Genomic DNA, 112,705 nt, shown 5'->3' with positions numbered 1-112,705 from the left:
CCCTGAAGTACTAAGGTGCTGGGCCATCAGAAGATCACACTGGAGTGTGGTGAAGGCAAAGAACACAAAGAGTGAAACATACTGTACTACTTCATTAATTGGAGATGCAATCAATTCGATCTAAAAATGTATTTTTCTACCAAAACGTTTCAATCACCATTGAAAAAAATAAAATATTTTGTTTAGTTCCAATATCATACAGCATTTTAAACCCAGTCTTTCTATTGTCGCTGCTGGGATTGTTGCTGAATCGCTCATGCCATGATCACTCAAAATGGTTTTAAAGACAAAAATAATTTCAAATTTTCACAGTAAAAAGGCTTTTTGTGGAATATTATTTTGTAGAGCTAAAAAAGAGATCTACTAATGACCCACCCTCACTGTTTTTGATTCCAGGATGTTTGAGAAATAAAATAACTTCAGACTGGAAACACCTTGTTGGTCATGTACATACAGTAGATTCACTCCTTTCTAGAAGTGCCATATAATAAGTACGAAACCCAGATATTTCTTTACTATCTGGCTCTTTTCAACATGATTCATTGTCAGAACACACATAAATGTTATTGCATGTCTTAGATTACTTTGTTTAAAGTTTCTGCAGTCAGATGTCTTTCTTTTTAGAATAGACTTTCTTTCTTGTATTCCCATGTTGCCTGACTTTCTTGATAAGGAGTCTCATGTGTGCTGTCCTTAACTGACAGCTGGAAAAGCTGTCGATCTGGAGTTGCATGGATTAGTAAGCAAACAGGAGTGCTTGTGCCTGGAGAACAGGAGATGCGGTGAGACCATTCCTAGAATTTGTCAGGGTTCTTCAGAATTCAACTGGCCTCTTTGGAATTCAGAAACCTTTCCAAAGAACATTTGAACCAGATACTAAGTAAGGGATCCTGGATGGTATGACCTCTTTGTAAAAAAAAATTGGAAATGGAATTGATGCATAACTTCATTCGGCTAAATATAATAGCACATTTTCTTTTATTACTCAGAATTCAAGAAGACAGGCTTTGGGGTGAGTTTCAAATTCCCATCACCTTTATTTACTCTGCGCTAAGTAACTTGATGCCACTTAGCCATAAAGCTATTTAATGATGATGTACTGTACAGTGCCTTTATTTGCCTATATTGAAACAAAAGATCTGTATTATGTCACCATACATTGTTTGGTGCAGGCAACCAATCACATCTTGGAGATTTTGCATGACATCAGAGTCAGTGATGTGATATGGACAACGCTAAAAGCAGTTCTGGCAAGCTCTCTTGTGCTCAAATAAAGCACAGGTAGTGATGCATTAGAATGTGTATTATATATATTATCTATTATATATACTGTATATAAATATATACATTTTTGGTTGTGTTTAATCTTACCTTAAGACCATGAAAATCTGTGAGAAGTTTCACAACAAATATTGTTGTGTGACCAGTATTTCATAGACACAAATTGCAAATACTTCATAATATAGAGGGAGAGCTTATATTTGGGTGCACGTGTATCAATAGTACTGTACATTGGATAGAACAAGTTCTAGACACTTTCTAGATCAATGTGACACACAATACACATTTTTACACTGTTTCATCAAACAATAGTAGTTAATGCAGGTTCTTACTTAGTGGCTTGATTAGGATAATTACTATATATGATCATAGAAAATTCTTGTGTGTCCAAACAATTTGTTTGAAAATAAGCGTTTGTGAATGGCACTCTGATTGACTCCCATCCTTGAGTCTCATTCTTTCATCCAATGCTCTATTTCCTAAATCTGATTTAATTTGCTTAATTAGTTCCGTAGGTTCACTTCAAAAACTGATATTCATACATTATTGCTAGCTCTTCCCATTCAGCTTTTGTTGAACGTCAACTAGGTTGAACTAATTAGTGTCAGATTTAAACACTGGGAGAATGCTAGGAATACCATTTCAGGTGACGTCCCAGTCAATCACCTGAGGCAGACATCTCACAGTAAGGAGAAGCGGAAATATTTTTATGTTCTGGGGGATTCAAGGGTGTTGGGATCAGAGCCTTTTGTCGTTCCTTACATTATCTGCTGGCAAATAACTAATTTTGTAGTCTTTTTCTGTTTGAGCATGTGGGATAGCAATACAAATACTGATTGGAAAAAGATGTGTTATTATCATTTGTAATCCAGCAACATTTGAAACCTTTGGCAGGCACTGTAAATATTTTCTGTTTCACAAACTTGTGCACCTTCGGGCCAGACAGGTAAACTGCTTTATATTACAGTTTTCTCACACTGACCTGGAGCAGCCAAAGAAACCTGTAAGTGTTTCGTGAAAAATGTACAGCTTGTTGGGCTGTTCTGCAGTGCTCACAATTGTCTGGAGTGGAAAATAGCACAGTTGTCAGTGTCAGCCAGAGTACAGACAGAAGATAAAGTCATTGGTGTGCTGGATTAGTATAATGCAGGAGAGTTGAGTAATTAATGTTACAATGCAATATGGCATAGAAGCAATGCTGTGTAAATTGACCCATTAGTGTAGACTGAGCCTATTAATGTGACATGAACCAGAGGGCACAAATGGAAACTTTGGATACCTAGCCATGCTTGCATAAGTATTCAGACCCCAGAAATGTTTAGCTCATCCAGCTGTTTAGTTTCTTTCACTAAACAGCTGGATGAGATTCTTGGATGAGTTAGGTACTAGCCACCAAACTAGCTAGGTGTGCTGAACAGCCTTCAGATTCAGGGCTCTGAGGTGCTAGACAGTAGTGTGAATCTGAGAGCCAGAACACCTGGGAATCTGAGAGCATATGCTAGAATTACAGTTCTTTTATCAAATTTACCAGCTCCTTTCTTATTCCGTCATCTTGTTTCTGAGGCTTGGTAATGCTGGCTATAATTGTAGGTGATGGCAGTGCTGAGGGAATAATTCATATAATCTGCTTTCATTCATTTCTCACATGTGTGCAGTGTTTGGAAAGTTATGGGTCATTCTGTGGTGTCTGCTCCACTGACTTATTCCTCTAGAACAAAGTATCTGTTTCCAAAAATGAAATAACAAAAAATGCAGTCCGTTGTTACAGGAATAGTTTTATGCCCTCTCTAAAGGGAAGTTCACACCACAGTTCCAGGGAGACAGCATAAATAGTACAATTATCGCATATCGACTACCCCTGTTCTAAGCTCTCAAGAAACTTTAAAGAGCAATATTTAGCAAAACAAAAAGTAATTTGAATTGCTGAATCTTGGCATCTGATACCTCAGTTTCAAGCACATCATACTTTAGATTTTCACTTACTGTAGGAGATGTCCCTGCTAATAGCTCTTTGTGATTATCAATTATCTATACTCTGTGTTAACTGGATAAGATTTTGTTTTCAGATTACTCACGTGACTTCCTATTAAGATTACTGTGCTACATGGTTGTGTTTGGAGTATTTATGTCCACTGCTGTGTATAAATATTACTTTGCTGTAAGAAAGCACTAAATACTGTCCCCCTGCTTCGCTCCCAGCCATGACCTCAGTGCCAGACACAGTCTATTATTTTTAGCTATGAACACAAGTCAGAAAGCTGACAGTGAAAAATAAAGCAAACAATGTAAAAAGGTTTAGAACCAGGGCAGCAGTGTGGAGCAGTGGTTAGGGTTCTGTATTTGTAGATTAGAGCCGAATGTTATACAAAATACTTTACCTGAATTGCTTCAGTAAAATACCTATCTGTATAAATGGTTGCGAATGCCAGTTGCTTTGAATTAAAAAGTCAGACAATATATATACTGATGGAAAAAAGAAATGCGACACTTCCTCCTCCACACTCTGGCCCTGCTGTCGGCGTGGAACAGGCTGAAGAGTAACTCATCCATGAAGAGGACCTGATGCCACTGCTGACGAGTCCATCGCAGCCTCTGTCTGGCCCAAGCCAGTCGGGTGTAACGTCTAGGAGGTGTGAGCAGGGGGCCTCTGACAGATCGCCTTGCTCTAAGGCCAGCAGCATGGAGCCTCACTGTCCTGTCACTGATGCGGGCATTGTGTCTGCCAACAGTTTCAGAAGCAGTACGGGTGGCAGATCTGAAACGATTTCTCAGATGGACCAGTCCGATGTGACGGTCGTGCACTAGTGTGGTCACTCGAGAGCGACCGGATCTTGGATGGTCATCTGTCCTGCCGGTCTGCTGAAACCTTCTATGCAGTCGGGACACAGTGGAGTGGCTTACTCCATAGTGTCTGGCAACACTGGCACATGATATGCCTGCCTGCAGCATGCCAATGGCCCTCTCCCTTGCTTCTGGTGACATTCAAGGCATTATGGAATGCACAGAAAACAGAAAAGTGTGGCCTTTTTCTTGAAGTGACCTACAGTAAGCTTTGAATTAAGGCCTTTTTAAAGGTGACCTGATCAGGCGTTGTTTTACCTGGACCTCGTTGGGTGAAAGTGAACCTAACAGGCTCTCGTATGATTGGCATGTTTCAATGCCTCACTGCACAAGCTGTATTGCTGGTCAGAGGGCTTAAAACAAATTGACAACTTTTTGTGAAAGTAAATAAGCTATGACTATAGTATTCTCATTCCAGGAAATGTTGTGGTTTTTTTTCTGTCAGTATATATGCAAAAAAATTATTGTGAACCACCTACTTATGTAGGATTTGGCTTGATTATGCCTGCAGATTCATATTGTTGTTTTTTGAGGCGTCATTTTGTTTTTTCTACACACAAAACCTTTTTTTTTACCGGATTAATGGGAAATATTGGCATGCTTATTTTTCAGAAAGGAAAGACTGAGCTGATGGTCAGGATCTGAATTAAACAAACCACAGTTTATATGCAAAATAATGGTTTTCATATGCAAACCTACATTTGGTCAACCACACTAGCACAAATGGTTCAAATGCAAAAAGGATGATTCATATGGAAAAAAGGATGATCAGTAAAGAATCAGACTGCAGAATGTGCAGCGAAGAGCAACATGTGCAGAAACCTTGTGCCCCTTCACTTGCAAAAGGTTTCTTTTCACGTGAAAAGCAGAGGGGGAAACCCTGATGTCTTTTTTTCTCTGAAAAGAATAATTGATATATTAAAATGTATAACTTTGCCATCTTTTCTGATGCATTCTTAATCTTGGCTAAATGCCATGTGTTACTATAAATCAGGATGCCAGCTGAAACTTATAAACTGTGTGGCTACTTAGGGACAGAAAGATCATTCTACAGTAATACACAAAATCAATTCTAGACATTAAGATTATGGTTAGAAGGCTATTAGACTGGGCCCTGAGCAGATTGGTTTTGATGGGTGGAATTTGGTCAAAAAATCCTTAATAACTTGCTAAGCTGAAAATACATAATGGAAAATGTAATACAAATCATGGTATAATCGCTATTTTTTTGTTGGACAGAGGAGAGTGCCATCTGGTGGATTGACAGAATTCTTACAAATCTTGTTTTATCACAGATCTGTTTGTTGCCTTCTGGATCTTAATTAAAATACACTGCAGGATCATATGAACGCAAGCACTTTCAGTGACTAGGTGTGCAGAGTACTACCATTGAGAGATGGCTGTATAGTTCTTATGGATATCAATAATAAAATGTAGATGTGTATTTCACATTGTACATTGTCTATTCTATGCTCATATTACAATAGGTTTTTGTATTACTGTAGCAAAGAATTCTTTAGATCGGTGTTATGTCCACAGTAGGAGACTAAATGACCGCTGATGCCGAAAAATCATCACCATCCCACTAAACATTCAGATCTCAACTTGGGTGTCGCTGATGAATGTGGTGAATTTGCTTGCATTCTATGCTTTACATTTTGCTCTTTGGTTTGTAGCTGTTAGATGCTGATTTCATGACTTCCTATGATTTCCTATCCATGCCAACTGGATTTTAAAATTGTATCTGTTCAAACTTCAGGCTTTTCCCCTTTTATCTCCTTGGAACTGCCTTGCACTGTTTCTTTGAGGTGGTTCCACCTATCCACTATCCACAAGATAAGGTAAAGATGTTTTTACCTTATCTACAGTGGTTCCCCCTAAGTGGGACCTGTTTAATTAGCTCAAGTTTTAAAATAATCGAGTAGATCTCACATCATGTAAATGAAGCTGAACTTAAATGGTGTATTAAAATGTTTATTGAAACACCTTGTACTTTGGATGTTTGGTGTGGAAGGTCACGGGTTAACATTTAATCCACACCTTTCTCTGTTCTTCTGCATATTATTGAGTTTACATTTAATGGCAACGTCAGCTCAAAGATTTGGTTCAAACCACCAAATGGAGACGGGCGTGCCGACAAGCGGACCCTTTTGTTGCGGGATTAATGCTAGGATGAGAGAGATTCAGCCCAACCTTGAGACAAAAGACAGCTACTTCTGTCCCGGTTTTATCTGATCATATACAGGTCTTCAGTTTTTTAAAATCAGTCCCATGTATTGCAGACCTCTAAGAAACTATGTCCTCTGTTGACATTCTGTGGTGGCAAACTGAACTCCATAGACTGATTTGATGACATTTGTCACATTTTAGTCTTTTTGGAGAATTCTACAGTATTCCACAGAACGTTGCCTTCACCCTGTTTTGCCTTATGTCTCACTAAAGATGTTATGCACTTTTTAAAAATAGACAAAGAAGAAATTCCTTGCAAAGGTTCCGTCAATAAATTTCAGCACAGGAGACAAGTTTATGTTTCACACTGGCTGCCAGCACTGCCATGTGGTTAGGTATGATGAGCTGTTTCTGGGAGAAGTAAATGATACTTCTTTCTGTTTGATTATGGCTTAGCTGGATTCACTGAATTAGCTGTGATTTATATTTGTATTTGGCCTGCAGGGGTACAGAGATTTGGGTGGGTGACAGATGTAAGGCAAAAGAATAAGAGGATGGGTACCAAGATAAGGTTTCGAGTTAGAGGGTGAAACAAAACAGAAAAGAAAATGTTCAAATAAGTTGAAAACAAAACGGTACAAGTACTAGTGGAGCTGGTTGTGAAGTGAGGGGGTAAAAGCGTTGTAACATATGACAACTCAACTCCTCCACACAAAACACAAACACACACAGATAGTCTCATATACACAAAGTCATGCATGTACAGTATACATACACACTTGTACATGTAAACACATTGGAACAGACAGGTCAGAATGAAATTAAAAATCAGTTTTAATTTAGCTCCATTTGGCTGCGTGAAACATACTGTAAGCCATTTACTCTGTTTATAATTGCGGTTATGTTTTTAGAATAATTGCAATATTTTGGACAAAAAAGAATTATCAACAAAACTGAGTGCATGAAGAATTGTGTGTTTGTGATAGGTAAGGGATTGTATATAATCAGGAAAGACTTTAAATAACTGTTCAAAAGAATGCCTATTTCTCCACTTAATATCTAAATAAGATTAGAGACTTTTGAAATAGGACACATTTATATGTGATTCATTAAAAGGAGGTATTGCACTATAAATATTGTTTTTCCTGCTTTTAAGCTTAGAATTGACCTCTGCTTGTTCCTAGCTGGGATGCTGATACAAGTTCTTATTCTAAATTTAAGTTAAAAAATTCAGCAGATGCTGGTAATAAACAAAAAAAAACATATTTAAAGAGATCTGGTAATTTGCAAACCATCATGACTAAAATCTCTGAAAATTGCAGAGTACTGAAAAGGTAATAATACAATACAAATATGCATAAAAGAAGATCATTCTGATGTTATAGAATATTTAGTTTGATGTGCATATCATATGAGCTAAGGGTGTCCATATATTTGAACAATTATTACCCTCACCTAGATATGGAAAGAGCTTGATTTTTTGAAGATGTAAAAAAGTTTTGATATATTTAGTTTTGTGTATCGTGATTTTGTATCTGGATTTTCAGAAGCACTTTTATAAAGTCTTTCATGAAAGTGGTATTCTTAAATGTAAAGCTGTGAGAATTATTTGTGCTCCATAAAGGATTCAAAGCTGACTTCAGTTCAGGACACGGTGAGGAGTCTTAAGTGGAGCAATATGGGGATACCCGAAAGGTGTTGCATGCAAGAGACAGGCACATGACATATCAGAAGGAAGACTTTGAACTGGAGGAGTCAGTGTACAGTATAAATAAGTTGTAGGAGTTTACATAGACTCATCATTCTCTTTAATTCGACTGTATGACAAAACATGAAAAAATGTTTGAATATGTTGTTAAATATATACTGACAATGCAGACTTTGAACAGAAGGTAGTCAAAATATAATAATAAAATGCATTATGTAGTGTATTGTGTTTAGTCACCACGCACCAAGAAAGATATTGCTACTTAAGGAGGTTTGCAAAGGAGAGCACCTAGACTTCCCAACCTGAAAGTAAAATCATACTTATCCTTAGGCTTAGGTTGATTTCTTTTTTCAGTGTGAAACAAATATCTTTCATTCTCAATAATACTATCTATTATTTGGTACATGCAGATCTAATATCTCCATGTAAGAAAGCATCATTGTAAGTATCCAGGTTGGTGCCTGTCATTAAGCCCCTGGAAGTTTCATGCTGATGTTTGATACAGAAATATTCAGAAGCATTAATATTGTGTTTTAAACTACTCTGCCTCTTCTAGTTCACATGGGCTGCTGCTCCTTTCCTGCATTTGGTCTTACGTTCTTCTGGCACATTACAACACTGCTCTGGGAAATGCAATTGTAACTGTCAAATGATATAGCACTTTCAGTTCCTTTTTTCTTTGTCCTCAGAGAACCTTATACTTTATGTGTACTGAAGATAAGGAGCCCCCCTCTGAACGCAAGATGTAGGAAGGTAGGTCCTTTTTCAGGCCATAAAGACCCATGGGGAATGGGCCACCATTTTTCTTGACCATCCAGCACTAGAAGTGATCAGCATCACACTCCAACCAGCCTATTACCCCCAGAAGGATTAACCACCAGTATTCATTTGGAAAGCGGACTGAGTGGACTTGGGAGCCATCTGGAAGGAATTAGGGCAAGCTAAATCACTTACCCCTACCTGGGATTGAACCCAGGACCTCTCACTTAGGAGCTAGACACCCTTGCTGTTTGAGCTACCATGGCTCCAAACACAAAATGTAGCTTCTTAAAATTAATTGAACATATCATCATTATGTTTATGCAGAACTATGTCACAGGTATCTAATGGAAGATTTTACTACAGAATATATTTTTGTAAATCTGCAATCACGCTACTATAATTTTTGTCTTGCAGTCATAAAATAATTAAAGTAATTTAATGTTAGTTGATATGCTATTATCTCCAGCTGCTGCCATTTGACAGCAGGCTTGACAGCATGTCTCATTTCACATTTCAAATGAGTACTTTCTCAAGTATGATCTGTTCCATCTTGCTTTTTGTCTGTCTTTGCAATATCGTTCTGGTTCAACATCCTAAACAGTCAGTTGTCAGTTTCCTTACCAAGAAAAAGCATTTCACAGTTCTTCATCCTTACATTCATTACATGCTTCTTTGGTGTTAATACATTTTTTACATTCACACTCATGAATTTTCATCAATGTAGAATTATTTCATTATTCACACATTAATTGCCAGATACTGTATTTTCACTGGTATGTTTTTGTATTTGCTCCAGTTTCCTCCCAGAATCCAAAGACAATACTGGTTGGTTTATTGGCTTCTGGGAGAACTGGACCTAGCTGTGAGTGAGTTTGTGTTTGCCCTACAAAAGACTGGTGTCCTGTCCAGAGCCTATTCTGCCTTGTGCCTATTGCTTGCTGGGATAGGCTCAGGCTCCTTCATGTTCCTGATTTAGAAGAAGTGGTTAGAAAATGGATTGATGTTTTTGTATTATTGTATTGTACTACCTGCAACATTTCTACAATTATGTTCCATTCTGATGTATATTTTATTAATATCTGTTATAACTTCAAGGTTGTGCACAACTAAGATGCTTATTGTCTACAAAAACAAAACAAAAAGCCAAAATGGTAAAGCGGCCAAATTCAGAAAGCCATTCTATTTCTATTATAATTCACCATTACAAGACTTTCTTTTCTGGACAGTCCACTCAAAGCGCTTTACATGTAATGGGGATTCCCCTCCACCACCACCAATGTGCAGCCCCACCTGGATGATGCGACAGCCAGAACGCTTACCATACACCAGCTATCACTGGGAAGAAGAACAGAGTAATGGAGCCAATTCATAGATGGGGATTATTAGGAGACCATGACTGGTAAAGGCCAATGGGAAATTTGGCCAGGATGTCGGGGTTACACCCATACTCTTTTCGAGAGACTCCCTGAGATTTTTAATGACCACTTGTTTCAAACCTTTACCTTGTACTCTATGTCCTTAGATTGTCTGAGCTACCAGGAAGTGAATTATTGTTGGTCACCTATCATTCACCATTACACGACTTACTGTTGGCAACAGGTTGTAGCTCATCCCCCGGAGGCTTCTGGGTACTGCAATTTTGCAAGATATGCCACCATCCTTCCACTTACTAAAGTGCTGCAATACAGTATATATGAAATCTAATGTAAAACAGCTCACAAATTAGGAACTATTAAGTAGTCTGTAGTTGCACAATAGATATACTGGGACAGAATTAAGTAAATATTTTATTGGATACAAAAACTGAAACACGATAGCAATCTAATTGCAAAATGAGTATCAATCTTCTAGATTGCTTTCAATTAAAAGAAGTAATCGTAGTCATACTATTTTATCATAGACACATTGCAAAGTTCTTAGTTCTGTGAAATTAAAACTGCTGTTGTATTGGAAGAACACATTTTAATGAAACTAATGAGCCATTGTAAATAAACAATATCTCAAGCACAAAACAATAACACTGTACCAACTGTGTTTCTCTCACACATCTCTTTTTCTGTCACTGTAATAGTAGGTTTTGTCATTTGTCTGACTTTTTCATTTTATCTTGATGTCTGGTTCAGTTTGGCAGAGACACTGTCAAACCTTGAACATTACTGTATATGTGGACATATTTATTCTATTGCTGGACTGGACTTGATTCTATTCTATTGCTGGACTCAGTGATTTAATTAAGGACCCACAAACAGAACATGAACAATACATCATACTGTATGTCTGAGGTTTTGATTTTCTGCTCTAGACTTTATCTTGCAAATGACATCCCCTGTTTTATCTGGCAGCAAGTCAGGTTGCTAGGTTACTCCTGTTCAGTTGCTAAGTAACCTCTCTGCCATGATGTGGGTGGGAAAATCTTAACTCCCTCCATTCACTAGACCCCACATTGGACCTTCATGAATGGAAGACCTGCACATGCCCAGGAAATCTAAGTTTTCTAAGTAGAACCTAAGTAGAAATAAATAAAAAAAAGCATAACTGGTTATATCGATAATTGATGGACAGTTTTGTGCTATCAGAGGTGAAAATTTAAATTCTGATCTGACCTTTTGATGCGTTTTTCATGTGCTCCAGAGGAGACTGATTCCATCAAATGACATTGCCACTAATGCTGCTCGTCTGTACAAAATGTAGTCAATAGGCATAATTTAGGGCTTCTCCACTGTGTCATTATAACAAAAAAAAAAACACTAACACTGGAGGTAACGAAATGGTCAAGTTGTAATTTAGATAGATGGATCAAAAGCTCCTTGTATATTTTTTTTCTTACAATCTATACAATTGCATAATAGACCCATTACTTTTAATACTACCTCTTGTTCTGAAGTTCTCACAACGCAATTGATCAGTCTTCATTGCACCGAGGTGTTTAAATATTTAATGGATTTAATGGATCCATTAGCAGTGAGGGCTATAATGGATGCAGACTGGTAGGGGTAAACAGATAAATTCCAATATAAAAATTGGCATTGTGCCCAGGTGAGAAAGTTTGTGATACAGAGACACTGGGACTGGAAGGGCTGTGTGGCTGTACAGGGGGTGCTTCTTTAAAAAAATGAAATGCTTGGTCTCAACAGGAGACTTTGGTCTTGATGACAGGAAATTCGGTATCCAGTACACATAAGAAAAAACACCTCCTGTATCATGTTTTCTCTGTCAAATTAAATCAGATCAAAGTTTATTTATCAAATGCACAACAATACAGCATGCAGCAGTAGTTGCTGGCAATGAAATGTCTGTTCCGCGAGCTCATGAAAATCACAACAATCACAGAAATCATAAAAATCACAAAAACACAAAAATCACAAAATTGAGGTTATGAAAATAAGTTTACATAATAATAGATGTAATAGTAATTGAATAAAACTCAATATGAGTAGAGCTGCTATGTGTCCATGGTGTATACAATATTTACAAGTAGTCCGGTTATGCTGAATACAGTGAAAACTGTGTGTCCATGTAGCCATTACAGGTGATTTGCTAAAGGAGCTGCAGGTTGGCTATTTAGCAGTCTTATTGCCTGGAGGTACAGTAGAAGCTGTTCCGTAGTCTGTTGGACTTGGACTGAATGCTTTGGTACCATTTACCGGATGGTAGGAGGGAAAACAGTTTGTGACTGGCTACTCATTGTAATACAATGAATGAAATATGTAATATGTACGGTACAAAAGTGACTAAAGAAATTGTTTGTGGGAGTGTAGTGCATGCCATCGTCTGAGTTGTTCTCTCGGTACCAGTCTGTTTACAGTTATCCCTCTATAATTAAGTTACTGTACATCTAATTTTGCCTAAGGTGCTCTGGTTTCCTCCCATATTTTAAAGAGTAGTTAATTGGATTCTGGGAAAATTGGCGTTTGTATCTGTGTGTGTCATGCAATGGACTGGTGTCTCATCCAGGGAGTATCCCGCCTTGCACCTGTTGCTTGCTGGGATAGACTCTGGTCCTCCACAACCCTGTTTTGGATAAAGTGGTTGAAAATGGATGGATGGGTTTCACCTTTTGAACATGAAAATATAAAGCTACATGTGTAAGAGGAATGGTTACAGATATTTCCTAGAATTCATACTTACTTTAATAGTTTATTAGTAGGATTAATTAAGAATGAATTCGTTTATCCTGCTTTTAGGGATGCAGTTAAAACAAATATTGTAGTATCTGACTATGCAAAATTTAACATTTATGGTGTTAATTTCCATTCTGTGGAACCTAACAAAACTCAGTCATATGGTTAGCAGTTCAACGTTGCTTCTATTGGAAGAATATATTCACAGTCATCATTACCTGTGTAGCGGCAAGGCTTAATAATAAGGCAGAATTAAGTGTTTCTGAGCTTTCCCAAATTAGGCCTCATTTCTCTGTTCATCTCTGTGGTGCAGCCACAGAGAAACCATTCATGCAAGGTGATTTAAGGTCCAAGGACAGCTCCCAAAGGGGGATGCACTTAGCTAAGCCTGACTATCATGATCAATGGTCACCCACTGGCGCCTATCTGTCTAGGGAGTGCCAGTTGGACATCTGGATTGCATTCCTAAGTGTCAGGACTAAGTGACTCATATCTCACCTTGATCAACCAATCAGGGACTGGTAGGGCCGAGTAACCCACGTGGGACTCTGATGCCCATGGAACTTTCAGCCAATCAATGAGCTGAAGTTCCTCCAGGTAAAAAAAGGCAACACAGAGAGCCTGAGAGATTCAGATTCAACAAGATTCAGAAGGGATTCTGGAGAGGATTCTGTGGACTGTTCTAAAGGGAATTCAAAGGAGAATTCCAGGGCAGGACGGCCCAGGAGCAGAAGGCTCCCAAGGGCAGGACATCCTCGCAGCGCGCCTCCTGACCATCCTGAGACTCAGCACGGACAACCACGGAACGGCCAGTGTGTCCGAGTGCCAGAACTTTCCTTTGTTCTAAGAGTCTAGAGTGGAGGTTGCCAGAGAGTAACCAGCAGCAGGCCTCGTGAACAGGTCGGAACTGTGGACAGCTGAATCACTATTCAGAACTAGCTCTTCATTAGGAACGAACCGGTCCTCTTCCTGACTTGCTGGGACCCACAGTCATCTTTTCTCCTGTGCACAAACTTTGCTAGTTAAAGCCAACACTAACTAGCCGGTCAGTGAGCATCAGCAGCGCACCGTCGCAAGCCGCACAGCACAGCCTGGCACCGAGCCAGAGAGCGCGGATTGGACAGCAACAGCCTGCAACTGTTTCTTTGTGCCCGCAGGAGATCTGAATCCCCAAAGATTGGATGAGTATTCAACTTCAATGCATTACAGCTCAAGAATTCAATTGTTATCCCAACCAGTTGATATCAATTTAATTCCTAAGAGTTATGTACTTGTTTCGAGTATCTAATGTAGAAGTTATAACCAAGTTCATTTATGAAACGGTCTTAATGAATGATATACTGAACGTATGTCCTCTTGATATATGTAACACTTTGTAACTGATTGAATATATATCTTTTGTATTCTGATAACCCTCTCGATAAGATCTGTTAGTTTAAGGCATATTCTATGTATTAATAAATGTATCCTCGTGTATTAGTACCTGTGTGAGTGCGTTGTTTGAGTTATGTCGCATGGTTGGACTCTAAAGCCATCAAAAGAATCAACTTTGTGATTTACTGCTACAATTAATAATTGTCTCAGTAAATGCCCAAACCCTACAGAACTGGTGCCTTCAGAGAGCCACTAACATTACATATTTGGCGTCCCTGAAACGGCTATGAATCACTACACCTGCATTGTGTCATTTCCTAATTGGATTCGGTGTTGAAAGAAAAATAAAACAATGTGTTGTCTGAAAATCAATCCTTGATTTTTTGTTTTTCAAACGAATACTTAAAGCTTCTAAGAACATCATGCATATGCAACCAACAGAATCATGTTTACAAATCGAAGGTGAGTGCTCTACATGAAGGAAATCATATTTACCTTGTAAAAACACAAATAGGGCATGCAGAAAATTGCTTTTGTTTTCCTATCTGAAACATAATATATAGATGGCAAAAGCATTTTACTGCTCAAACATCAATAGTAGTTAGCATTCTACTAGAAATAATGGGAGCCCAATCTGATTATGAAGAAAATGCTTGTGACCTCAGTTTGCCACGGTAGTGCTGAGTGAGTCACTCATTAGAGAACATGCTCTAATTAAGTTGCTTCTGTAACTCCCAAGGCACAGCTCTTTCTGTTGAGGTTCAGGATAATATTTCAAAAACCAAACCTGTGCCAGTGCTCTGGCACTGGTGCATATGCAGCACTATATCACTATTTCTAATTCCAGGAATTGTACATTTTCAAAGAAATCTGTGTTAAGCTGGAAGTACTAAGTAAAATTTAGCTCTTTGAAATTTATGTTCTTCTTATGTTGTTTATTTGCTACCATGCACTACTTTTGTCTATTCATTCTTTGGGAATGGATGATGTTTGGTGTCTTCGTTAGAACCAAGAACTTAGAACTTTGTTGTCCACTGGTTGCACCAATTTCTTATTAGTTATGAGTAGCCAGACTTTTTTTCTTTAATGTTAGTCTTAGTCAGTCTGAGGCTGTATTGTAGACTTAATATGTTTGGCTGAGAAATAGCACTTTGGTCTGGTGTACCTTAACAGAGATATTGGCATACAGACACAGACAAATGCATTCACTAATGTTTCCACCTGTTCTGGTTTTTAAAGGACATTTCTCTTTCTAAGACAGTTGTCCCAGGAAATCTGTAATTCTATCCCATATCACATCAGGTGTCATTTTTTAGCATTCAATTTATAAGCATGTAAAATGCAATCATCCCTATTTGGGATCTTCTGCTCTCTTAGACAAAACTGCATACAATGATATGTGAGACTCAATTCTTTAAACTGAACTCAAAACAATGGTGGTAACAAAGATAAATCCAAGGCTTTAAAAGTATTGTTTTTTGTCAGTTGCATTTATAATAAAGCAGTTAATAATGGGCGTTTGCCTTTACAATATATAGCTACTGGTAAAAATATACAGAATGCAAATTTGGGGGTTTTGGAATAGTTGATTGAAAAGTGCAGCTGCATCTGACGCAGTAGACAAAGTTTTCATTTCTTCACACCTCAGATGTAAGAGAGGGGTTGGGTTGGGGTCCAGGGTAGCTGCCTCTAGGCATGTGAGATCAAATTGTTTCCTTTTTTTGTTAGGTTTGCAATGTCATTTTAAAAGTTTAAAAAGAACAAAAAGCGGTATTTATTAACAATAGTTTAAAGTTAGACGAAGTCAGACAAAAACAAAAATAAATTCTTATTTTACATTTAAATAGGGATCTTAAACACTTCACGTCTTTCTGCAAAGAAATCACGCAAGACAGAGATAACACTTCAGTTCTGCTCTGATGCCTCTCTGTTCTTCATCCACTTTTTAAATTCAATCATAGACAGCCCTGACACACAAATATAATTCAAACATTGTTAAAAGCTAATTATCCACCAGAACACAGAGAATTTAATGCATAAAAGAGATTACTGTGACAGGCAGTACAACCAGAGACACTGGCAACTTTCATGTCTAGGCCTGATACTTAAATGTAATTACAGAAGAAATTATGATGGGCTAATGGGGGTGAATGGCCTGTTCTTGATTTTTAATCAACATTTTTTTTTATTTTGAAGGGGTTCAAAACCTCGCGAAATAGTGGCAGGTGTGTAGAAGCATAAGGGACCTACGCTGAAAAATAGTATTAACAGTGTACAATGTGTTGTTCCGATTACATCACCAGCCTTTTGTGAAAGAATCTATGTTTCTTTCATGAAAGGTAGTGGGCCACATATAGTGTCCATATGACACCACTGAAAGAAAGGGGGCAGAACTAGTTACAGTATGTAATAGCTTAGCTATTACAGCTAAGCCTCTTATCCCTACAAGTTGTCTAATTATTACTAATCTTAAGTTCTTTTGAGAAGATTCCTGGGATTTTTAGGTGACACATCTAGTTTATATCATGTAGCATTCTAAATTAGGCTGTAACTATTCAAAATATATGACATTTGTTCATTAAAAATGCAGCAAATGAGTAATGGAACCAGTAGCTGTTTTAATGCTGGTAATGCTTAATTTTTTTATATATCAGAAAATATACATATATTATTTGCAAACAAAACACAAAAACAAAAAAGCTGTCCCTAATTTCACAAAATTCCCCTCATACAATCTCATCATCGATACAGGGGCATTCTGAAGCAGAGGAGAAACATTAACTTTCAGGAATATGGGCAATCTTCGTCTTTTTTTACTGCAGTTGTTGTAGAGACAGCAGAGACAGTTTGACTGGCTTTCACCCTCCAGGCTTCAATTGCAGAATATAATACCCTGAAAAATGCCTCCAAACCTGTCATTTTACAACACATTGGAGTTACCACAGCATAATAGCTACTGTACATAACACAATGTTTCTGCAGTTTATATACAGTACATTACTTGTTTACCTGTATTTGTGCTAAAGCTGTATTTCATGAGTCTGAGTCATGAGGGCCATATTTGGTAATATTCTAGCTTCTCTGACCTGACCCCTGACTGTGTCTGGCCAATGTTTTGACATTCTGGAAACTCATTAATACATCCAGTTTCAAATTAAGGATGGACAATAATCAGTTCTAACAGAAGCCTCGTACAATACAACCTGGACAGTGCCAGTAGAAGCATAAAACTCCTCACACTAACATCAAAACCCAAGCAAAATACAAGAATATTCTTAAACTATTGTTTTTAATATCGTTAGAACTGTTTGATATAATGATTATGTACAGTATGTGATTATGTTACAGTATGTATCATAAACCTGTTTTCCTCTTTACTGCTCTTTACAATCTAATTGCATGGATCAACAGAATTGCAGTCTGTGCAGTCAAGAAATCTGCACTTGTTATGACTATGTGTATTTATGACTGTGTATAAGTGTGTATTCTGAGCACAAGAGGGCAGCCTTTAACTGCAGCAAAAACAACTGCAGTTAACATAAGGGATTCAATCAATCAGTACCTTGTCTTTCTCATTTTTAGTTTTCTATGTGTTAAAAAGTCTTAAACCTTGAAAATTCTTGTTTCCTATGTTTTTCATACTTCATTCATCTGCTGCTCCATTCAGCTTATGACTCTGACCAAGATGCAACTACACAAATTATTAACACTTTGTTTTGGACTTTGCTGTGCACACCACTTATAGTATAATTTTCTTAAGTTACTTAACATCATTATGCATTACATTACTTGAATTCTTTGTACAGCTGGCTGTCCTTGGGAGAATTTAAATCTATACTTTTTTCACACAGGGCTTTGTGTGTCTTGAATATGAACAATCCGGCCATGTTTCTGAGATTTCCTGTGATTCTTCAAGAAGATGTCTACATCATACCCTGAGATCTATTTGTTCCTATCAACCAAATTACCCTTTTCTCCTTATTGTCATGTATGTTAATTATTACTCCTATGATTATAATGGATATACAGTAGGCATGAAAACTATAATTATATTACTTTTTAGATAACACGTTAAATCCATCTTCAGTTTTTATGAACATCTGTGTTTTATATCTGCTAAATCTGCATTTAAATACAAGTTCAAATATGAAATTTTGTCCAAAATATGGAGTTATATAATTTTCTTGAGCACTACAGTACAGTATGTAAAGTATATAAAAATCAAATAGACTGATATAACAATGTTTAAAGGTTTGCATGCCTTTGATAGTTTACTATCATCAAAAGAATTGGTTAATACAACATAATTTGATTGATTGAGCTTTTTCACAGCTCTTGATTCTTATTTACATGAGCAAGATTTGTATTTTGAAGGATTTAGAATTTTAATATCAAAGACATGCTGTCAGATGGCCCACAGCTGTAGCTGAATATTCATGTAGCACAACTTATTTCTTTATTGATATTTCTTGCAGATTGTCTAAGACTACAGTCCAGGACTGCAAATACGGGAATCAGACTGCCCTCTTTATGGGACCAGTAGTTCTCTTATCTGTCCCTTATTTTGAAAGAGCATGTCAGACCTGTCCATTGGGTTCTCTTCTGAGGGCAGGCAGTAGATACCGTATCTAGGAGCTTGTTGTGCTAGCAGAATTAAAGTTCTGTTGAAACAAGCACATTCAATTGCCTTTGGGAATTTTTATTCTCTTACATACTGACACGTACGCTCCGGGAATTCAGAAGCACATTGTCACATGGCATAAAAGAGCTGCCCTACTTTTTTCCACACAGCTTTGAAAAAAGAAAATAATTCCATGCTCCTTTATCCTTTGTTTCTGCCTTGAATACCACCTCCTTTGATGCCTTTGTCAAACTAACACAGTCCTTTTTTTAATTGTGAAATCTAATTAAAAATAATAGGCTTCTCCTCCTGCATATTCCTGATGCTAGCCTCATGACAATACTAAAAAGAAAAGGAACTAATTATGCTCTAGACAGATACATCCCAACTAAATCTGCAGGAAATTCCAGGCGTTTAACAAACGTCTAAGAAATACACAAAAATGTTGCCCAGGAAATACGGTTCAATAACTAAGTATGGTTGAATTGTGTGTTCTCTATTACTGCTTTTCTAATACAAAGTCTATTAGCAGGGATTTATCAACAGCTTTTACTGTGTGAATACCTTACTGCCAAACAATAGTGCTGGTTATAGTCGTAGGTTTATTAGACCATACTTAATTACTTAAGATCTTTAATTTATATATTCAACAACCTTAATTTCCCATGTAATAATTTTGATAGTGATTCAATTGTTTAGCACCCATAAAAACAAAATAGAACTTACGTATAGCTAAGTTGTATTTTGTTAATTGCTGTTTTACATAAATATTAAAATGCTATATTTATTATTAAGATGTAGCATCTGATAATACAATATCATATATTTTTTTCATTTTAAATAGAGACAAAATGCTCCATGTTTAGCTGGGAAGTATATAAAATGCTGCCATCTTAAAAACATCTATACAGCCCTTTCCCAAGGGAATTTGTCTAAGAATATACTGTATACAGTATATTTAGCATCAAAATAACTAATAATTTAGAAATGCAACAAATTCACAAAGGTGTGATTAAAAAAATGACTAAATCTATTTTTATTGTACTGACATTGGATTGAATAGATAAGACAGGCAAATCCCTTATCCTAATTAACACTTGTCATAAACATATTGCATTTGATAAGCAGCCTGTCTGCTGTGAAAGTCACAGTTTAGAAAGGATGTGCAGCGACTGTGAGAACCAATACAAGCTGAACATCTGTGATATGCTTTGCATCAGGCTACAGATACTACATTGTGGAATATTGTCTTTTTTCTCTCTTAGAGCCTGGACAAGCATACATGTAGGTCTATATTTACTGGTCTCTGAGTCCATAATGCCACATGTCATCCTAGCTCATCCAACAAATGTTCAGTGAAGCTCAAGTCCAGCAAACAGGATATCTATAGAATACCTGCCACAGTCTGATCTCACAAGAAAGTTTGATTACGTGAGCAGTATGAGGATGTAAAATGTCATAACATAATTAGCCCTCAGGAAAGGCAGCAAGTGAGGGCCCCTGACTTCATCACTGTAGTGCAAGGCGTCAATCACTGGAGGTGGAGATTTGAAGCAGCTAGACACGCCTGCCTAGACCATCATACTGTACATGGACATCTTTATTGACTGGGCTGTCAATGAAGAAGTCCATGCAACAGTTAGAGTATCATTCTGCATGTCTCTCCCATACAGGCTTATGTCCTTCAGGGTGGTCTATACTAGTGCCTGGCAAAGAGGTGCTCAGCCAGTTGTGTGTTACCACAGCAAGTCCTTCTTCCAGTCATGTAACAACATAGTTCAAACTTGAATTGAAGATGTCTGGACTATAGGGTTCAGTGTGTGCAACTGTTAAGCTCAGTGATTGAGCCTCTTAGGATATTCTCTCCAAGCATTCTTACAATGTTTCCATAATCCCTTTTATTAAGAGCATGTGTAAAGCATGTCAGTGTGTTTCAGACCTAAATCTGCAGACTTTGATCAGCAAAGTAAGCTTGCAAATAAGTATTTCAAAACCAAGACAGACTGTAGCATGTTTTAGGCATGTACAAGCAGCTGAAGTGAAATAACAAAGTTACAGTAAGCCAGTAAGCTGTCAGCAGAGTGAAGATCAAACTTTGGAAAGCTGAACTTCAAGCTTAGAGCAGGATAAATAAACAGTCTGAAACAAAGAGAAAGTTTTAACAAGTATCCTGGTTCCCGAAAAATGTTAAATACTTGCCCTAATAAAGACAAAGCTAGGAGCATAGTGCTTTTAGACCATTTTTATGATTATTATTGATTGCCGGCCTACCCCAGTACAAACACACTGACAGCCTCTTGATGCTCAGGGGTCAAAATTAGAATAGATTGCTCACAATCTTGATAAAAAATAGTGACTTAAACATTACATAGCTACTGTACATTGCATCATAAAGATTTAAGTATGAACTCTAAGTATTATTTTTCATTATTGCAATAATAGTTCATTTGTTTTGTTTTAGCATGCTCTGGGGCATGATCTCAGGGTATTCTTCCAGCCTCTCCCATCTTTCCCCACATAAACCTCCTTTTTCGACTTTGAATTATTTTCATTACAGCATTTTGCATTGCTTTTCATCACCTTAGATGGAAGTGACCTTACAGGGTACTTTTATTTAGTTGCAAGTGCAGCTCAAGATATTTTGTGCCTCACTTTCCTGATCTTTTTCTTCTCTGCTCCATTGAATTTTGGGGAAGTAGATGGGAGGAGGTGGCAGGTGAAGAAAGAGGGGCTAGGTACCATGTGACATCACAAGGACTCTTTTCCATGGTTCCCGCTGCAAATGTGTTTTCTAGACTTTTCTTCTCCTTTTACTCTTTAAACAATCACACATTGTTCTTTCGAAAAATAATAAAGATAAACAAAGGCACATGATTCTAATTAGGAAGGAGGGATTAGAAGTATTTTTTTAATTTAATATTTAAGTATTTTGAAGAATATGTATAGCCAGAGTTCTCAATTGTATACTGACTTACTACTGTGTGTTTGATTACTGTATTTATGTTTACAGTAGTTCTCAGGAAGGAAGTTCATGTTTGTTTTGCCCTGATAACTGCACATGGATTTTCAGGTGAGAACACTCTTTGACAACATGTTGCAGTGTGTTACGAATCACTGGTGCCCATCCTTCTCCTTTCAAAGAATCCTGATTAAACCTAACCACCATAAAGGCCCTATCAACCTTTTTTCACTTAACTGTGTAAAATGAAACATTTCAATTCATACCTCTGCTGGAAGGGTGTTGTGTTATGCCTTATATTAGAAGGAATCTAAGGAATGGGTGAAACAAGTGGTAGCTGTCTAAATTGCGCAAATAAGTTTCCCTTTTTTCTCCTTTAAATACCAGGTTCATACCTTAAAGCTATCTTAACCAGGTTTAAGAGAAAGCTCTATACTCTAAACCTTATAAAATCTCAATGTGTCATATCTTTCATTTTTAAACATACTGCATCTTTAACATTTGGTATTTTCTTAGTTCTTTTGAGATGTGCTGTAGAAATACCTTGGAAAACATGTTACTATTAATTAGTTGAAGATATTTTTTTACACATTTCTCAATGTCAGAAGTCAAATTTGACATCTGTACCATACTATGCACATTTGGCCACATTGTAACAAGTAAAAGTTAATTCCATGCCGAATCAAAGAAAGGAGAAACACAATGTCTCGGTTGCTGAGCCTATTTCAGGTGTGAGAGAGAGAGTCTAAGATGGAGATAAGTTCCAATACAGGTGAGTAAAGGGCAGAGCAGGCGAGAAATACTGTAGCAAGCACAGGCAGACAGGCAGAGGGATCAGGGATCAGGGATAGAGGTGTGTAAAGCTAAAATCTGAAAATGAAAATGGAGAGGATTTAAAAAAGAAACCAGTCAGTTGTTGAGAGAAGGAGGGGATATGATCCATATTTCAGGATATTATTGGTCTCTGTTTTAGTTGATTTTCTTGAATAGGAATCCTGAAATCCCTGTAAAAGGATTTTTAAAAAGAAAGGTCAGTATAATCTTGGCCAGGAGAGGTAAAATGGAGAACTATCGGCTTAGAGACTTCTTCACTGCTCTAACAAGTTCCCTGACATGGTAAGCAAGTCTTAAAATATGGATTTCTGGTGTTTTTCACAAGTCACCTTGGAGCTCAATGTTCTGTTCTGCACATCAAGGGAAGTGTGGATCATGTATTTATCCTAATATGTTCCCTATCTAATGGTAAGTTAAATGAACCATGAAATCATTTTTACTACTAATAATAATTGTATTTTGCTTATGAGCAAAACTAACGCTACAGGCAGATTCAAAGATTCAATGACACGATCTTCTTGTCAAAGCAGAAATGAGCACACCTGTCAGATATTCACCATATACTGTATGAATAGCCTGACCACAGCTGACATACCAAATAAAACACTCGCAGACGTTGTCTCATCGTTGAAATATGTGCAGGACAGGTTGACATAAAACACTTTCTCTGTTCTAATCCGCTGCTTGTCACATAAAAACACTTGGTGAAACATTTGCCTTTCTGCCTTTAGGTTGTTTCTGTCTTCTCTCTGTTCTTTTAATCATTTATTTTATTAAATTATATAATTAACTCTTTATCAGTTGTGCCCATTTTTAACCTTAATAATAAATTGAGCATTTCCTGGTATGTTATAACTCTTGATCAAACCAGATGGAGGAACAATAATTCCAAAGAGCCCAACTTTTTGAGACCTGAAGATGCCAGTACGAGTAAGCCTAGCGAAAGTGTTGAAAAGAGCTAACCAAGACCAGACTGAGCAGTACTGTATGTGATCTGATATCTCCCCACATACTGTACCTCCTGCTCATCCTGCACACAACACAGAGTGTGCAGATCTCATATCGGTCTTATCAGTTTCCTTCATGTTCATGGAAGACAATTATCCTCGTTGACAAGAGATGAGCGGGGTATAATAGACTAGCTTGTTTCATTTCTTGTTCTCACAGTCCTTGCTACCTTCTGTGCATGACAATATCATGAAGAATGGTAACATATGTGTGGTTCAGAATGTGTGTTTGCGAAATGGTATATGCAATCGTGATGTGTGCATGTGCAAACAGCACGCAAGGCTGATGACGCAACAAAATCAAGAGAGGCTAAATGTACTGTCAGAAGTGCTACAACTTAAAAAAAAACCTCTTAAGAACCATCTGTGAACTACACACCAGCACATCACCGAGCGATGAAAACTGCCAGGAAGCATTGGTGAAAAATCCAGTTCTGGTTAACTGTGCATAATTACCCAGTGACAGGATCATCACATTGGGTAGGACCACCATTACGACTGCTTCTGTATTGTAGTAACTGTGGTTTCCAATACATTCAGGCAACCTATAAAGGCACACAGACTCTACTAAAGTCATCAGTCATGGTAAAGCAAATCTGTTTAATTCCTTTTGTTGGCTGAATATCAAAGAATTACCCTTCTGACAAACTGTCAAGGGCTCTGCGGCTGTTTGAGGAAAGACAGGGGCACGGTAGGCATGTATAGAAGTGTTTAATAAATAACAACAACAACAGCAACAAAAAAGCTCCTTTCTGTTCGTTTTGGTAATTTTTTGTTTTTTTGACCATATAAACTATAAATATAACATGCAGTCCTCATAACTTAAAACAACTTAACATAATAATTTACAGAGTGAGGTAGGGCAGGGAGTGGAAGAGGGAGCAGCTGAGGAGGGAGAGGGGGTTGGAGGGTCAGTTTGTTGGAGTTAAGGTTGTTGTCGCTGTTTGGGTGGGGTGAGAGAAGGCAGGGGGAGGCCTCAGTGGGAGTAGGCAGTCAAGTCAGGGTCAGTGTCTCCAGGACTTCCGGCTGAGCACGCACACGCAGGCTGTGTTGATGCGGATGTACCGCCAGGCCACCAGTTTCTTGTCCACAGTCAGTGCCCTTACAAAGGTGTGGGTGTTGGTGCAGTAGGAGTTCCAGCGGCGGCTGTCGATACCTAGGCAGCCTGAGGAACCTGAGTCATTGCCAGCACAAGTGGTCTCGAAAAAGTACTGCTTCTTAACCACATTGTTGATATTGAACTCTGCTAACACACTCACTTCCTGCCCCTTGATATCCGTGGCTTTTGTCTTGTTGCCCACCCAAGTGCTAATACTCTTGCACACTGAGTACTCCCCGCGACGCAGGGCCTGACTGTCAGGATTTGCACGCCGTCTGACCCTTGACCCAGGTCCCTCAAGTGTCCCATGCACCCCATTGGCCTCGACGTCCTCTTCTCCCACTTCTTCATCTGGTGGCAGGTAACTGAAAAGCACCCTGGATGACCGGTAATGGCGTTTGCTGAAGAGTTTAGGGTCCACTGTGGTGATAGAGTCTGGGATGTTGGGGTTGCGGTGCTGGCTGGAGGAGAAGGCGCTCGGCTCCTGTTGCATCTCTGATTGCTTGGCATTGTGCTGAGTTGTACCCCCGGCATGGGCATCCCCTCCCATGTTCGCCACAGCCTGGACGCTGATCAGAAAAAGCAGGACCAGCGTCGACGACCTCATGGGCACCCGTCCTGCCAACACAGGCAAGAAGATCATTTAGGACTTTCAGACATTACAGATGGTTGTGAATGGCATGGCACTAGCAAATAGGTTTCAAAAGAAAATATGGCAAAGGACATCACGTGATAAGTTCTGTTAAAAAGAAAGTGATCACGTTGGAAAAGGAAAGTCATGTTATTATTTACTTACAGTATTAATATTAATAATCCTGTAAACACTAGCTTTTTTACTGCTTACTTTTGCAGTGTGTAATTGTTTTAAAGAAGAGAAATCTGTTTTGAGGCCCTGACTCTCCGTGGTTCTTAAAAGTTTCTCAAAAAGAGTAGGGGTTTTACCCTAGTCTCCTTGCCAAATTTCCAAATGGCTTTTACCAATCATGGCCTCCTAATAATCCCCATCTATGAAGTAGCTTCATTAGTCTGTTCTCCTCCCCACTGATAACTAATTATTATCCTCTAACGGCCATACCACTGAACTAATGCATTCAGTATGGATCGGTTGCCATCATTTTCATATCATATTCATATCAGATTATTGACTAAACTTTCAAGCTCTCATATTATGTCTAAGTCTGTTACTTTGATGTGAAACATTGTAAATGATATTTTAGGGGTAATACCATGTTACTGAGGAGGTTCATCAGTTAAATAACCTTTAATACTACAGATTTGAGAGTCGACATCTAAGTTTTCAACAGAAAATGTCACTCTGTAGGATTAAGGCTGATAATTACAGAAATCCTAGACTCATCTCTATTGTTTCCCCCTGTGAGAAACACACTCTTGTGTGAGGCAGTGCATTGTAAGAGATAGAGCTGTCGATCAAAAGCATAAATTAAATGGCTACTCAAAGTCAGATCAGTAGTACTATGAAATGTATTGAAATCATGCAGAAAGGACACATACAAATGTGGCAATTTATTTTAGGAAAATGAGGATAAAGGTGGAGGTTATTTTCAGACCCCACACTGTGGTCAAAACAAGTTTCTAGTTAGTGACTTTATGAAAGTCACTAATGTAGGTAAAACTACCCTGGGAGTAAGAGCCTGAAGCAATGATATGTAGCCTGGAAGATTTGTTAATCCCCTATCTAGGGGAACATGAAGAAACTTGCTGAGTTGGGCTAGCTTGCTAGCAATGGCAGTTCACACATAGGACACATCCCTTAAATACCATATTTACATCTTCTGGCTGCCTAAGTGCAATGGCGTTCCGGTCATGTGGCCATAAATTAATGCAAGAAAAAAAAAAGAAGTAATTTGTCAATGGTTTGCACTGGGACACAACACGAACGTTTACAGTATGGAATGTTCATGCTGAAGCACAAACAAAAAAAGTTCTAATGACAATAATTTGTTCATCTGTATGGAATGAGGACATTTTTCACAGTTTCTTAATGCCAACGCATTGGCGGCAACATTTGTTGATATATTGTATGTTATGTCTCCATGGTAGAGTTTCCTGTATTTTAAATAAAACTAATTTAACGAATATGTTTGTCAGGTGTGTTTATGTTGAAAATATGCAATGCATTAATTAGACTATGGTTTGAGTGCTGCATAGAGTTCTAGTCACCACTTTACAAAAGACAACTGGGAAAAGTCCAAAAAACACCAATAAGACCCATTCTAGAGTTAAAGGAGGTACAGTATAAGGTAAAATGAGTTATAAAAAGAGGCAGAAAGAATTTAATCATTGTAGTGTCAGTACAAGCAATCTGAGAAGGAATCTTTAAATGTAGATCTTTAAATACTTTAAAAATGAATAAAGCAGTTCCCAGACTGAGCAAAATATGGGGATATAAGTGGAAACGTCTGAAAAGCAGATTCACACCAATATTAGAAAATTCTTTTTTACATAGAAAGGCATTTATGTGTGGAATGCACAACCGTAGATGTAGAAGAAGGCCGAGACGCTGGGAATTTTCAAGTCTAGGCTTGATACTGTGATGGTTATGTGGGAAAATGACAAGCTGATGGGCTGACGGGCTTGTTCTCATCATCATCCTTTCCTAATCTCTTACATTCTACTGAGGCTGCCAACATGCACCCTAAAACAATCCCATGGGACCAGTGAAGGAACACATGCCCTTGAGCTATTCCCCTACTTGTACCATAATCCTTTTGAGAACACAGCTGCTGCAGTGAAGTGTAAGAGGAGGCAAAATCAACCACTCAGACAAATATATGCTACACATCAGCCCCTTCATCCACTTTTAGGATAACTTACAGTACATATCTATGCATGGATCATTGTATTATCCAACCTGTGCTATTAATTGTTTTTGGAACATGTAAAGGTTCATTCCATGAAAGGAAATGAAAAAGATAAAGGAAAGAAACAAAAGACACTTGACCAATATCTTGAACTTCAACAAAAAACTTGAACTTTATTGAATTGCAATATGGATTGCATTTGAATCTGTGATTCTATGAACTCACTATTTTAACAGCTGTTCTGATGTCTTAGAGAATCTCAGCTGAGCACAGGCTGGAGGTTTTTTTTAACATATACTGTGGGTTCTCTCTTCGTTTTTAATCCCAGTCTCCCCAGTAATTGCAGTACAGGCAGGTACAGGCATCATTGCCTGATCGTGGCTTTAACTGGATATTTTTTTTGCAGAGGAATGTAATGTAATGTCTCACGCAATCAAATGTCTGTGATGCAGTTACACCCACCTTGCTGTCATTTATTTAATGACATTGTAAAATATGGATGTTTTGAAAGAAAACACAAAGTCATCATTGCACATACAAATGTCTAATTTAAAGCCAATTGTTTTATTTCTTGTTGTACTTTGCTATGCTGGGTCAATTTTTATAATAGAATGGACATGTACTTGTCGTTGGTAACATTAAAATCCAGTTCTTTATAAAATGTCATTTTTGTAACAAAAGATAGCACTAAAAAGTAAAATAATATTTTTATTGACAAAGCATATGCCAGTGAAGCCTTTGGCAAAAAGGTGTCATGTAACAAGGCTTGTTAGCTTTAGTGAGCAGATTAAAGAAAAACAATCAAGAAAGTAACAAGGACTTCTGTAATTACCACGTTCTCATTTTAAATGCAAAATAAATGGTATTTAAATGCTATTTAATTTTATTTGTGTAATTTAGAGCAAACACCATTGTATTCTTTATGCACAAATAAGGTTGTGTTCGTATATAAAGCTTTAAATGTCACCTTCTGTGTCTAATATTCTTTTACTTTTAGTGAATATAAGAGATATTTTCAGCCCTTTATTTAACCAGATTTGTCCACCTGGTCACGTGTATTGCATTATTGTTGCAGAGAAAACAAAGCAATGAAAGAAAGAATGGAACAAACTATAAAGTATATAGAATGCCAGAAAGTAATATTTCTTGTGTGTTTTCTAGCTGAAAACACTCTTCACATACTGTATACTGTACAAAGAAATGATGCTTTCACCGCGTCTGCAGATCACTAGGGTCACTTGAACAAGAAGAGCGAGTGAAAGGAAGTTGAAGGCTTCTACAAAAGCGAAAGTGTTTCTGTTGAAAGTCCTTATGTTTTTACGTACAGTGCCTTGCAAAAGTATTCAGACCCTTGCCCAATTCTTTCTCATTTTACTGAATTACAAATCCTACATTGAAATTTAGTTATCTGTGATATTTTTATTTCTAAGCACTGAAACTCAAAATTAATTATTTGAATTTGACATTGTTTTATGTTAGAAAATATTCTTTAAAAAAATAAAAAACTGAAATATGTTGTTTGTATAAGTATTCAATCCTTGTGTTGTGGAAGCTCTAAGTTTACATAGGTGAAAAACAATTGCCCTAATGAGGACACAATTACCTTTCACTTGGCCTCCACCTGTGAATCATGAAAATAACATATTTTTATGTTATTATATATATTTTCAGATTTTCTGGATAAAAACCCCACAGTTAAGGGAACATTATTTAGGTTGTGAATCTGAAGGACAGCTCTGAAAATGAAGACTAAAGAATGTATTTTTTACTTTTATTAGTATTCCTTTTTAGCCCTGCCATCCATGGGGAAAGTCATTTTGTAGTTTCATTTAAAACTGCAACCCATGATGATAAAGTTGCCTCTCACCTGTGCACTGTCTGCAGGTGAACTGTGGCCCGTTGGGCTCCTAGAGTGAGCATCCAGGGCAGGCAAGACCCCAGCTGCCTGCCATCCGGACTGCTCTCACCTCACTGTTGCCCTCTGCTGTCACCTGTGGAACAATAGAAATGTCACTGACAGCAGGGCTTGGGCCACACCGCAATCCTGAAGCAAGAGAGAGCTGCACACACAGACACCCTCCTACTAATATAAATGCAGCTAAAATAATACCAATATACAGCATATAAGAAGGGAATGGACTGACACCACTAATTGTAGACCTATGATCTTAAAGAGCGTATATGGTAAAGTATTTTATTGGTAATTTTAGACTTACATCTGCTCAATAGTGTGTTATTATCGGGGATAGTCAGTATGGTTCCTGTTTCTGAATTTATTTGAAGAAGCCAACAAAAATGTACTGTAGGTCAATATAAGGTAATTTAGATAGTATTCAGAAGTGGGCATGTACAGTAAATGGGCAATTAAATTGAATCTTACTACTGTAACATTTTACAGGTCAGACACAATTGTGACATAGGAGGCACAGGAAAAGAAAGAATGCGATGGGAAAAGACTCTCAGTAATTGGGGAATCTACAGAAGCAAGAAAAACAGCAAATAAAGTACATGAGGCAACAGATTATGCTTAAACTGTTTAATGTATTGAACACCTGTGACTTGTTCATTTTCTTCCCCTACATTTTTAATTTAACAACATCCCTTTGATGCAAATGCATACAGTAGTTAGGTCTGTCACTTATTTCTTTGTTCATTACTGTACTATAGTGTATATCACTAGTACAGATAACAAAAGTTTATGTTTTCAAAAAAGGATGTTTGCTTTACTGTTATTTACCTTATTTTATTTATTTGCTGTGTCTATGAGAATATTTTTGCTGTAACCCATTTATTTTTTGTTCTAGGCTGCAGCAAGGTTGACAACAGAGTGCCTTAGGTTGTTAAAGAACACAAAATACAGAGGTCTATCCAGACAGCTCCCACAACACTGCTTCAACTTGTGGTGGATGGTCAAGGCCGCAGGTCCAGGACACCCTGACCATAGACACTGTAGACATACCAGTCACATCACCTTCAATCAATAACGCCAAGCTACACCCAAAAATAGAGGAATAATCATTGCCGGAGACAAATGTGAATCTTGAAACACTCCAACTGAATCTTGAAATCAAATGTTTTCTCTGGCATCTTACCTAAACCAAGCTGTTCAAACAAATACAAACTGTCAGCACAACATATGGCTGAGAACACAATGTTCAGAAGAAGGCCACTGGAAATCCCTCAACAGCAAAGGCTATCTACAGTAAGAGGACATAATTGACTGAACAAGAAGGGAACCAGTCAGCTAAAGGTAAGGATCCACAAAGGAATTCTAAAATATTTAAACCAGAATGGAAGAGGAAGAGGCTTAAGAAACAATTAATCATCAAAATGAGAACCTCAATAAGTGAATCAATAAATATTAGTATAAGGTGAAAGAAAAAGGTTTATAAACCATGTTCAAAAACAAGATCCACTCAAGATCCACTCAAGAAGACAAAAGTATTATGAGTGGTAAGCATGGTTAAAAAGGATCTTAGAGAGAGATAGAAAGGTCAAACATATAGATATTTGAAGTAATAGAATATTAAAAAACAAAATTAAAAGATTAAGTATCTCATAGGTAAAGACCATAAATTGTAAATAGTGTAATATAATACACTCAGTTTATAAATGAAATAATAGACATAGGCTCAGTTTTAGGAAAGACAAAACTCTATATTAAATAATATTAACATAGACAAAGAAGACATATTACAGATACTAGACATATTACAGATACTAGAAGCACTTAAGATAGATCTCCATGGCTTGAAGTATTCAGTAAGGAACAAATTGTTTTTCATAGTCAATTAACAAAACTCCCAGAGATACCCGCTGCCTGAAAAAATTATGAACCACGTTATCTTACTTTTATCATGTGTAAGGTTATAGAAACAATAATGTAAATGGAACTAAACCATCATATCAGTATTAGGATTATTGTATTTGAGCATTCAATAAAAGAGGATGAGGGAGGAGAGGAGTGTGTGTAACAGTATCTATTTAATTGCATTGTATTAATTTTATATAACATGTTATATGACAAAAATAACTTGTGTATATGTTTAACATATACCTGTATGCTTTATATAACAATATATTTTGTTTTACCACAGAGATATAAGACCAGATCTACATACAAAGCACTCAGCGTCCCAATCTTCTATACCTCTTTGAAAACACAGGAATTTTAGTTCTTTAGTTCTGCAGTGAATTGGGACTTTTATTTTGGATTTGTGTTTAGGGATAGCCAAATAAAATATCAAATAAAGATCTCTTGGTGAAACGAAATTGTTCAGAGTATGGGATCAGATAAGACTGAAATAAGTGCCTTAGCTGAGCCAGGGGTGGAGGCTTTGAAAAAATATTTTGGACGAATTCTGAATGGGGAAGAGAGCTAGACTAGTCCACGACTATAATCAAAACACATTTTCTCTTTGAAATGATCAACACTCTCTTAATCACAAGAACCATTTCATAATTGAAAACCTCTGGCAGAAAAAATAAGGGGAAAATCACAGACTGCAATTTAAGGACCAGCAACGAAGACACACACAATACGATTCTAAGGTATAGTCAACAAGGATTTTGAATTAGTAGGATTTGCTTAACAAACATGTTAGCACTTTGAGATCTTCGAACAGGCAACAGCAGCAATGGCTACAAATAGATTATATTGTAACGACTACGCCCCTGCACATAACAAGCAATTTGGCCCCTGGGCTGAGGAAGGTCTTCTTTAGCTCAGCCAGCAAGACCCATCTTGAGTGATGCTGGAGACCCAGGTTCACACCCATGTAATGGAGGGACGAACTGGAGTGGGAGTGGTGAGGGCACATGCCTGAGAACCAAAATCATTGGTGTTAGAAGTAGGATGGGATTGCCCTTCGCTGAGGATGGCGAATTAAGCAGGGGAGAGTGTAATGAATACGCCCCTGTGCATAACAGGGATCTTGGCCACCTGGCCTGAGGAAGGTCTTCTTCAGCTCAGCTGGCAAAATCCCTGTTGAGTGACACCGGAGACCCGGGTTCAAGCCCATGTGGTGGAGAGATGAACTGGGGAAGAGCAGCAAGGGCACAAGCTGTAGAGCCTGAATCTGTTACAATATAATATAGTAGATTTTGATTTTCAGAAAAGTTTTTCTAAAGTTCCTCTCAAATGATTAACTGTCAAATTGCAGCAGTAGCTATTCAAGGTAATGCACATACTTGGAATACGGTACAAGACAGAGATTATACAGGGGCTAGGGTAGCTTAAAACTAATAAATCGGCTGATGCTAAAGAAATGAGGGATGTTATTGGTGAATTCATATAAGGAAAAATAAGATATTTAAATTTTCACTCAGACTGGAATGCTAATAGCCATGCTCTCTCATTTCTGTTCGCGCTAATTCACAACTTCTTCTTCAGACTTGAGGATTGCTCAAATCTTCGTACAATTAAATAAAGCTCCCCATTTCCCCCACTTAAACCTCTAGGGCAGATGTAGCTAAGTAAAAGTGAGAGTAAGGAAGTTAAAATGATTTTGAAACCCTGCCTGGACATATTTCCATTTTTCTCACTTTTTTCAACCTTAACATTGTGGACAGCAGCAGAGAGCGGATGCATATACTCGCATTAGTTAAGATAATTAAGGCAACACAAGATATTGACCACAAGGATTATGTGGAGTTCATTCATTGTGATGAATTCAAAATAAATCAATCTCTCAACTTCACAAAATACATCCTGAAATGTATTTATTATAATCATATGTTTGTTTGAAGTAAAATTAATACTTTAACTTTATTATTAATGTGAGACCGTAGAATTTAACTCCAAAGTCTTTTTCCTAACTCTTTCCAGTAAGCCGTGGTCCACCAGGATCTATAGCAAAAGAACAGAAAAAGAATTTGAGTTTTATAGAACATTCAGGTTTCAGGTTCCATGAACCTGACAAACTACAGATGAAGCACTCAATACAAAGAGCTTCAGAATTCCAGTGTTTACAGGAAGCTTATACATTCTGAAGAGGCAAAAAAAATATTCGAAGAGCTCTAAAATTAAACAAAAAGACGCACAGGGGAGCTTATGAAGAGAAATCACCACTGTAAAGAGACAGATATAGAACAGATAGTCAAGTTTGAAACGAAGGAAAGTGTGTGTGTTGGAGTTGGGGGGGCTGTTATTAAATCACTTGGAGATATCAATGTATTTTACCGCCAGGTCCCTGACTTTTGTCAGAGACTCATGGGAGAGCACGTAGGCAGCAGGCCAGCTTGACAGAGCTGGAAAGCCTGTCAGTGAGGCCATTGAAATGGGAGACTAAATAACTGAAACACCAAAAAGCTTAATTGTTTTTAAATAAACAATAGGGCTCAAATGCCCACTTCCAAACAAATATTGGGAGTCCAAACAGCCTTAGGTTTTAAAGCAGTTGTTTTTGAATTTGAAAAATACAGATGCTCCAGAAAGTACTGTTCCTTAATATTAAACTATATAAACAATGTATTAATTATAGTCTATTATGACAGCTGGATTAAATACTTGTAATTAGACCAAGTTTCTTTCACTACAGTTTCCTAGTTCCTTGTTGACCATTCTTTTATGAAGCATTCTTAAAGCTTGTTGACTTTATTGTAGTAGAAAGGCTCTTCTAGTTGGCAGAATACAACAGCCCTGGGCCACTGAGTAGTTTCATTGTGTAATTAGCTCTAGGAGATTGTTTACTTTATAATTTAAAACTTATTTAAAAAACAGAGTCATAAGAACAAAGCAGTAACTTTCAACTTAATGGAGGTTGGAAAGCAATAACTCTGCAGCTGCAACCAAAGAATGCTTAATCTACAGTATATTGTAAATAGAAGATAATTTGCAATTTATCTTAGATCCAATGACCCTCACTGTAGCCCTTTATCACAAGAGACATGACAGAAGATTCTTAATTACACAGTAGATCACGTTTCGAGGACATTCCATTTCTCTGAATATCTGCTTTTATTAATTGATGCCATTTAAAACCTTTTCCACTTCTTATCATTTACTTTCATCATATACTTTCTTATCATATTTGCTTTCTGAAGGCTCCGTTTATCAAATCATTCCTACCAGAAGGCTGAAAAAATTTAGATGGCACTTTTTTTGCTATTAAGCTTCTTATCTATATACAACTCTACAGATATACTGTATGTTAGAGCCTTGATATGTTTTTAGGTTTATAAATCCTGACCCAGAACTTATTTCTGTATATTGTTTTGTGCTGTGTTACACTCTGTTATCAGCATGTGGATTCTAGGGGTGTAATACTATTACAGCATGGTGTTGACGATTTCTCTGTGGAATTGCATTCCAGTTATCTCCTGGAACAGCTTGTAAATTGCACAAAGCACGGATATTTTTCCACAATATGTTTAATTTAAAAAGTGGTAACACTGTGTGTGACGGGACATCTTACAGGAAATAACGATACTATTTATGGAACTTCAGCTTCTCTGTGGATACGAGAAGACACACTTGCAAGGAGTTGATGAAGTATGAAGTGAAAGATAATCCATCCATCTAGTTTGTATCCAATTCAGTGTCAAGGGACAGCATAGCAGGGAAATCATAGTACCTGGAGTAAACTCACACAAACAAAGGGAGAGCATATGAACTCCACACAGAGAGTATCCCAGGACCAGAATTGAACCCAGGGCAACAGTACTCTGAGGTAGCATAGCTAACCACTGTGCCATATAAATGTGTACATATAAAGCCTACATCAGTGCAAGCAAATACACTCAGAGAAGTCACAAACTCCTCCAAGCATCAGCTGGAAGTTAGAGAAAGTTGTTCTATTACAGCTTAATAGCCCTTCATTACAAATACATCCTATTAAATAATATAGTGTTTAAAACAATTCTAAAGGGAACAAAAACAGCCTTCAATGTTGACATTTATTACTGATTAACCTTTTTAATCAAAAGGAACATTTTTAAATATTGTATTAATTAAAGTTTTTAGTCTTAGAAATCATTATATTTCTTAACCTTACACCCTGTTTCACAATCTCACCATCACAACCCTCTACACAGTGGTTGATGCCATCACTTCAGGGACTGCAATTATAAAAGTAGTCAAAGACATTGCCCGAAGGTTAGTATGGATAATATTGTTTTTTTCCCTCTGTCTTCATGCTGTTAATGAAGGCTTTAAAATATTTTTTATAGCTAATTTCATTTGAGGCCAATTCCAAAGCAACACATCTCTTCAAACAAATAAAGTATAATTTCCTTTTTAAGCAATCTGATTAGAAATGAATAAGTAATAATCATCTACATAAGACATGCACGATTCAAAGCAAGGAGGTGTTTATTGACTTAGAATTGCATCAGCTCCTGAGGAGGTCAGTTGTCTTTATTTACATACCTGAGAGATGAGTCTGTTCCTTTTGTTAATCCACCAGCAGAAGTAAATTGTAAAGTGCTTAATCATTAAAGGATATGTCTGATTTGTTTCTAGTTTAAATAAGCACTCTTAAATTGATTATGTGCAAGGGTGTGTATTTCTCTACCTTTCCATCCCAGTTTACAATTCATCTTAGTCTGGAATGAGACAGGGACTTGTTTCATGGCCATTAATACACTTGGGATTATCATCAAACGTGTTAGTTCAATGTTGTGCCTTAGCTTAAAAAATGTTAGAATGAACTAGCTTGTGTTTTTGAGGTTTTTTTAAAGGCAGTAGTTCTTAGAGTCTTTTGTTTATTACCATGCAACTGCCAAGCAAGGGCTCCTTACACAGAGCCTACAAAGAAGCCCACAGTTTTCAAGCCTGGAAATATACAAAGTCTGGTTTAATTCTGGGCTTTCTGGATTTTTCAGAGTTGTTTAATTGAGATGCACACATTCAAAGTCAATAGCCCCAAAACATCATGCTGCCATATTAAGATTTTTTTCACATATGCATATTGCACATATTCTATAACATATTACTCACAGTTATATTTTAGATTAAAAGAAAAAAAATGTCCATTGAGTTGGACATGCAGGCATTATTAAGCATTATTAAACATTATCTCCCATTGAAAGAGAAAGGGTTGCTTATTATAATTTATTAATTTTAATTATTATTAATTATGGTAGCTAATAGAAAGTCAAGTTGAGCAGACATACATGGAAATAACAATCACATCAAAATGAAGGTTTTGACCTTCCATTTGCTCTACAGACTTAATGGAGGAATATCTCTGTGATCTGTGCCCCTAGTTCATGTCCTAGTGTTTATCTACTACTCCAAACACACCTTTTCTCATCAGAAACATATCCAAGAACAATGAAATGATGTCGCAAGCAAAGCTTTGAGAGTACACTTACTGTTACTCCATCTAATGTTTCTGTTAAATCTCAGGGTGTCTGTGTATCATAAGAATGTAAGAAAGTCTACAAATGAGAGGAAGATGCTCAGCACATTTAGCCTGTTTGGTAGTTGATAGTTAATATTAATTATGCTGAATGTCCTCTTCATCCTGATTAATTAACTACGAAACAGGCTAAATGCGCTGGATATACTCTTGATATTCCATTCTTCTGATGAGATGAGGATCCAATCCAGTCATTTCTTAAAAGAAAAAGGGTATCCGCATTAACAACACAGCTGGCTAACTTGTTCCATACTCCTTGTATAATGTCTGTGTAATGTAGGGGTCCATGTGTTTTTTCCATTCTCCTTATTTCTATGCGACTTTGATTTTGTCTAAATTCACACTGCATTCTCAGTTGATCTCTTTTTCTTTATGAGACCTCCATTGTGGAACTCTTTCCTTTATTTGGTGGTGTGTTTAGCCATGAGGCACTGGCACAGGTGATGGGAATGAAAGATGAAGTCAACAATAGTTTGCTTGAGAACACACTAGAATCTAAGACCACTTCTCTATATTAAGCTAATAGCAAGATAATATTTCCTGAGGGCAAATTATGATACAGTAACAGAAGACATACACTTATACAGTATGCAATCCAAGATGATAGATGGGACACAAAACTTTGGTATACTGGTTAAAGCATCTTTCTTAAGGTGTGAGAAATATCCCTCCCCATATAGCAAAATGTCTTGCCCATCATTGTAGGAGAAAATGATGCAAATTCCTAAAACTGACCATAATGTGCCTTGTGAAAGGCACATAGAAACACAGATCTCTTTTTGAATAAACTAGAGGAATGCATTTCATACCTGAAACAATAGCATCTTATATGAATTTGGTTTCTGAAATGAAAAACAAAAGTTAAATTAAAAAAAAAGGTTAATCTTTTTTTTTATTTTGGATTTCCTCCAGGCAATGCCTAGGGCCAAAATATTTCTCACAATACACAGGAATCATGGCCAGAAGAGGGCAACATAGTCTGTATGTTCATTTTCATGAGGAAGATTGGCTGATGAAGGGTATTGATGTAATGAGTAAGGTGCTCTCCATGCATATTGCCTAAAAACCTTTTTGCCCTTTCAGAATTCCTTCAAATAATTGAATTCATGTTAAAGATTAGCATGCAGTACCATGAATATAATGGTTTTGATTTTGCCCAAATGTATTTTTTTCATTACAGTGGACTGAATATTATTTTAGAAAAAAAAACCATACGTTTTTTGTAACAAGAACACCTGTATTATATTGAGCAAACATGTTTTTTCTGTTGAGACTTTTTTTCCGTTATCTGGGTTGATCAATAGAGGTTTAAAAGTTACGGTTACTGGTAAAGGTTACGGGCCAGCAGTGTACATACAGTATATGGCCAATGTTGAAAGCAATACAAGCTATATATCAAGCAAAGCATTTTTACACCAGGTGACAAATGTCATGTCATGCAGTCAGGTTGCCTTCAGGTTGTCTAGACATGACATTGATTCATCACTAAAGAAGACTTGGCTCCAATGCTGGAGGGTCCACCTGAGGTCACCCCACTCTCAATCTCTTCATTCATTGAGTATCGGTCAGCTCTGGCCTGCACGCAGCGCATATTTAGCCACCCTCACAATTGTACACCTGATGATGCTGTTACAGTGGAACTGGCGATGTTAAAATGATTGTGGATATGGAGATTGTGATCTATCGTTGATAGACTGGATTTGGCTGTAACATCCTGACAGGATAAAAACCTGCAAGGCTGGGAACACATCAGACAGTAACAGTGTGCTGACTAAGCCAGTGTATGAATGACCTAGTTTTCCACTAATTTTCTCTTGATAAGCTTGGCATATTGCTGTAGATTTCTTTCTTGATTTTCACCAGAATTAAGTCCTCACCTTGTGCCCAATCAGCTCTCTCTCTAATGAGTGCATTGAATGCTTATATAACAGTCACTTGATTGGATCAAGGTAAATCATGAATAACGAGCAAATAAGAATAATGATAATATATTAAATCAATAGCAATATTTCTATTACTTATTTTTCTAAAAGCAAACATGCACGGAGTGATAAGCCTTTTTGAATGTTCAATTTTTTTTTTTCTCGACAGCTGTGATGCTGCAGCATACAGGAAAATTGCTAAAAAATGAGAACAGGTTTGGAAATTACACATATTGTGTCAAAATCAAGCACATCAGTTCCCTGGCTTCAGAGATTTAATTTCATCATTTCACTGTATTACAGACACATGCGGAAGTATTCAAATGTTTGTGTTGCATATGGGACATATATATACACACACATGCTTGATTAATACTGTCTGAGTCAAGGGGACCAATATTTATATAAAATTCAAAACAGTCTGTCCTGTTAACGCTAGAACTATGCAGCATATGTGAAGTAGAAGATAGGCAACATAAACACTGCATGTTATAAGCATGAGAAAGTACAATACATTCTTGGGCCATAGAAACCTATGATTGACACTAAAAACTTAAAACTTGCTTAACTTGCTTAAAAGAAACATTTAAGTAAAGGTGCAGTGGTATTATTCAAAATACTGGAGCCATGACTACACTGTCCTGTGCCTAAGTTCACGTTATTAAAAGCCACCTTTTAAAGCAGGAGTGCTTTAACCTTACAGTTATACGAGAAGTTTAACTTCTTTTATTCTTTTTTCTTTCTTAGGCCCTGGCATAAAGTTCTTGTTCTCCAGGTGGCTTTTCACTGGTGGCTCCAGTTTCCTTCCATTTTTCTACAGAGATGTTGGCTAGATTAATTGGGGTCTCTTATTTGTTTTAATGTCCCTTTCTTTGTAGTGTGTTTGCCCTGAGATGCACTATCACCCCATGCATGGTGTAGTCTTTCCTTATGACAAATTCAGGCTCCCTTTTGCCTCAGTTCCAAGGTATTCCTGGTAACAGATGGATGGATATTGTATTGTCCTGATGGTCAAAGCATTGTCCTTGTCTACAGAGCTAACTTAGGAAAGGGAATTCCTGTAGACATGGGTACAGTATGTATCAAAATTCTGAACTCATTTAATTTCAAGCACTTCAAACCAACTTCCTTCCAAACGGCAGCCTCTCACTGTAATCACTGGGCTTCAATGCATGTTAAGGAGCACACCGTTTTTGCATTTTGCAGAAATTGAAGATCATTAAGTTTCTTTCTAAAAAATATCCAAAAATAAGTACTTCAGCCATATTTGTAGTTTCATTAATGATTGCTCAGAACAAGCACACAGACCTTTTGTCCTGGGAAATGATGGAATGGGGTAGGCATGTGGTTACTGATCCTAGAAACATTTTTAAAAGTGATAGAAAAAGCTTTTTTCAGAGGGATAAAACAATGTTTACATTTACGGCAAAACTGATGTTTGACCTGGAGCAACTGATGGCAGCTAAAACTCTTTTCATTCCTTTCAGGCAGTAAAGATTAATTTAAGTCATTTGTAAACAATATATTACATTCTCCTTTAAACAATAAAAGTGGAATTACTGTATAACAAATGTTAAAATAGCAATTCAGGAAGAAGGTTAGATCCGAATCTTACACTTGGGAATTCCTTTCAGGTATCTCTATTGCATCCTCCCCACCTCCCTATTTCCATTCTTGAAACAGATCCCTAGCTCAATCCTCACAATAGTGAGGGGGGATTGGGCAACGTATCCAGCCTCAGGTTTGTTCCATTCCTTTAGCTAGGCAAGCCATGCCAAATACTTACACACATTCATGTTTCTCTCTCATTCATTAGAAACTACTGTAATAATAATAACAACAACAACAACAACAACAACAACAATAATAATAATAATAATAATAATAATAATAATAATAATAATAATAACAACAATAGTTGTTAGAAATGTTGATTGCTTCAGAGAAAATCAAAATATTCAAGTTTTGTTGCTGTGACATAAAAGATGACCAAAATTATTTACTGCTATGAGGACAACCCCTGGCTTACTGTGCTACAGACCATTTAGTGTTTATGTGAACTCAGAGGAAATCCACATCGGCAGAATATGGCCAGAACACACAAACTCCATGCAGATACTGTATCACCCCAGGAATTGAGTCCATATTCTTATAACAGCAAGGAGTGGGACATCCTGTCTTCACCACCACTCACTTGAATATAGAACTCCAAAGTCTATGTCTGCCACATGATTATCACTGTCTCTTTCTTTCTCACGCTGGTAAATGCTGAGCTGAGTAAGTCAGTCTCATCCCCATAGTCATCCACTATAGTTTGGTCTAATGCCACTTTCCCATGTGTCTGTTATTCTAGGGATTTAAAAGACACATTTTTTTCTCATTGTTCATTTTTTATATTGAGTTGTTAAGATACAAGCAAGCCTCATTTCCCACTGTCTTATTTTTCTTATCTTCACTTCTTTTAATAGTGTGTTCTATTGCTTCAACTCTTCCTCTCCATGTTATTGTTTAAAACTGAGAGTCCTTCCTTTCTTCTAGTACTTTTTTTCTGAAGACTTCTCTATTGAGTGTTATCTTTGTACTCTGCCTGTTTCCATTGCGATTTTTTTAGTTCCTGCTGTTTTCCTTTTAGGCTTTCCACAGTTGTAGAATGACAACACAGAACACGAAGGAGAAGAACAAGGAGGAGAGTCAAGTCAAGTATGTGTGCCTTATTTCCATTTGCAATCACCACTATTGTCTGGCCTGTTTGCTGTTTTTCACTTACTGTACACTACATTTGATGTCTCTGCACACCCTTCCTCTGTGTCGTGTCCACTCCTCCCTTGCTCATAGACCTGCATGAGCATTTTATATTGTCAGCTCTTTGTGACAGTCTGATATATGTTATTGTCCTCAGTATTCAGGCCACTGATATACTCCCAGAAACCCCAACAAATACTTAATAACAATAACATGTCTGTCTGTCAATTCATTATGTTAATTGTGCAACTTTTCAACATTGTGTGCACAGGGCACATCACGTAACATGCCAGCCACCAGCTTCACACCAAAGTTAGCTCCTTATAGGTACCCTGGACTGGTCTCTCAAATACACCCCCACCTATTGGAGAGTTGTGGGCCTGCTCTTTGCTCTTTGCATCGCCAACACCACACAACATTTTCCCATTCAGAGTTGGACCCCAGTCCTGTAGCTATGTGACCACTGGAATCACAGCAGAGGGTGACTCACCTGAATCTATTGCAATGGTAGCTTTCCATCTTAATAAGATCACTAAGGAGATTGCAAGACAGCAGAAGGCTTTGATACTTCTATTACAACACCAGTGCTGGAGGCTTCACAACCTCTTTCTTTGGAGAAGGACTGTAATAACACTTAGCCCTTTCTTGGGAGGTCTGTGTGGATGTCTTTGAAGTCCTATAGTGCTGTCTCTGACATGAGCCCATCCCTGATGTGCTCCATCTCCTCTTCCAGCCCAAGGACATCTGAGTATTGACAGACAGACATTTGTGCTAAGAGTTCTTTTTCTTTCTTTGAAAGGGACGAAAGAAATGGGACTTTCTAGTTGTGGATGTTGTGGTCGCATAGTTTTGGTCTCAAACCACTACCCCCCTGTCTGTTATTCAGGGAATTCAAAAGAGGCCTTTTGATTCTCCTTGTTCACTTTAACAACTCTTCTGATGCCTCCCTCCTTGGAGGGCCTGTCTAAGGATTGTGTTTGTCCTAAAAACAGTGTTGTCTTGCCGAGTTCTTCCTGAAGAAGACCTTTGTTGCTGGAGCACCAACTGTTAAGGCATTAAAACCATGAGTCTACTTCATACATCCTTGCATTCTATGATTCATGAACACCATATAATTACCAACAGAACTCAGATTCAAAAACCAGTTCTAATTCATATGTGCTTGCAATTAAAAAACATCTCTAAGTTTTGGAACTGGTACCGAAAATTCACTCAACAAGACTACTGAACTGGGACTGACAAATTCTGAAGGACAGTATTGTCAGTGTAACCTTATTCAGTGTTGACCAATCCTTTAGTGCGGACTTGCGCTTCAGGAAACACAATACTGTTTGTAGTACTTGCAATACTTGCTATATACAGTACTTGTCACGGATGTCGGAAAGGACAAACCGTAGAATGGTGGGAGAGCATAAGAGACATTATGTGTAGCGGCGAGACGGGGGTTAGCCCGGGCTCAGCTGTTCAGGAAATGCCGAATAGAAACCTATGCCCTCAGGTAGCAGACGTGGGGCGACCTGGTGCTAGGCAGGTTTCAGGACATTCGAACGTCAATGCTGAGTGAAGGCAAATGAAAGACCCAGAAATATATAGCCCCAGAGAGAGAGACACCGGAAGGACAGCAAAGAACCGGAAACAAGAGACAGGACAGAGTAAGAGTGCCCTCAGGCTGTAGAAGGCGTGACAATACTGATTCCCAGTGTTGCTCCATCATCCCAACCCATTTGGAAACCCGGACATCCTCTCACCTCCGACATAGCATGTTGCCTATTAGCAGCTTTGCATCCTGTCCACCTAAGTGCTGAAGAACATCCATTCTGTCTATGCACTGAAATTCAGTCTGATGCCATGTCCCTTTATGGAGGCTGTGGTCATGATACCTCACATTCTGTGAAAATAGCAGAATCAACTGGACAAACACTCTCTCTTCTCCAATACTTGTCAATGCTTCAGCAGACACAAGATATCATCAGCAAAACATCTATGTCTTATATATAAAGTTGTTATATACTGTAGGCATGGGATCCTTAATTGTTGGCATTCCATGAGAGAGCAAGCCTCTTTTTTACAGGTTAGTCATGAAATAAACAGATCCTTCTGGCTATAAATACATTCATTTTAAAATAATTTGTTAACAGTATCAAAAGACCCAGTAAATGCAAATCAATACATTTTCAAGGAGGTTGGGCTGAAGAGGCTTGCTTGGAAAAAAAAGCACATGGAAACATGTAGGGTCTTGGCAAAGACACGTGTCTGTAGAAAAGTTTGAAAAATTGCTGGAAACGTTGGGCAGCTGTTGCAGCTGAACAGGAATAGGTTGAGGTTGGCATGGTGAGAACACTTGTGAGAAATCAGCACTTTCGGTTTCCTTTTTCAAATCAGCTAGGGTTTCATGGCTTACTGAAATCGTGGAAGTGTTTGGTTTTCTTCCAGCAGACAGAGGAGCCACAGAGAGTAACACAGTAGAGTGAGATTGTGTCTGATGCAACTTATTGACAAATGTAAAACTGGAATGTGTAAGCAAAAAATGTGATATTTAGATGAAGTTTGGCAAACGTGAGCATGATTACATTAGGTTTTCCCCTGAACTATTTTTAGAAGATCCATCAATATTAAGAAATAAAACTATAATTATTGGTTTGGATAATTTTCTTTAACATTGGATGGCAAAGGTTTTCCCACAGGATTTTTGCCTATAATAGTATAGTTCACAAGCATGTGGTGTGATAGCACACTCAGCCGGACGTATGGGCGAAGTCATGTCATGGGCCATATTTCAAGTTGCCTCCTTATTCTACAGATAGTTGGACAGCTTCACCTGCTTTTTCATACTCAAGCCTGTTTTGGTTGGTGTGGCTGGTGTCTTAATTCACTGGTGGCTACCCCTGTCTTATTCTAATTCTGATTCCTTGTCATTCAGATTGTGGGCAATTACTTTACATGCAATAGGAAACTCCTCAGGTTTTCTGGCAGTGTTTAGGTCCATCAATGAAAGAGGAAGAGCTGTGGGCTCAACATATCCATACAACGAAAGGGCATAGACTGTGACCCACTTATTTTGGGTCTCCCTGCCCTCCAGATGGAAATATCCAAATTGATTGTTTGGTTAATGGCTACACTTTTTTCAGTAAACCAGGATTAAAGGAATAACAGTTTCCTCAGTTCCTTTCAGTAGAAATATAGTTAACATACATATCTGACACAAAGTTGATGTTGATAACGTGGTCATGTTAATGAGGCCTTATTGATACTTCAACCTTGCCGCACAGCTATAGCAAATGGTAAAGCAAATGTTTTATTTTAGAGAAAAACATTTATGAAAGGTATTTTGTTGTACAATTGTTCTTTAAGTATCTGTAACTAATATAAGAATGTAACTGTAAATGGTATTATAAAGTAGACCATCCAAAGAAATGTGACACACACAATAATGGAGTAGGCACGCTACAGTTATGTGTTACAGATGTGGTGCTTAGTCACATTTAAACACCAGCAGGAATATAGTTAATCAGAAGCAATCCCCACAGAGGAAGCTGAAGGACCTTTTGAGCAATTTTTGGCAGCAGTTGGTCATTAATCTTGGGTAATTTATGACGTGAAAGAAAAGGGCATTCCTGTGAATAAATGCTACCAAAAGATTAGAAAAGGCACTTGGGATTTTAGGTCTTTTATTGTTGCAATGCATTTTGCTTTCTTTACATGACATTTATTTTCAGCCTCCTGCTCCTGACCATTTGCAGTTCAACCTAATCACCAGCTGGCCAAACAGAGCCCTAGACTCTCTGAGACATTGGAGATCAGGCCACTTACTTCATTCAGAGCTGCCTTCCTTCATTTTTACTATTTAAACTGATACAGTACAACACTGTGCTGCTCCCTTTTGTACTAATCTTTTGCTAAAGGATTTCCACCGCAATGTACTCTGTACCCCTCTCAAAATGAGGATTTCTTTCCACAGCTCATGAATTACACAATTTGAACTCAGGATAGCTTTAGGGCTCAGCAATCATGTGGTCTTGGTATACTTTTTTAGGTGTTGTTTTCTTTCATGGTCTTACAGTCAACTGAAGCCTTGAGGTGCTTGCTTTTATTTAAGGATGTTCTAACCTTATGAAGAAAATATATATTTTTTAAAATTATTTGGAGAAAAAGAAAAGAAGCACTCATATTTCTTTTTCTCCAAATAATTTTTCAGCTTTTACCTATAAGCTTTAAATGTATACCTCCTGAATGTTTTTTTTAAATAGTTTGAGAGTTTCTGTAGAAAAAGAATTAGTTAATACTCCATAAAAGCACATAAATAAGTGTCAAGCTAGAGCTATAACTTTTGTAAATTCTGTTCATGCCCCATACATATCACGTATAAACATGGAAAATGGATGTGAAATTTCAAAAACACTATAAACATTTATCCTCATAAATTTTAGCAAAGGCAGTTTTATTAGAAGCCAATGACAGTGTTTATTATTTCTGAGCATCATGTCACCTTTTATTGGAAAATCCTGGCAATGCAGGGAATTCTGGGAAAATGGCTAGGACAGTTTTTTTTATTGAATAGATCCAGAGACAGAAATAAAAAAAAAAAACGTTTAGCCTTTGTACTTCTATTCATGACAGCCATCCTAAAGTATTTATGGAAGTGTTCTTTATTTCTTTCTTGTAACATTATTGGGATCAGCTGTAAAATATACAGGGTTAGATATTGGGAAATGGTGGTTTGAACTACAGTCCAGTAAGCCTTATGATTAATTAAACCACATATAGCTGACTGCCACATGTACCTGTCATGATCGCAACCCCTCGTCTTAAGGGTGCTCCAGCCCTCCCTTGTTTGTTTCAACTCCCGCACCTGTTCCCTGTTCCAGCCCCTTTTCAGTTCCCCCTTAAAGCCAGATGCTGACACTAATCTGGGCTCTGCATTGGTTTCCGCACCAAGCGAGTCCGGGACCTGGATGTGCCTGGCCCCATTAAGGTTTTAGTTTCTCTTCCTGTTCCCCCCGCCGGTCCCGACCCGGTTCTGGTTTTAATCGTCTGTCATGGATGGAACGCCTGGCTTTGGACTTTTGCCCTGTTTTGGATTTCCCTTGTTGACTCATCTCTGGATTGTTTGCCTCGGCCACACCTCCCCCAACCACCAGCACTCCATGGACACGCCCCCCTGTTTTCATTCCCGTCTCCCGTCTCTTCACTATCCCTGGATCGTGTCATCTGCATTGGGTCCGGAAAGAACTCTCCCCTGACCGTACCGGCATCACAATTTTGTCCAGAATCAATGGGCAGCTTTACAAACTCTTCATCATATCAATAGTCAAACTATCTGCATTTATTTGAAAAGTAATCTACCGACTTCATAGCAGGTGAAGGCTATGAAGGCTGGCTATTCTCCTGATTTTGACCAAATCTAGTCCAATTTATCTCTTTTTTATTATTTTGTAAAGATAGAACTGCTTTTCCATTATTTCTTTCTGAAACACGTTTGTCTTGCCACGTTTTCAAGCTCGGAAATCCCCCAGAAAGGCTGACCATATAGTATCTTTCATTACTGCCTGTCATAATTTAACAGTATGGAACAGTGAAGAATTGCCTGGTACTTGGAAAAAGATATGTGTTTCATTTACGCTTACTCAGTCTTGAGCTACTTAGTTTTTAAATTGCCGTGTTTGTTTGGAAAGGAATAGAAATACCACTCTGATTTCACAGTGGTTCTATCCCAAGTTGTGTAGACTAATGGACACATGCACTACTGGTACACCAAAAGAATACCAGGCTATAAGATTCTTTAAATAACGTCCATTGCACTATCACAAATTAAAATAAGCACAGCAGAGTTTCGGATATTTATATTAACTCTCATTGTGCCATTTTGGTCATTCTGGTCATTCACCATCCCTTCATAACATTTGACAGAAGAAAATGAACCTCATATTTCTCATTTACTCCTGTATATATTCATGCACACATTACAACAGATGTTCAAATTTATAATACATCCTACAACACTATACACAACTGTCTTTGGTGCTTCTAGATGTTTGACATTGGATATATTCTAAGATAAGATACTAAGCCTTTTTGGTGGAGTACATCATGGTTGTATGATAACAGAGATGACTAATCTTCCTGGATGCAAATAAACTCCATTTAGGGTATTCATCTGCCCTTTTCTATCATTTCATATTGCATTACCAATTCACCCTTTCTTGCTATCAGATGTTAAATTACTGTGCCCTTTTAAAATGTCTCCCATTGGCCTTCAGGATCATTGACTCAAAACATGTATTCAGAGCTCAAACTGCCTAGTAATCTTTCAGAGACGAGTATGAGATCGTCTGTGACTCCAAACCTTTAGTCTTAAGCCACAGCCACAGGAGGATCAGGGAAATACTGAAGCAGGGATGTGGAAGAAAATGGGAAGCAGCGTTTTTAGGCTATTTCTATTTTTCCTAGATTGACAGAGGACTTAATGCGATCTGCACATGGTCACGCCCAGGAAGGAATGGCAATCCTTACCCTAACCTTAAACTTATTCTGGCACATCAAGGGTCACACACATGGACACTTTATAGACACCAATTAACCTATCCAGCATGTCTTTGCGAGGTGGCAAAAAACTGGAGAATACAGGGAAAATATGCAAATTCCATACAGAAGGCATCCCAAGCCAGATCTGTGAGGCAGCGGTCCTATCCACTCAGCCAACATGCTGTCCATGATTTAATATTTTACTTATTCAAAATAAATGTATAAAAAACATATTCTGTCTCCTTTAGGGCTTCCATACATGATCGGCTAAGTAACTCAGATTTCCCATAACAGCCATACCCCCTAGAATATTCATTATAAGAAGAAAAATAATAAGAAAAAAATCCCCCAGATTATTAATTAATCACCCCAAGTATTTGGTGATTATTTATCAAGACATTGTATTATAAAAAGCTGACACCCTAAATGCTCTGATCATAATTAAGCAACATATTTATAAACTGAACTTTTTTCATGTGAGCACTGTGCACAAGTAAAGTCTGGAAAGTGTGGAATTTAAAGTAATCTGTGATACTCTATAAGACATCTGTCCCAATGGTTGCAGGAGGCAGAAGACTTCCCTGAACCTCAAGGGACTGTCATGTCATGTAACATGCAATGAAACAGCAGAAGATTTTTTCTTTTTCTTATGAGGGAATTTTGTGAAGATTGCACAAAATCATTATTTTAAAATCATGATTATGGCCTTTCATTCTATCCACATTTATTTAGCATATCTTTATTTATTCAATAAATTAATTCCTCCCTGACAGTCTTTTTATGTACAAAACAAACAGTTGGATTTTGTGTTGAACATACAGTATGTAGGCTAAATGCTCCCACGAAAAGTACTAGCCATTTGGATTTGCTGCAAGAAGACATATACTGTAGCTATTGCCATTACACAAGTCTCATTTGAAGCAACAAGATTTTTGAAGATTTGCTTACAGATTTCTGTTCTGTTCTATAGGAGCTACAGTATGATTGCTATGCCAGATTTTTTTGTATACTTCCTGATAAATCTGATAATCCTTGTGTGAACTTTGATGACATTACCGCACTCCTACAGAATGAGCTTTCAAGATTCAATTCTTCTGCTGTGACAACCTGCAATTAGTTACGGTACAAATGATAAGCTTGAAAGGTCGCAATATTAGTGTAATGTTTTCTGTCTAGGTGTGTAATCAAACTGGTTTCATTTGATTTGTGAGTAAATGAATCTGCTTTGTAAGACCCTAAAGTAATTTGCTGAATTTCAAGCCACAACACATAAAGTAACATGACAAATCAAGCATGAACATCAAGAAGGTTTCTATGATAAATCAGGGAAAAAGAGAAAAGGAAAAGTTCGTAAAAAACTTTCTAAATTGTGGATCATTAAGAAATGGAATGTGAGTCGTACCGTCCAGACACTACCCAGATCTAGGCCATTCTTACGTAAGGTATGCCACTGTGAAGGCGACTATGACTTTAAAAGATCGACAAAGTATATGTTGTATAACCTGGTGCCTACCCACAGATGTCTTGTATGTTTGAGCAGTGAGAAAGAAACCATTATTGAAAAGGTTGCAACAAAGCATGTAAATGATACTGCAGATGTGGTAGGAGGTTTTGTGGTTACACAAGACACAAGACCGGGCCTTTTTTTCTACATGCAAAGTGGTATGTTTTTCATTGCTGCTGATCAAAAATACGTACTGTACCTTTGTGTATGGTAAAGTCCATCATTAAAAAGTGACACTACACAAATCAGGCTGCCATTCCAATTGAGCTATATGAGCAAGTGGCAAGAAAGAAGCCATTACTTAAAAAGAGTTTACAACAAATCATGTAAATGATACTGCAGACATGTGGCAGAAGGTTTTGTGGTCGGACAAGCCAGCAATTTAAATTTTTTGGGCTAAATGCAGTGTTATTTTTGGTGCAGGACCAAAATTGTGCTACAGGGATGTTTTTCATCAGTATAGACTGGGAAGATTGCTGCAATTGAGAGGAAAATTGATGGTGTAAAATATCGAAGAATCCTAGAGGAAACCTACTTTAGTCAAATAACACTCTAAAACCTAGACAAAATTTCAGATTTCAGCAGGCAATGACCTGAAGCCAAAGCCACACTAAAGTGGTGGATTTCAGTGTCTCATGACCTCGAGTAAAGAAAATGGGCAAAAATGATACCACACCATTGTACAAAATGATTGGGACCTATCCAAAGAGACTCAGAGCAGTAATTGCTGTCAAAAAAGTTTCCACCAAGGAGGCTGAATACTTTTACAATTAGTAAATTCATTTCAGAACATTTTAATCCTCATATTTGTTTTATTTTACAACTTCATTCCCATATAAGTGTTCAGTTGGATCATCACAGCTTTAAATAAAAAGCTGATTTTAATGTTTACTGTATATATGTATAATTTGTAATTCTTCAAAATGTGACAAAATTGGTAGGGGATGAAAATGTTTGCAAGGCACCTTACTGCTCTGGTCTGCAATGCATGCTTATAATGTCCCCCGGGGGATATCTGTTTGACTTAAGCAGTAAATCAAAGGGATTAGCTTCCTCTATTTATCTTTTTTATTGCACTAAATACTTACAGTACATATTACATATAAGCATCATGCAAACACGTATCAGTCTGGACCTGACACAATTTCACTTGCCCAAACAAAACCTGAGCAAACACATTTTTTTCATATCTCATACTTGCACTGTTATTTAATGCAATGTGTGATAAATAGAATCCATTATTTGTTCTTCAGAAACAAAAATCAAATGAACCAGACAACAGAGAAGCCAAACTGAACCTGCTTTAAAGAAATGGAAATTGAGAAAATATAACAGCTGTGTTAGTGAACCTGTGAAAAACCAGTACCTCCAGTTGTAATATGTGAGAAATGTCTGACAACAAGGCAAAGAGACAGCAGCTTGCAGAATATTCAAGAAACCTGATGACTTTGACAAATCAGTGAAAAGAAGAGAGACTTCTTGCTAAACAAAAGGCTGGCAAAACTAGGTTAATGAGGAAAAACACTCAAAAGATGCTACAATTTTACTAATCACAAACACAAAAAGCAACATACAACTGCAGGACATTTATTGATAGCAGGGTAAATGATGTTTGCCATAAAGTCATAAACAGAAGAACGTACTGTAATGTAACAGCATCAGATGATACAGTTCAAAGCAGATTGGTAATAGAGCTGCTTGATGGATATATTAGTTAAAAAAAGATCCAATATCTGCAGTAATAGAAGAATTTTAGCTTTGCAATCCACTACTGATATACTGTGTACTGTACAACAACAATGATACTTTAAGTGAATGCGTAATTTGCGATGAGCCGCCACCTGGTCTGGAGCAGTGTTACGGTATGTGCTCATTGAATGCCGTGGTATTGACAGGGAAACACAATGGGATTGCAAACAAAATTACAGGTGTAACACTTTTTGCAAATGCCATGTTTTGCAAGCTGCACAGAGTAAACACTAATCATGAAAACATTCTAGACGTGCAGATATGGATGGTACACGATGAGACCATAAAAATGGTAAAAAAACACCTATTATACATGTATTTTATTGTCAAAGTATACAAAAGAATCAGTGTAGTTGACAGTGATTCATTTTTTAATTTTTATTTCCTTGATCAATTCAAATGAACTACTTGTAGAATATTTTTGTCTATTCAGATTAACTAGAAGCATATTATGGTTGTTTCCATCAGGTAGAGAAAATGATTTAAGAATCTCAGAAAGGTTACAAGTGAGAGGTTGTTACTTTCATCCAGCCATTCCTTGAAAAATCTGTTAAGATAACAACATATTTGAGCAGCTTAAGACTCCTGCTAATGTAATAGAATAGAATGTGCTTCCGATTTTCACTTCTAAAAGCTCTTCACTATTATTCTATTTCCCTGGGACCTTATTCATTGCTGATCTGAACTTGTATTAAATGTGTGCTCTCCTCATAAATCTCCTGTTAATCTGTCTTTATAAGCTTTTACAGTACCTGTATGTGTGTAACATGTAATGTGTGTTATAATCTACAAATTAATCTACTAATCTTTATTGCTTCCTTTAAAGATAAGTAATGGCCCTTTTACAATGTGGTTACCAGAACGGTGTTCTGCATTCTACACGAGGTTTGACTAGTAAAAGGAAAATATAATAAAATTCTGTCTTGGACACTGCCTTTTTGGAAATTATATAGACACTCCATGACAGAAGGGATGTTGTGGTATCAACTGATAACTAGTAGAGGAAAACCATTAAATGACACAGCAGTAAAGTTTTCTCTAAGGGCTGTCACACAAAAGTTTTTATTTTGTCAGCTCCTTCTTTTGTTTAACAATGATTATCTGAGAGTTATTTTCACTGATGAACAAGGTATACAGATTAAGATGACACACTACACTTGATGTGTGAGTAAATGATGACATATAATTATGATGCAGATTGTAATTCTTTCATGTGGTTTGAAAACAATGTCTGTTTTGCTTGCATTCATATCTGAAAGATCAGCAGCAGAAATGTTGTGTTTCTCTACAGTCTGCAATAAAAGAGAGTAATGATTGTGCACACAGTAAAGATAAGAACACTTTCTCCCTTTAACCTGAACATTAAATAAAGTAGTCTTTCAAGTAGTAGAGGGTGTTGACCTGACCGAATCTGTTGAACATTCCCATCTGAGTAATGTACATCAGCTGTATCGGAGTTGTTTTTCTGTCTTTTGCTGTCTTTGTGCTGTGATCATTTCCACTAGTCTGGCATATTAAAGAATGGTTACAGAAGTCTCTAGAGGGAAGAAGCTGAAAGGCATCTAGATGAGTCCAGGATGAAACAAACAATTACCTTTCAAGTTGGTCCGACAGAACAGTACAGCAGCAATGTGCTCACTTGCAGTGTTGAGAGCTGAATGTTAGCGCCATTGACACTGGATAATTATGCCACAGTCACAATCTGAGCATTGCAAAGAACAGGTTTTAAATGCATTGTGCCAAATTGCCCCCAAAAATGAAATTGGCATAGCATTTCACTCGTTAGAGGTGTGTAAGCCAGGTAAGCCATCCATTTTTTTCTGCTTTAAATTATATATCTAAATTATCCACATTTACTGATCTTAGACAAAGTTTTAGTGCTGCTACTTCACAGCTCTTAGGTCCTGAGTTTGAATCCAGACTGGGATGACTTAATGTCCTTTGTCTGCCTGAGTTTTCTATGGGTGCACATAAAGACATTAGCTGGTGTCAATAAGTGTCCCCTATGTGCTATTGCCTAACACACCAGGATAGGATTCAGGTTCTGTCTATCTTTACCAGGAATAAGTGGCTTGCTCATAGTGGGTGGACAGATGTTATTCAGGTGTCACACTCTGTAAAGGACACAATTGCATTAGTATTAAACTTTTCTAAGATGTAAAGGAAAAACATTATTAAAAAAACAGTAAATAATACTATGAGAGAGTGTAGCAAACAAGCAACACTGTGTTTTGCACAATTCCACCATTTACTCCACTGCGATATCTAAAATGTTAAATGAAACTAGGGAAGTCATTACTAATTGGATCTTAGTTTAAAAGTTCACATTTCCAAAACTGATCTTCTTTGTACCTCTACTCTCTTCTGTCTTAGAAACTCATCTCAAGAAGCCAAAGATACTGTAATCAGAGGCGTTTGTACTGGAACTTAAAGTGAGTGATCTTCTCATGGATTTACACATCTCCTGCTGCACTTTAGCTCTAACATTGGACACTTTGAACGCTGACCAATATGTTACATTTTAGTTCCTCTATAAATACTTCTTCTTAGGTTTCAGTATTAATGCATAATTTGTTTTTTTCATAAGCAGTACATTTCATGGAACTTTTATTGTGCTTATGCCCAGATATTAACAATTCATGTTGTAATTGTAACGTTTATTACAATGTATTTTTACCTGAGGGAAACTGAAGTTATGATCCAAGAGGTAGGGAAAAAAAATATCATTTTTTATAATTTAACAGATAATAATTTAAAATGTGTTTTATAATGATCCCGCATAAAGTCATTCAGATTGTAACTTGCAGTTCAAAGATAAACCTTAAAAGATAAAACTTATTTTTTTCCATTTTAAGTGCCCCCCCAGTTTCTTTGAGACTGCCCATCTGTCTTTTGATGGTAAGGCTTAGAGAGTACTCAGGACCCATACTGTTACATACTGTACTGTTAGTGTTACAGTATCTAGACACCTCTTTGAGCTGAAGGGAGAAAGTAGGCAGCTAACTTGCCACATAATGTTCCACTCTTGCAGGAGCAGTCAGCCCTGTTTCAGTTGACCAACCCTGAGGACAGCAGTGCATTTCAGGCCCATTGAGTGTAGCAAACTAATATGTAGCCCTCCCACACACCCTTCGTTACAGCTTAAGATGGATTTTGTCAAGCATCCATAGGTCACTCGACCCACATACTAGCCCAGTCTGTCTCTACTGAGACCTCTCCCTCCTTCCAGGCTGGAGTATAGATGCAGACTGAAACCCTGATATCATGTTTTGGTGTTTTTATAATCCTCTTCATTAGCCCATAGGAGTGGTTAATTCCACATAGAGCCTATGCAATCAGCTCCATTGCCTTATTTGGAATTCCATCCCTTCTGAGTGATAATTACTCAGTCAGACCAGCAATGTCTCTTTCTGTAGGTTTTTACAATTAAAGGTAAGCTCTCTCACAAATGCCTTTCTCACTACCTCACACGGCTACACTTTTTATAATTCATTTGTCAGAGAGGTTGTGTCCTGCAATTCACTAGTGAAGTGAAAAGAATGAATAAAATAATAAGACCTATACAACTTCAAATCAGAATTAAATTTAAATTAACATATTAGTTTAATGGAAGTGAATCCATACTTTGCATCATTAAGTTACATCCACCAAAAAGACCAATTTAACTTCATGCATCAGATGCAAAAAACAAAATGTAACTTTCAAATTAAAAAAAGGAATAATCAGGACATCTTCAGGGCAATCAGTTTTGTGAAAAGGTGTATGTAGAACAATTTATTTAACCCAGAAAGTTTCAAGTAGGTTTCTTTAAAAAATATTTATTTTTGTAACCTGTGTTCTCCTTCACATAATATCTGGATTCATTTTGTGTGTAGATTATAGTATCTGTTGCTCCAGTATTGAATTTTATTCAGTTTCTCTCTTTCATAACTACTTGGCACCAACCCATTATCCCACAGAGTGTAATAGAGCTATTCAGCTTTCATAGCAAGTGGCAGAACGCTGGCTCTGAGTCATGGAGAGGTTAGATGTGGTGTTATACAAAAGAGCGTGCTCTTGTTAGAGCTAATCATTTCCTTTGGCAATGAAAGACTGCTGAATGACTTGAATCAGCATCAAGTGCCACGCTCAGCTGCACATGTAGGACTGGGTGTTTACTTGCAGATGAAGGAGTAAATGAATGTTACTCACACTTATCTAGTGCCTTTCATCACACTAAGTTCTGCAAGAGCTTATCAGAAGGACGCTTCAGTCATGGTCATAGGTCACAAGTCAAGATCACACAAACACTGTGAGCCCTTACACATTACACAGAAGCCTAATGATGGGAACAATCATAAAAAAGGTAATTCTTTTCCAGGAAACCCCTGAAGCCTTTTCATATCTTTGTGTTTTTATTTTTGACATCTTTACAAAAGCACTGTTTGCGGCTTGTACATTGTAATGCTATGTAGTGCCTGTACTGTGTTTACTTAAGAGTTTATGCTTACAGTATGTCTCATACTCATATTGTGTTTTTCCTTGTTTAATTGTGAAATGGTTACCCAAAACCGATTAATCAATTAAATCGTATATTTTTTTCTTCTAACAAATTGGATCTTGCCAATACCCTGACTTCATACCTCATACGGTCCTTTGCAAAAGTAATCTACATTTTACATCAGTAGTGCATCCTGAAAGTTGTGTAGACAGTACAAAAGATAGAGAAGAACAAAGTATGTTATTGACAAGAAGTACCCGACAATGTGTCAATTAGATCTAATTGGTTAACAGAATGGATGACCAATTACAGCAATTTGTATAGCCTGTTCTTGCATAGTTTACTGTGTGTTAATGTTCACCTGCTTTAGTAAGAGACGTACTGTACACCCTTATAGAGACAAATGGATAAGGATCGATTTTGTTTACAGTATAAGATCATGTATTAAGATTAATGATAAACACATCATCCTTTAAGTCACCTAAGATTTTGACATCATGAACAGTATATGAATATGTATATATATGAATTCATTCTGGGTGTGCATTATAAAAAAATTATAGAATTTAAGAAACATTAAAAATAACTTGGAGTATACAGATAAACACGGTTATGGATGTTGTTATGGATGATTACAGTATACAGTAGGTTGCTCTTATATTTGTGTCATAGTATTTTTAAATTTAACATATTGCTCCTTATTCTACAGTATGTAATGCATTTACTTAAAACACTTTTATGTGCCTTTCAGAGACCAGATGAGAATGTTGTGTGATTTTTTTTATCATGATATTTTATGATTATGATATTTACAAGCTTGAAGAGAGGTCTGTGCATGCAAACACTTCCTGTTACATTTACTGCAGAAAACAGATAATCTTTTCACAGGTGCAGCTGGGAATGTCCAGGGAATCTGACACAGACTTAATCCACACCAAAACCTAAGGGCTGACAATGAATAACAAGATGATAATGCATAGACATATACCATAAGCATGGTAATAAAACAGCAAAATTATAATGTATCAAATCCCACTGAGGAAGTACACCATCTGGATTTAAAAGATTTAATTGCTTGTGTCATGTAAAGGCAAGCCATTTTAAGGCAGGCATGTTGTAGTATTTAACACAACTCTTAGGAATGAAGATGCTATGAATTCGAGCACTAAATTCAAGCACAGTGTTTGCTCCTTATTATAGTAGCAAAGAAGTCACAAGCAGATAAACAGTGCAAGTCTGGACATCCTTGCCAGTGGCAAGGCTCAATGTTTTATACCCTCCCATGTGCCAGGCATCAAGTATAATGTGGGCTCCCAAGCCAACAGGGGTACCTACAGTTTGATAACTCCTGTTGATGCCAGTGCTCTGCTTAGTTGATTCCTCCTGGTGAAGGAGCCCATACTGTCTTGTCTCAATAGTCCTCAATAAAATGAGAGGGCAACACCAGGGTCTTGTGTCTCAAACTACCTCCTGTTAGCATGTGGCTGCTGCAGTATCAAAGTGGAGAAAAAAACAAAATGTGAATCCTCTATGTAATTTCTAAGCGAATCAGACTTTGGAGGAATACAGTTTTCTGAACACTCTGTACACACCGTGACACACAATATTATGTGTTCCAAACCAATTCACCAGAATGATTTATCTCACTCATGAATGTCAGAAGCAGGTTTTAACCCATTCTTTATCAAAACCTCTCATACAGGCGATTTAAATTACTGTAGCTGAACATGCTTTTGTATACCAACAGAGGTGCTTCTTCCAAACTTGCCTCTAAACTATCTAAAGAACAGGAAATAGAGTTGATATGATATTAGTAATAATAAATGTGAAACTTCAAAAAAATCTTCTCTGTAATATGCTAAAATGGAACAACTGTATATTGTGAGGGGTTAAAAACTATAAGAATCCCATAATCCTCCTTAAAAATAACCACTTAACCATAGTATTTAAATCCTATGGACAAATGAGATTACATGTGCAGATTTCAAAGATCTTCCAGGTTTTTAAACTTTAGTCTTTAGTTTTCCACTGTGATGGACAGCAGCAATGAACTAACATCTTTGAAATTAACAAAAAGTAAAATATTACAGAGTGGAGTTTTTTTCATGGTCACCTGACAAGGAAACTTAGTGCATGAAAGATACTGGGCTTGGCAGTAGGTGGCACAAAGCCTAATAATCAAAAGGTAAAAGATTTTACTTGGATTTGTCATAACCAATTTAGTAACTGTGAAACCAGCAAGGTCAAACTGGATTGGGTCTGTATAAAACCAGATTACTCCAGAAGTTATGACAATGTGTTGCAATAAGTCTTACTTGTTATGTAAACCATCAATCATTTCACAAATGTGAAAATCTTTGAAGCACTGTTCCACTTCTTCCCTCTTGTGATATTCCAAATTGAATCTATTGCAGAATAAAAGTGCTCATTTTCTAATACATGTCCAGACTTTTTTTGCTTGTAGACAAACACATTTTTAATCAAACTATTCTTCTGAAGAAAAGGGGCAGTTTAGGATTTCACCAAGAGAAGAAAGAACACAGGGGAAGAGACAGTAGTGAGTATTTGGGTTCAAAGAAAAGGAACATGAACAAGAAGCGGCTTTTTAGCAATGTCATTTGGTCAGCTGAATGTAAACTTATTTTTTATTTGGCTCAAACAGGAGAGAGGTAGACAAAAACCTGATTTCAATATCAGGTGCCTCCGAAGCCCACTCTGTAACATGGAAGTTCAGTGGTTTATTTTTCGTGTTAATGGCAGTTTTAGATCTTGCTTTCCAAAGAGTGCATGAAAACAAACTAAACACGGGTTTCCTAAACATTAGGTTTCTGTAATATGCTCCTAAAAGGCACCGTAATACTACAGTTATAATTGACTTTATAAACCACATAAAATAAATTAGACATGGAACTAAACTGAATGATAACAGTGGTTAATCATGTTAAATATAGTAGTAAGACACTGAAAAGAAAAGGATATTTTTGAATTTACTATCATAACTGATCCAAGGCTGCAGAATGTGCTAGTTAAAATAACATAAAAGCGCCAAACAACACAAGTATTCACTGAAATATGCATTTCTGGGATCACAAGAAAAGACAAACAAGATAAAAACAATGGATACAAGAGCAAAATAAAAACCTTTAGTGACTTCATCAGAAGGTTAAAAAAGCTTAAAACAGTAACGCCAGGCACCTTACAAGAAAATCAGATCTTGACATGTTCAGAAGTCTTTTGGGAAGCTTTTGAACAGCGGCAAAACACTACATATATCTGGATTTTCAGAAAGCATTTGCAACGACCACATGAAGAGACATGAATTCTCAAACACCAGGCTGCACAAATACAAGTTAACATTTGCATATTGTTAAAAAATGGAAAATAAAAAAGTACAGAAAAGTTGCCCTACGGCTACAGCATGTCATTAGAGGGGGACCAGAGGAATCAGCTGGTGGTACCCTAGAACTGTTGCTCTTCCTTATCTTTATTATAGTGTTCTGCTGCCCCTCCCAGTGTTTGACTGCATTGCTGCACCCTTATCCTTGACCTTGACTGCATGTGTTTCCTCCTGCAGTACCCCAGAGAAGGGGATCCCCTAACCTTTCTTTTTCGTCACATGCCTTGGTACAGGAGACTGCAGTCGCTCTCTCTGTCTCTATCCCCTCTCTCTCTTTCCCAGTGACTAGCACGCCCACTGTAAACTAAAGGGCAATAAACCCCCTTTCTGTTGGAACTGACTCCTCTCTCCAACCTACTCTGTCCTGCTGAACCAGAGTGTAGGGATGTTCGCTGCAATAACAATGATCTAGACTCTTACATGGTGTAGTGAGTAGACTTGTCAAAGCTGCACATGTGATACAAAAATAAGCTGAGTCTTACATCACTCAAGTAACTCAAGAGGACAAAGAAAACATTCAGAGCTGGGTGGACACCTGGGGAGTTGGATTTAACACACATAAGTTCAATGAAGCATTTCAATTGACATTAAATTGAGCAATTAAACAGGGCCAACACAATGCTTGAATATATTATTAAATGTAGAATTTACATCAAGGGGAGCCATGATAAAATTATATGTTCCTGTAGTTATTCTTCATTTGGAAAATGTCTTTGATTTTGGTCTTAAGCCAAAGACAGAAATTGCTGCACTAGCGGCAACACAAAGAGTAGAACTCAGTCTTACTCCTGGCCTGAAGTTACTAAGGCAGACTAAAGGGAACTGAATCTTTTTAGACTGAAGAGCATGGTAGGACTTGATTTATGTACTTAAATTCCTGAGAATCAAAAAGCCAACTTGGGAACCACCTTCAAGGCCACCAACAAGAGGACTTGGGAACACAAGTGGAAAATAAGATTAGCGTGATTTTAGAGCAGGAGGATTATAGGAGTCTGGGACCAATGTCCAGGACACACTGGAAGATTACACCTTAGGTATCTTTGGGACAAAGTTGAATTGATTTTCTAAAAAATTAAAGCCACTAACAATTAAATCAGGGAGAAAGCCAAAAAAAACCTCTCATATGCATCCTAAAAAAAATAAAAAAAGGCTAATCATGATGCATGTATTCAAAATTAATACAGGGAATTGCTGTAAAGAAAATTATTTGAAAAATGTGGTAAAGCAAAGACATTTTGTTCTATTTTTTTTATTTAGATATACATTATATTAAATGTATGACAGAATTATAGCTCTGTAAAGAAAACAAATCAGTCCTGTTATTTAGTACATCTGCCACAACAGGCATGATGTTTATACAGTTATTTTCCAACTGTACGAAAAGAAGACTTGAATACTTGTCCATTGAGCTCAGTTTGAGGTTTTTCACCCTTTTTCTTTTTCACACTACAACACCTCCATGCTCAACTAGCAACTTTTATGTGCTTTATGCTTTTCAAACGCTAATCCAGGGATCAGCCGGAGGAAGCCTTGAGGCTGTGACTCCAGAAAAAAGGGGAACGTTTATTTTAGCTGCCTGCAGCCAAGACCCCAGTCCTTTCCCCTGGCAAGCAGAGGTATCTGTCAACAGGGTTTGGCTTTTGACCCTATCTCTAAAATGGTTTGTGGAGGAAAGACGTACAAAAACAAAGATCAATCCCAACAATCGAAGAGTAGGTGTTCTGCAACCATATCTTTTCAAAGAGTGTGCAGCCTATGTCAACTGCTAAGTCTTTAGTAAAAATCAGCTTCAATAACACCTTGGCTGCCCTTTGATCAATTAAGACAGAAAAGCCATAGAAAAATAAGAAGGTGCTTAACAAAACACAGATAAAAAGGGCAAGTACCTTTGCCACACTTTTTCTGTGCTTTTAGAGAGCTCATTAATGCTGGTAAGTGGCTTTATACTGTATGAATACTTACGGAATGTTTGTGGAGTGAGTAAATGTGTGCGTCACAAGTATTTAATTGAAAGGGAAATTACACCTCACTCAAAAATAACTGTGTGCACATGTACGGGGAAGAAAACTGCTGTGTTTCTTGTTCACTGAAGAATAACATTACTGAAGAATTAAACAGTTATCTGTATGTTGTTTAAATGCAGCCTGAGAAAAAAATAACTTTTCCCTAAATCCATTTGTAAAACATCTTTTTTTTAAGAACACTGAATTAATTTCTACTTTAATGTACCTTCTTCATTTAGATTCGTATAAGAGTATATAATATGTAATAAAGTATATACAAATGTAGTATTAAAGGCTTTTATGCTATGTAATACCGTATGTACTATTCAAAGTGTATACTGTATAAAGTAAACACACTGAGAGGCAGTAAGAAAGCAACAAGTGCTGTTGATTCTTGCTCTCTTTTCCTTTCAGTATATTTACTAGCAATGTTACAATGCTTCATGTTTATAATAATGACTGTACAATAAAATAAATTATTTCTGAAGGTTTTCTTTTTTAACATCTGAGTTTTTATAAACATTTGAGTTTTTGTAGTTCATTCCTTGAAAATCTTCAGTACAGCAGGAATTTGGTTTATTTTAAATTCACTAAGGTTACAGTTGGTTTCACTTATGGATTCTTTTCCTGAAGTTGCAATCAATCTAGCTTCTTTCTAGTGCTTTCTATGCCTGTACATTTGTGAAATTCTTTCTTATTTCTGTCCGGGCTAATACTTTTATTATTTCTTAGTAACACAGACCAAATTATTATATATAATAATAGTAATAGATTTAGTGTTTTACAAGTCCATGCAACATTGAAAGAGCCATCATTTAACTGTGGTTTACATTTAAGTTGTTTTACTAGTTGTGTAACATGAGGTGTGTATATATTATCTTCAAAAGAAAGAATGAAAAAAGTCAATGATGATTGCTGTAACCGGATGACTTTAAACCAGGGGGGCTATCCCACAGGGTATCAATGAGTGGCTATTTCCCACTGAAGACTTGTCCATGCAGCTCAGGTAGGTACTGTGCCTCTTAGAGAGGAAATTGGGCAGCTGTAAACTGCAACTATTCATTTAGGACCTGGCAAGTTGGGACAAATAAACATCTGAAAAGGAACATGTTCACTTCTGTCTTTAGGGGGGTTTGGCATTAAATATGACTGACAGACAAATAATTCCCTGGAGGGGCTGCTGAACTTTTGTTTTTAAGTGGACTGCAAAAAAAAAAATATTATTTGCTTTACTTCATATGCCTTGCTTTTTATGTAATTACAGTACTACAGTACAGCTACAGACGTTCTGTGATGACATAATCTATACTTTCCTTTCCGACAGGTACAGTATCAACACAACTGTCTCTTTCACCAGACTTCTAAGCACGCGACAGAAGAATGAGAAAACAGCAGAAAAAAAAGTTTCCTACCTCAGACTGTTCTTTCCCTGGCCAAGTGTAAAGTCCACAAAAGCTTAATTCCACCTTGCACACTAGTCCACAGGATTATTCCCAAAAGTCACTCCAAGTTCCTCTTCTTTAGATTTAAAAGCCAGGTTCTGCCATTTACACTAGCCCAACTCCTACACTCTTTGAGAAATTGATTGTACTGAAACTTAGTCAGAAAGCTCCCAGTATCTTTCCTCTTAGCAGACAAAACCTGTGGGTCCTAGTGCCTGCCTAGCTGTCTCCAAAACATCACAGAGAGGGAAGTGAAGGAAGAGAGCCACTTGTTTTCTCTTTCTTGCTAATGTAACAAAATTACAGAGTCTTTATTGAATGTCAGAAGCTTGCTTCTTTTGCATTGCTCATTCAAGTGCAGACTTCTTATAAATGTCATGCCTTAGTGTGAGACAACTAACAATAATAATAATAATAATAATAATAATTGCTTACACTTATATAGTGCTTTTCTGGACACTCCACTCAAAGCGCTTTACAGGTAATGGGGACTCCCCTCCACCACCACCAATGTGCAGCATCCACCTGGATGATGCGACGGCAGCCATAGTGCGCCAGAACGCTCACCACACATCAGCTATCAGTGGGGAGGAGAGCAGAGTAATGTAGCCAATTCATAGAAGGGGATTATTAGGAGGCCATGATTGGTAAGGGCCAATTGGAAATTTGGCCAGGACACCGGGGTTACACCCCTACTCTTTTCGAGAAGCGCCCTGGGATTTTTAATGACCACAGAGAGTCAGGACCTCTGTTTTACGTCTCATCCGAAGGACGGCGCCTGTTTACAGTATAGTGTCCCCATCACTATACTGGGGCATTAGGACCCACATGGACCACAGGGTGAGCGCCCCCTGCTGGCCCCACTAACACCTCTTCCAAACAATAATTAGAGTCACTTCAAATGAAACACTAATTTCCATCTTCAGCCTATATCCAGGATAAAAAAATCACAACAAATCTATCCTGTACACAGATATATAAACTAATGCATTAAATGGGGTGATACAGTATGTAAGGCCACATCTTTTATGTTTCCACAGAAGGAGAAGCACAGGTTCGAGAAAATTATTATCAACCCAAGGGAGGAAAGGATACTGTATTAACCTAAACAATGTCTTTAAATCACTACTGAGGGATGGTGACCAGCATTTGAAAACTCAACATTTTTAAATGCTGAAGCATTTACAGTGTCACTGGTCCACTAAAGGTTATATTTTTATACTAGGTAGAAGAAAGGTTATAAGCATTTCCTATCCTTCTGTTTGCCAAGGAAATATTTGTCTGCAATTTCCGTTCTTGCGATAATTTTTTTTTCAGATCTTATTAAGTTAGAGAATTTAATTAGAATCTTTTAGTAGCAATCCTTTTAAGGCTTTTAAGTTTTTTTTTTCCTGCAGCTTTCTGAGAAACATACAATTCTAAAACTGCATAGGTGCTCCCAAGACTAATTTCAGATTTGCTGTTCTTTGCAGAGTAAATTACTTTTATTGCTTCACATAACGACTAAGTATCTTTTCCTAGTGTACTTTCATTGAATAATTTACATATATACGGCATATTTATTTTGTTGTGATATATAGTCTTAAAGACTTATACTAATATTTATGTATCAAAGATTTCCCCCTTGTTTCCTAAAAAATCCCGCAAACTTTGCACTAGTAATGTTAAACTGAAGTTCTCTCAAGTATACCTAGTGAAGGTTCCTGGCTTTTTTTTTGATGTTATCAGCATGCATACTGAAGTTGAGGGATGTGGTGGCAGCAATTTTACACAGATTTTAGGGTGTTTCTCTGAAATTATAAATTATTCTGCTGTGCCAGCAGCCATATCACCCTGCAACTCACACCTGGCAACCCACTGAAGCTCAGCAGGTGTGAGCCTGGTCAGTACCTGGATGGCAGACCTCCTGGGAAAAACTAAGGTTGCTGCTGGAAGAGGTGTTAGTGGGGCCAGCAGGGGGCGCTCACCCTGCGGCTCATGTGGGTCCTAATGCCCCAGTATAGTGACGGGGACACTATACTGTAAACAGGCGCCGTCCTTCGGATGAGACGTAAAACCGAGGTCCTGACTCTCTGTGGTCATTAAAAATCCCAGGGCGTTTCTCGAAAAGAGTAGGGGTGTAACCCCGGTGTCCTGGCCAAATATCCCATCGGCCTTTACCAATCATGGCCTCCTAACAATCCCCCTCTATGAATTGGCTTCATTACTCTGCTCTCCTCCCCACTGATAGCTGATGTGTGGTGAGCGTTCTGGCGCACTATGGCTGCCGTCGCATCATCCAGGTGGATGCTGCACATTGGTGGTGGTGGAGGGGAGTCCCCATTACCTGTAAAGCGCTTTGAGTGGAGTGTCCAGAAAAGTGCTATATAAGTGTAAGCAATTATTATTATGATTATTATTATTATTATTATGAAGGCTAGAAGTAAACATTTAATGATTCCACATTCTGACCTTAATGAATGTAATCTTTTCACAGAACAGGCCTTTAGCATTTGCTTTTGTGTCATAAACAACTTAGAAATTAGTAGGGTACTCTTCTGAGCTGAAGAATGGCACCATGCCCCCGCTGATCAAATTCAGCACTAGCAGTACAGCCACCTGTAGAGCAGTAAATGCTGAGAGCTGCAGTGCTCATCTTGACCACACCTGCCTTTCAGAGAGCAACACTTGTCTCACGTAACACAACAAGCACACTCAGGGGAAACACCCTGCCACTGTGAACGCTTACCAGCCCAATCCAAGGATCTCACTTTCAATGCCTTCAGCAGTGTGCATGTATCCAATTCTTTGTTGTTGTTATTATTTTAAAATTACACAATAAATATGTATTACATACAGTAATTGTATTATAAAATCCAACATAATCTGATTATATATTAGGGGCATTACTTATAGGAGAAATAAAAAAAAACCTCTCCCTATAAACATTTTCACTAAGTGCACTTTCACTAAGAAGGAAGGGTCTGCATCTGGCAGGTAATATTTCTGTTGTCACATCAATTAAATATTTGCTTTGAAAATGACTTCTCAATACATAGAGGATTTGCCTCCCACTCCCTGACTGTTCCTCCTCCCATTCTTTACATGAGATTTGCAGTTTGTTCAGCTTTTGGAAAGTTTTCTTTGCAAGCAGTGGTGCTAAATGTTTGCACTGCGTGATATCCCTCTCTAATAGGTTTTCCGCTGAGTGCTTCTATCTGTATTCTTCTAAGATACAATGGTATGTTTCCTCACATGGAAACAGTTCTTTTCAATCTGTTCAATAAATATATTTGGTTTCGTTTTATTTTAATCTTTTAGGTTAGGGCCGGCTTGTATCGGGCTTATCTTTAATATATCTATTTCAAATGTTTTTACTAGAAGCACGGACAACAATATAAACTGGAGGATGTTTAATGACAGCAGTGTCCCAGGTGTTCTGTACATTATGTACACAGGTGAACATAAATGTGCCTTAATACATTCGTCCATGTGTCTAAATGCATCCCCCATACTGTCCACTGTTTTAGTCATCAGCTCTTGTGTGTTTCATGCTGTTTATTTTACAAGCATTAAACATATGAAATTTGGAACACAGTTTTAAATACATTAATATTATAAAGCTTATGATGTATCATTGTCATATAGTTAAGATGTAAAAGAACCTTTCTTATGACAGTATAAATTATAACATTCAAATCATTTTTTAAGGGATCTAAGGGATTTAGTTTTTTTTCTTTTCATTATTTATTGTGATATTAGTGGTTTTTAAAGTTGTGTTTGATATTTTTTGTACTTCTATTCATTTTCTCCTTCTACACACATTGGGAGAATCCAATGTGCCATTTTAACACACACAAAAAAAATCCCTATTCTGCAAGATTTGTGGTTTTTCCCAAATCTTTTAGTGAACAAATTACCCAAAATGTGAAAACATTTTTTTAACCCACTTTTTGGGTGTGAGTGGCCTCGTCAGTCACTTGCCATTGTTGACAAGCCACTTGGCTGAGAATCTGAAGGACAACACCTAACCCCAAGGGCACTCTCACCTGTCGCCCTGGTCTGAGAGGCGCTGGAAGTAAGGAAGGCCAAAAAAAGAGTAAGTTTTGTAAAGAATTCCGAATATTTGAGGTGTTTTGTCATCAGTGATGCTACGTGGCCAGAAACAGATATTTAGAGTGCTATGGACAAGCATGGGATTTTGTCTTAAGGTGGGGAGCTGCTTCAATGAACAACAAGAAAAAGGCTTGGCTAATTCTACATATGGACTCTTTAACACGCACACAGGGTAGAAGATGTTCATGAGGTTTCTTGGACTTTCAAAGCCTGCCTATGCAGGTACAGTGTACGGCAGTAAAACCCCAAAACTACTTCAGTGTTTTACGATGAGCATCTGAAAAAACAAATTATCTTGTTTGGCAGCCCTTTCTGTATTTGTTGGATATTAATGTTGTCCCCACACTCTATTTACAGTACTGTAGAGCTGTACACATACAGTATACAGTGATGCATTGCCTTCAAGATCTTTGTATTTCGCATTGGAACCCTTCTGAATGAGCATACTTTATAGTAGGTGGTTTTCTCTTTCTTTGCTTCCTACATTCTTATTAGTTTTTATCACTTTGAGTTTCTGGCTCTGTCCTTTGTTTCACAAGTCACTTCTCAAAAAACAAAATGGAAACAATTTTCCACAGAAATAATTACTTGAAAGCAACAATTATGTACCACTTAAAGTTGATATAAATGAGTATTGGTCTTGTACTATAAGTGAAGAGCTGTTTGTGAAATATAGATTATAGTACAGCTGAACTTGCTAACAACATAAATCAAAAACGGTCAGAGTTTGGTGAAGGAATCATAGTATTCATGTATGCACTGAATTGCATAAAAAGCTAAGACTGTTTAGATGATTTGGCCATTCCATCCCATTTGGTCATGAGTAGATTAGTGAACTCCTTTGAGATCCATCAAAGTGCTTCATGCACGTGATGTTGAGTTTGTGTTTAATCTCTTGCGTTGCTGCAACCGACTGGATTTATTGTTATAACAGCGTTTAAGACCCCGATAAAGCAGATGCACTGGTTCACTCACTCCTTCCTAGGCAGTCTCAAATTTCAGTCCCACCTTTGGAACCTGGAGTTATCATTACTGTATCCCATTGAGAGTGCATCTGGCTTCCATTTGGCAGACCTCCTAAGGTCACAATAGTGTGTGAGTCAAATGTATTAACGGTTTCCTGGAGGACTAAGAATCTTTGAGAGGAAAAATCAAAGCATGCACCTCTGCTATTTTTCTATTATGTAACGCTATCTGTTTGAAAATTTAGCACATGTAGAATAAGAAATAGGTCTGGTGCCTGAAAAATATGGTTCTATGGTCTGTTTGAAATTAAAGTAAAATAGTGTGGTATTTCAGTTAATCCCCACTAAATTTACTGAATTGCCTTCTATTGTCAATTTCGAACATTGCAGACACAATACACTCTAATAGGCAATTTGATCAATTTTGGGAGTATAGCAGAATTGAACTTCTTAAATCACTCCAATCTGTAACAAATGTAATTCAGCATTCAGTATGAGATAAGTTTAATAAACACTCAGACAATAAGTAGTTCAGATGGGTAGCTGCGTCAGCATGCGTAGGCTACAAAGGAATTTTTTTCAGCATGGAATAAACCTGTTACTTGTTTCACTCAGACAATAATCTTGACTATTGTCACTGGACCTGAGACCTGAGAAATTAATGAGGTGATAGTACAAGATGGTCCTTTTACTATGCTAACTGTTATGGAATTTGTACAGTATCTTCTTCAGCATGTAGCTTACTGCAACTTCAATTTACATTTTGTGCTCCACGGCAGCTTTTAAATGTTCCTCAGTGCCCACTTCAAAAAAGGACTCCACATTCTGCTCTCTGAGTTTCATCTATTACCCTTCAACTGAAGGTATTCTTCTTTAATGATATCTATGTTTTTCAAGGCATTGACCTAATCAATTAAGTAAACTGGGAACACTAAGATAACTAAAATGTGAGAGACTGCATGTGTACATTAGAAAAGTAAACAAAAAATATATGAAATAATTTCAATCTGCAGAACAGACTAGTGTGTTGACTTACCACAATGTTACATTCTTACTGTATATAGAAAATTAAAAAAAAAAACACAGACACTAATGAATAAAATATAATCTCAATTTTAAGTGCTTTTTGTTTTAATATACAGTATGTCTTATATTGTTCTGCTACCTTAACTCTAGTTTGGCTGATGTATTCACTTATTCAGACTTTATGAGGTGGTACAGTATCAAGCTGTCAGGCTGGGCTAATTCAAGCCTCCAAAACTCACCACACTTTCTGAAAACACAGGCCTCAAGACATGAAAGGTCATTAAGCCGCACAAACACCAATGAAGCGCAAATCAAAGTTTGTTGGAATTATAATATCCGTTGCACAGCACTGGAGAACACAACACCAGAATGACTCCAGGGGAGGACTAGGGGGCAGTGTTTCACAGGTTTCTCTGGGTTGTCCTCCATTGATTCTTTAGCATCTTTCTGATGCTTACTGATTTTTTGAGAGGACACTGCTACAGTACTTTCAACTGAAAATATTAACCCAAAACAGAGATGCTTCTTTCCTCTGCCCACTACTGTATGTCTGCATGGCACAATAAGTTTTTTTTTTCTTTTTGTGGGACTCAGAGAAACGCTGTCTGGAAGGGGATTAGTGGGAGCTCTTATTTGGCCTTTGTTGTAACTCTAAGTAGCAAAAGGGTTCTTGAATTAGTCATTATGAGAAACCACCAGGAATGTGACATGTCAGTAACCTGTCCACTAAAACAGGGCTCCAGAAAACTTATCTTTATCCCCAGGATTTTAAGATCTCATACAGTTACTCAATAATATCTGCTTGCATTCTTAACAGAATGATGTCAGTTGATGAACTGTTTAACCTGGTCACGTTCAAGCACTTTTCTAAAAATAATATTCTATTTGTCTTTGTCTAAAGCAGCATTTTATTCATAGATTACTTTAAAAATGTTAAGGTGGTTTGGTGACAGAATTTGTTGTCCAATTGATATTCTTTGTATTAAATTTGATTTTAGGATTAAAATTGACTACATTTTAATTATCTTAGTGATCAACTAAAATTTAGATTTTAGTTCAAAGTAGAATATCTCTGGAAAAATTAAGACAAAACAATGGATGGGTGGATCCTCAAATGCATTTGAATCACTAAAGCCATTTACATTTTTTTCCTGCAAACCAAGGAATATTTCCTTTGTTGTTTAGAAGGTCAATTTAAATTGACTTCAGATCTACCTTTAGTTCATATACCCTTAAATTGGGAGAAACTTCAAATGCAAAAATGTAAAAAAACACATGGCAAAAAGGTTAATATGCTTGGAAGTTGACTGATTTTTTATGAATAAAAAAAACTTCAAGAACATAATCCTAGATTTAATAAAAACAATAGTTTAATATCCAGGTACAGTATAGCTAGAAAAACATATAAATTGAAACTCAGGTATAAATGTAAAAAAGTCATTTCAGTTATTTCTGGTGCAGACTGGGAACCAGAAGATATGACTGAGAGCCTGATTCAATGATGACTAAAAGAAAGTTATTGTATCAGCTTTATTAACTTTAATGAAACAGCAGCCTCCATATACAGTAACCTTTCCATCCCCTAATTAGTGCTGTTGTGTCACCTTAGAGGCACAATGAGGCCTGTCCATTGCTTTGTTCTGTGACTGTGGCAGGCCTCCCACTTCCCACAGCTTATGCCAGGTGACTCGTCCCTGCCACTTCCTCATGCAATGACAATGACGTTTTTGACTCCCACGGATGAAAGTCCCAGAATCCTCCCTTTTGTGTACCCAAGGCCAGGGATTCTGAGTAAACAAGCAAAGACACAGCCCTGGTAAGGGGGCAAGTGTGGCTAGAAGTACTGCAGTCAGAGAGGAGCATGACTGAAAAGGAAAATGTAACAGTCCACCACCACAACCTCACCTTCCCTGCCACCTCTCCGCCACTGCCTGCAGAAGAAATAAGTAGAGCCAGTTGTAAAAGAAATGAAAAATGAAAAGAAAGTGAAGAAAATATTCTGCTGTACTATAAAATACTACAGAACGTACAAGTAATGATATGTTGATTTTAACAGTAGAAACAGCAATAAAAACAAGCACCCTAAATTTTGCAAAAATTGAGTTCTTTTATAGTAGTTATAATTCAGGATTTGAGTACAATTAAAAGGATGGAATAGGCCACATACATTGATTCTTTAAAATAGAGTTAGCAGATGGGGTAAGTTTCATGAAAAAATAGTTGGGATATTCTTTGACATATTTAAAATTATTAAAAGATTAGCCCTGATGTCAGTGCAATGTCAGGTGAGGTAGGTATTTTTGGAATTTTTCTGTTAGTAAATGAGCAGAGCAATAGCAAATGGCACGAATGCTTGTAAATGAATGAGAGCTGCCTACCATATGAATGAGTAGCTAAAGCGGTCTATTTCTGCTTCCTGATTGGAGCACACAAACAGGGTAGAAGCAAAACTATTAATTACAGTGGCGAACAGACTTGTAAGGCTTAAACAATAACAATTAGCCGCATTCTTCACATACCTCCACTACCCACAAGAGTTGCTTGGCAGCTTTGTAACCTAGCCTTAGTCAAAGAAGAGTGATGAAGATTCAGTTTTGCTTTGATTCACAACAATTTATACCAACACTATGGTGTCATTAATAATCTGTGTTACCTAATTAGTCAAGCAATTATTTTAATCTGGGAAGAATATCCATCCAATTTCTAACCCCTTTACCCAATACAGGTTGGTGGGGGAGCCAGAGCCTGTCCTGGCAAGCAATGGATGCAAGGCAGGGTACACTCTGGACAAGACGCCAGTCCATCACACTGACACAAACACGCACATACTCATGCAAGAGCCAATATGACCAGAAGACAATTAATTTATCAGTATGACTTTGGAGTGTGGAAGGAAACCGGAGCATCCAGAGGAAACCCACATGAACAGGGGGAGAACATACAAACTCCATGTACTGTAGATAGAATTAAACCCAGAGCCTCAGTGCTGCATGGCAACACTGGTAACCACTGTGCCACCATGCCACCCTGGGTAGAATATTAAAATGTCGAAACCTAATAAATTACTTTTGGTCCCATGTGATAAATAGTGTTTGGTCCCATAAATTCCTAATTATTTGGACATGAAAAATCCTAACAATGTACTGTACATTACACACCAGAGGGTCTAAGGATCATTTTGACTAAAACCTCATGTTGCACTATTTAGTATGAACCAGTAATGGGATTGCATTTTCTGTCCCTTTGTACATTCTGACATAAAGTGTTCAATTAGCTGTTAGATAATCAAATATTACAATATTATTTGGTCACCAAATATTCCAGGTCATTTTCTGTAAATGTGTATTAGATTTTGTGCTGATGGTACAGTACTTCTCAAGGACTAAATATAAAAAAGTCAACCAAGATAGGATTGTACAGTAGTTCCATGTAACTTTCAGTTTTATTTCTACCTTTGTGTTGGGTGTTTCCCCATCAAAGAAATGTGGAATAAATTATTTTTATAAAGAAACTATTTTCTTTCCTAGCTGAAATAAGGAACTCCTATTATGTTTATTTTCCACATGTGGCCCAACATTCTTGCTCAGTTTTGGACTTCCTTAGAATGTCACTTTCTGTGTTTCGAAAGCCGGATGAAATCACTAAAAATCACATTCATCCATGTCTAAAGAACTCAGTTTAGTAACCTACCTGTTAGTGTCATTGCTTTGTTAGGATAAATTGGGCAGGATATGTCACAGATTGAGATTTATTGTGACTGCTAGGGAGTTCCTGTAGAAATAGCCACAATTCTGAATGAAATCTCTCTGTGTTACAAACTTTACTTACCTGGTCTCACATCTTCATCTTCATTCTTTGAATAACACACCCCTGTTTATTCAAATACTGTATATTTTATATGTCTGGAGTTGGTGTTCTTATTTCTATTTCTAGAGAGTTTCATTCTGTTAGGTACAGCAATGGGTCATTTTCTGTGTTTTGAAGAATTGATCCAAACTCCAATGAACTGATGGAGAAAATCATCTTTCATAAAATCAAATTACCACTTGTTCCTTTTCAGAAGTAATCATTTCAAGGAATAAAGGTGCCAGAAAAAAGTTTCATTCTTGACATGTAATAAACATTTTTTTTTAAATGCTGTCAAAAGAGTTAGTGTCCATGTTTTAGACACTCCTGCACTTAACTATAATGAGCCTTATCCGTGAATGTGTGAGTCCTCACACACAGCCGTATTGGACTTCTAAATCATCCAATCACTGACATATTAATGAGCTCATTCTGTGGCTAGAGAGGTTTTGAAAGCAAATTACTGTAACAATCGGAATACAAATGTCCAAATAAGAATTAGTTGTTGAGATGGGGGGACCCTTTTTGATTCACATGCTTTTTTTACTACCTGGAATTTAGTGCCAAACCACAAATCTCCTCAAGAAACTAGGAAGACTGTGGCGAGATGTTATGGGTGAACTAAACTAAAATGTTAGTAAACCATCTTGTGTGCTACATTAACCCTCAGCAATTGCATACCTTACCATTTGCCATAAACCGAAAATGGCATTCCTTTCACTTTTATATACAGTATTTAAAATTTTAAATCTAGACCACATCCAGTCAAAGAGGAGGGACGTTGAGGAAGTAACAAAGAGGGTAATGGAATTTGAGGTGGAAGGTAACAGGGGAAGAGGCAGGCCTAGAAAGAGATGGATAGATTGTGTGAGAAAAGATATGGAGGTATAAGTGAGTGAGGAAGATGTGCTCGACAGAGACAAGTGGAGAAGAGCAACCAAAGCAGCTGACCTCAGGATAGTCTGGGACTAAAGCTGTGAAAAAGAAAAGAGAGAGAAAAGAGAGAGATCCAGTCAAAGATTTACAGCTCATACATTCTGCTTTGACATCAATAAAATATTTTTCCTATAGATTATACTAAGGTGTGTCCCATTCTCCTGAGTCTATCTATTACAATTAAAAGCCATTTGCTCAGTACTCTACAGCTGTTCACAATGGGAACATAAAAAGATTCTCAGAGCACTCACTCTTCTTAAATTTATGGCACAGATGTTCTGTTGTTTTTTCTGAGGGATGTGGCTTCACTGTTTCATTTGTTCCTGCTGGTCCCAACGCTTTTCTCTTTTCGTGCCCATGATAATGTCATTTCCAGGAATCCCTGGGAAAAAAAAGCATGCTCCTGCTTTACTTCATAAAGGACAGCTAAGAGGATTGAGCCACAATCAGAGCCAAGACTCCCTCAATTCCCCAGACTTTTAAGTAGAGTTCTCTCTACTATTTTCTTGTCGTCTGTCAAAAAATAAGTTGACCCTTCCCTTACTTTACTTGTTGGCATAATTCACTGTTTCAATCAATCAAGGAACCCTGAATTCCCAATGATTAGATAACATTCTGTACTGAGGACCTGGTGCTTTGAACTTAATAATAATTTATTTACCATAGTTTCAAGATCTAGACAAACAGAAGTATTGTTTTCCATTCAACTCTGAGATATTTGTCATGAAGACATTTTAGTTATTTCCTTTGGCACCATGCATGGCACAAAATAAATATGCTAAAAATGCATTTTCCTATTATCTTTAATTGCTTTGAGGAGCATTTGCTATAGTGTATGCACCAGAGCAACTACATATGAAATGAATGCATTGGACAGTGTAATAAAAAGGACAATCCTCTTCAAAATGGGGAACTGGAATAATGACATGGCTTTTGCTGGAAGAACATCCTGTTGGAAGTCACAGGTCTGGAGTAATTCCAAATTTCTCCAAGACTGTTTTCCTGTATCCACTTTGTATTTGCAAAACAAGGCCTGGTGTAAACAAGGGTTAATATTTATATTACTGTATACAGTATGTACATTCCAAAATTATGGTGGAAAATGTTTAATATGAGGCTGTGAAATACAATTGACCCTGGCAATATAATAGCTATAATTCAGACTAGCTGGCACCTAACCAAGATAATTGTGAAACTGAGCTTCTCACACAATAGAGTCTAATTGAGTTAAGCAATACAACAATAGTGGCTGGATCTGGGGCCTCAACACTGGCTTCTCTCATTGTGTCCATTGGCATACATTTAAATTCCTCAGCCCTTATTTAAAACAGGATTCTTCTCCAATTATGTTAATACCTGGGATTTTATCTCAAGAAAGTATGGTCATAAAAACTATTTTGGATGTCAATGTAGACCTGCAGTCTATTATTAGTAATTTGACAGGCCCATATAGACCAGATAATTGTAACATTCCCCACATCCTTATTTCAAATTGATCCATGCTTTTAAAGTATCACCTAGCCTATGTTTCCTGTTGATGAAGTTTTACTAGCTGATTTGTCCCACAGAAGCTACAGTGTTCTTTAAATGTATTCACACCCTTCCCATGGTGTCCCATTCTGTGAAATTACATGATGCATACGCATTTTGTAAACTTCATTTTGTATTTAAGACTAGAATGCTCAAACTGAAGACTTCTAAGATATGTTACAGTAGATGTCAGAAAGACATTTCAACAGCAATTCTTCCTGGATAAACCCATTCTTCTTGGCTGATTTCCTCAAGCTCTCTTAAATTGCTTAGGGATTGCTTATGGGCAGCAGGTTCCAAGTCTTTTTGCAGATTTTCAATCGGATTTAACCCCAGACTTTGACTGGGCCACTCAAGGACTTTCTAATTCTTTAACCACTCCAGATCAATGTCCAGCTGAAAGGTAAATTTTTAGCCCAGGTTTAAGAAGCACGTTTTCCCCTAGGATGTCCTAGAGCTTTTCTCCATCTATGGTCCCACCAACCTGGACATGATTCCCAGTCCCTGCTGATGAGAATCAGAACTAGAACTTGATCCTGGCAGCTCCATGCTTGATAGTAGAAATAGTTAGTGTTTTTTGTGTTAACTGTGTAATGCACTATGCACTAGTTACAGTACATTTTTCTTTCAGATTAAAACTTGCTTGTGTTTTTGTGGTTTTTGTTGGGGGGTGACCAAATATTACTTGCAATTTCATGTGTCAATACTGCTAGCTTTAAGACAACAAAATGTGAAAACTGAAAAGCAGCTATTGGAAGGCAGTGTACATATTAAGTTAAACCAATGGAAGTGTTGGAATTTGAAATGTTACTAATTAGTGAAAGTAATGTTTTGTAACTGGTTTAACAGCTCTCAGGCACAGCCATGGGCAACTGATCTTTACTATTTAATGTGTAAGAAATATTGTATTCTACAAAATGATCTTTTAGTATCTCATAAAAGGTTTCATTTTGTTTCATTAATGTTGACATGCATGGACAGTACATATTTTGACAAATACAGGGATAGGGAAAATAAAAAGGAAAATGTACTGTAAGAAGAAACCTTCGCCTGAAACTGAATTTTAATTATTTCTCTCAACACCTAGCAATCAAAAATATAATCATGAAAACAGCAGCTACTGTCAAGAATTTATTTGATACTCAAAATTAAATATACACAGAAATCTCCAGAGACTTTTATTCTTTCTTCAAGTTAAGTGTGTTTTTCCATAATCAAGAAATTTTCCCAGAAAAGTCTTCCATTGCTGCTTACCCTGAATAGTAATTAAAGGTGATACTTTACAGGTTGCAGATCAGAGAAGACTCTTTTTATTTGCTAGTGACCCTCACATTTGAAAAAATAAACAGTACATTCTGAATCACTTCACAAATCATTAGCTTATCTAATGTGATGAATTGTTGATGTCATGTTTCTTTGTCTTTTCCTGAAGGTGATCCTACGACATTCTTGACTTCAGCACTAGATGTTATCAGAACTGTGAATGACCCTGTTCCTCATAACAAAGCAAAGATTATCACCCAGTTGACATATTCTGAAGTGTCAATTAAATTTATTGCTGTATCTCCGCACTCACAAAATCCTTTGGACTTTTTCTGTATTTCCCTTGCATTCTTCCATGAATGGGACTATGATGCAGAAAAGAATGAAAGAAGAGGCCTGTGTCAGTGTTCCATGGCTAGGTGTCACAGAAATTCTTGGTAACAATGTGATTTCTTGGAGTTAAGAGATATACATCTTAATGTGTGGCACTAGAGCAAGCAATTACAGTTGAATAACTTTTTATAAAGGTCTCATATTTTCCACAAAGCTTACACATTTATACAAACACAGCTACAGGGTGGAGTGCTTTAGATAAAAACAAAAGATACACTCTAAAGGTTATTTACATTCCTTTGGAAAGAGCTAAAAATCAAATTTCAAACTGATTTTTCAGTGAGACAGCAAAATACTGTAATAGACTGAACAGGCATAAAGTTGTATCCTGCTCTTTTTGTCTTTAATGCAAATATGTGAGGTACAGTATGTGTTTCTCTTAATGTAGATTTTGTTATGTTTTGTTTATTCTCATTTAAAATTGTATACAGTAGATAATTAAAATCATTTTCAGGGAAAAGACTTACTTTTGAAATAGATACATTTTTTTTTATAATAAACCAAAATGGTAGTTTGGGTTACTTTGAGTATAATATGTACCAGCAGAAAGCCATCAAAACTAAGCCAAGAAAATCTGTAACAGTTGGCAGAGAAAACCCCCCTTACACAAAACAGGGCTTGAATATAACCATGTACCCATTGCAAACAAAATGGACAGCATAAAACCACAGGGATTATATAATATCACCATCAAAAATGTAATTTTAGAACGTGACTGAAACATGAAAATGTATAATTGATTTTTTGGCACACCTTTATTGTTATTGTTACTGTTATTGCTACTTAGTTATGGCTGACAGGCAATGACTACCTGCAGTTGCAGTTACCAACAATCAGGTCAATGATCATGTGGTCATGTGGTACTAGCTTGTTAATAACCTACACATTTGATGTTTTAATTTAGTTATTTTGTTTTAAATGAACCAAAACCGAGATTAAATAATCTGATTCCTGTAAAACACTGACTGTGTCAGTGCCTGTTAACCATAAACATATATGTGATGCCCAGGTGAGCTAGAGTTCACAATTGTTCTCCAAAGCAACTGGCCATGTTTCCTGTGGAGTTAGACACCTAATAGTGCTGTGAGAATGTGATAAGTGGCTGTCTGTGCCAGCTGCCCGCACTTACCAGCTCATTATCTCATTAAACCAGATCCTTAAACCCGTCCTCAGTCAGGCAGTTTCATTTTACTCTTACAAATGGAAGTACTGTACTCCTCACAAAAACCATCTTGCCTGCGACTTGTCCTGCAATGCACCTGCAATTATCAGAGCTTCTGACAGGACCAGTACCTGATCACTAGGCAGATCCCTGCCTTCTTCCCGATTGCTGCATATTCAGCAACCTCTCTGATCTTCCTGGCTGCCCAGCACATCCCAAGCTCTGTCTGTCTGCCTGGTGCGTTCTCTACTTCGCCTGACTGCTTGCCTTCACCCGGACCTGGTGATTCCTCAGCTTGTCTTAAAATTGCGACATTCCCCCAGTCAGCGAGGCATCGTAACAACGTACTCTATCTTACAAGATTGTAAGTACTTCTGCTATGCAAAATGGATACTTTATACAATCACTTAATTAATTCATATACATGAATAGCAAGTGCATTATTGATTTAAGACTTTGAACAAAAGTCTATATTTAACGTTTTCTCTCTTCTACTGAAAAATAACACTTTTCACTAGAGAATTGTTTGTGCTTTTGGGTCAAGTTTACATGACTTTTCCAGACTCAGTGTTTTTTTCCAAACATTTCTTGCATGTGAAAATGGCAGGAGAAAAGAATTAATTCTGTCACTTAACCATGGTGGTATAAATGGCATTTCATTGGGACCATGTGAACATGCATACACAGAGACCTGGTACCATGCAGAAACCAAAAATATTTACCACTGAATCACAATGGTATGCATGGGGAGCTCTTTCAGATGTGAACTATGGAGATGAAAGTGCTGGCTACAAGCCAAAAATAAACTATGTTCAGGGTATTCACAAAAGCATATAATTTAAAATTATCAACATATTTCTCTACCACTTTTGAGGCTTTTGCATTCAAACAATTCAAATATGAGCAAGTCTACAACATATGATGAATAAGCAGTGCAGACAGTTGCTATTTACCTTGATTCTGTGAAATAATCCATCGTGGGAAAATTATGAGGAACATTGACACAAATCAGGAAAGTACAGACAAGAAAAACTAATCGTGAGTCTTTCACTTACTTTTCATAAGAACAAAAGAAATGTTGCAAATAAAAGGACTTTGGTTTAGCTTGCTCATTTTGTAGTTTCGTAGCTACAGTAAGTGGATCTAAAATTTTGTCCATCTGTTTCTTGATACATCCCTGAATATGGGCCTCACACACCTGGCTGGGAAGTCTGTACGAACAAAGGACAAAGTTCTCCACAGAAACTTTCTTTCTGAAAACTACTGTATATGTGATAGTCCATGTTGACTAGCTCTAACATCATATTGTTTGTCATTCTAGATTAGCTTCCCTCTTTCTGGTTCAACTCTGTCTCCCCTTTCATGATAAGGGTACAGTCCATGGATACAGAGTATATCCTTATCTTTGTAGAAATACATTTATTTCTAAATACATGAAATAATGTAGCTACTGGACTGTGAATGATACTCAACATCAAGCCCTGGAGATGTATTTATTACTTTTAAGTCAATCTATCCTATCTATTTTTGATGGTGCACCTTCCTTAAAATATGAATTATTTTCTGTTGTAAAACTCTGTGTCAAATATGGATTAATATGTTTACTGTTCTTTTTTCATCTTCTATTAATAACACTATTATCACATTGTTATGTCATACATCATATAAATTACTTCTGCTTTTGCAGTTTTTTTCAGTTTTAATACTAAGAAGAAAATGCATTGCATTATTTTTGCCTTGGTCAAATATTGCTTTCTGTTGTCTTCTGTTTTTAAATCTCATTTAATCTATGACTGTGAAAATACAAATTTACATGCGTGGCTTATTAATTTAATTTCCTTCATATCTCCATTAAACCATTTAAGACATATGTTTCCTGGTTTGATGTTTTTCGGATACAGTGAGACATTAACATCATATTTTTGAAATATTATTACCCTTGGTGTATTGACTCTATGTATTACAGCTGTTCTCATTTCATTCATTTCATTTCCTTCATAGTTTTCTAAAATTATAAACCCTAATTGTAGACAGAAGCTTAAGAGCCTTAAAGCAGACATCAAAAGCCACGATAATATGGTCACATTTTCCTAATGGTTCTATGACAATATTATCTCTTATATATAATTATAGATAGTATAGATAATATATAATTATAGATAATCTCTTAATTGTCAAAAGGAGCATCTTCCCAAGTTGATACCTTTACAAATTTAGTAAAGAAACTAACCATTTGAATGATATCAATTTCACCATCAGTATTCCTCATTACAATGTCCCAAGGGATGTGTGGACGTTGAAATCTTCCATTAATATAACATCATATCAATTTAACAACATACCATCACAATGCAGTAGCCTTGACTTCATGTTCTTTTTTATGCTTTTAGACTTGCTCTTTAAGCATTTAAGAATGGATGTTCTCTATACCGTGAGAACTGACCTGTTACGAACTGCCTGCACCTCAGTTCCCTAGTTTGAATACCACTTAAATGTTTTATGAATACTGTGCTTCCACCAAACTCATTGGTGTCCCTGTGATTCCAGAGTAATTTGTTATCTTATCATGCATTTTGTTCCTGTGTTCTTCTCCCTTCCTCCATGTTCTGACCAGATCTGATCCAGGTGTGGCCATTCTTTAAATGCCTTTAGGGGTTTTAAGCATTCCTAACTAACCAGTAAGTCAATTAACTTTACAACAAGAGAGTGATGATTGATTAAAATAAGACCAAAATATTAGACTAATAATGAACTGTAAATAGACCCAGATTCCTCTAGAGTGTAGTTTACATTATTAAGGAATGCAGATTATATTTATGAAAATGCAATTAAGAAAGAAAAACAATAGGCTCTCACACATCTAGTTCAAATTCCGTCTATCTGCACAGTGCCTGATCAGATTATCACAGAAGCACAGATAAGATTATGTTTTCATAAGACTTCATGTTTTTCTACTGTATGGAACACTATGTGAGAGAGATTATTGCCATGATTATCATTAGAACCCTCCACATCAGCATCACATTTAAACACCAAGTACAGTATGGTAAGGTGTTTTAAAAGCAATAATATTGCTAAAATCACAAAATAAAACCAATGCATCAAGCAATAATAATGAAAGTCTGAAATTCACAATATTAACTTTTTATTTTTTTAATATTTTTTTAATATTTTTTTTTACGAATAAGAAGATTATGCTTTCACGGCAAGGTACTTTTTAGTTTTAATGTCAAAACAGTGACAGACATGGCTAAGAGCACAGGAGCTAAATACATGACCATTTAGTGATCTGCATTTGTTACCTTAAATAGTAAGAAGGCTTGTATTTTGTCATTTGACAGAGCACGCAGGGGCATACAGAGCCGATTATTCGCACTACCATTTTACTCTTTTTTTCAGGATTTGCTTTCTAATGAACTCAAGGGTGAGAGTTAAACTGTGGGAAAACTGTAAATCTCCAGTCATCAGGAGTTTGTGGTACCCCTCGCTGTGAGCATTCCACAGCCCACAGTAAGAAAGATGGAGCTCACAGGCTGCATAACGAAAGGAAACAAGCTGGAAAATAAAATCCTCTGAGCTGCCAATGTTCCCTGAAACCCCATAAACAACAACTATGAAAGGTCATTAAGGTTTACACACAGAGCTCTTGCACAGCGGTAGTTATCTATATTACATCAGTATTCATTCTTAAGCTTCTAATAAAACACTGTGCTACTGAAAACTCACTTACTGTATCATGGAAACTGATAAAAACAATTACAACCCAAACAGAAATGCCTGTCCTCTCCTTTTTCATAAAAATATTATGGCCTTAATAAAATCAAAATGAAAAAGCCATTTCTGACACTTAAGTCATGTATCTACTGTATGTGAGTTGTGATGCAAACATCACATTTGGGCATGCAAACTCACTATGCATACATCTTAACACATACAGTACAATATGGGCTGCAACATGTTTTGTTATATGAAATAATGGGGATGAATGAAATAAAAAGGTGGTCTTGATATTTTATAAAAAATATAATTTAAACTATTAAAAAAACTATTAAAAAGTTATTATTTTATCATATTTAATATAAGAGCAATATACAATCCATAAAGAACCACTGTGTAAGGTCATTTTTTTCAATTCTTTTAGAATATACAGTATTTGGAGTCTTTGTAGAACATTGTTCTATATGTTTGCTGAATACCAGCAATATTATACCAGCATTCAAATTATAATGAAAGTGTTTTTTATCTTTTCTACTGTATATACAATCCAATTCCCATACAGAAGTATTTGTCTTGAGGGAAGGAAAATAAAATTATTAAATCCAGAAGCAAGAGGAAACCTTCTAAATTTGAAATTGTTTCTTGGTGTGCTCATTTTTGGAACACCTGACAAGTGCTGAATAGACCTAGGAGAAACGCCAGTGAATTGTGAAATGCGAACGCTCATTTATATTCTCGGAATCAATGGGTATTTGTTAAATCCTGCAAACCCCATTATACTTCAAAAACGATGATCTCACAAATGCTAAACATACAGTAGTTCTGCTTGTGGTCTAACAGAAGCATTATCCTTGTGAAATGCCTGATTGACATTATCAGCATGATATCCAGCGCTCCAGAGAACAAGGCATTCCCCATTTAACAATTCCTGGTGTTGCCTGGGGAATCCTTGTAACTTGTACAGAACACGCTCAATGACTGAGGAAAAAATCCTCTAGCTGACGGAAAGGTAATCAACAAACAATCCGCTGTGTGGTTTTCATTGTGATCAGTAAGAAGTACTGCCAGATCAGATATTGTTATGAGAAAGGATTAACAGCAAAGGAAAAAACAGTAAAAGTGAAAAGAGTAAGAGAAAAATCAGACAGATGAAGATAAGTTGGATAAAGTTGTTTTAAGTGAAAGAAGAAAGCAGGAATTGATTTAATTCCAAACAAACATATAGTAATAATAATAATAATAATTGCTTACACTTATATAGCGCTTTTCTGGACACTCCACTCAAAGCGCTTTACAGGTAATGGGGTCTCCCCTCCACCACCACCACCACCAATGTAGTAGCAAAAGCAGGAGAAGGAGGAGTGGAAGTTGACAAACTTGTGCAAAAAGACCAACAACAGTGTAACGGGAGCCGGTCCTGACTCCCGTGTAGTGCATATTGGGGACCCTATGCAGAAGGTATAATCCAGAAGTGACCGGTGAAGGGCTACAGGGAAAACACGATGAGGAATAGAAGGGATGGTGAACAGGGAGCAGTGCCAACAGTGATCAGGTACAAGGGGGGAGCGCAGGCAAACAAGTCCAAAACTGTCCAAGGGGGAAATCCGGGCACAGTCCAAAATCCCAAACCGGGTGATCCATCCAAGACAAGACAAGGTTAAAATCCGTAACAGGATCCGGAACAGGAACAGGGGGCTAAAAACAGAATGACGAGGCCAGGCACTCCGAGGCCCGGACTCAGCTAGGTCAGGACACCAATTGGAAGCCTAAACCTTCAAGCCACGGACATACTGTAGGACAACTTGATGCTAGGCGGGCCTCCGGGCGTCCATCTTCCAATGCAGAGCCCTGAGCTTCAGGAACACCGGGTTTAAATAATATGGTGAATCCAGGGACAGGTGTCCGTCATAATGAAACTAAAACACAAAAGGGTCGGAGTGCCCTCTAGAGGAGGGATAACGATCATGACAAAGAGAGGATGAAATCAGTAAATTACATGGAAACTGTTAGTGTGCCTGTTCAGAAGACACCAGAAATTCAATTGTAAATACCATTAATTAATAGACTTATACAGATATGCAAAATCATTCCAAAAAAAGCTGAGCTCAGAAATACAGAAAAATCAAATATATTAATTGCTAAAGATCAGTTTGGAGGCAATGATGTTGAACAAGGGAGCAGTACTGATATAGCTTTTTAATATGATCAACATGTCTTTAACATGATCACATGGTGTGTGATCAACAGTGTGTTTTGCGCACTGTTTTAGAAAAGCATACGATCGCGTATGAAGACCATGGCTGATGGAGACTGAAGGATGAGGCTGCTTGTAACCCCCCCCCCCTTCATGGTTGTGAGGTGTGAGCTAGGGAGCTGTTACAAGGAGTGCAGATGGAGTGGTTTTGAGAGATACAAGAAAGATGTGCAAAGGGAAGTTTCAGGTGAGAAATATGGACACGTAGGAGAGCAGCACTGGGTGAGATTACTGTAGGATCTATCCTTCTTCCTGACTTTCTGTTATAAACTCCAGCAACTAGAGGAGTCAGAGTGGTGGATGAGTTGGCTCCTACTATTAAACACTGATGTAGAAATAATGCTACAGGAGCTACATTCAAGACATTTGGATGATATCATTGTTGTGTGTGGTCAGTTTATAAAATATGTCTATTTAGCAGATTATAAAGTGTATGTAGATGAATCACAAGAAGATGAAGAAGGTTAACAACAGCTTGCCAACAGTTTAGTGGAAAGAGAAAAGAATAAATAGAGCGCAGATAATGGAATTCTCCAGAAAAGAAGAGACATCAAGATTAAAGTCAAAGGCTTACAGCCTGAATAGGTGGAACAGATCAGATACCTTGGAAATCTGTTTGCAGAGGATGGTGCAGTTCTAAATGAGATTAAATCAAGAAGATTAATGAGAAGAGTAACACTTCAACGGGAAGATGATTTTTAGCCTGACTCAGAATTCAGCAAAAAATGTAAACTGTAAGAACAGAGGATGTTCATATATAGTTTTAAAATGTGGATCAATTGTGGATTTTGAGGAGTTTCTCAAAAAAGCTAGAGACGGGAGCTCCACTGGTGAAACCAATACTGAGCATTGTGGTGATGGTAGTAAGCCCTTAAGTATACTGGGAGGCAGAAGGTGTGGTGAAGAGGGAGAAGTGCGATTGGAGGATTAGTTAATGCATCGGCATTTGCGGGAAATGGGAAGAACTGGTGTTCTGATTATCTGTGGTCGTGAGAATGCGTCAGTGTTTGTGGGAAACGTCTGGTGTTTGACTATGTGTGGTCATGACATCTATGGAAGAATGGGAGCTCAGTGCAGTGGGACAGACATTAAGACAAATGTGGAAGTACTCAGGAATGTGAAAGAAGAAGCTTAATGTATAGCATAAAAAAGCAAGCATACTGGACTGATTACATTCCGTGTAGCATAGGGATACTCAAAAATATCCCAAAAATAAGATAAAGGAGAATAATACCAGACCACTTGCAGAGTCAATAAACATCTATGATTGCCCATGCTTCTTCTACCACCATGCTCAGTGTTAAAGAGTACATTGTACTTCTTCTGTAAATGGAATCCTATTAAAACATATTGTAACGCAACAGGGGCTCAGGCGGGCGCCCTTGCCGCATTAGGTCAGCCCCCCACCGTCAGGGGCTCGAACCCAGGACTCCCACGTCACTCTGCAGGGACCCAGCCCGGTGAGTCAAAGAGAGATCTCCCTGCAGCCCAGTAGCTGTAGTCCTGCTATCACAGGGAAGGGCGGTGACGTCACCTGCTCTGGTACGCCGGCTCTTACACAGTGCCTGTCGGCCGTAAGCGTTACAATATTATAACCACAGGCTTATTTAAACACTGAAGTTCATATTGTGTAAACTAAGCGACGCTTGTATAGAAAATCTTCAAAGCAAGTTAGTAAGATTGGAATATCTAGAACCTGATATTATGTACTGTATGAGATCCTTCTGTCAGGTAGCGTGATTTTGGCAGATCCATGGTCATGAAGGATAGTTTCTTTAATATAAGGAAAATATTGATGAAGTCCAGGTTAGACCATCCTAGTGTTCAACCCTATCCATCTAAGTTTCGTCCTTTACCTTTGCTGTTTCCTCTCTCCTTTTTTGCCCCTTAAACTACTTCTTTAAATGACTGGAGGATCCTGTTTGGCCCGAGGTCGAGACTTATTCAGGAGTCTATATACAATCGGATACAGAAACTATTGGGAAGTTATTTCCCTGATTTTGCTGATCTCTTTGAGAAACCATTGTATCGTGTTACCCAAGATTTTCATCTTGATAGTAAATAAAGTCACTGGTAGATCCTATTTGACCGGAGGTTGAGAATGAAATATGAGTCTGCAGACAATTGGACAGAGAGGCTGTCAGTGTATTTTAAGTTTTGTATTTAGAGCAACAAAAACTTAAACAAGACAGTTTAAACAAGACAGACTCTTGTTACACTCACACAATCTTTTGAGGGCTGGGGTTTTGGAGCAAGGGGTGTTGAATTCCTCCAGCATGAGAGCTTACACAATCAAATGGCAGAACTGCAATATTTCTGCTTGCATCATGAAATAATTTGGAATATAGAATAAAATCTGTTCTGGGGCTGACTGAAACTTTTTCTCCACATGTGTAGCACAAAATCTCAAAGGAATACATGGAAAACAAAAAGAAAATCCTTAACCTGTGTAACAGCTGAATGATTATTAGGAAAAGATGTACAGTAAAACTCTCTCCACTCTCCCTGTTTTCCCTTTATGCCATTTGAGCAAGTCTATAGTTAGTGAGTTATACTATAGCCACAGTTTATTACTATTAAGATGCTACACTGTCTGTAAATTCTTTGGATGCTTGTTACAGATCTCCCTACATGGTAGCCAAGCATGGGGGTAAACTGCCACATTAACTTCTGTTTTAACCTGACTTAGGTGGCACCAGAAGTGATTTTGTTAACTGGGTTTTAACCTCAGTCCGTAACTGCATGCCTTCTTAACCTTGTTTTTACCTTCAGTTCTGAGTAGCAGTGGCCAGTACCTCTTCCAAGTCATTGCTGTTTGACTGTTCTCATGCCTCTCCTGTGTTTTTTTTTGTACAGCGAGCAGACACAGAAACAACTGAGGCTGCTACTCTATTGAGTTTCCCTGCTCTCAATAACCATAACCGTCTGTGTCTAGTAGTTCCCTAGACACAGGGTAGTCCCTTCTTAATCTGGGACTATTTGATATTCCACTACAGACCGATTGTTACACTATGAGACTGAGCTTCCCCTGAAAATTACTTATCATTTTTACCTTCTATGCAATGTGAAGACATTGCAAAATATATGAAAAGAAACAGAATATTAATGTGTAATGTTAAAATAATAGAATTTAAAGGTTAAACTCACTTCACTTGCCATTCAAAGCAACATTCAAAGAAGAAAAGAACAGGCAACCCCATCGATAAAGAACATACAGTACTTGTATGGGAGTACGGGCAAACCTACAAGGGCCTAGTAGGAAAACACCCAGCAAGAACAAGTGCTTTTGTGAAGTTCTCCTAATTCCTCTTGAGAAGACTTTTGTGAAGTTCTCCTACCTCCAAATTCAATGGCACTTCACAGGGATTCTGTCAGTGGGTGGGGGAGATAAGGGAACCCCCGGGAGGTGCCCCCCTGACTCACTCCTCAGGAATCCCTTGCCCATCCTCCCAGCTCCCTTCACAGGGGAAGCTGCAGAGTCACATTCTGCTGTAGGAGGCTGAGGAATTAGCCACAGTTGGCGGATTGCCTAGGGGGTGAACCTATTGCTTTATTACACTTAATCCTGCCACTCAACCCACACCTTGCATCACCACACCCAGCCTCTCACTCAACCAACTGGGGGAGGAACCCCGGCGAGCTCAATCCTGTTTTCTCAGGAGTTGACAAAACATGGATGGTTTTTACCTTTTGAATTACAGTATTTGCCATGTGTGAATTTCCAGTTTGCCCAACATTCCCTTGTGCTAACGTGTTTTAGTAGGCAAAGAGTCACTCAGAAGAACTTTCAAAAACTAAATTTTGAAATGTAAGACTGACTTAGGTTATTCTAATAGGTTCACAAAATCATAAAGAAGGGTATTCATTAGTCTCTTTTGTCAATGCAATCTGTCAGATGCAAGGGCTGTAGAGGACTGAAAACATTTACACCCTATTGAGTTTCTTACCATTTTCTACATGTTCTATATTAGAAGTCTCAAAGATGATGATCTACCCATGGAAACAATTCCCACAACTAACAAAAGAGACAGTTTGGCTCTAGTGCTATTTCTTTTTGATTTCTGGCATTCAGGTCCTGCAGCTTTGAAGGGGATTTCTATTTACTTGAGCCAAATCCATTTAAGAACATAAGAATTTAAAAAACGAGAGGAAGCCATTTGGCTCATTTTTCCCATTTTTAGCAGTTCATTGACCAGTGAATCTCATTAAGAATTTCTTGAGCAAAGTTGGTAATGACATCAGAAATATGTTAGGGTTTCTTGGGCCAAACTCCCATTTCTCATATGTAAAGTGCCTCTTGTATTTTAAGTACAAATTCTCTTACTTTATGCAGTAAAAGTTAGTTTGTGTCCTCTAATTCATGTTTCAAAGCTCATTCTGGAGATTCAGTATTTATAGGGCTTACTTTGATCACTTTTCAGGATGTACCTGTGTAACCTTATTGTTTAAGACTAAAAATTAAGAAAATTAATCTCTTTAGTCCTTTATTTATTACTCCGCACTTTTAGACATCATTTGTCTCACGTTCCATCAGTTTACCTAGTCTTGAGCTCTAGCTAAACCCCTTTGAGCTTCTTTTACGACTTGTACAGTATTTTCTAATCCTCCTATTTTGCTTTCATCTGTGAAATTGATTTAGTTTACTGACTGTACCAGAATATACTATAGTCCATTGATGTAAATGAGGAAGAGCACAGTGGCTCTTGATACAGATCATGTGGTAATCTGTTAATTTATTCGTTTCAGATTGAGCATGCACCCAAAATGTACTCTTTTTTATCCATCAACCAATTAACCTACAGTAAATATATGCATTTTCTTAAATTACATAATGAGTTTAAGGCAAGCAGAGGAGTGTTTTTAAGAGTGTTTGGAAGAGTGGAAAACCATCACTTTTAGACTTGATGAAGCAGAATTGCTAGATATAAAATACATAATACCCATTATATGCATTATGCAAAGATACATTTTCAGATAAAAAATGATGCAAAGGCAAATATTTTATATAAAATAATAATGCAAATGCAAATCATTTACATTGTTTGACACAGTAAGGGATCCTATCAAGGATTGTTATACAGTAACATGATGCTTAATACAGGGAGATCAAATTTAGGGATCAAAAAGAAAACCTAATGTGTTCTTCTTAAAAATGCTGCTACTTGCAATTGTATTTCTTAAAACTTGCTTTTCTACCATTTATGTCAATTGTATATAGTATATCAATGCTATGGATTCCAGTGAGCTCTTGTGGAAAGGGAGACTAGGTTCTTTAAATTCGTGTGAAACATAATTAAGCTGGGAGTATAAGATCTGCAAGCATACTGTAGCATCTGGTTTAGCTATTGAGGCCACCTTGGGAGCACACTTCAAATAAAGTACAACAGGAGAATGACAGGAAGAAAACACATCTGACTTGGGGTGTGTGTGTTTTATGGTGATTAGGTTGGGGTGGACACAAATTCCTTCTGTCTCTTAAAGAAATGTGTAGAATTTATTTTTTAGGTCATAAACTATCCTTAAATCTTCTTTTTGGTGTAGCTGCTACATCATGGTGTAGCTAGTGCATCATGGAAAACAACTATTCAAAGCAAGTGCTTAGTGCAACTATTTGATAAAAAACCCGAGGAGGCTATTTTTTATCCTTCTCAATTTAATTTTGCTCAAACTCTGAAAAGGAAATCCAGGATTATTTGTACCATGTGCATAAAAATGTAAAGGTCAGTTTATTAACTTCATACCAATGTCTTTCCTTGATTCAGTCTCTGTAGGCTTAATGCCATCTGTATCTCTCTTTCTCTCCACAAAAAAAGTTATTTTAAAAATTGAGCACATGAAATAATAGACAGAAAACTAACAGAACAAGTCTAAAAAGGAAAAAGCATTTTGCTTCAGTAAACAATTTGTTCCACAGTTTGTCTCATCAAACAGGCTCTGTTTGGTACATGATAGCTGAGAGTTTACTAGACTCACTCTCTTTAACCAAAGTAATACTCTTTTCTTACACAGTAAGAGTCAGATGATTTTATTTTCTTCAAAGAGGCAAATATCACTGTCATTATTTCCTTTGTTAACATAAATGACAAATAGGAAATAAACTGCAGACCCCATTCTCACGCAGCTACTGTAATATGCTTTTGTAAGAAATGTGCATGTAAAAATTCAGCCTTACCCAATCACAAAGGTACAGTTACTGAACTGCATTTAATTACAAACCAGAAAAGGAGTTAGTCTTGTCAGCCAATACATAACTTCCAATCCCATAAGACACGCTTGCATGCATAAAATACTTTTGTGAAAACTTACTAAAATTTTTATTTATTTACTGGCACTGCTAACAGCATTAACAAAAATGGAATTACTCCAATTTCATTCTGAAAAGTCATTATCACATCTCAATCTCTTAAATGCTCAAACTATTTTTACATGAAAACTCAATACATTGTATTTTTGCCTTTCACACATTGCTCTTAGCTTTCAGTGAGCAGGTATCAATTCTCCTTTGGAAATCTAATCTTTTTTTTTCTTATAGAATTTCTACAGTCCACATTTCTAAATAAGATGATTAAGAAAGTGTCAGAAGGAAGCGAGGGCTCTACATACAATGTAAATAATTAAATTTAATTTCAAGAGGGAGACACAAAAATGCAACAGAGATAAAATATAATGTAAAATATTTTTATTCTGATGTTATAGAACAGCTTCAGCAATATTAGTACTAGCAGTTAGGGACGCTAAAATCAATAAAGTTCTGGTGCACCATGATATTTTCCCAGTCATTATTTCTCCTCTCCCAATTATTTCACCTCATCCAATATAATAGGGATGGAACTCAACGAATGGAGTTCATAAAAAAATGGGGAAAAGCAGAAAAAGAAAACTATACACTGATCAGGTTTACATATGTAACTGGTCAAGTAATGGAAGTAATAGAGGAAAATTAGAATAAAACTGTACTTACATATTAACAGCCTTTCAAGACTGTTGGGGATAGAAAGGAAAGATATTTTTTAGTTAACATTCAGGAATTATTTTATGGACAGTTGATAACATTAAAGAAACTGATATGACATTGTAATATATTTAAGGTGGTAATGATGCTGGGATATACTGATTATCATACAATATATACAGACTATAACCAGTTGTAATAAAATAAGCTGTGGTGAGCTTGGAGGATTCCTATAATAATATTTCCCACACTGGCAACAGCTGTTGTATACTGTATTAATGCATGTTTGTGACAATGCCAATTGTTATACATTAGGCTATCGATTGTAACAAATTAGGAAGCATTTTATAAATGTTAGGGTAAAAATACAGAAACCAATTTAAAGTACAGGATTAAAAGACCCCTAAGTCAAGAATGAGAACTAACCAAGTGTATCTCATTTCCTTTTTGTTTTATCTGGCAGTGTGATGGCAGTGTAATAAAGAGACAGACTTAAAATCCAACCAAATATTTATTTTCATTAATTATATATTAACTACTAAATAATAAGTTATTTACAATTAGTAAAAGTCCCCAAGTTACACAGTGAGTGCAAAGCCAGACTTACTTATCTCCGTAAAGATTAACCAATGTAAATGTACTGTACACTGATTTAGGCGGAACAGTTTACTGCAGTAATCTTGGTTTCTATTCAACAAAAGACCCTCCATGGGGTAGTTTGCTCTCTACAGAAGGTGTTAATACAGTATATGTTTCTGCATTCCACTCCAGAGATAAATCTCAGCTTGGGGGATTCTAAAAGGAAATTCGGAAATTCGAAATGCCTGTTAGTTTTCTGTTCTGAAAGAGCAGGCTCAAATGGCTAGATTTTTGGTCTGTAAAAGGTGGATCTCACTCACGGTGTCTTGTTTCTTAAGTTCCGGAGGGAGAGAGCGAGAGTTATAGCTAACAGTAATCCTGGCATACTAATGCAGTCTCCCTGGACCATCCATTCGCGTTCATAGACCATCCCATGTTCCATTTGTGTCTTGGTAACATACTGTAGTTCCAATTGGTGGCTTATTGCAGAGAAATTGAACAGCTCCTATTCTGGAGCTACCCAGCAGATAAACAGTCTGTCTATGCACAGTAGGTGAATACAATGTGCTTCCTTTATTTGACCCTGATTACTAGTATTGTAATAAACGGAACGCAATGTTCCAGAGTTACGTACTGTATGCCCCAGTTCCTGCTAGTAACTGCTGCTTGGACAGCAAATAACATAATTGTTATTGTAACGCCCTCGCCTGGTGGTGAGGAGGAAGCGCCCCTAGGCGCTCGTAGTACCGATGGGCATGCTGAGAATTGTAGCCGGGGAGAGTCTGAGGGTCAGCACGATGACCAGCGGCTGACCCTACCTATGTAAATAATGTCCTAGTAGTTCTAGTGCCCTGTGTAGTCTTATTAGAGTATAGTGTGTTGTTAAGTAATTACCACCCTAAAGATGTGTATGTGTTCCGTCAGTCTCCTCATGTGCGTGTATATCCTGTGTTTGGTTTTGTGTGGTTGTTAAAGAATAAAGCTAGCGCTTGGTTTGTAAATCGCGTCTCCACTGGTCCTTTGTTCTGAAAAGAACCTGTATACGCTACATTGGTGTCAACAGTGGGATAGGATAGCCCTTCGCCGGGGACGGCGAGTTAAGCGGGGGAGAGTGTAACGCTTATGGCCAACAGGCACTGTGTAAGAGCCGGCGTACCAGAGCAGGTGACGTCACCGCCCTTCCCTGTGATAGCAGGACTACAGCTACTGGGCTGTAGAGAGATCTCTCTTTAGCTCACCGGGCTGGGTCCCTGCTGAGTGACGCAGGAGTCCTGGGTTCGAGCCCCTGGCGGTGGGGGGCCGACCTAATGCGGCAAGGGCGCCCGTCTGAACCCCCGTTGCGTTACATTATTCTTTTTATACTGTAAAGTAAATCCTATGTGTGATTGTGAGGATAAACATACATAATAAGTGCAATATAATATCAGTTTAATTTTTTAGTAATCCTATGCGTACATTTGATGGTATTTCAAGACAAAAAATGTCATGTTTGGGCCAATTATTTCAAATGATCTTGTGTATCGGGACGCATACATTTTAAATTTCAGAGTGTAAAGTCAATATTTGGTTGTTTATATTTTCAAGGCAACAAAGACATTATGTCAGTGGCTCATTAAGCTTTATTACAGATGCCTCAGACATTTTGAGTTCGTGCCTGCTCTTGGTGTGTTTTGAAATTATTATTTTTTCTTAGACAGACATGGCCAAGACTTCAATTTTGAGGAAAATTTTCAGTTGGTCAGGCTGCATGGTGAAGTGCTGCCCAATAAGTTTAGAAGCATTTTCTTCTCCATTAGCAGACAAAATATTTAGGTAAACTTCACAATCCATTTTACTGCTGTCATCATTAGTTAAATCATCTATAAAGATTGAATGACCTAGTTTCAGAGATAGCTCTGCATGCCCAGGCCATGAGATTACTTCAACCATACTTCAAAGATGAGGTAGGTTGTGTTTCTTGGCAAATTAACAGTTCCTTTTTTTCTGTAGATACAAACTTTAAACTTTCCATTACTTTGATAAATGTTTATTGTAGTCTCTTCTGTCTATAAAACCTTGTTCCATACCTATCCTGGCTCATCTTTGATGTTCTGATCAAATCCTAAATGCTCGTTTTATGTTTGTGGTGCTAATGAGATATTTACTTCTTGCAGACCTGCTGTATATCAGTTTATTGTGAATTTGAGATTTTGACACCTTCTCCCCTACACTATGGAAATTGTTAGTGAATTCACTGACTGTTGTCTTAGAGATTTCCTTGACAGCTCTCATACAGTATTTTTTCTGTCATCATTTACAGATGTTGTTCTTGGCTGATTGGTAATAGTACCTGTGGCTTCTTTCTTCATCAGTACATTCCAAATTGTTGATTTTGGTATGCTCAGTTTCTGTGCTTGGTTCTCAGCTTTTCTTATCCTTTAGTTTCAAAATCCCCTTTTCTTTAAGAGAAAACTTTGACTACTGTACATGCTCAAAACACCGAAGTTAAAGCTAAATGGGTTGATAAAATGTCCGTAGCTCTTTTATGAGTGTCAAAGTACTCAAGAAGAAACACCACACCAGTAAAAGACAAAAAACAAAACACTATTCTTAGCAAAACACTATTAATGTGTTTAATTTACCCAAGATAATAGAACTGAATTGACTTTATTTAAAATAAAATACTTTTGAGATGTACTTATTAGTTATTTTCATAAGACATCCTTGTTTTTATAGTCATAGTGAAAATACCAGCTTAGACTTCCTAGTATAAATCAGAACTTGAAATGTACAGTATATGGTAAAAACAACTTTCTTCAGATTTTTAGATTTGCACAAAGCTGTTTGCAAAAAAAAGATCTTGTATCACAGTGAATCACTAATGTTTCAACCAGCAAAGGTGCATGTGTGAGAACAGCATGAGTTCTTACAGTGCTTACACTGCTGACTGTGGTCAGAGATACTGTCCACAGGTGTCCCCAGCTGGTGTATATGAAGTATATGTCCATATGCCACAATGGTTGGCTTGAGTCAATCAGGGCCTGCAGAACAAAATGACCCCTGGGACTTGGTGGGAAGCTGGGAGTTTACAGTGTTGTTTGTCACAGTCGACTCACATCACTGCTTCCATTGATGCTAACTTTCCTTTTCAGGCACTGTTGGGCTTGTAGGGTGAAAAATGGTACAGTAGGTTACTGTGGCATGTAAAGGTATTAGAGGAAAGCATGCCTAATTGTATGAGGGTTGATCAATATTCCGTGAGGGATCTGAAGCCTATCCAGACAAGCAAAAGGCCCAGAGCAGGGTACACCCTGCATGGAACACAAGTCCATCACAGAGCAGATGCAGACGCGTACACACAGACACGCACTAGGGGCAACTTTCCCAGAAGACAATTAAACCATCAGTATGTGTTTGGAATGTGGGAGGAAACTGAAGCACTTGCAGGAAATTCACATGAACACGGGGAGGACATAAAAATTACATGCAGATATCAATCCAGGTGTTACGTCCCAGTGTGGCTCGTGTCTTTGTTTTGATGTTATGTTCCACACTTCCTGACTTTGGTTGTTCTCCCTATTTAACTTGGAGGTTTTCAGAATAAAGGGGCCTTTCGCTTGACTTCGGCTCTGCTCAGCTCAGCTTCGTTTCACTGTCGTTTTGCTTCGGTTTCCCTTCTTCATTTTCGTTCGTTCCGCTTCGTGTGTGTGTGTGTTGTCGTATAGCTTTGGCTTCATTGGTTTGTGTTCGTCTCCTTGCACTTTCGCTTGTTTATGTTTATCCTTTATTTCGCCATTACCTTGCCCTATTGTTTTGTATCAACCTCTGTGCTCTTTTGTACCCTATTCCTTGTGTCTACATTTTCCCTTATTTGTATTCGTAGTTCACTTGTGTATTTGTGTGAACTTTTGTGTATAGGGTTAGTTAAGGTTGTTGGGTACATTGTGCACACGTAGTCGTTCTTTGTATTAGTAACACTAGTTTAGGACGGCTGAGTGCCTTTTGTCTTGTATTGGTTTTGGGTAGTTACAGTAGTGAAGGTTAGCTAGGGCGTTAGAAGACGCCGAAGGCCAAGTGTTTCGGGTTTTGTTTTGGTAGATACAGTAGGTCAGCTTTCCCTCACTTTATTAGCCAGCTTCATTTTGTTTGTTATTTTCTTTTCTTTGGCACCGCTCTAGTTCCCTTTCCCTGTGTGTTATTGTGTCCTGTATTAACGTACCAGTCACTTTATTCACTTCAAAATAAATCCCTTTTGCACCAAACTTGTTGTCACGCTTCCTAAGTCCCTAGCCAGAAACCCACCTGCATCCAAAACCATCCTAAATGTTACATCCTTTTACCCCTAGACAGGGACGTAACAACAGGTCTGGAATTGAACCCAGGGCCGCAATGTTGTGTGGCAGGAAAATACTGTCCTCCGTACCACCCAGTTGATGATTCTGAACTGAGGAATATAAAATAATGGATCTAACCCTAACTCTGAATTAGAAAAAATAATTGAATTTTGGGAAAAACAAAAAGATCATTCTGGTTTCTTAAAAATCATTAAGAAACAATAGATAAAAAACGGTCAAGCAGGCTTTCAGTAAATTCCGAACATAGTTTAATACAATAATTTGTTCCATGTAATTATCAAAACTTACATCTATGCGTATGTTTAGGAATGCCTGCAGTCTTTGCTGAGTTTAGAATAATATTTAGATTTAAATCACTAATACTCTGCACATTTGCAAGAGCTCAGTCCAACAAATTTCATGTAGACTCCTACACTTTAGCTGGAAATACATTATTCTCAAAAATAATCTTAACGTTATTTTCCAGTGGCAAGATTTGGTGATCTGATTATATGATTGTAGGTTTTGTAAATGATTTGGGGTAGTGCCTTAACACATTAAGTACAAGCAATGTTTTTTGCTTTCATAATTTTGTTAGATTTTGTCATCTGAGATTAACAGATATCTGTACTTCAATATTTCTGCCAAATGTCATTGTGATTTGCTGCACCTGTTTTAAATTCTGTAAATACCATTTGTTTTTCCCAAAGCATGAAGTTTAGGTAGCTACAGTATATATATTCCTAGCTATATATATTCCTATCTTCATGGACATTCAGCTTTCCTAGTAGCTTTTGTTGCTAATAGCTAATTAATCCAAGGATCCCATCCATTTGCGTCTTTGATAGAAACCAGGGTATAGGTTTCATCATGACTGGCTGGATTATTCCAGACTCTGACAACCCTTTGAGGTGAAAAGTGGAAAATGTACTTTCTTGTTGGGTCAAGCTTTAACATATGGCTTGAATGATAAGGATATGCAAAACTACACTATATGTCCATGCTCATTAAATTCAGTAAATATTTTTGGGGAAAGAACCTAAAGAGGTCACTGTTAAAATTGATCCCTTGCCTCTATTTCAACCTTTGCTCATGTATTTTGTTTCACGGATGCCCCCCCTTTTCTGCTAAGCATTGTTTTTACGAAATGCCATTGATAAAACTTGTAATAGATACCCTCTGTGCTCCATCAAGTAATAAAAATATTCAATGGGTGTCCACTGAATTCAAGGCAGCTTTAAAGGGGGTCAGATATCTCTAAATTTCCCAAACCAGAAAATTCTATTTAAGTATCATAATGGTATTAAACAATGAAAAATTAAAAAAACCCTAGGAACAAACAGCTTTGCAAATTTGCTTGTCAGTGCGAAGTAAATATCAAAGAATTTTACAATTTCAATGTGATTTTTAATTTACAGTATGTCACATTGTGATCCAGGTTGTAGAGTTTTTTTTGTCAGATTATTATAATAAGGATAATTTTAAAAGAGTACATAATTATATGGGTTTATGACAATCATTCTAAATGAGATTGGCAGGCCACTTTGATTTTAAATCTCTTTTACTTTTTACACACCTACAGTATGACTGATCTACAACTATTTTTTTTCTCTTTTCATACATTGTTGGATGTCTGTGACATTCTGCGGCTTATTTACAATTTTTTGTGCTTAAAACTGAGAAGCATTAAAATGTTTCAAGTGAGTGTTGGAACCCATAGCATTTCAGAAGGAGCAACACCCAAATTAATTGAAAAGTGGTTATGGAGTGTCAAGTCATAGTAAGATTTGGCTCAAATCTTGCTTGCTTGGTTGTGAGTTGGCCCTTGGCAGTAGGACAAGGTGGCCAGGACCCCAATGCAGAGAGGTGACTGAACCAAGGGTAGCTGCAAAAGTGGAGATGGGGTTGAGAGAGTCAAAAGACAATGGTGAAGGAGGAAAGGTTTACCTACAGTATTTATAGTGTATATTTTTAAATTAAAAAATAATGTCTGTGCAGCTGAAGTGAGTTTGAACTTCTGTCATCCCTCTGAAACGTTTGTTGTTAACACCATTTGTTTGTTTTAATGCTTCTCAATACATCTGGGGAAATTTACTGCTGGAAATTGCTATGACATTTTGTTTATAATACTAGCATTGAACTTCCTATGGTACTGTACATGTGAAAAAAAAAGGTGTTAAGGACACAGCATTTATTAAATGGAAAGTAATTTAGTGGTAACAAGGGACTTATTTGCTTTGAAAAGTGACATTATTATTTTTTCTTTTTAAAATATTTTTGAGACTTCTGACACCTGGGACATCAAATCGGGAAGCTTCAAGGAGAGATCGTTCCCGCTAGCATGTCAGTTAGGTTTTCCAATGGCTCAGATTGTTTACAATTGGCTCAGAAATTTACAAAAAGGGCATTTGTAAATTTGTAAGGTATTCCAAAGACACTGAGAATGCAAACTAGCATGGTATTGTAATATAGAATTTCATAATTCATAATGTAATATAGTACTTTGGTTAGATCCTATTGAAAACGACAGAGGGATGAAATATTAAGATTCCCTTAGCTGAGGGAATGGCAGTCAAGCCTCCTACTTTAGTCACAGGAATGAGATACTGCAAGGGTATAGATGGTGTGGCAGGAGGGATTCAAGAAAAATACACAAAGATGAGTCCTGGGTGGGAGATTTACAGTATAAGGGTAGGTGAGCAGAAGTGTGCAAGATTAGAATCTAACCTTCCTCCCAAATGTCTGATATAAAATCCATCTAATATTACTGCCTGAAAGTTTTTGAATGCTGCATTTCAAAACATTTCTGCATAAAAAAGGATGTAGTCATGAAACTCAGAATGGAGGTAGTGGAGCAGCCAGGACTATCAAACAAAAGAGGAAGCCTTCCATTGTAATAACACTACAAATCCAAAGTACAATTTGATTTAGTGCTGCTTAATATTACTTAGAATAGTATTATATGCACAAAAAAGCAGTGTGTTTTCAGCAGAGAAAAGCAAAGTTCTATTATTATTGATTTTCTTTCTTGCTTGATGTGATAGAAACTGTGTGACAAAGGACCAATGAAAACTCTGGTCACACAACCTCTGTTCAGAAGGAGTAGTGTCACTAACTATAAGTCCACCAACCCTACTTACACCAACAACGAGGTTTTTGCTGGGGATCTTTCATCACAATATTTATCAGGCCTAGCCTTACTTGAAATATGATGAGAGAGTATTGAAAGTAGTAATGAGGAAATGAGCCTGAACCAGCATACTACCCGTCCACTTTTAGACAGCATTCTTCACATTCCAGACTGTCCATTCCATTCCAGATGTTTGAGAAGCCAAGAAGACCTGGTGTGCCAAGTATAAATGAAGATGATAAAACCAAGAAATAAAAGGTGGTACACTCATGACAAGCAACAGAATTTTCAAGGCAAAACCATTTATTGATCACATGTTCATTATCCTGAATTGTATTTGAGTACTTATGCTATTCTTTGCCGGTCTTTCATGAGGCAGATTTTGATGGATGAGACCCAGGTTGTCAATCTATTTCTTCTTAGACTGTTTGCTCTTGCCTTGTGCACCCAAGGTCAGCTCTGATTAAAATGAGAAGCAGCTGACAAGTCCGCTCAGCGCACATTGTGTACCTCAAACAAGCACGCTGCCTCCTTTGGTGTTGCACTGTACGTGGGCTGTCATCGCCAAGGCTATTAGGCCCACTGTCAACACATCTTCCTTCCTGTTCTGAGGGCCTGTTTACCCTGAAGTCTTCAGGGTTTCATAATCTTTAGTCACTTGTCTTTGTCAACCCGTGTGTTATCCGTTCTCTACTATTATTGACCTTACTATAATTTCATATACAGTACAGTATATATTTTAATAAGCTACAGTATAGCCTTGAGACCAAAGAACTCAACACATTGAACACAGACTGTAGTCAAATATTTGTGCGAAACATGTTCTGATTCAGACTGTGGAAGTATGAAATGAGCTTCATAAAAATCAACAGCCAACAAACGGAAAACATTTTTATGGAGGCATATTGTACAATGTCAGATTCCACATAAGATGTTTACATTTGGTGTCCTATAAAAGGTATGCTGATCTGTTCAAGACTAAAAACGTTCTGTTCTTTTAGCCTGTCAGTACAGGGCATTCCTTTAAGCCCAGGACTGATTCCAGAGCAGGAAAATCTTTTTTGTAACATGGTGATAAAAAATGTACACAATATTATTTATTTGGGATTACTACTGCATTATGCCATTTTAACATAACATTCCTTGAATGCAATTCAACACTTTTAACTGCATATCCTAACATTTTGGTGCATTTTTATTGCTTTCTCCATATTTTGTAGAATATGTAAGCAATATGTGTGCATACACACTGAAGTATTTTTCATACATACAGTACATGTACTGTAGCCCCTTCAAGTTCAACCTTTTCCCTTTTTTATCTACTGCATGTTCATGTTTTTCCTAACTGCATAGAGCACCCTTCACTTATCTACATTAAGGATAATCTTCCAGGTCAGTTTTCTCAGTGAATTGTGTCTAAATCATTTTGAATTTCATTTGCATCTGCAGCATTTCCTAATCATTTCAATTTGGCATTTTCCACAAACATAGCTAATTTATTAATTGTACCAGAATCAAGGTAGTTCATTAGAAAGAGTAATGGACCTAATATATATCCCTTTGGTACTCCACTTATTGCATCATCCCAATTTGATCATTGACCCATTCTGTACTCTGCATAAAATATACCTAGAACCTGTAGTTTAAGAATTAATCTTCATCAAATGCCTTCTGAAAACCATATTGTATGTTCTGTGTGTTGTCACTATTGTTTTTCTTGTTAAAAGAATAGGAACGGGTTAGTTAAGCATGTCTTAACTTTTCTAATCCATGTTGACTATTATCCCCTAGCCTTTTATTTCCATATAGGAGTTCCTCTGGTAATCATGAACTGAGCTTTAAATTTTTATTTAATCTATTAATTTTCTAAACAGAAATGAGTCCTGTTACTAATGTGCTCCTGTTTTTTTAACTAGAATAAGACAAAGTTTGAATATTAAGTTACAACTCATCACATTGCAGATGTCTAATGAACATGATTACATGCTTAAAATGTGTTATAATGTGTATTATAATTTATAACAAATTATAAAGAAAATATTTTAAAACAGGCACTTAGAAATAAAATAAACAAAAAATGAGCAAGACTTGGAACACTTAATAAGAAATAATTAAATCATTCAATTATATTCCACGTTTTAAAATACAAAATTCAACCCACAAGACAATCATTAATTACTAACACTTGAATGATGGCAGATTTCCATTAGACAAAAGCAAGATTGACTCTATTAAACAAGAGACACCATCAAAATGCAGGAATTACAGTCTATTTACAACTAGGGACTGAGAACATAAACATAACAAAAAACAGGCAGGCAAAAAATGTTTTCCAACATTGAATGAAAGTGCAATGTTTTCTAAAATTTGTATTTAATTACAAGTACAATTGCACATTTTCTCAAGTAACTAGCAGTGTTGGATTTGATTGTTTTTCAGGAGTTGTGTGATGTTGTTTGATTAACCTACTCTATGTATTTCTTTTTTTCTTATATTTTTCCTTATTTTGCATTACTTGTAATATTTACAGATAATATGTAGAGCTAAGAATATAAGAACATAATTATGAATGGAAAACATTTGCAAATACATTGGAAATAATATGTGCCACAGTAGCTATAATATTAATTGACTAAGAGTATGTTGTTTCATAGCACAGTGCCAAAAGTATTCAACTCTCCTGCAAAGATCACATTTCATCTTGAGCTTGCATTCACAACTCTTTCAAATAGGACTTTTCAGATAGGACTCAAATATTTACAAATTACATAATTTAATATAAACTAATGTAGTTACAAATTGCTAATAACATACAAATACAGTAAGTTAATTTGTTAGAGAATCATTAGAATCCCAAAATGCAAAAGTACTGTATTCACTTCTTTTGATAATAGAACCTTAAAATAGTTGCAAACAAAAGTTTAGACTACCAAAGTTCATACAATCAGTGTAATGGTGTCTATATGCATTGAATGAAAATAGTTTAGCTTGACCTTAGACATACATCTACCCATTTAGGTTTTCCAAGTTAGACATTGAAATTCAAGCAACAACACACATTCCAAAGTCACAGATTTTGAAGTCCTTCATTAAGAAGTAACATTGCCTATATCAAATTTCTACCAAGTTGAGATTTGGATACTTACGTAATCAGTATGTTTCATTTGTATATTTTCTTTGCAAGTTTCATAATTACAGCTTTGAAAAAAAAGTTCATTTAAAATCATGTGTATTAATTATCTGTAATCATGACTTTTAAGTAGAGGAAGAACTTGTTAATGTTAATATTGTCTGCAATATTATTGGTGGTAGTTTATGTGAGTTAGAATCTGCAAAGTTCTGTAAACATAGACTGGGGTAACACCCAAAATAAATAAACCATAGAAGAGTAGCAATGGATGAGTAAATTTAAATTGCATTTAAATTTGTGCTTAAAACAGTATTTTTTCAACTTTCCTTTAGTCAATTGTGAAGGTAAACATTTTACTGAATTCTTACTCCAGCCTGTCTCTGTCATTAAATAGTACACTCTACTACACTACAAATTAAGTATTGCTCCTTTTAACTTCATACCTGTAGTGAATATATTATACTATAATAACTGAAAAACAGACAGAATAGAATGACAGGAATGATTTACTGCAGTATGCAAAACTATGTGGCTGTAAAATTACTTTCATCTGTTCTTTTTTATACGGTACAGATGAACTATGGAATACAAATCAAGTAAGTCAGAGTTTCAAATGTGAAGTGAATTAAGACAAAGGAACAAATCATGTGTCCTCTGATGACAATGCCTTTATCTTTTTATTCATGTGAAGTATAATTTATTTATTTTAGGAAGTTAATTAATTGATTTATAATGCGCAAGGGGATGTATACCATTTTAGAACTCAAAACTTTGCAGGTGAGGTATGTATAAACACTATAACTATTTCTCAGCTTTATTTCTCAATGTTGGCATCCTTCATTTCAATGTGCTTAGCCCTTTTATCATTTAATTGCCTTAACTAGTGTTTATCTAGCAAGAACATTTTGACTGCTCCTTTAAATACTTAACCATGGCATTCCTGAATGACTCATTGCCTTGAATCTATATAACACACATTACTGACGTCAGATGTCAGAAGATATACTCTAATAGTCACTCTAGTCTGTGGATGTTTCAATTGCTCAGACTCACACTAGCACATGGTGGGATTGTCAACTGGCACAATTTTATTAGTGCACAATGTCACACATATTTCTGCCTCCTTTTTCTGTTGATAGTGTTAAACATGTAGGACAGAGGTCAGAATTATGATGATTAGTGATTTTTTGCTATTTTTACTAGGATTGATCCTTTTTGATTCCACATATGTTTAAACTATGACTAGTAAATCTCTTGAGGTTAGCACATGCTTACACAGTACATCTGTTCTTATGGGTGAGAAGGGAAAACAGGGGCTGGCTGTAATGGGGAGATAATGCTCTAATAAGGTGTATTAAAGCTTGAAACTAAGCAAAGCTGGGGGTTATTCTGCTGGAGGCTTTCAGTGATTTTGCTTTGTGTTTTTGTGCATTGTGTGAGTTGGTATCTGTTATTATTGTTAAATAACTTGTTTTATACCATGATCCCTTCTGTGAGTTAATGTCTTCTTACTTAACAGAAGACAAAATACAGCTACCCTCACATGGATTTGAAGAGTAATGCTACAGGATTAATACCACACCAAAAAAAGTTTATTCATCATGGCCTCAGCTCACATAGAGTTCAAAAGGTCACAAGAAGCAATAAAAAACAATCACTCATCAGTGTTTCACAGGCAAGCCTGTATAAAGCTATCCATGGAAAATGTTGCCTGGCACTATTCGGACATGTGGCACGACTAGACGAGTCAACCCCTGCACATGGAGTACTCCGGTGCACCATTGATCTAACCCACTTGCGTCTGCTGCCAGGCTGGAAAAGGCCGCAGGGCCGTCTGAGACATACTTGGGTGCAGCAAATTGGTAATGGCTATATACAGTATCCAGCGTGAGTGGACTCAGGCCACAGAGCATGGACATGGCCGATCGTCGCTATGGACCTTAGCTGTCTCAGCATAATGATGATGATGGAAAATGTCAGTTCACCATGACAGGGCTGACACTCACAATTTGTGCGTGAACAATCAAATCAGTCTGTGATTTCTGGACAAAGGTGTCTTTTCCGCAGTCTTATAACTTCCCACCAATGATTAAATGTGCTATCCTTTTATATTGGGTGGGTTCTTTCGTTATTAATATAATGTCACCAAAATACTGAACAAAAAGTTGTCTTCAACAATATATTGTACAAACACAAAAACATTTTGTAATAACCATAACACCTGTACTACTAAGCTGCTCCTGATCATAGAGGAGAATAATCCTATTAGATCCTCTGGCCCCTGGGTCAAGAATATGGGACATAAACTTCTTGACTTGCATGGTGAATCCACCCTCTGGTCAGATACTCAGCATCATGGGGTAAATCAGGACATTTTCCAAAGAAATATAGAGAAAAGAAGAAAAAGATAATTCTGGGCCTAATTGCATTAAAGAGCTTTGTGTTTGGCTCTTGAATGACACTAACCTGCTGAGAAACTCAGGAGATGCAAATCAGTATAAGGGGTTTATCAGATGCAGTTAGGAGCAAGCTTAAATGTGATGAAATCTGCCAATCTCCTTTTTACTGAGTTTCATCATGTCGACCTGAGTGGTGAATTCCTGTCTGAGAGAGTGAAGCACTGCTCTGTGCCTTTGCATTGTCTCATTGATCAGGCTTAGAGTCTCTGCCAGCATCTGTGTTTATCATGCTGCTGATCGTGTCACTTGGGCAACAAGACCCTGCTCAATCACTAGTGGAAGCTCCTCTTCAATGAACATCTATTTTAATTGTTTCCCAATCTGGTGTAGAATAATAGAAAGACATATCCTTCTTTCCATTTGCCATTTGTAGCCAGGAGTACAAATAGAGAGGCAAAATAGGCACAGTGGTAGATTTAAGTCTTGCTATTGTGGAAATGAAAGAGAAGGTAAAAAAATTAGATGTGACCATCATTTTGTCTTTCTCAGTAATATGAAGTCAATCAGGGGGGATGGTCAATGCAAGTGTAAACATTATTTATTGACAAAGTGTTGACATAACTTATCCAATTAATTTCATTCTATAGAAAGACGTTCATAGCAGTTTAAAATGTCTCTGCAAAATCGGTACAGTATGCTTAAAAGAGCAATAGAAAACACAAGTCATACAAAATATAACCAAATTAAAAAAAAACTTGAAAGCAGTAAAAGACATCTAAAGACTTTCACACATCGTGTTGTCAAGTTCAGACATTTTTAGGCCACTAAAACCTTCAAAGGAAGACTGAAATACAAAATCTTTGAGATCAGTAAGTGGATGTTTAGATTTTCTCATGTTCAGGGGAAGCTGTTATGTTATCGGATACTGCTGTGAAGCTCAGGGACTGCCATGTAAAAGAATAGTCATGTTGCGGTTTTCAAGAGTTGTTTTTTGAAAACAGAAAGTGACGCAAAGGAGGTACTGTACCAGGACTCACAGGAAATAACCTTGGCTGGGTGAGCTAGCACTCTTTCAGATGAGCAACCACTGTGGTCTGAATGTCCAAGCCGGTTATGTAATAGTGGAGAAATCATCATTGATATTACAGTAAGAGACTTAACTTTGACAATAAACACTTCTAAAGCTGTGACTTAAGAAACAAAAAACATTGTGAAATTCTAGGATTTTGTGCTTTTAGATTGGTTTTATGCTGAGAATTTGTTCTGCAGTTTTCACTCTGTTCAAAAGTTAAGCAGTCAGACCTCCACAATTATGAAGCCGCCCCATGTAATTTAGTTACTGTACAGTACCTCCACTGTCAAGCTAGAAGTCAACACTTGATCAACACATCCCAATTTCACAAAGGTAATGAATAGAGATATTATTCAGGAACCTACATTTTGATCACTGTTATTACAGTTGCAATTTACTTTTTATGAATGAAAATCTGTCTGCACTGCATTCAAATGATCATGATTCTTAACATCTCTTCTCTGTGTATGTAAGAACACATGAAATATTTTATCTTACGATTTTATGTTTGTTTTATAAGTAGAATTAATCAGTTTTTCCAATACAAGTCTAGGTTTCTGCCTGAGAAATAGATCTGTCTGAGAAATAGATCTAACCTCAATAATATTTCTACCTACTGTATACCTACATACTGTTCATCTTTAGCAGTGGCTTCTAAGGGAAGATATGTTTGTGCAAATTATACAGAATTCTGCTAAAGTGTTATCTCAGTAGCAGCACAAGTGAATGCCAGAGGGAACAGATGTCTTTAGTTTACATTTCAATATAGACATGTAAGTGTATTTGATCATGTTTTTAATGGAGATTAATTCTACTCACAACCAGTGAGTAAGCTAAAAAACAGACAACTGGCAGAACCATTCTATTCCACTATTTCATTCTAATAATCAAATGTGTCTTTGATTTTCTTTGTGACTGAAGCCTTATATAAGGTATTTTTCAACGGACACAGTACAGATCACTATTTTCACTGATAGTGGTTTACTAAGGTTTATTTCTGCAATGTCAGGGCACCTGAAAACATTAACGTTAACATTAACATTAATTTCCTGTGATTTATGCAAAATAACTATACTTTCAAATATTTAAGTAAATGCCATATTCTAGGGTTTAAAACGAAGTTTAGTAAATGTTCACCTATGCAGAGCACAACTAAAATGTTGGATTAAGGAAAAATGAATGAAAACTCTTTTAATTAAAACTGAAGTTTTTCTCAAAATATTTTCAATTAGGAATTTAATTTTCTAAATGTTTACATAATTAAATACTTTACTGTGAAAGAATATTTGATCAAATAAGTCATCAATAGGGCATCATGGTGGCACAGTGGTTAGCACTGCTGCTTTGCAGCACTGGCCTGTGGATGTGTGGAGTTTCTACAATATGTTCTTCCCATGTTTGTGTGAGCTTCCTCCAGGTACTCCAGTTTCCTCTCACAGTCCAAAAACATACTAGGAAAGTTATGGGTTATGGGAAAGTTTGCCTTAGGTGTGAGTGTGTGCATGTGTGTCTGTCTGTGCCTCAGTTAGACTTACATCCCATCCAGGGTTTAACTTGTCTTCCCCCTGTTGCTTACTGGAAGAATTAGAAAATGGATGGATGGAAGTCATCAAAAAGGTCAGGTGACAAGAACAATTGGACAACATGGTGGCATAGTGACTAATGCTGTCTCACAAGTCTTGGGCCCTGTGTTCAGTTTCAATATGGGGTGCTCTTTGAATGGAGATTGATTGTTCTTTCAGTGTGGGCATCAGTTTCCTCCCATCTACCAAAGACATGATAACTATAGTAGATTAACTGGTGTCTCTAAACTCTCCTCGTGTGTGTGCCTTGCAATGGTCCCTTACTAGAAGCAAACAGCTTAAATTATTTAGTTTTTGTGTGGGTAAGAGTTGACCCTGGTCGATTATTTTAATCTTGTTATCCAAATTAATTTTAGGTTAGAAACATGGAACGAGGTGCCCCACATGACAAAGGTGCGATTTCTCTGTAATATGGGGTGTGTATAACTATTGTCTATTCAAAAATTCAGTAAAATTCTAACGAAACAATTAGCTGATGAAAATGAAAATGAAATGACAGAGCTGGACAGAGATCAGAGCTGTCACAACTCCCAAACATTAATGCGGTTTGATGCAGATTACAGACACAGAGCTAAGAGCAAGTTGGTTCGACTGCAGTTTCATAGGGACCAAGCACAACATGACTGTAGCATGGAATGAATGAGAAGTGTGTGTGAGTCAGACCAGAGCTACTGTAGTTTAATTGCATAGATTTGAAAATGCACAAATGATACAGGCTTTAACATGTTCGAATGAATGGATTCGGATATGTGTTTTCAGAGGCACACTGATGATAAATGAAGTGAGTGAGAAACAGGAAAAGAGCTACTGCTTGCTGAAGTTTGCTTGACTCAATGGAGAAAAATACATCCCATTCCATATTCTGGAACCCTCAAAAAAGAAGATATAGCAGCTCTCTATGCAGCTTTGGGAGGGGGAGCAGTCAAGACCACTATCACACCAGTTGGACGCCAACTGAAAAAGGGGGGAAAGGAAAGGGGGAAACCCACCACTGTAGAAGCCTATGCTGTGGGCACTAGGGACAGTGGAGTATAAACTAGGAGCCCTGGATCTGGTGCTGACTGATGTGTGCTCACATTTTTGGGAGTTAGTGACCGGGGGCAAGGACAGCGAAAAGATCAACATACCTGGGGCCACAGGTAGGTTGGATACTTTACTAGAACCAGAGAGAAAAAGTAGTAAGGGGTGAGAGTGAAATGAACAGAGTTAGGTTTCTCAAAGGCTTGACAAAAATTAAGAGCACGAACAGCATGGCAGAACAGAGATGCTTGTTTTTGGTGGAGGGTGAAGAGGCGAGAAAGCAACTCTGGTCCTGCTCATCAGAGATTACAGATAAAGATAATGTTCCAACAACACTGAGTAAGAAACAAGTTCATCTGTGACCAACCAAGACACAGAGCACTGGTACGATGCATGTAGAGCCGTCTGCACCCATGGATCTTATATGCATTGAGAAGTGGAAGTGTGAAATCAGAATATGACCTCTTCCCGAACTTTCCTGTATATATATAAACAAACACCATTTAGCTATTGAAAATATTTGAAAATATGTATTAAATATACAAATCAGTTAAAATTACCATTACCTACATTATATACAAAAGTTCAAATTTAATCTTTCCACAAGGTCTTAAGATTTTATTAAGATTATATTAATAATAATGTGTAGTAATTTCATGAACCAAATAACATTTTTATAAGTGCAATTACATTTAGATATGAACAGCATATACAGTACCTTTGCTGCAAGCTAATTATATTTTTCGCAATTGTCAAGAGAGTGTGAAGGGAATAATAGCTGACTTTCAAGGAGAAATTACTGACTAACACAGAAATTTCTAAATGTTTTGTTCTAGAGCAATATTTATTATTTATTTGTTGAAATTAATTATATCAGTAAAAAAAAATTAAGTAATTTTTGTGACTGTAGTTTGTTTTAGATAATCAGGTTTCCTGGAAAATGTCAGAGTGTTGCTTGTGGTTTTGAACTTTTTTGCCTCTGCTGAGCCAACAAAACTCAAAAAACAAGATTTATGTATCAGTGCAATAAAAGGAACACTTTTATGAGATACTAGAATTAAGTCTGAACATGGGAATGTAAAATCCAATCTGTACATGCAGAGGCCTTTCCTACACTAAAGTCGGCAAATTGCATTAATCATACTTGTTGGAACGACAAAAAGACATTTCACTGCAGGAACAAAAGGGTTATACTACTCACATTCATTTTGTTTGAATAAGTTCCAGGCCTTTCTGCAGTATAATTGAGGTGATGGAAATAGGGTTATAATTAATATAAAAAATGTTTAAAGCTGCCAAGAATCCTTGAGTTCTTGTAACAAATGCAACAAAATATAGATGCTATGGTATGTCTCACATTCACAAACTGTTCTTTCTTCATTCATACATGGGTGGAATAATGTACAATTTTCATGAGAGGAAAGTCTAGTCTAATTTGTAATACAGTAGAGTGCAGTGTTAAGTATGCCTGAATTACGAGCACAATAAATCCTGAAAAGCAGTTCTGTTGCTAGCTACTATTCAGTCAGGTTTTATTTATGAATAGGATTTGTCTGTCTTAAGAAGTTTAAAGCATTTAACTTATATTAAAGCATTTAAATGTTATATAGCAACAATCTGACAAAGTTTAAACAGCAAAATTTAAAAAATCAACTTGTCGGCAAAATCTTGCACAATGTTCAATGTTCTTGTGTATTTTTCACCTCCTGAAGCTCAGTTTTGCAAGATTGACTCTATCCAAATTCTCTCCTTCACATGAGACCACATTCATCTTGCTTGCAGGATTGTCCATAGCATGTAGCTGGATCTGATCTCCTGCTATAAATACAATGAACTATTAGCTCATAATGCAAAGCCCCCTTTCTTGAAAATAAAACAACAACATTAATATCCATCCATCCATTTTCTTATCACTTTATCTAATACAGCACGGTTGCAGGGTAACCACAGGTACAGTAAGCATTATTATTTTTACTGATACTACTGATTATTACTACTCTCCCTTTTCCACTCAGAAAGGGACATTTTTCTGAAATGTGAAGCAAAATGAACAAAGCTAGTGACCTGTCTTGGAACTCCCACATCTGAAAAAAGAAAGACAAGCCTGACTACCGTCATTTTCAGTTTGTTTCTTATAAAGACCATTCCACACTTTCTTCTAAACCCCTTTGCTACAGCCTAAAACCTAAGAATAAAAAACATAATTCGATATAAGAATTTAATTATTTTGGACTTTACAGAAACTCCACAGAATCTATTATAATTAAAGTTCATCAATCTCATTGCTCCCACTCAGAGTTTTTGTTTTCCTCTCCTCCAAGCCCCTGTGGTCAGGCTTTCTTTTTACTGCTATTCAAATCTGCAAGGCACCCCATTTCGAAGTGTTGCGAAGAACATTGTACAAAATAAAACGATTAGTAGATTGATTCTGCAGGTGTGTTGATAACTCCACAAAAATCACAAAATTCAAGATGAGTTATTTTTAAAATGAACTTTCAATAACATGTAATATCTTTACGGCTATCAGCAGCATTTAAAGAAAAAGAGACACTTACAGTACATAGAAGTTCTGCGTAATAATCAAACACTGAATAAAACAAGACACTAACAAAGAAAACAATATGATGTTCATTACAATAAACAATTATAATAGATCCAATCGAGAGTCAGCAGTGTGGAATAGTGAGTATTATGGCTCTGGATGCAAAACTTGAAGGATAAGGGTTCACATCCCATGTGGATCACAGTTGATACAATCTAAAAAAAGGTACCTCATTGAGGTCAATCCAGGAAAATTAGCAGCTGTATAAATAGGTACAAAAATCAACTACTTGTGGATAAGAAGTGGATAAAGGTATCAGTCAAAATATATAAGCACAGATCTTGTTTTATTTAGGGTGGATACTCAAATTGGGGAGATGGAATTAGTGGAGTACCACAGGGATCTGTACTGGAACCTTGTTTTTCCAACGTCACTGATCTAGTTAGGTATAATTAGTACTGCTTTGTAAAATGATAGCGAACTAAGATAATCAGCAAACACTGCAGAAGTAGAAAATAAAATTAAAAAAGATAGAGATAAAATAAAAAACTGAGCAAATACCTGATACATTTAATGTAGACAAGAGCAGAGTTTTGTCACGGTCACCTCCTCCAGAGGGTGTTTTTAATTACCTGCATTATTTCCTGGTGTGCCTTGTTTTAGTTTCCCTATTTAAGTTTACACTTTCCTGCCTTCGGTGCTCAGCTTTGGTAAACGGTAGCTTGATGGCCCGCCTAGTACCAGGTTGCCCCATGTCTGTGGCCTGAGGGCACAGGCCTGTTAATGCTCCCCGACCCACTGAGCCCGGGGCTTGGAAGAGAGCCCCGTATTTCCTGGATTTTTGTCTCATCTGTGTTCCTGTTTGTCTGTGTCTCCTGATGGATCTCCAGGCAATGGACTTATGGACTGCTTCCTGACTTCCCTTTGGACTTCCTTGGATATCTTTGCCTATGGATTTTCTCCGCATGTCTGCATGAACCTCCCTACTTCACAATGAGCACCAATAAACCCTGTGTGTCTTTCCTGAACCCTGTCTATGGTCCTTCTTCTGGAAATGTTGCCTCACATAGGGTCTAAACACCACCTTCCACGGGAGACCAGCCTGGCTTCCGTGACATTATTTTGGAGCTTAGTTTTTAATATATAAACCATAAAAATACTCAAGGCTTAGACAGGACTCATTCAGAATACGTATGCAAAGGTCTATCATTTTCCAAAGTGACATCATCCTCCGGAAACCTGCACACAGTATTTTAGTTCATAACCATACATCCACAAAACAACCTTCTTTAACTGAGGCATGTAGCAAGGAGAGTTGGGGGTTAATATGCTTCATCCTGTTCCCAGGGTGACTTCTCTGGAGAACACAGTGGGAACTGACATGAGCAGCTCGAATGTGATCTCTCAAGGATTTAGATAATTCCATATTTCGTAATCCTTACAAATTAAACTCCAGAAACATTGGACAATTACTATCAGCATTTCATCAAGAACAAGTCAAAGCAAAAAAAAACAATTATATTGTACGGACAAATAACAAGGCATTGAGTTTATAAGTTGAGGGACAACATCTCACAGAATCTCCCTTCTGTTTGGGTGAATGGATAAGCATAGCATCTCCTAAAAGCTGAAACAAACCTTCTTTAGAAAAACAACAAAAATTCTCATTTACTTTCATTGCATTCACCAAATTCCTGATAGCCTATTTACTACAGGTTATCACTCCACGAGCACATCCAAACACGCTCTCCCTTATCGCTCCCTTTTTGCAGTAGACCTTTGTGAAGGATGACTACGAAAACATTTAATCAGGGGTTTTTAAATGATATATCACTTGTTTTTAAATTGTTTTTTTAAATCCATAGAAGTCTCCAGCAGTTCAACCAAGTTCAGTCACTTCAGCTATTACAGTTAATCCAAATTCTGTCAAAGTAATATCTGATTGTACTGACTACCAAAAAAACACAAGTGAAGCACTTACAGCTGTAAACACAGTGTTGAGTATGCTGCATATCTAGAGAGCAAAGTGTGTTGGGACCTGAAAAAGTAGTGAAGCAAGATAAAAACACCAACTTTA

At 37.1% G+C, this 112,705-nt stretch overlaps 1 protein-coding gene across 2 annotated transcripts; it reads right to left on the bottom strand.

Annotated features, from left to right (window-relative positions):
* Positions 1 to 24,371: 24,371 nt before the first annotated feature.
* ngfb (nerve growth factor b (beta polypeptide)) lies at positions 24,372 to 62,874 on the bottom strand. 2 transcript variants are annotated; one of them, XM_088640056.1, is made up of 3 exons: positions 62,692 to 62,874; positions 29,466 to 29,589; positions 24,372 to 25,394 (listed from the first exon to the last, which is right to left on the bottom strand). In XM_088640056.1, exon 3 carries the CDS (start codon positions 25,381 to 25,383, stop codon positions 24,682 to 24,684), a length of 702 nt encoding a protein of 233 aa, XP_088496182.1. In that variant the 5' UTR covers positions 25,384 to 25,394; positions 29,466 to 29,589; positions 62,692 to 62,874; the 3' UTR covers positions 24,372 to 24,681. The 2 variants fall into 2 exon arrangements, with proteins under 2 accessions (XP_088496182.1, XP_088496183.1); XM_088640057.1 differs by lacking the exon at positions 29,466 to 29,589.
* Positions 62,875 to 112,705: the final 49,831 nt, after the last annotated feature.

Source organism: Lepisosteus platostomus, chromosome 7, assembly GCF_059453375.1.
Source record: "Lepisosteus platostomus isolate fLepPlt1 chromosome 7, fLepPlt1.hap1, whole genome shotgun sequence".
NCBI lineage: Eukaryota > Metazoa > Chordata > Actinopteri > Semionotiformes > Lepisosteidae > Lepisosteus > Lepisosteus platostomus.
The sequence above is the reverse complement of the archived record's forward strand: the minus strand, read 5'-3'. Positions and strand labels throughout refer to the sequence as shown.

What these genes read in the sequence shown, in the direction of transcription:
- ngfb (XM_088640056.1), bottom strand. Translation starts at nt 25,383, where the DNA reads ATGAGGTCGTCGACGCTGGTCCTGCTTTTTCTGATCAGCGTCCAGGCT.